The following is a 144,179-nucleotide window of genomic DNA, read 5'->3' on the forward strand; positions in this document are numbered from 1 at the left end:
AGCACAAGGAGGAATTAAAGCAGTTGAAGGAAGCTTCACCTGAGCAGAATAAGGTAGGTGCCTTAATTTTAGCTGAAGTTGTGTGGATACAATTTGTGTTAGGGCTTCTTTAAATTTTAAAAATTATAATAAAGTAACACTTCAAAGTATTTCTTTTTTTCCTTACGGTATTAGTCACTCTTCATCTTTGGAAAGATTCAGCTGTTATGGTGGGTGTGCAGTGCTAGAAGGGGCATTCAGCTGTGGGGTTTTGCTGTTGTTATTGAGCAGTATTTGGGTTTGCTCTTAAGACTATGTCAGTAGTTCAGTTGTCTTCGAGAATTTTTTTTAATTTCCTGTTACGTTGTCACTCTAATTTTCTTATGTAGACTACTAGAGTATTGTTGGCCTTCAGCAGGCATTTAACTGATGTAGTGTGTTTTGTCTTGCAATTCTGTCGAGACCTTTTTGTAAGCAGACGCTTTCTGTGATGATGAGAATTGTCTTCTTAAATGCTACTGTTCTGCCATGTTGGCAACGTAGCTATGTATTTAAATGCTTTCAGTTTGTTGTTTGATGGCGGACCACTTACTTCTTAACAAAGGCTTAGCATTATTCAGTTTAGCTGCAGGAATGAGTAAACTAGATGCTATTAAATACTTGTGTGACATACAATAATTCACCTATGTTTTAGCACTTAATTAATAAGTAGAATGTTGGAAACTCCTGTCATAGTGAATTTGCAAGCCATAAACTTAATTCTGTGTATCCAATACTGAAAAGAACTCTATTTGTGTCATGCGCCTGAACCTAAGGACTGTTTGTGCAAGTAGGCCTGTTCATGTACTTTCTCCTACCTAAACGGGAATGGAGCTTATGGCTAGATTGGTGCAATACAGTTATCTGTGAATAATGCTAATGCTCCATGCTCATATGTCTCCTTAAGTGTTTCCATAACAGCACTTGTCTTCTGGCTATTTAAATCCTGTAAAGAAACAAACAAAAACTTGTCTGCCTGAGGCTTTCTGGACTAGATGTTTTCTGATTAGTGACCTAACAAATATTTAAGGAGAATGTACTTTTGTTTGAAAATGAGAGTGAAAACATTTCTGAATGATTTTTAGGGAAATAGACCTGATTGAGAAGCATCCGCTGAGAATCCTTGTGAAAAAGTTTTCAGTTGCGAGAATTATGACCCTATAACAATCTTCTGTAGTAGTGCTTAAGCAGATGATTGATGCATAAGCATTAAATGTAACACTTCTGTTTACCTGTGTCTTAGATTAGTTTCAAGAGTTTGTTTTATTTTGCTAAATGAGTTGTCAAAACTTTACGATGGAGGACCTTTCAAGCTAAAATCCTTGCCCTGGACATAGCTTTGCCTGAGAGAATTTTGTTTTGAGATGTGTAGTTTCTTTCACTTCTCAGCTTTTTTATTTGGATTGAAACATGCCCATCCTTTCAAAGGAGGTACCTAGTTTGTACCGTTATGGGGTTAGTTTTGCGATTTTTCTTGAGAAGTTATCAACTCCCTGTGTTTTTCAACTGCTGCTTATGCTTTGGTATGGAAGGTGGAGTCGTCTCCTGCTTTAATTGTCACAGAACTTGATAATGGCTGTTTGGGTACTTCAGTTGGCTGGGATGGAGAGGAATACTTTCCCTTTCAGCCAGTGAGCAGTATTCACGCTTCAGTGTGTAAGCTTGTAAGAGAACCTGTAGACTAACTTGAGATGCACAGTTCGTAACTGTCTCTTTGTGGAGACTACAGAAAAAGTAATAAAATATATGACAGTGGTTTGGGATGTGAAATGCTTTACTTCTGGCTGTGATGGGTTCTGTGATATACACAGATCTTTGTGGTTAAATTTCATAAACGTACCCTGGAATTACCTAGGAACAGAACTTAAAACTGTTTCAGGAGATGCACATTTTGGTTATCATTTATACTAATAAGAACATTTAACATTTTTTCTTTCTAGACAGATTCTATAGCTGATGGGGTTGCAAATTTAGAGCTTGAAGGAGTAGAGCAACAGATTCAGCATCCTCGAATATCAAAAGCACAGAAGAGGCGGGTATGACAACGTTTCGAAATTTTACAAATATTTGATTGAAGTTACGTTCACTTTAACTTAACTGTAATAACCAAAGTTAAACAATTTTGCAGGGGACATTACCTGGCTAATTCAGTATTGATGCTGTACCTACTGGGTGCCTTGAAAATCTGTAAAGCTGCTACCTAGAGATATGTAAGCATTTTATAAATAGTTATACTTTTTTTTACGCTCAGCCATGAGCTGGGAATCAGAATAGGTCAGCAGATGGGAGCCAGAAAAAACAAATGATGTAAACCAAATGATTTTAAAATAAAGTCACTAAAAGCATTAATAAAGGAATAAAATAATTGAATTTAAATAATGTCAAATGTTATGTGGAAAATATGCAAGTAGTAGAACTTCACACATTTAACAAAAGAACATTAATACTGAAATTCTTGTAAATTTTTGAATTGTTAAGAAACACTACCTGGTGTCCAGGCTATTAGGGTTGTATCTTCTTAAGCTTCAGGTGTTAAATTGCAATGCATTAACATTCTCATTGTACCTGTGTGAACGTTGGTTCAGGGCCAGAGGAGCACTGCTTTATTGCAGAGTCCATTCCCTGCTACATGTCAGTACTGCAGAGCTGCCTTGTAACAAACATGATAAAAAAATGTTCTTAATTCATTGCACCATTTCTAGGCAAACTAGAAACTCTCTAGTCTAGTTTTCCTATATGGTGGTAGGCTAAACTAGTCTGGTCTTGATTTGTGCTGAATTTTAAGTGTGAAAGTGAGAAGATCTTTCTCTGTACTGCTTCCTCTTTTATTTGCTCATATACTTTGACTCTTATTCCCTTATTATCTTAAGCATAAACTTATGAAGCATTCTATAAAGTCATTTTTATGTTATGTATTATTACATCCCCTCTAGTATTCTCTGTATGCGTTCTTATCTGTCCTTTAGGTTAGGAGCAGTCTGTTATGGTGTATAGTACCTAGCTTGAGGGAGTTTCAGTTTCATGACATGAGCTCTATTATTCAATCATATGCATAAGTGGTGAATCTCACGCTTATTATGAAAGAGTAATATTTTCCATTGTTTAATTAGAATTCTCATACTTGAGTTGTTTGCCAATGCGGTGAAATAGGTCATCCTGAATAAATGACTACCATTAATAGCCTTTTTATGGGTGTTACAAAGTGTTATTTTGCATCTTGATACAATTAAGATGTCTCCTGTCACATAGTTTTGGGTGTGGTTGTCAGAAGCAGTTAGGATATATTGGTCATTTACCATTTGCTAAAGTTTCGGTTTAAGAGGTCTCTTAAGATTTGGTAGTGCTGATTTGTGAGAACATTTCTTGGTACATTCATATCTGTGAAAACATTTGAAGAGTTAGAAGCAAGCACTAAGTCAAGAACTGTACAGGCATCTTCTAACCTTTATTTTTTGATATAATTTTTATGTGTTTTTAATCCAAGGAAAAAAAAGCTGCCTTGGAGAAAGAAAGAGAAGAAAGGATAGCTGAAGCTGAGATAGAAAACTTAACGGGTGCTAGACATCTTGAAAGTCAGAAACTTGCCTCCCTATTGGCAGCAAGGCACTTGGAGATTAAACAGATCCCTTCGGATGGCCATTGCATGTACAGAGCTATTGAAGATCAGCTCAAGGATCGCCAGAATTCCTGGACTGTTGCAACTCTGAGGAGCCAAACAGCAAAGTATATGCAAAGTCACTTTGATGACTTCCTGCCATTTCTTACAAACCCCAATACTGGAGACATGTATAGCAGAGGTAAGTCTTGTGGCGTAAGAGATTTTAAAAAGTGTTCTATTTCTGGTAATTCTCTATCTCAGTTGCAGCTGAATTGGGACTAACCCATTATAATGTTTGTTCCTGAACTTTATCGGTTTGGCTGTGTTTTATGGAACACAGAATTATGATCTGCTATGAAACTTGGTACACTTGAATCTTTATAATTTTTCTTTTTTCTTTTAAAGTAATCTAGCAAACATTATTCCCCATTAAAAAAAAAATCAGAACTTGCAGGTTACTAGATGGTAATCATATGCTGGGATGTGATTTAAGTTGTATTATGAACAGATTATCTACCAGGTTAGGGATGATTTTTTTTTTGTCATCTTTTATATTGATGTTTTCAATTTACGTAGGAAAGCTGTTAAAAATAAGCGTGAAATTCAAGCAAATCTCTTTTATAATAGTTTGCATAAATGCTTTTTCTACTCTTTATTTTCTCTGCTTATACTAGGCCTTTTGAGCCCTTTCTTATAAACAGACTAAACTAAAAAATGTAAAGGCATTTAGTGTGAAGCAATGGTGTAGGCTAGTAAATGCAATTAGATGGAATTTAGGTACTTCTTATTTGAGCAATACGTGATTTATTAATTTCTAACTATGTGTCTGGAACACCATGCAAATGACTTTATACATTTTTTTAACTTACTGCTACATTCATTTAACAGTTACTGCTGTGGATTTCATTTGGTGACTCTGAAGTAGGAGGTGTCTTTCCCATGTTGACAGAGATAATTGTCGCAGGCTAAATGTGCCCCAAGAGAATTCTGAATGAAGTTCTGCAGAGCAGCAGGGAGTGTGGTGTTCTTATGTCTCTTAAGTCTGTTATAAAGAGAATGTATGAAAAGCAATTCTGAGCAGTCTTCAGAAAAATCTGTTCTTTCCTTATTAGAATCTATTCATAGGGTTCAGAAGCCTGAAGGGTTGTAATTTATAAATTTGAATTATAAATTCTGTAGAACATGGTCTGCAAAAGGTTTATTTAGCTATTAATAAATGAACTATTGGGAATAAATAACTCGGAGGTAAAAACCAAGGCAGCTTATTTGGAAATTAAAAAAAAAAAAACACAACAAACAAACCCAACAGCTGAACTACATTGTTACAAGATTTTAAAAACATACCTGACACCTATCTAACATAAGAACTAAGCGTACTACTTACTATCAGGCTCTTTTCTAGAGTTTCCAAACAACACCCTCTAAAACTTAACAGGAAGAAAACTATGCGATTTTGTGCTTGTTATTAACAGTTCCCTGAATAAAAAATTTAAAATAAAAACCTTCTTTTTATTCCCATACTTGTTTTTATTCCTATCTTCAGTCTTAATTTTTCTTTCTAAAACAGTAGTGGGGATTTTTTTGGCCTCTGGTGTTTTTCTTTTCCCTTCCTTCTCTTCAGTGAACATACATATTTTCCTGTATAGTGTGTTTGGACTTTTCAGGTTCTAGTTCTTCATTCTACAGTCAGTATTTTCAGAAGTACTTCTCCTCTCAAATAAGAGAAGTACTAAAAGTTGTCTCTCCTTTCCCCGCAGAGGAATTTGAAAAATACTGTGATGATATAGCGAATACAGCTGCATGGGGTGGTCAGCTGGAAGTAAGTATTATATGGATAATTTTTATTTGTGAAATTCTCGAGTGGGTGAATACACCTTCAAAAAAGGGCTTCTTAAGAAGGAATACCTGAAGGCATAAGGGAACATAGTCATAAATAGTTTATCAAGAACTTTCTCCTATGGTTATAAATTGTTTTCCCAAATCAGTAACTTTTCTGGTGATGTGCTGCTGTTCTGATATATTTGAGCACATGCAAGTTAAGGAATTCAGTAGTTCTAAATGTCATTAGAAAGCCTGACAGTGTGACTGGGGAGAGTGTTTTATTATGCAGACTTAAGATGGTAACAAAGCTGACTATAGCAGAGCAATGCTAGGTTTTTGTAATGTAAGCCAGAACTTGAGCTTGAGAAAATACATATTTATTTTAGTTTGACTTATTTGTTGTTTTATGGAAGAGTAGTCACGAAATCACTGAAGCTAGCCCAACGTTACCTGTGTTGTGTCAGGCAACCTGTTTTCAATTAAAGCTTAAAAAGTTAGAATAATTTTATTTATTTTAATAAAGTTTACTTTCTAACAATATTTGAAATGTTATGCCTGAACTTGTGTCTGCTGAAACTAAATGTCATGTCTTCCTCTTTCCTCCCTACATTGTATTTAATCCTGTTATTGAATTGTTTTTACGCCTTAAAGCTAAGGGCTTTGTCGCACATTTTGCAAACACCTATTGAAGTAGTGCAAATGGATTCCCCTCCCATTATTGTTGGTGAAGAATATTCAGGCAAACCGATAGTACTTGTGTAAGTATGTAATTTTACCCCTTCTTAAAATTAGTGCACTTATTTCTATAGCAGAGGGCTCAGCTTTGATTCTTACCTGCTCTTTTATTTTCTGTTACGTATCTGATGTTGAAACGCTGCTCGAATAATGATCTTGCAGGTCAGAAATTATGTTTGTGGTTGACACACTTAGCTTAAAGATACTGTAATTAGCGTTCTTAAAATGCTGACAATCGGTCTGAAGTGTGATTCAGTCACTGCTTTATAGAATGCTACAGGGTCATTCTACGTGTTAGATAATTACAAAATAATAGTGAAATTGATATAAGATACTGCAGGAAACCTTTTTTTTCCTGTTCAAAGTTTATGTCAATATGTGCCTGAAAGTCACCAGAATTAAAAACTGTCTGTATTAATACTCTCCTATTTAATGACCCTACATATTTTCTGTGCTAAAACCTGAATTTATTTAAGCTATCTTCCAGTGCTGTTAATATTTGATGTGACGTATACTTTTAGTTACACTGAACGCTAATTCTGTAACTTTTTTTTTAGGTATATGAGACATGCCTATGGATTAGGAGAACATTACAATTCTGTACAAATTCTAACAGATGCTGCTACAGAAAATGGCAGCTAGCATACAAAAGTCATAAATCCACATGGATAACAGTTGCGTCTTGATGCGTTGGGCTACAGACAGTTCCTAGACAGACCAGGAAGTAAAACTAAATGGAATGGATTAAAAATGAAAAAAAGACATGCAAAGTTTGACTATAAATCAGAAATTGCTCTTGATTTAAAACAAAACCAAACCAAAACTGCACAACAGTATTTTAAACTTGTTGGTATTAATCATGTTTAGATGATCTTCTCTAAAATGGCGGCTGTGTAGATCAGAAGTTGTTGTTTGTTTTTTTTCATAGAGCTTCATGCCATGCTGCACTGAAAACGGAGAGTAGTAAATGTTTTCGTTAATGTGCATCTCTGCTGAAAAATTAAGGTCACCTGAAGGCTCCTGTTACGTTATTTCCAGCAGGTTTTTATGATCATGGAAGAGTTAAGGCATTTAAAATAATTTATTTTATTTTGATTGATGGAATGTCCTCTACAGTGTTTCTTTAGTTCTATCAGGATCTCGCTTTAACACTGTAGGAGGGATCCCCTTCTTTATTTGGTCAGAGAAGAGCTGGAGGCAAGTCCAGTAGTAAATGTCTTGTTTGGCTGAAGGAGTTGCACGATCTTTTTATTTTAAAGACCTTCATCTAAGATTTTTACCGAAGTTTGAGGACTTCACTTTTTTCTTTTTTTGCAGTTGACAATAGGAACCAAATGCTTGATGCTGTTCTTAGTACTGAATCTGTAGGAAGAGCATTGTTGGTTTTGACCGTACATCATTACATTGATGCAAGTTGACTCTGCTATTCATCCTTTATAGTCTTTCATCTGTGCATTTCTATGATACAGAAATCTTATAAACAGAAAGCTCTTCCATGTCCTCACTTCAGGTTGTGAAACTCGTCTGAACTCATCATTTATGGATCTCCTGATCTAAGCACTTCATGATCTAAAGTTTTATAGTGCTTAAAACAGCTGGTTGCATACAGGTGTAAAAATAACCGCCTTGGGTTTTGTCAGTAACTTTAAAGGTGATCTGCAGAAGAATTAAGTTTATTTTCATTGCCCGTTATGATACACAGAGACTTGAAAGTTGGGGTTTTTTAATCTGGCTTGACTTCTTACATTAAATGTAGATTTTTTTTGTCTTTAAGTTACTGTAAATGTGACTCCAAAATTAGCAGCATACTGAAACCAAAGTTGTATTGCAATTGTTTTTTTTAACACTAGAACTGATTTATTTATTTTTTGTTTTTTAAAAGCCTTAGTCAATAATATGACAATTGTCTATATTTTAGTGCTGATGAGTTGGTTGGAGAAAAGCGTTTCATGTCAAGTTTAAACACCTTTGCCCTGATTTGAGGATTATGAACTAACAGCGTGCATCATGTAGTCCTTCAGTAAAGCTAGCCAGCAGATTGACATTCCTGGGACTTATAAATTAGAAAGAAAAATCTTCTCTTTCTTAAGAAGGAGGAGATAAGTGTTCACTTTATGGATCGGATTATGTCTGATTTAAAGCACTTTGAGAGAGAGGGTGGGGGAAAAAGAATCAGACAATTATAGCAGGGGTTTTTGGAAGCAGAACTTGAATCATGACTTCTTTAGACTGGTGCCTACCAGGAAAACATTAACCAGGTCAGGAGTTTTTACATCCTTATTTATCTGATACAGTATAGCAAATATAGCTGTATTTATAGCAGCTGGTTTACTGTACAATTTACTTTACTACCTTGATTGTATAAAACAATGTTCTTAATTTAAAAAAAAATTGTATACAACAGTATGGAAAAGGTGTGTCTATTCATAGTACCATTCACTACAGAATTTCACTGAAATTAATAATCAGATATACTGTTCTCTGTGTTGCTTAGAATTGATGTGATATGAAATGCACATGCTGCATTTTATAGATACCCCGTGAAAAAAGTTCTTTGGCTTATTGGGTTTTCATTCTTGCTTGATTAACTGACAGAGAAAAGATGTCAGAATTGTGGAATGCCTGTACCAACAGTTTGTCCTATTGAAGATGTTTACAATTTGTATAAAGCAAAATAATGTTTTAATATAGTGAGTGAAAGATCCTTGCTCGTGCTCTATGGGACTTGCCAAAAAGTAATAAATCTGTTTATTTGTGGCAAATCTAGTTGTGGTCACTTTTTATTTTGTACTTCGATTGTTCACTTCTTAATTCTGAGTATCAACAAGTTTACTCGTTTCATTTTTATAGCTATAGGGTCCTATGGTGATACGAATTCTCCAACAACTGACTATTCCTATTCAAGCACACAAAGCTTTGCTATTTATGGAGTGATGTTGTTTCTAAACAAAATTTATCGTCAGCACTTCAGGAGTTAAACTCTTCTGAAAAGCTGTATTTGAACATACTATTGAACTTCTCCATACACAAAAATGATCAAGGGAAACTGAGAGGGTTTGGTTTTTTTTCAGAATTTGGCTTTTAACTTTGTCAGATTACATGTTCTCTGCAAAATAGCATGACTTTAAGGATTTTTTAAATTTAGAATAAATAAATCATATAAAATGCAATGAAGCAGTGATGTTCCTTGTGCGCCTTTGTACAATTCTCATGACCTGTTGTATTTACATATATTAAAATATTACACCAAAGCTGAAGCACCGTGAAGAGGGGAATTTGTTTCACAACCACTTGTCTCTGAGCAAAATTGTCACTCGAGGCACTTTCTGCCTCCTGCCCATGCTCTGTCCTTCCCGTCTCCTCCTTATAACAGGCAGTTCAACAGTTGTGACAGGCCCCAGGAAAAGAACAAGGCTGAAATTCCAGGTCTATGCAGAGCAGATCCCCTCTGCTCCTACTCCATCTCAAGGAGTAGAAGGTGCTGGTAGCGCTGTCACAGGGCAGATCTGATGCTGTGGGGTGGTGGCCTGCCCTCTGCTGTGTTATGCTTGAGTGTAATATTGTTATGAATTACAAAAGTGAGCATTCCTGTAGCTGACTGTTGGTGACAGATGGGGTAGGGGCACTGCCTTCTGTGGTTGGTATCGGGGCTGTGAGCTTTACCCAGTTCTCAACCTTCCTCCACCAGCACTGGTCACCTTGCAGCTTATGAATTCAGTGACGGGACAGTTGAATAAGTGGAGATAGGCAGCATCTCTTTTGTAGACGAGACCCGTGGTCGCAGTGCAGAGAAGTCATGGTGTATGTTCTGGGGAGTCCTGGTCAGATGCGTTCCAGAGGTGTGTTGGATAAGTGGCATCTTCAGGGGTGCAACAGCCATCAATGCCAAAGGCGTGAATGCTAAATGCCCTGGGGGAGGCTGAGGGGAGACCTTACCACTCTCTACAACTACCTGAAAGGAGGTTGTAGTGAGGTGGGGGTCAGTCTCCCAAGTAACAGGCGATAGGACAAGAGGAAAGAGCCTCAAGTTGTGCTAGGGGAGGTTTAGGATGTTATTAGAAAAATTTCTTCACCAAAAGGGTTATCAAGTACTGGAACGGGCTGCCCAGGGAAGCGGTTGAATTGCCATCCCTGGAGGTATTTAAAAGACAGGTAGACTCGGTGCTGAGGGATATGGTTTAGTGGTGGTTTTGGCAGTGTTAGGTTGATGGTTGGACTCAATGATCTGAAAGGTCCCTTCCAACCTAGACGATTCTATGAGATATTTAATGGCTGTGGTGAAAAGGGAAAGTCAGAATGTCCCATCTGCATCATCAGGGTGGCCCACAACACAACACTTTGGGCTGTCCTTTTTCATAGGCCGTGGAATTGTTGCAAGTACAGCGTTTTATTTTTAGTCCTCAAGACACAACCAGCCCTCCTCTGTCTCCCAGCTGATCTCCTGGGATGTATTTATGAATGACAAGCAGCCCGTGTTGATTACTTAATCCATGTAAATAGCTGAACAGACGTAAAAATAGGATCTGAAATATGGAAGGCATTTTCGGAGCTTTTCTTGGCTCCAGTTAGAACAGTAACCTACCACCTCCTTTGTTTTGAGAGACTAATAAAAGCAGCAGATGGGTTAGGATTAATCGCTAGAGGCATATGGTATACGCACTTTTAAATACGACTGAAATCCTTAGCAGTTGCCTCCGTATGTTATAAACAGGTATACTGTAAAAAGAATTGCTCACACACAAAAAATCTTCATTAAAATTCCAAATCAACTGATGTAATCTCTATGTCCCAGATTAAATAAATGCATTAAGGTGTTCATTGAAAGCCTTTATCCTCTTTGCAAAGTAGAAAAATCGGAGTGCGTAAACTGAAGTAGTAACAAGATTAAAAATATTCTCAGGGAGCTGTTTTCTACAGAAGCTCCCTGAACTTCATCAGTCCTGCAAATGTTTTGTCATGATACCTAAAGAGATTAGATGTAGATGCACGAAGAGTCTGAAGGTGCTGTGTTTGTCCAGAAACACTTTCCAGAGGTTAGTAATGATGTTTTCGTTGTTTTTCTTTTTAAAATGCCTTTTTTTTTTTTTTTTTGAGGATGTCTTACAGAAATATTTGAGCAATATATCTTTTTTTTTTGGAAGTGATTACATAAGTCATGAAAATGCACTTTAATAACTGCATTCTGGATGGTATTTGAATACTCCTTTGAGGAAGTTAAGGATGTGGAGATTTTAAATGAATAATTTTTCCTTATATACATATGTGTCCTATAAAACTCAAAATACAACTGAAACCTCAGCAGTATAAATAAGCGATAGTTTGTCATTACATCCCAATAAGGCTCCATCGAGTTGGGAAAGGGCAAGGGACAAAAGATGGCACATGAGCTGAAGAACCATGTTCCCCTTAGCTGTATGCAGACTGTTGGAGCACAGAAAGCCGCAAGCAGGGCAGGGAAAGCTGTTGCTGACCGGGGATACCCGAATGACATACACGGAAGTATCCGGGCCGAGAACGGTGCTGAGAGAGAACGGGAAGATGAGAGCTGGAATAACTCTAGGAGCAGCCAAGCAGGTGGCCAATTAAGTTTACAGCCTGTTTTCCAGAAAGGAAAGGTGAGTTGCACAGGCGGGTTGTGTTTTATCCACAGGAGCTCTTTCTACGCTAAAGGGGGAAAGAAATGAAGGTAGGTGTTTGCAGCTTTTGCTACTTTTTCTAGCTCATCGTTTACTTAATAATATGCAAAAGAGCGATATACATCTTTGTACAGGTCTTACTTGGGTGCTGTCTCTACCCCTCACGTGCTTCTGCAGAATTGCACTGTGCAACCAGCAGCCTCAAACCTCGGGGGTTTGGTGAGCCCCCCGAGAGACAGAGCTGGGTGGTGGCTTCTCTGGCAGCCGCCTTTGCACCTTCTTCACTGGGTGGTAGAACTGCGGATTACTTCAATGGATTTAAAAACTTTAATTTATTTTAATCTCTGATAACACATGTTTACCAGTGCTTGGCACGCTGTGTTTTACGTCACCGGCTCGGTTGCAGTATTTGCTGTCTGCTTGATCTGCTGCTAGAGTACGTTATCCATCTGCTTCGGGACATTTTATCACCATTTTTGCAGACAACTGCAGAGATTCAACATGGAGATCTTTGAGAAAACCTACATGGGACAAGAAGAATGTAGGGCAGAAAACTTTAAATCCAATCTGAAAAACTGTGCTGTTCAGTAAAAACAATAATGAAAAGATTCTTAAGGAAAATTATCCCCCTTGATATTCCAAACCTTAAAATTTTAGTTTTTGTGTTTTAGATGCAGCAACGCAGGGAAAGCTTTGATTGTTTTTGATAGAGAAGAAACTGGATGTCATACCTCTGATAGCATATGCAGGTTTTGCAGATTCTGTAATTTCTAGAAGGATGGTGGCTTTCCCCGACATAACAAGTGATATTCCACCCCCCCTAGTGCAAGGACACATTACAAAAATTATGATAAGGGCATCTTTCTAGTTAGAGCATTTTGAGTTTCTAACATTTTGTTGTGAAACACCCTTGATGCTGTGTGTAGGAGCAGAGGTGTTTGGGTTTTTTAATTAAAAAAAATGTCTTTAATGGTGGGGGTTTTGAGGAGGGACAGGAAGGACACAGATTGCTTTCTAGAATCAGGTAATAATTGAACTGAGACATTTGGGCACTATGTGGGTGTATTGAGAAAACTGTGCATTTAAAATCTATACTAATATATCTTCTACATTGTAGGATACGTGCTGACTTGTCCCACGTGGTAGCCCCTTCGGAAAAAACTTCCTAGCTCCAGAGTTTTGGCACTGGAGCTGGAAGTCTGTGGACCGTTGCAGATGTAGGACATCACTGGGAATAAAGAGAAATGTGGAATAGCTCGCGTGTCTGGAGCAGCGCGTTGGGTGGACGCAGGCTCTTTAGGAATGGCAGGCTTGGGGGGGTGAGGAGGAGGAGGAGAGGTTTAGCTCAGCGCTCGGCTCTGGGACGGGTGACAGGTCTGCTCATAGCTATGGGTCAGGATCAGAGGGGTGGCCTACATGGGGCACGATGCGGTGGGTGCCTGCTACACACCAACCAACGTACTTTTACTAATTTTAATAACAGTGAGGATTTCGCACAGTTTTGACTTCCCTGGCCAACTCCAGACCCTTAATCTAAAAATATGACAAACCAGGCTAAATTTGAAAACTATTGCTTAGTCATTCCATTTTATTATGAAGTCTCCAGTAAATCCTGTGTATGAAACTTGGTGTCTTTTCCCTGCAAGATTTATTTCTGTATTTTAAGAAGAACGCACAAGATAGCCTATTTGTACAACAGGTGAAACCAAGTGTCAGTAGAGGCTTTCTTGCAGTCTTGCTTGCTTCGCACGACGTATGGTACATATCACAGTGATGCATGTAACATCAAAGCCTGGCAGGCGCACAAACTAAGCCATGACCTTCAAAGACTGGGCTTTCCCAAACTGATAAAAAATGTTACATGATTTAAGACTCTCGAAATAGTCTTTATGGATTTCCGTTGCACCGGTAGGCAACGTTTTCCGGAGCAGAGCACTTACAAAAGATAATTTCAAGGACTGTCATCACATACGCATTTTAGCAAGGGGAAAAAATCCAATCCTGTACTGTGCACTGTAAAAAGAGATGAGAACTGCTGATTACTACTATAATAGAAGGTAATGAAACAGGCCAAGGGAACAAACAGGATATCTGGTAAATGTGTAAGCTTAATTTTTTTATCAGAATTTCTTATGCATAATTTCTTATGCATAATTACTTATGTATAAGATGCATATATAAAATACATTTTGTGGGCTAAAATTTAGTTTAGCTAATTAAAGCCATCACCTTAAATAGGAAGGCATAATTAGGATGTAATATTAAATAGAAAAGTAATTAATGAAGTTTCTATGATTAAACTTTAAAAGAAACTTAGTGAAGATATCTAAAGCCATTTGCTCATCTCTCAGAACGTATTCTTTGTTTCTCACAAAGTACTGGCTGACATAAGATCTTTGATTTCATTTACACCAATAAGCTTTAAAAAAACCTGTAACTGGCAACAGTACATTAAAATTTATGCAAAATGCACCCTTAGAATGATGAAAAAAGGAACCTTCATCCAGATGTCTACACACATCTCTGCTCTATTTGTGGGTGCATTCCTAACAACCAGGTGAGTGAACATCATTCAAAAAAATAGCACAGAAGTACACCAATGTAAAAGGTAATCAGAAGTTTCTTTTAATGCTTTCTATTATTGAAGAGTTGTTTTAAATAGTTGGGTTTGAATTACTTTAGTTATAGCATAAGGGATATTTGAACTATCTCATTACTAGTCTTCAGTGGACCAACCTCTTCTTTCAAAGGGATATTGATGGGTCTTTTCTAAAGCAGTGCGTTATTCTTACAGTGTAATTCCCTTAACCTGAGGTCCTCCCTTTATTTCCACAGAAAAGTTTGCAGCACCGAATAACTAAGCAGTTTTGGCTCTTCAGTTTACATCAACTGTTTTACAAATTAAAAAGCAATTTAAGGTTAAAGAAATACTGCTCCATGCAGTCTGCTAAGTTAAAGCTCATCTTCCTTTGCAAAAATTTAGGAGCCTGTAGTCCCCTTGTGCTTCTAATAAATAATTCTCATACTTTAATCAGACAGCTAATCCTCATTTGCTCTGCTAAACTAATCTTGCCACTTGAGTGACACTTCACTGGAGAACTAGAAATTGTCAAACTCAGCTCATTTAAGATGCAAAAGACAATCAGAATATCTGAGATTAACACATAAAAGTGTTTTCTGCTTGACTGATCTTAGATGTACTTTAATTTTGTTATCTGTAAGAGTTTCAGTGCAAATCACAGAGTAGTTTTAATAGTAGACTGTCTCAGTAGTGGAACATTTCTTGCTTCCAATTTTTCAAATGAAAGTTGACAAATTATTTATCAAAGCGCTGTACAAAATATTTGTTTATTGTCAAGAATAAAACTGTCAGTAAATCTTAACTGAAGAGCCTTAAAAATTATAGAAGCAACTTTACTTCTCCTTTTGCATATACTACATCTCACGAACATTTGCTTTTGACATATAGAAGCCTGGGAATAGATATCCCATAACTATACCAAGTAACTCAAATTATATTTTAAATTATGAAACTATGATTCTGCATCTCGCTCATCTGCCCATGGACATACATATATGTAAAATATATAGGCATATTAAAAAAACAAAATTCCACATATTTGGTACTTCTTTTTTTTCAGTTTGTTGTAAAACAACAATTAAGCAAATTTCTGGACTAAAATGCTGAACATATTACTGGCACACAGCACATGACACTCTGTTCATTCAATTAATGGCTTCAGGGATAGTTTAACCAAGTGTTTGAAGGACTGTACACCAAGACTAGAGATAAGTATTAAATATCCTTTACTTTTATCTCTTAAGTATAACAATCTGTTTTTAAAACAGCATAAATCAAAATGCCAGGTGGTGAAATGTGGGGTTGGAATGTGGGTCTCGAAGCTAGTCAAAAAATTCTTGACAAGGTTATCAGTGGCCTCAATAACACACGTTATTATAAAACTGAGCGAGTACCTTCCAACAGGTGGCTTGCAAAATGTCAAAATCTGATCATACTTCTCTAAAATGCAGTGCAAAAGAGGTGAGTAAATATGAAGTATGATTTTTGTGGAATATTTCAGTTTTGAAGGGATCTCTGGTGGTCCTCCAGACCAACATCCAGCTTAAAGCAACACTAGCTTCAGCTAGATCAGATGATTTTGTCTTTCACTTAATGACCACCACTATTTGAAAAAGGGGAGGAAAGACTATTGGGAACTCTGTAGATGTGGATAGAAAACAAATGCTTGTTCTGTGTGGTTGCTTCAAGCTGCAGGTCTTGTGGCTGGGCTGGTAAAAGGGACCACGCTTCTCAGAAATTCTTTATCTGAGGATTTCCTCAGTTTGAGCAGGGTTCTACAGCTTCCTCAGGTTCAGCCTCCTAGGTCGTAGGGAGGGAGATGTTTGTTTGGGCATTTCTGCTCGCTTTGCCTCTGACTGATAGAGCCAGCTGACAGACTAGAACAACTTTAAAGGTATTTCTCGTTATTCAGCCTGTTTACAATGCTGGTCTGTTGTATTCGGAAGGATTAACTCAGCTGATGCTTATTCCTTTAGACAGGTCTTCCATTCTTATACTTAGCTGTATAAGCTATCATGCTTAGGACTTTTCAGTTAAATCATCTTGTTGGAAAATAGTCCAGGATTGTGGTGCCACACTGTAGTCTCTTCCTGCTGGGGCTGGGGACTGTTGAAGTTGTTAATGAGGAACTTCACCCATTTGACCTCAGTCCTTGCTTGAGACTCCTGGAGCTCTCACCTGTGTACCATGGAGGCCATGAACACATCCCATGCAAAGAGGTCTTCTTACCACATTTGGGCAGATGGTGAGTAACACACCCTTTGTTTTCCACTTGAATTTCAGTTTGTTATTTTTTCATTTGGATTTCCTTCCCATGATCTTTCTGTGATTGCACCTCCCCCCAATTTAGCAGCCACTGCACATCTCATTAAAGCATTTTCTACTTCTTGCACCTCATTAAAAGAAGGTTTATATAGGACTGGACGGGAGTAATGTACTTTGTCACATGGCATTAGCTATCTCACCCAGCAGATGCCTCGTCCTTTTGTAATTCACCCTGAGTCTGTCTGTGTCAGAGGGCGCCAGTCCCAGCAAATACGGACTGTTTCTGGCAGATTTTGTTCAGTGATATCAAATGCCTCGCTGCCTGTTTGGACCCAGACTGCACCAATTCTTGCACAGAAATCACTCATTTCATAAGCCTTTCACCTCTTTTGAAAAGACTTTCAGAGAGTTAGGGTTGTTCAGCCTGGAGAAGGGAAGGCTCCGGGGAGACCTTATAGCGACCTTCCAGTACCTGAAGGGGGCCTACAGGAAAGCTGGGGAGGGGCTGTTTGCAAGGGCATGTAGCCATAGGACAAGGGGCAATGGTTTTAAACTAGAGCAGGGTGGGTTTAGGTTAGACATTGGGATGAAGTTCTTTACAATGAGGGTGGTGAGACACTGGAACAGGTTGCCCAGAGAGGTGGTGGAGGCCCCATCCCTGGAGACATTCAAGGCCAGGCTTGATGAGGCTCTGAGCAACCTGATCTAGTTGAAGATGTCCCTGCTTACTGCAGGGGGGTTGGACTAGATGACCTTTAAAGGTTCCTTCCAACCCAACACATTCTATGATTCTATGACTTCTCCATCTTCGAGTAAGTAATGATTTCTCTGCACGTGCAGTTCTTGCTGCCTGTTCTGCTAGTAAGAGTCCCAACCATAGGAGGATTCTTTTTTAAAATTGGGCTTCATCCATGACTACCTGGATTCAGGCCAGGGAGCTAATATCATATAGTTGGTAGTAACAACTCTTGATTATTACTCATAGAGGCCATAACGAAGAGTGACTTGGAAATAGAAGGTCCTAAATTCCATTGCCATCTCCCTCAGCCATCCAGTCCTCAAGACACACTTTATACACATTTACTTTCCGTAGCGCTGATAATTCTAGTTTTTCCCTAGATCCTCTTAAAGTTAGTGAGTTTGGGGAGTAAATGATTTGTGTGTTGGACAATGAACTTTCAACCCCATATTAAATGATGTAATGCAGTTTAAAACTGCTCTTGAAAGAGATTGAGGTGGATATACCTCTTTCCAAATGTGTGTGACTTAAAGGATCCCATTATGGAAAAATAAATGCAGCTTCATAGCCATAATTACTTTAGCTGACATGTTTAGCTGAGCAGCAGTAAAACATACATCATCTTATTATGTATTGGTAATCTTGCCAATGATTTATACCATGCAAGCCAAAATTACCTCACCAAGTCAGATAGAATGAAGTCAGTGAAAAGCAGCTAAGCTTGATAATTAAGCTAGACAAAGTAGCAAGTAGGTTTTTTACTGCTTAATATATGTTATTGTAATTTATTTAAGGACTAAAAACCAAGATGAAATTCCTTTCTTTTAGCTATGATTGGTCCTGCTGTGGATGTGGTTCAAACCAAACAGATATTTCAGGTATTTCATAACAGTAAATACTCAGCTTTTTATTTCATTTGGAGAGCTGCATTGGGATGTGCTAAGATTTTAGGTTAAGAAATACCTTCAGCCTTGATTTTTCTGTTAACTCACGGAAGCAAAGCAACAAACATAGAATCACAGAATCATAGAATGTGTTGGGTTGGAAGGGACCTTCAAGGGTCATCTAGTCCAACCCCCCTGCAGTAAGCAGGGACATCTTCAACTAGATCAGGTTGCTCAGAGCCTCATCAAGCCTGGCCTTGAATGTCTCCAGGGATGGGGCCTCCACCACCTCTCTGGGCAACCTGTTCCAGTGTCTCACCACCCTCATTGTAAAGAACTTCTTCCTAATGTCTAATCTAAACCCACCCTGCTCTAGTTTAAAACCATTGCCCCTCATCCTATCGCTACCTGCCCTTGCAAACAGCCCCTTTCCGTCTTCAAGAGCAAAAGCACCTTCAGAACAAGAACACTTCACTGTTTGTCAGGGGTTTTTTTAATACATTTCTGTCTGTACTGCCTGGGAGAGGACATTTTTGTTTAGGTATTTTTCTTGCTGTCATTTCTCATCTAAGGGAAGTCAGTGTGGTGGTGGCAGGAACTGGGAACCTTTGTAATAACAGAAAAATCAAATTTTGTATTCATCCACCTTTTCCATTTGAAGATAATTATTATTTAGATAAAATGTCCAGCCTTTATGCTTATCAGGATATTTTCAAGCACTTCAGCGTAAAATGAGATAATTATAATTCATCAGCCAGCAATATCTTTCTTTTCAATTTGGCCTTTGGGACAGTTTTGTAGCATCATTGTGCAAGATGGGCTTGTCAGTTTGTTTGGGTTTTTTTAAGCATTCCAGAATGGAAATGAGATGAGCAATTTCATTTAAAAAAATAGAAACAGAAATTTGATCCTAAAATTTGGAGGAAAAGACAATTCGTAAGTTTTAAAATATTTTTTTTTGTCATTGTTTCTTGGCATTCTGTAACAACTTGGAGCAATATCTTCATCCAGGATTTCAAACGGAACACAGTTGGCTTTTTAGTCATGGCTACGCAGTCACTTATGGGCAGTAGCACTTACTTTCTGTATGGCAATGCATGCAGGAAAAGACAAATCTCTTCAAAACAAAAGCCTGATTTGATAACCTATTTGCAGTTACTAAGAGTTTTTGTTTATGACTGAGTTGTAAAGGATGTGCTCTTACGCAAACCTAATTTTGATGAGGTGTTGCGAATTAATGGTTGCTCTTTCTATGCTATCAGTTGGACACAGGTGCAGGTTTGTGCTCGTTATACAGGCCACCGATTTGCTGTGGTAGATAAGGTCGTAGAGGTTAAATGGTTTGTCTGTAATATGATGAATCGTACAACAGGAAAGAGAATTGGATTACACGGGGATGTGGAATGAGAAATTGAGGTGGAATTGTAAAACTCTAGGAAGCATTCCCGAGAAACAAGAAATCCTGAGCATGTACTATTCAGTATAAGTGTACATTTCTTTGGAAGTCAATGGATTTTAAAGTGTCCAAAGTATTTGGATTTTAAAGCTCTGTCTCTGTTGTTTATCTGGTTCTGGATTATACTAGATAAGAGGATTTATAGTACTTTTCATTGGAGGACTTAATATTTGGTTGGTTTCTTATACAGCCGCCTAATCAAAGGCCTTATTCTGTTTTATAATTCATAGGTTTATAAAGGGTTTTTAAGAAGTCCAATATGAATGCGTTTTGGGTCCCATTGTAGGTGACGGAAATGAGGGTTGAATATGGTCAACACCTTGGAAAACTAAATCTCTTAAGCGCCATTTCAAGTGGAACTGCTCCCAGCCAACAGTAAAAGCTGGACTTCACAACAGCTTAAACAACTTCCCAGCTGGATGTTGCTTCTGCTCCCATTTGCATAGACACAGGTAACATTAATTATAAAGAGTGAGAAGCTTGAGGATCTGTTTACGGCATCTGTATAGTGCTTACCTCGTTATTTCCGGCAAGTCATCCAATTCATGAAGCCAGAGAACTGCAGAATCGTCTCATTTGGAAGGGATCTCCTGAGATGATCTGGTGTAAGCCCCGGCTTGGGAAATGGAAATCTCTTAGTTTGTTAGCTGTGGATAGAAATGGAGTTATGTTTTTAAAGATGACAAACTGAATGTTGGATAGAGAGTAATATTAACGGTATCTTGAATTTTGAAGCGAGGAGTTACAAACCTGCTGGATGCATCACACAGCTGGACCTTGACGGGGAAAACAGGGCAGAAGGCTGCTGCAGCCCACTGCCAGCAGTCAGGGTGGCCTTTCTCGGTTGCCACACTGACTGCCTGTCTGTCTGTCCTGTCTCTTTAGCCTTAGGTTGTTCTGGACCGAAACCACCTCCAGTTACATGGGTAGTCAGCCCCTGGCCATGAAGCCAAGGGGCACAGGCTGGCTGGTGTCTGTGTTGCTCTTCACACACACTGTCCAACGCTGTGTGGCACAGTAGTTGGCTTTGGCTCTCTGCTGGGCCCTGTGTGGTGTGCCTGTTGTTCCAGGAAACAGCCAGTATTCCTTGTGTGCTACTGCCACTGCCCCATCCCTGGAAGTGTTCAAGGCCAGGCTGGATGGGGCTTTGAGCAGCCTGGTCTAGTGGGAGGTGTCCCTGCCCATGGCAGGGGGTTGGAACTACACGATCTTTAAGGTCCCTTCCAACCCAAACCATTTTATGATTCTCTGATTTTATAGTTTCTGAAACAAATTGAGGGCAGTGTGTCCAACTCACCAGAGCAATGTTTTAATAGGATGGAAGTGAAGGTACGGATGCATGTTTTAGGGTGCAGCATGAGGATTTTTAGGGTTTTGTGAGGATGGAAAAACTTCTAGGATATAGTATTGATGGACTGGGTGTGCAGAAAAAGACAGAACTGGTGTAACCCTATCCATACTGCCTTTTTGCCGTGTCTTTTTGGAGTGAACCCTCCTCTCAACTTTGCTCAGTTACTTGGAGTAGCCCAAAAGATCCAGGGAGTTAGAGAAAAATGAAGTAGTATGGACACTGAAGTGTCCGATGCATAAGTTCCTTTTCTGACCCTCACTTATTTATTGGTGTGGATGTTTTCCATGAAGTCCTATCCCAGTTAATACTGTACTGCTGTACACATAATAAATTAATTTCTTCTTCCTCAATTAAAAATAATCAAAGTAGCTTTTATGGGATCAGGAAACGTCTGTTTTCTGCAGAAACATTGCTGTTCACTCCTCACTCAGCATTGCATATGACACAGAAGATAACAATGATCCCTGTCCTAAGAATATCTACATTTAAATATTAGTCTTGAAGACAAAATTTGAGTTTAAATTGTGCCCTTTTTGCCATTTGAAAAAACCTAACGCTTTGCAGGATGTCTGACAGAGTAAGAGTTCAGCAATATTTGTGGTACAGAATCATGGGAAGTAATTTTGAAATACTGGTGCTGCAGCTTTTCCTCACAAAATGCATACAATGTCTCTTATTTTTCAGAAGAAAATGAAAATAAGATGAAATATACACCTGCCACCTATAGGGATGGTGCTGTGCCCCTACCCAGTGTGGTCACGGGCTGCTGCTGTTGCTGTGCCACAGAGCAAGCAAGGAATGCACTCCGTAGATCAATCGGATTGCTCTCTTTGGTATTGTTTACAATAATTGTTAATTAGTTTCCTAGGATAGCACCTCATTTGTGGTCAAAATAAAATGTACACCAGATGGAGAGAAAATTAATTCCGAAGTACTAATCTATTCATATACGTAATTATTCCTTGTAACTCTGTAATGGTGGTGGTTTTGGCTGTTTAAACTCCAGCAACAGATAGATCAAGCAGATGTCATTGCTTAAACATTATTCAGGGTTTTATTGGGTAAACCGTAAACAATTGATATATGATTGCTTTTTGAACTGGCTTCTTCCATGTGTAGTAATGTGATATTGTGATTAACATTTTTTCATTTAGGGACTTTGAGTTCAAATTTTAAAGTTGCAGAGAATGCTTGGATGTGCACAAAGTGTTACTTCTAATATGTTTCAGCATTTTCACTACCAGCCTTACTCCTAAATTTTGAAATTGGCTTTTAAAATTTGGTGTATAGATATCTTGATATAGAAACAGATACATTCTTCACAATGAAGAAAAAATACCAAGTTTTACACAATTGGAGGTTTTTGTATTTTTTTTCTGGAACAACTTTAAACTTAAAGACATTCTTATACCTCATTGAAAACACTGAGAAAGCATGAATTACTTTATCTTTAGAAACTTGTTTTTATTCCTATGGATGATTTCATGTGAAAGCAAGATTATTGTTACTTTCTTTTATGCTAAGAATCTGATTATTCGTGTAATTTCTCTCTCCTCTGAAATTAGTTGTTTGTTATTTCTCACCCTTTTGAAATGATCATGATGTTACAAAGACAAAGCTGATTCAGGAAACATATTCCTAAACGTAAGTACATGATTAGTCAGTAATTTCGGTGGGATTCTCAGAGTGCTTGAATTTAAAGATGTGCTTAGCAAGCTTCTTCCAGTGCTCCAAAGATACTTCTTCTGAAATAATTCTACTAAATCTACTACTCCTATAGTGGATACTTGTAAGGCTTAAGAATAAGTAAATAAAAGTTGTGTAAAGAGGTGCAGATTTTTTTCTACAGGTTTTTTGTTTAGGTGCTGTCACGGAGCAAATGCACAAGCTTTGTCTACTTGTAGGAAGACATCCACACATACAGGTTTATCGTTTGGAAACCTTGAGAAAATATATATACATAGAGAATTTTGTAGAGCTTTTCAATTTCTCTGTAATTTGTATACAAAAAATAATTCCTGTCTGGCACAGGTTGTATTGTTAAATGTAGATATTCTAATTCGCACTGAAACATTTGTCCCATTTTCTTTTTCAAAATCAGCTTCCTTACAGCATCAAGTTTCACAGCGTTTCCTGTATGATGCTACATTGTCATTGTTTTAAGTTGTTGTCTCTAAAAAACACACTTAACAAACAAACATACAAATGCAATCATCAGAATGGTAGATATTAATTATACATGCAGCTATAGTAAGTGTTTGATGGCAGACAGGGCCCTCATTTATCAGACACCGGGGTCTAAGGTGGCTCAAGGCAGCAGGAGGTAAAAGAATATTTGGAAAACGAAGTGGTGGTGTGGTGAAGTGGGTACTGGCCCTAACAGCTGCCCAAACCTTCGGTCTCTGAGCGTAGATTCCCTTTGCTTCTTTTTAGTTCCTTCCAGGCTGTGTAAAGGAAGGTCATCAGACTTCTCGCTGTTTTCCCCTTCTCATAAACTTCTCTGTAACTTTTCCTCCTCCCCTCTATGGGTGGCCAGAGGGCATCGGAAATGTAAGAGAGAAGCATGCACAGAGCTCTTCTGTCCGTGGACACCGAAATGGTAGTTGAATGTGACAAATTGGTGTCAGTACATGTAGGTGAAATTAGTCTTGTTTCTCATTCAAAAAGTATAAGTAAGCACACCAGGTTTCTTTGAAGTTTGAAAAGAGTGCCCAGGTGGCCAAGAAGGCCAACAGCATTCTGGCTTGTATCAGGAATAGCGTGGCCAGCAGGAGTAGGGAAGTGATCGTGCCTCTGTACTCGGCACTGGTGAGGCCTCACCTCGAGTACTGTGTTCAGTTCTGGGCCCCTCTGTACAAGAGGGACATTGAAGTGCTGGAGCGGGTCCAGAGGAGAGCTACCAGGCTGGTGAGGGGTCTGGAGACCAGGTCATATGAGGAGAGGCTGAGGGAGCTGGGCATGTTTAGCTTGGAGAAGAGGAGGCTGAGGGGAGACCTCATTGCCCTCTACAACTACCTGAAAGGAGGTTGGAGAGAGGTGGGTGTTGGCCTCTTCTCCCAGGTGAATAATGACAGAAGCAGACGAAATGGTCTGAAGTTGTGGCAGGGGAGGTTTAGGTTAGATATTAGGAAGAATTACTTTACTGAAAGAGTGGTCAGGCCCTGGAACAGCCTGCCCAGGGAGGTGGTTGAGTCAGCATGCCTGGAGGTACTTAAGAAACGTCTAGATTTGGCACTTCAGGGCATGCTCTAGTGACAGAGATTGTAGAGGGTTTTTTTGTGTGTGTATGGTTGGAGTTGATGATCTCAAAGGTCCTTTCCAACCACAAAGATTCTATGATTTTATGATTCTGGTAGCTAGGTTTTCTGTAGAAATTGTCCCAAGATGTGTTTTAAAGCAAGGTATTTTTTTAAAATTATTGTATCTTGGAGAAAGCTTCCTCTCTCTCTCTCTAGTGAAATCCTGTTAGAATTTTGGCTTTGGCAAAATTAACTCAAAGTAATTACAGTTTGGAACAACAAATCTGTGCTATATATGCCTTATTTTATGCACTGTTCTGCCTAATGTCTAATTTACAAATACTGCAAGTTTATGAATGAGAGATTCATTTGAGGGAAATAATTCTAAACTGGTAAAGTGCAAAACTGATCTGTGATAGAAAAAAACGCAGTTAGTAATTGCATCACACATTTGAGCACATGGGACTGGTTTTAACAGAGTGGAAGGGAAATGCCTGTATGGACTATGAAAGTCAGAACGTGGAAATCTTGCATAGGAGGAGGAAAATGAATTGTATATCAGTGGAAGAGAAGGCAAAATCAACACTAGAGCTAAAAAGTCTGCATTTCAAAAGTAGCAATAGAAAAGGAACTATGAGGGGAAAAGGCAAAAGAAAATGGCGTGTCATCTGTGAAAATAAGGAACTACACAAAATCACCAGCTAAGCACCTGAATCAGCAAACTATCCAGCCATATGCTCAAGTGCATTTTTATTTCACAAAGCACTCCACAGGCAATTAACCAATCACTGGCATCCAGAGACATCTTTCCATAGCTGCTATGAGAGTTAGTTTAATCTCTTAGACATTTATTTTTTTTTGATATTCAATAAGACATAGGTGTTGTGTTCCCATTGTTATGGGATTACAGAAAATGAGGTGGAGGAAGTGAATAAAAAGAGATTTTTAAAGTTTATATGAAAAATTTTAAATACACATACAATGAAAAGCAGTCTTCCTGATTACAACTGAAGTTCTGCAGCAGTTGTCCAGTAGCAGCAGTGTGTTTCTCTTGCCCTGATGAGCACGTTTCAAACAAACTTTTCAAACATCTTACAAGCCTGATTTAATTAAAGTTTGCACAATTCAGTCATGGTAGCAAATTTACCATTTCTCTTTAGTGGACCATGGCCTAAGGTCTTCTCCTTGCTCCCCGTTCCCTCAAGCAGGATAGAACGCTGTACACCGCCGCCATGCCAAGGACATCGTGCCATTTTATCAGCTGCTCTCCAATGTCTAGTTGGTGCCATTTTCATCTTCCTAGGAAAAATGAGACATACTGTGTTATGCGATGTAGCCCATTTCCCTGGAACCCCAGGAAAGGGATCAAGTTTCAAAGCCGTAAGGCATTTACAGAGACTACCTAATTTACTACTGATTCTAAATTGTCTAATCTGAGTAATAGATGATACTTAAGAAAGCAGCAAAATGACAGCCTTTTCTTCATCAATGAGGTCTTTAGCAATCACATAAGAAGAGAACAGGAGTATATCTTAATTAGCATGTGAAGCAGAGGTATAAAGACAGAATGCATTGCTCAAGATCACCTAGAACAGATTTTTCTGCAGTAACTATAGACCAGTAACAACTGGGGCAAAAATGTCCAAATGACAGAGTCCAGGCCATGCATGTCTCATCGTACATGGAATTACCTTTTTACATAATCAGTTGTATAAAATGTACATAGTTGCATAAAATGTGCAAGTAACTGCATTTCTTGGGTTGTCATCTCAATTATTATGCATTTTTTATGTGGCTTGGGAACAGGGGAATATGCATCTATGCAGTGGGAACTTTGAATAAAATATATGGACATGTCCGGATGGTGTCTTTGACTAAGCAATCTCTTTTTTTATGTATATTTTTTCATGGCTTCTTGAGGACCTGGCATGCAGAGTCACTGTGTTCTGAGCTACTGTGCACAGATTGGGCTGTTTTTGTTCCTGACGCTTTGGAAGAAAGCGCTGGAAAAGTAACAACAAGGTTCCTGATTTCAGAGCAGTTGGCAAGTATACCAGGGGATTTAGTCTGACTTTTTTCTAAACTGTTGGACTTTGGAATTATTTAAAAAAAAAAAAACGTGTATGCACGTATGGCGTAGTTTAAAATACTTCTTGTGTGTGTCCAGTCCATTCATTTCCAAGCAAGGCTGAGACTTTTTATTGAAGTAAGCAAGATAGTTCAGTACAACTGTTGATTTTGTGACTTTTCTGAGGTTACTATCCTTTATAGTACTGAAGTTGTTTAGAAAAATAATGTTCTTATGCCTCTATATATCTTTCAGGCTTATTTCTGGAACCAGTAAAAGTTGATGTTACAATTCAGATTATTATTAGCACAGAATTTTTTGTCTTCTCTCTAACTTCTTAGCCACCAGGGTAATATTGTGTACAATACACTGGATTTTCACGCATACTTGCTGATAATTAAGTCAGTTTGGCAAGCAACAATTTTGGGGAGGGAAATCATTTAGGTCTTTTTGGGCTCATGTTTGAAAAGTACCCCTTTTTTTATTTAGTATGCACTGGCCATTCTTCACGTGGAACTTTCTGTGAAGTTTGCAGACTACAAGGTAGTAGTCTCATAAAATACTTTTTCAGATATTTTAAATTAAAATGAGGAAAGAAAGCTCTATGTGAATTTGTTAATGCTTTTAGATCAGGTTTTTCAAGAACTGTTTCAGCTGTCCCACAGGCTCCATGGGATTCACTTGGCTGTGGCCATGGGATTCCATTAGTTTGCCGTCTCTGAGAGCAGCAAGATACTAGCTATTTAAATACTAAATTTTAATTATTGCATTTCATAGACCTTTCTTTTTGCATGGCCATATTTTCTGTCATATGTTGTAAAATCTGTTACGGCTGTGATTTATCCTATGACAGCCTACAGATCTGGATTAATATCCTGCATTATAAATACACTGTTAATTTAGTTTCCTTAGTGAAGTGATTAAGTATCTATTTCAGCTGGCTGAAATTAAGCCAAAGAGTAAAATATAAGGACACTCTAAATTTGCAGGTTATTCTAACACTAGCACTGAATTATATGTCTCTAAAATAGCCAGCAGCAGCACAGTGCATAGTAAGAGTGGGTAGAAACAAGGCATTTAGAGGCTTTCACAGGGGAAAAGGGTTGTGATGAGATTATCATGGGATGCAAAAGAAGGAATTTTATCTGCTGAAGGGTATGGAGGCAAGATGAGGTGTTGCTGATTGTTCTGATAGTGGCATCTTCTCTCTGTAAGTGTAAGGACAAAAACCTACTATTGAAGGAAGGCTACATAAATTGGGATAATCTTCAATTTAGTATCCGCTCCTCTGCCATAAGATAATGTAACACTCAGAGAGAATGTGAAAAACTTTCTACATTGCCAACAGTGTTTAACGTAGTGTATGCTTTTGGGAAGAAATGGTAACCCAGGAGATGCTACAGGAAAGTGATTCCACATTTCAGCATTCTTTTCTTAGTACTTGAAATTTGTTTTATTGATCTATTATATGACTATTAAACCTATTCTTATTCCTGATCCTGATGGTAGCGAAGGTTTTCCCGTTTTCAACATACTCACAGGCAATAGTTACTGTGGCACAGGGATGCCTTTCTATTTCATCACACATTGCTACTGCTCCACTAAAGTGAAGCACTTGTTGCACTTACCTTTAATATACTTTTGTTTCTGAAGGCTTGGAATCAACTTAAGTTGTCTTTTGATAAAAAAGACTGTTATCATTTTGATTAGCTTCGTGTGTGGTCATTTTTCTAGCAAGACTGACTTATTTTTTGAGTCCACTTGAAAGTGAAGTGAACCGAAGCAAAGGACTCTTGTGTCTCAGGCAGAAGTAAAGGCAGGTAACAGAGAAAAAAGAACCAGCCTGTTGTCAGAGCCGTATAGCGCAAGGCCGAGAGGCAATGCTCACAAGCAGCAGCAAGGGAAATTCTGATTGAATACATGGGGTGTGGGGGGAAATGCAGCAAGGGGAGGTAAGCACAAGAACAGTTTGTCCCCAGGGTTAGTGGAATCTCCATCCTTGCAGATTTGCAAAATGCTCCTGCGCAAGGTCCTGAGCAACCTCATCTGGCTTTGAAGTTACTGCTTCTTTGAGGAAGTGTTTGGATGACATGACCTTCAGAGGTCCCTCCCCTCTTAAATTATTCTATGATTCTAATGGTATCTGGAGATAAAATTCTTCAGGAATGCTTGTTTCGTGGTAGCTGTTCCCAAATAATTATCTCATTAGACAAACTGTAATCAGTGAGCACCTGAATGTTCTGTGGTTAACAAGAACATTGTGTTAATTCAGGTAAAAAGTAACTAGATGTATAAATCCTTTGGTGGCTTGGGAACAGGAGGTTGCAGTTTCTGAACAGTTACATTTTAGACCTATCTGCTATTTGTCTGACTTGCAAGGCAGTAGTACCTGAATTCCAGGAAAAACGGAGCCCTGTCATGGGAGTTCAGGTGTGGTCCGCCCAGCTGCATCAGCGCCTCAGTGTCCCACAGCCTTTGGTGGGCCAGATCTCAGCACCATCGGTTACAGATTAGGTCTCAGACGCGATGATGGATACTTCTCTAAGGTGTGTTTAAATGCTCGGTACCCACCGATTCGAAGTGGTGGAGATTTGGAGCCTGAACCTTGTTCTCCAGTGGTCGAGGCTGTAAGTGGAGATATGTGTATATATATATATATGTATTTTGGCTATGAAGATCCGTTCTCAAATGTATGAGTTCATATATCTCAGTATCCAGCCCATTCTGTGACACTTATCACTAGTTTAAAGTGAAAAAAATTAACCTTTTCTTTTTTTTTCTGATTTAAAGGTGAGATGACCTTCAAACAGCTGCTAAAAACAACCTTAAAAGAGAATGAAAAATGAGATTTTCTTTACAGAGGTTTTCCCTAAGAGACAGAAAACTGCTAGGTTTCTCGTGCTCATTTTAGGTGTGCTAAAATGATTTAATATAATTTCCTAATAATTTTAATTTATTTTTTTTTTATTCTTTAGCAACTCTGTGTCTAATTATTGGCAGTCGGCAGCTGTAAGTATCACAAAAAGAATGGACTGTAAGAGGACGGTTGCATTATCAGATTTATTTTTTTTGGCCGTTCTGCACTTGAATTTCTCGTTCCTTAGATGAGCCCAGAGCAGACTGTACCTGAGCATTAGGAGCTCCCATGGCTCAGTACCTTGCTAATCTATCAGTCCACCTCCTGTCTTGAATTTCTAACCAGTAAATACATTTGAAATACGGTGAACAAGCATTTTATTGGTGGTACAGGTCATTGATTTTTTAAATACTGTGTTATTAAACTATGTAGTTAACATTATCCGGTTCAAAAAATCCTCATGTCGTAGGGCAGCAGCAGATCCAGACAGTGCTCTTGGACCCTGCAATAACCGAAGGAAAATACCAAGCGAAGCCACTGGATGTCAGTGTCGCTTCACACAGTTTTGCGCAGCGCGGCATCATCAAAAGCGCCAAAACCCCCATTTACAGAGATGTTAAAGTCGAGCCCAAGCCATTTGAGTCAGAGTCTGACTTCTGTGTTGCCTGGATTTTCACCTTTATCTGGTGATAATTCTGATCACTCCATGGCAAAGGAGCCGCAAGTGTCAAGCCATAATGGCTCCTAAACGTCCTGTACGATGACGGGATGGAGATTTTGGCTTTGTGAAGGGCAAAAATCATATCTTGTTCAATTAAGGTCCACACTTAAGTATCTGATGATTGAAGTCAGGAGTACTTTTAAAGTTAGGTATTCCTGAAAATAAATGCATTGCATCCAACTTTGTAAGATGTATTGGGAAGCTTCGGAGTTTGAGAGTTATGTTTGGTTTTGATGCACCAGAATTTCAGATGGGTAAGTTCCTTCAGTTTTGGTAGTAAATAATTTGCACTCTTAAACATATGCAGTTTATGTGGTCTAGTTTAATATTTTATGTAATATATATGAACAACTTATTTTTTTACAAATTCTTGAAATTCAGGAATGCTTTGTTGAAGATGTGGGGTTTTGTCACTGTTTTGGTGTTGTTCCATTTTTTTTGTCATCCTCTTATCATTCTAGTAGCTTATATAATATTCTCATGTGCTGTGTTCTGTGATGAGCGGACTGCACAGATTGGTCCGATTGTAGTAGTACCTAGTTCAGTCTGACTCTCATTCCCATCCAGCTGTGTTTTGTCAAACATACTTGGAATTTTTCATATGATTTCTCTTGGAATTTTAGACATCTTTCCTGAGAGACACAACCTTTGTGTAACCAAGGTTTTTGCCTGTTTTTTTCTTTTTTTCTCAAGTCTTTAATCTAGTATCCTCTGAATCCTTTAGCCGATTTTATCTGCATCTGACCGAAAGACAGCAGTATCAAAACTGAGTTCATAGAAATTGTTGGTCAGGATAAAGGACAAGGAAGAATGAAAATTTGTTACACCACTGAAGAAAAGTTGAGGAGAGCTCAATCGTTATATATTCAGTTGGGCAGCGGCCAGACAGCCAGAAAGATGCACGTACCTAATGATAGCATGTACTTTCCCTTGCCCAGTGAGGGTAGATGAGAGAACATGGGCAAGTGACTTGGATGAACTGGATGTTTTTGGGGAACAAATGGCGTGAATCAACCGGAATACAGCAGGATGACACCAAGCTGAGTGGTGTGGTTGATACTCTAGAGGGAAGGGATGCCATCCAGAGGGACCTTGACAGGCTAGAGAGTTGGGCCTGTGAGAACCTCAAGAAGTTCAACGAGGACAAGTGCAAGGTCCTAAACTTGGGTCAGAGGAACAACCTGTACCAATACAGACTGCGGCATGAAGGGATTGAGAGCAGCCCTGCTGAGAAGGACCAGGGGGTACTGGTGGATGAAAAACTCATGTGAGCTGGCAATGTGTGCTTGCAGCCCAGAAGGCCAACTATATCCTGGTCTGCATCAAAAGAAGTGTGGGTAGCAGGTCAAGGGAGGTGATTCTGCCCCCCTACTCCGCTCTGGTGAGACCCCACCCAGAGTACTGTGTCCACCTCTGGAGTCCCCAACATAAGAAAGATATGGACCCGTTGGAGCGAGTCCAAAGGAGGGCCACAAAGATGATCAGAGGTCTGGAGCACCTCTCGTATGAAGACAGGCTGAGAGAGCTGGGATTGTTCAGCCTGGAGAAGAGAAGGCTCCAGGGAGACCTTATAGAGGCCTTCCAGTACCTAAAGGGGGCCTACGGGAGAGATGGGGAGGGACTGTTTATGAGGCAGTGTAGAGACAGGATGAGTGGTAACAGTTTTAAACTGAAAGAGGGGAGATTTAGGTTAGATATTAGGAAGAAATTCTTTACTCTGAGGAGGGTGAGGCACTGGAACAGGTTGCCCAGAGAAGTTGTGGCTGCCTCATCCCTGGAGGTGTTCAAGGCCAGGCTGGATGGGGCTTTGAGCAACCTGGTGTAGTGGGAGGTGTCCCTGCCCATGGCAGGGGCGTTGGAACTACATGATTTTTAGAGGTCTCTTCCAACCCACACTATTCTATGATTCTGTGATTCTATGAATACACATTTAGTTAGTCCAAATTGGTTTAATATTGTATGTTTGCAGATATTAAATAAATGATCTGTCTTCCTGAGAAAAATTACAAAGAGCAAGTCACATTATTTCCATCATGGCATCTATGTCTGCCTAAGGTATGAATAACTTCATTTAGCTGTATCCGAACATATGTAAACTTGATTATTGTTCTTGAACTTTCTGGTCAATTTATGCAAAGATTAAAAGGGGTTCTCATGCAAGGGTCCAGTGATTTTCTGCAAAAGCTGCTTCTACCTGAAGTGGGGATTAGGACTTTTACCTCAGAGTTTCAGAGTTTGACAGAAGCTTTTCTTTTTGAGGTCTAGGTTGGAGTAAAGTGTTGGATTTATTTTTTTTTTTTATCCTTTGCGGCCAGAGCCAGAGAATCAAACCTCCTAACTCCATGTATCTACCATGTGTACAAATATCCAATGTAAGTAAATATTAGAGGAGCTGATGAAAATAGACTGTCCCCGCAGAGGTTACCTCATTTTTCACTGAACCTATTATAAAGCAAGTTTGAAAAGCCCACCAGATCTGATCTATGATGCGATCATTCTTTCCTTTCATGTACTATCTGTGTTCTGAATTTTGACTTACGGTAGATATCTTTTTAGCATTTTACATATGTACACTACTAGAGTCATAGTATTGGATATTTTCCAGAAAAAAACCAAATAGGCTTCACTTATATAAGCTCGTCAAAAGAGCTAATTGTAAATGATCTAACTTTACAGCTCTGTGTATGTGAATACTCTGACTTAAATGCATAAAAGCAGAGGGTCCTCACACTTATCCTTTGTTTTTCCAGAAAGCTAAGTCTTATACACCTGTTTCGGGAAAGCAAAGGTCTGACAGTCCTGGTAGCTCATGTACATCGTGATACAGTTTGAAGTATGACAAACCTGCATGGTTTGGGGGGTTTATAGATTGTAGTTTTATAGGTTAATGAAAGCCACCTGATGGGAAATATTTCAAAAGTCATGTGCATGATAGAGTATGTGTTTCAGTTAGGATACTAATCTGTTTTAGGAAAGTGTTTTCTCACGTTTCTTTAAGATTCAAATGTTAGACTACTGTGTAGTGAGATGTATGTTTGCTGTTGTGCATACCTGTGCATCTGTTTTCTTTCAAAAATTTTGATTTCTTCATCTGGGGGGTTGTAAGTAATATGTTGCTTTGTGTCACCGTTAACTAAGAGTACTTTATTAATTCCAAAGTTACAACAAGGAACAGTGTTTTTCAAGACTAATGACGTTTATCAACTCCAGATTTAATGATGATGCAGTTTTTTCACCCATCAAAGCAATTGTTGGAGTAAACCAAGATTTCCACACAAATTCCACGTCAGCACGGACATCCCAAAGACTTTGCATGTGCAGCTCTGTCTGTGTCTAACTTGCAGGGCTTATTTTCAAGTATTAGTTGTAAGATACTTGCACTCATGCATGCACACACCCATAGAGAGAAATCATTCCTTGTTATTGGTGATGGACAAAAGTCTGTTGATGTGGCTAATCCTGGGGGATCAGATACTAATCTGGGACTGATGAAAACTGTCCAAATTTACTGACTCTGCAAATATGAGATGGGAAAATCTCAATTACAGACTTTTTCAAACAGCTTCAGCATTTTGATGCTTGAAGTTTGAAGAACAGAGAGTATGTTCTTGTGTGTTTAGTGACAGTTCTTTTGTTTCGTAATGTCTTTTTTTTGACTGTTTCAGAACAGTCAGAGCTTCTAGTGAACAAAGATTTTTTTTTAAAACAAATATGAATTAGTCTCTGTTACACAAGTACCCAGATTTGGGTACATTTATATATACATATCTATGTGTAGAAATGTATTTTGATTTTTTCCCCTCCAGTAATTGCTATTAAAGCTAGAGGTACTGAACACTTTATCGAAACTAAGCAGCCCCTGCAGCTGAGTAACTCTCACTGTAGCTCAAAGGATTCCTGTCCACTTCTGATCATCGAAAGTAGGGAAAGGTCTGTGTCATGAAACACTTGGCAGACATAAAAGCCTTGATTATGAAGTCCTTGAACAGCACTTTCAAGCTATAAACAAAGACACACGCACACACACACACAAATAAAAAACCCAAACAAAAACAAACTAAAAAAAAAAAGAAAAAGAAAAGAAAAAAAGAATCAATTCTTAAAGGTTTATTCCAGTGAACAGAAGTACGGTAAATATCTCTTGTGTGTTTCTTCCATTCTTTAAAAGGTGTAGATGGATAAAGGATGGGCAGGGCAAAGAATAACTATGCCTGGAATAGTTAAAAGTGAAGGTCTGTCTGAAGCAATCTTTTCCTGCTATTTCTTTTATTATTTTTTTTCCCTTTGCACTTCTAAAGGACACAACAGTGGGCATAACCTGAGTGTCACTCACTAGAATGATCAGTGGTCTGTTTGCTCTTGGGCTTTTCTCCCTATTGCATTTGCAAACAAAGTCTCATTTTTCTAAAGTTGTTTTGAGTGGACAATGCTTCAGTTTTGTTCATCTTAATCTAAACAATAATATGTAAATTAATTTATATAAATGAAATTGAATTATTAAAAAAATATAATTTTTACTGCCTACTGCAGAATAGCGATTGGGAAGACACTTTGCCCATGTGATGGATCTTACACTTTAACTTAAATTTCTTTGCCATCCAGAGATACACAAATCTTAGAGGAATGCCACTGTGTCCTTGCTGCGTATCAGACAAGGCGTTTAGATGTCTTGACATTTAAACCTCTTCCATGCTCTTATCACTTTGTATCTGAGCACTTTGTATCATGCACAAAGTGCATGAAGTTATTACAAGGTCAAAAGTTACTTGGTGAACTGTCTTCATGGAGGCAGCCTTTGCTGGGTGAGCGACTAAGAAAGGGGTAGCTTTGGAAAAGAATGATCGTCACGAGCGTTTTTGGCATTTCCCACGTGGAGCTGATAGCTTGCAGTCCTTCACTGCACTTTGAGCTTGGTACAATTTAGTCTGAGACTTCTGCCTCTGGAGAAAATCTGTATATGTTTTCAGCAGGATTTATTGCTACCTGATGTTCGGAATTTTCTACATAAATAAGCTTTTAACTGTCATTTAGAAGACAAAACAGTGACGGAGTAAAACAAGTTTGCAAGCACCAGGGTTACTGAGGACTTCATGCCCTCCTACCGCGGCCAGACAAGCTCCCCCCAGCAGATCGAAGGCTGCTCTCCTGGGCTTGGCAGGGGGATGCCTGCTCCGCTGGGCACTTCCCGCTCCTATTAGCATAGCCCAGCCTATATCCTACACACACCCAGTAATACCTCATTTTGCCACTGGACTGAGGCCAAAAGCACGAGCATTACAGGGAATATAAAGCGGGAGGTTACTGGGAAGGATCACAAACTAACGTGGGACTCGACCAAATTTTTGCAAAGAGCAGAAAATCTGATCTTTGCTATAAGTCGTTCTTGCATTTCACGTAGCTGTTTATATGACTGAAGTGTTTAATAAGAGTTTTTATTGAGTGTAGTTAGAGAGCAGCTGCAGAAATCTTAAGTGCTTCTGTTAATTTTTTTTTCTCTGTAGTTTTGAAACTGCAAAAATCTCAGAAGAAAACTGGAGACTGACACAGATCAGGGTGATTCCTCAACTGTTCACTCTTCTGGAAGAACTGCTTTTGCGGGGTGGGAATGATGACAGGGGCAAAAAGAAAAAGAAGTGTAGTCTGGAGGAAGATCCAGGCTATTCGCTTTGAAGATATCAAACTCTGGTGCATGAGAAGGCTGCCCTTCTTGAGATGGATGCCTGCCTACAACTGGAAGGAAAACTTGATTCCTGATACGGTTTCTGGGGTGATGCTAGCCATCCAGCAGGTGACTCAAGGTACAGTTAACACATTTCAGATTCATATTTTGAAATCTGGTCATGCTGAATTGGTCTCGTCTTCTTTTCCTTTTTTTTTTTTTTACTTTAATTTTCTTTTTAATATTATCTTAAAGCTTCAGTTAAAACAAAAGATGTGCTTATATATCTACTGTTGATTTAATCTGAATAAAAGTATAAGGAAAAACATTATAGTCTTAACTCTTATGCGTGTATAATGGATGTGCAAATGTGGATAGAATTGCCTTGTGTTATTGAAGCTAATTTCTGTGAGCTGAAACTTTACTACATATCCAGTCCCTTTGACAATTTTTTGAAGACTTAGTATAGAAAATCAGAGAGCAATAACTCTGTATTCATACAGTGTATGGTTATATACAATGTTTTATCAGTTAAATGACCAGTTGTCCATATTTCAAAAGGTAAGAAAAGTATGTCTATATGATAATTGCATTGTACGACACAGTGTTCTGGAGTAAACATTGGCATTAAACTGTTACCTGTGAAAGCCTGGGGCACAGCAGGAAAACTTAACAACTTTCTGTGCCTAAAGGGTGCGTCTGTCAGGTATATTCATTACCCACGGAGAGGATCTGCCTGCATCTGCGGCTTGCGTACTTCAGCTCCTGTGTTGATTTAATGCTGTATTACATTACCTACCACGTCTCTTTTCAAGCAGCAATACAAAGTAGGGGTGGAGCTAGGCTCCATTTGGCAGCTTAAAAAAAAGAAAAGAAAAAAAAAGGAAAAACTCACCAACCCCAAAGCCTGCACAATGACAAAACCTAAAATCCCAGTAATTTGGGTTTGTAAAGTGATTGCTACTGGGAAATAAATGATTTTGTTGGGTTTTGGTGTGTCTTTGATAACATCACCTTCTTTTGGCAATATTTTGTATTTGTCTCAAGCAAATCACAGCTGCTTACCTGTCTCAGATGGACTTTAACTCCTTCCCTTGTGTGAACTATATATATTATTTCTTAACAATTTCCTACATTAGCTGTACTTAAGTACCATTCATGTTGTTAAATTATAAGCATTCATTTAATTCAGTTATGCTGGAGCTGGAACCAACCAGTTTGTGTGAGTATTTGTGCTTTTAAAGTAATTAGGAACATCTGCATTGGCATGATTTAACTTTAGGAACCTTCATACCGTAACACTGTAAAGTGTCTAATTTCACTGGTATGTGCGTATACAACAATCATAATTAAAATGCTGCTAATAACAGTATGTTGAAATTCATCAAAAATATTAAGTTAAACAGCAGTGCTGCACTGCTGGTAGTTTTAGCCAGGATTTTCTTGTTTGAGTCTTGTACCAAGAAGTAATTTAATGTAACAGATAAATTGAAGAAGATCCAGTGAAGACAGAAAATATTTATTTTGTTTTTCTAGATTATCTTTATGTGATCTAGAAATCATTTTATGCTTTATTTTATGCTATTTAAAAACAAATGCACTGCAACCCTTCTTTCCTGCTGACCTGTTTTTCCTTTCTCTCTCCTCACTACTTCTCAAGATTTCAGAATGATTTTAGGGGATGGAAAAGGAGGAGAGTTAGATATCAAAGCATTTTATCATGTTTGTGGTGCTTTAACTCGAACAAACCATATTTTTTTTAGACCCTGCTTGCATTAGCTCTTTTCCTAGTGTTGTAAGCCTTCCAGTTACCTGGACTATCCTTTAATGCTTTCGCAGAGAGTCATGCAAGAAAATTAAATGTCCCATTTGTTATATAGCATGAAGGGAGGAGACCCCAAATTTTTCTGTCTTTTGTGTTTCCTTCCACCCACAAAATAAACCAAGAAGTTTTGTAATAAAATGAAAGGTAGAAATTCTAACAATGGTAGGAAAAAGTTGGTAACCAGTGATAATTGACAGGCAGAGCACAGTGTAATTTGGTGTTCTAGCAACATGTTTAAGTAAATTCAAGTATATGTAAATAAGCTTGAGTTATGGAAGTTATGGAAAAATCTGCAGTTGTATTCATATGCAACAGTTTTCTGAGTGATGAAAGCTGCATACTCCAGGGTACAGAGCAGTCCAGTAGCTTAAGAATAATTAAGAAAGACCTTCCGAGCTGCGTTTTTCACAATTTCCTACTGTGACATTTCTTACTCATCTGGCATTGGCCATGTTCAGATATTCAGGTTGGCAGCTGGTCTCATCTGGTGGAATGTGTCTGTTTTCCAATATCTAATCTAAATTTTAGATGGCATAGCTGGATTCCCTTTGTAAAGGAAGGAAGGAAAGAGGGAAGTCACTATCCTTAGTGTGTCGTAGTGAATGCAACAAAGATAATGCTCATAACTGCTCCTTACAGAATTTTCAGAAATTGTTTCTGAAGAATTCCTATCCAATAGCAGATTTTGGTGTCTGCCTTATAAGGGAGAAAAACAAAAGAGAAAATTAATAGGAATCCCAGCGATTGATGTATGCAGATAATATTTGCTCCCAAAAAGTCTTTTATAAAGATATAGGATGGTTCGGAACACTTTTTATTTTGGACAAAGTTTTAAAGAGCTACAACCGTTAATCGTCTGATTTTCAGGGTCAAAATTATTAATTTCTAAATGTGACTTGAGCCTTCAAATTCTTGTAAGGTGCCTTCAAGTCAACTACTTGAAAACTGAAACACTTGAGCTCATATGTAAGTTAAGGTTTAAATATCTTCCATCATGACACACGTAAACTAGAAACTTGTCTTGTGGTGACAGTCTAGGAATGGTGTACAAGAAAGTCGTGCTACCTGAGTATTTAATTGTTTTTACTTCCATGAGCGGTGTGGAAGAAATGGATCTTTAGAAGGTAAGGTGTTGCCTTGCCCAACACTGAGCTAAGCTAAAACCGTATGTCTCTGTGCCTAAAGGCATTATCCTTATTCTCTCACAATGTTGTCCAATAAGGAATATAATAATTATCAAAGAATCCATAAGAAATTATGTAATAATTTCTCCAGAGTGAATCTTCTGGTGCTGCTTTTCAAATGCTTTCGAAACTTATTTAAAACATGCCCAAGTCATATTTGACCATTCAGAGGGAATCTAATGATCGACAGCATTCAGTGCAACTAATAGACTCAGTACTGGAGTTGGGGAGAGGAGACTGAGGGGTGCAGGGAGGTGGGAAGGTAAGGCATGGGATTATCCTGTTGCGCTGCTCGCTATTTGTGATGAAAGAGTCATTGCTGAAACCAAGCAGTCATTCTCCCAGTGTTCCTGTAGTTCTTTCATTGTCTGCTAAATATACCAAGTTAATCCTAATTCGTGAGTCTGAAAATTCACTGCTGAATTCTTCTGTCCTATTTACCTAATGAAACAACACTTGCATGGTCTCTGTGTATGTCCTCTAATTTTAGAGTCTTTTAGCTAATTCCACAGAAGATGGACAAAGAAGTGTCAAAGATAATTATGTTTCTACAAATTGCATGAAAATGGCCAGTGGAAACAGATCCTACAAGCTCTAAAAAGGGATAATAGAAACTCATACCTTCTTAGGCATTAGCTAACCTGTGGAGTGGGGGGAAGTGCCCTTTCAAATGCACCAATTGCTGGAAAGATTCAGTTGTAGCTTGCACTGTCTCAGACTACAAAGTCAGTCCACTATGAGTCAAAACCAGTAAAAGAAACTAGGCTTCATTAGCTCCAGCACGGAAAACTATCATTTAATAATACTGAGCTCAACACCTTATTTTTCAGACATAGAATCCTTATTTGTACTCTGATATCTAAGGTTGAAAAATAACCTTTGAATCTAAAATGAATTTTGTCATCCAGTCTTGAAGTCTGTTATATACTTTTACAGACAGCTAAAAAAATTGAGTTTTCATGTTTTGGTGTTTGTCTAACACCTGATTTGTCTGTGTTTCTCAAAAATCTGTTTTTTATATAGACTAGAGCAAGATATCTCTAAAGTAACAAACAAATCCTTAACTTGGTTCTTGGACTAGCACTTCATTCCTCTCTTCCCTTTCCCTTTAAAATTAATTAATACCCCATCGACAGTCATCATATGAAGATTTTTATTTCTGTTTCATTTTGTGTTCCTCACCCATACACACAAATTCAATTGCTAGATCCATATAGGTGTCTCATAAGTGCCTAATCTGTTTTTGCTCTACAAATTGAAATAGTGTTAATAACGCAAAGGTTCTGCAGTGTAGGTATCTAGTTGTGGGGAAGTTGCTTTTGCATTCCTTACTAGTGAACGGAGATCTGGTTGATAAGATTTAGTGAAATCTATGGTGTTCAATCTGCTTGTGGGAGGAGGTGAGTGACTGCATTTGTATCACTTTCTTTTTTTCTTTTTCTTTTGTTCACTTATTAAACTGTCTTTATCTTGACCCATGTTTTCTCGCTTTTGCTTTTCTGATCCTCTCCCCCACCCTTTGAGGGGGGAGAGCGCGAGTGGCTGGGTGGGTGCTTTGCTGCTGGCCGCAATCAGCCCACCACTGTCATCTGACTAAATCTAATCATCTACTTCGTTAAGTGTGACTGGTAAGATTTCCATTGAGTGTAACAGTGGACTGTCTCAGTGTGCAGACACTGATGATATAGACATCCAAATTAAGGTGAGATGTTTCTCAACCATTATATCTGTGGCATTCTGGGTAACAAACAGTTTGTGTTCAACATGGTTAAAGGCAGGTCTTACTGTTTTCTTTCCTGTAACTTGTCTGTTGACCTGTCACAATAATACCAGAAATCTTTTTGTGGCTTTTTCATGTGACCTGGACACTACCTACTTGCCTGAGAAGCATACATTGATCATAGAATCATTTAGGTTGGATAGAACCTTTAAGATCATCGAGCCAAACTGTTAACCTAGCACTGCCAAGTCCATCATTAAAACACGTCCCTCAGCACCACATCTAGATGTCCCCTTCCAGGGATAGCGATTCAACCGCTTCCCTGGGCAGCCTGTTCCAGTGCTTGACAACAGTTTAGGTGAAGAAATTTTTCCTAATATCCAATCTAAACCTCCCCTGACACAACTTGAGGGCATTTCCTCTTGTCCTATCATTTGTTACTTGGGAGAAAAGACTGAACCCCACCTCTCTACAACCTCTTTTCAGGTAGTTGTAGAGAGCGATAAGGTCTCCCTTCAATCTCCTTTTCTCCAGGCTGAACAACCCCAGGTCCCTCAGCTGCTCCTCATAAGACTTGTTCTCCAGATCCTTCACCAGCTCCACGCTGTGTCTCAATTTTTCTCAGTTTCCTTGCATGGTAGTATTAAGATGTGTTATGATGCAGTCTTTCCGTGTAGTTAAGTCTCATAAAGCTGTCATCGTGGTTTTTCTGTAGCCTTCTGAACATGTGCTATAACCCCTTCATATCTCTTCAGAATGCAGATGCTTAGCTCATTTTCACAGTTTGTGGTAACTTTTTATTGCACCAAGCAAATTATTCATCTTTACTTTCAAGGCCTTTCAGAAGTGATCTTTCCTGGCATCATTTATTCATTACCAAGATGTTGATCCACCTCCGATTAATCCATTTTGCTAGCCTTCTTCATCCAATCTTGTCTTTTCAAGCAAATAGCTTTGTGCCTTCTCTCGGGATTCAAGTTATGCAATGTGTGTTGGTTGGTACATCACATCTGAATATTTGCCTTTGGGTTGTTATTTAGAATGTGTTTATTTGTGGTTTGGGTTTTTTGTTTGTGTGTTTTGGTGTTTTTTTATGGGCAGAACTATGCGTACTGTTCACAAAGACTGGCATCTAGAAGCCATGTAGATAAAGATGCAACCCATCTGTAAGCTTCTCTGACTGTCATGGACTGCAAAAAAAGTAAGTCTGAGTTTGTCTGAAAAAGTTTGTACAAATGTAGGCTCTGTTGTGCAACTGAATTCATCACAAGAACTTCATCCCCAAAGCTAGTCTGCTTAAAAATATATGTTAGTGTGCATAATTTATTTATGTAGATCATTTCTCTGTATAGTTAGGGAACACAAATGTATCTAAAGTATTTTGGTTAGGACAGTATATAATGTAAAAATTTAGTGCTCTGCTTAACACCTGAAGTTGTCTTACTCTTTCTGGATGTAAATTCCTAATGTAGGTACCTAACTTCAGAAAATGTCAACCCTTCCTGCCAAGCTTCTTCCAAGATCTGGCTGGAGGTTTTCATAATTATAATCTTCTTTTGCAAGCCATTAATGACCAGAGAAACTCATAATTAGACAAATACATGACATAATTTAAATTGGTTTGTCATTCACTGGGTGATCACAATACTTGCAGCCTGCTTTTTTCATTATATCATCTTGGAGCTCTTTACACTGTCCATAAATAAAAAAGTGTATGGGGAGGGAAATTAGAAACACAAAAGTGTTTTTGCTTGAAACATAGAAATGACTCATGCAATACTATATTGATGGTTTATGGTGCAAAGAATAGAGGTTCCAATTGTTTGCTCCAACATCACAACTGAGTTAGACCCTTCCAAAAAAACCCAAAACCACAAATGTTTTTTCAAACTTAGGAGAAAAGAAGACAAATCAAAGCCATGGTACTTTCTGCTTAAGCATTTGGTCTAAACTGAAGCCTCAGCACAAAATTAGTACTTTGTCTCAGTTTTCCTGAAGGATGATGACTTTGCCCATGTGGGAAATGGTCAAGCGCATGGATATTTAACTGAGAGTAAACACAGAAAATGAAACACATTCAGATCAAGGGTTGAGATGGGTAATCATCATCTCATAATTCTGAAAGAATAGATAAGTGACATCACAGGTCCAGCAACCGCTACCTTTGATGATTCTGTCAAATTTGAAATGATATTCCATGATTGGATCACAGTGGGTATAGTGTTGTATCCAAGTTACAAACCTGCATTGCAGATGAGGGTCTGGACCAGATGCAAGCAATAGAGGTGTATTTCCCATTAATGATAATAAAATAGTACCTGCATGTGTAGCAATAAAGTGTTTGATTCTGCTACCCAAATCTGAAGCAGGGCTCTAGCACAGCTAGTGGGCTTTGCTTCAGATTTATATATGCATTCTAAAGACAGCTCTGCTGATGATCTCAGTTAGGCATAGTTTTAATAATCTAGTGGAAAATAATTAGCCTATTTTTTAGACAAAAAAAGGTTGTTAGGTGGGTTAGGAGCTGCAAAGAAGCTGTAATGCTGACTGTTGGTCCATTATCTGAAGTATAGTGTATAATTTTGCTTGCCTCTATTCATGGAAGGTGATTCCAAACTTCAGTAGGAGAAGAAAAGGCTAGGAGAAGGATCAGAAAAACGAAAATTATGTTAGGGAGAAGACTGAAATGGCTTGGACAGGTTAACTAAAACGTGAGAAGGTGTTTCGTCATCAGGAAAGGCATTTAAAGTAAAAGACAGTTGCAGCACACGAACAGATGTGTGTAAAGTAGCATGAATATGTTTAGACTTAGAATTAGAAGTAGTTCTAAAAATATTCCATTAAAATATTGGGATAAGAAGACATCTCCTTATCACATAATGCTATTCATAGGTGTACTAAATTACATGTTTACCTGTCATAAGAGGGAACAGAGCACAGGGCATGAGGGGCTTCCTTCGCAGGTTTACGTTTCCTTTCAATATCTGCTGCTGCTCAAAAAACTGGGAATTTTTGAACTGAGGTGTATCTATAAAAGAGTTTAGTAGTTTTCAAACTAAAATAGTGTCACTGTATTTCTGGATTCAATCTTTATATTGCTAAGTTCCTGGTATTCTTCTGGATTCATAAACATTATGCTATTAGTTTTGAAATAAACATCTGTCCATGTGCTATATGGCATATACTCAAAAGTTGCCCATGTGAAAGCATGTAGGTATAAGACTTGGATTTTCAGTTTTATCAGATTTGGGACTATGGCAGTGTTTGTAATTTTTTTTTTAATATATATTTTTTGTAGTCAGCTTGCACATGGATATACTTCATATAGAATTTATATGTAGTGTTATATATTTGCTGCCTTTCCTATGACCTATCATGAACAAGAAATACTTTGGCTCAAATGGGTTTTGGTGGGCTGTTTTTGGGGGCGGTGGAGGGCCCTTGAGACATATTTCCTCTAAAAGTGAAATATGTAGATGGCATCTGATGAAATCAGTATTGTTGTTCCTGCCAACTTCTTTTTTCATTCTGCAAGCCCAATAATAACTCACTGAGGATTGGTGTGTTTTGTATGTTTTAATTAAAGCTAATTTAATCTTGGGCTGGATTTATTGCTGAACAACTAATTCCTTAACACTGGCTGGAGACCTTGCCATTAAAAAAATGAACTATACTGCCTTCATGCATTCCAGAACTGGTGCCCAGTGTTTTGGAAGGCACGATGCCAAAAACTTATATATATATTATTTTTTTTTAGCTTTTCATGGAGGAAACCCAGCTGTGTCTTCTCAAGGGTGATGGTTGCCGGGGTTTTTTTCAGGCTCTGACCATAAATGTAGACATAAATATACTCTGAGCAGACTAACTGGAGCTAATAATTTTATTAAAGGGTAGATCTGTCTTGTAAATATACATCTGGCATACAAATAGCATGTGTAGATGAAATTGAATAAGCACATTTGGAAACACAGCCAGAAAAACCTCCTAGAGAATGTGCATTGGAGAATCTATGTAGTTCATAAATGATTTGTGGAAGAAAGTGTCCAGCTGAACTCTGTTATAGTTCTCCCATACAAAGAATAATGATGTAAGCTGATCATGAAATGTAACATGTTAGTAAGTAAATGCAGGGCAATGTTTCTTATTTATAAAACTCTCCAGCAGAAGAGAAACGCAGTGATGCTGCTGTGCATGCAATATTTCATTTCTAATATCCATTAAAATTCTTCCAAGTTACACATGCGCTAATACAGACCTATCTGACAGACTACTAGAAATATGAATTCAGCTTCTGAACGACCTCTGAATCCTTTGGAGCCTAATGTCCGGGTTCGCTCGCCTCAGTAGGATGCGATGAGCTGCGCGGATGTCCCATCCCTGCGCCTGGGGAGGGGCTGAGCACCATGGACAGAGACTGGCAAACCCGGGAAGCGCTGGTTCCCTGAAGGAAGGAGGAGAAGTGACTTCGCCAGTGACCTTCCAGGTCAGAGAGATCAGGAAAACTCTTAGTGCTGAGATCCTCAGCCACCGATTTGACAAAATGGATGCCCTTTTCACGGATTCCAAAAAGTCCGGTTCATCTTGATTAAGGCCTGTCATCAGCCACCGTTGGTCTTTGTTTCTCCGCAGCGTTGATACTTCTCAAAAGACTACCTTATAGTTACCTGCCTGCCAGACAGCTCTTATGGGTTTCATTCTCTGTTTATTCTTACAGAGATGCAGAGGAATTTCCTCATACTCCACTTTCAAAATGCCTCGTTTTTGGAGATGGCCAAATTCTTCAGCTATTATGGTTGAGCAGTGTACAATAGGTCATAGAATTCTCTATATAATAGTTTATAAAATCTCTGTGGTGTTCAGATATTGTGTTAAATTCGTCTTAAAGAGGTCTAAACATTTAATCTCTGATTGTCTGTCAAGAGTCATAGCTTTTTCCAGGAGCTCCATTAAAATAAAATACTATATAATTTTTTTCTGTCTGTTTTTAGGTGTATCCAAGCTTATTTATGTACAGTAGGGTCAAGATATCTTGAACAGAGACTTCATAAATGGGTCATGCAGTCCACTTGTTTCTTCCACCATAATACTTGCATATCATTTATTTTGAACATCAAGATACAAGTGTTAGTATCTGGAGATCTGCAATGTGGCAGAGTATAACAGTGCTTTCTCAAACATACCTTTGATGTGGTTGTCAGATTGTACACTGGGAGAGCTGAATTTCAGATACTGTGAAATACTGTGAATTCAGGTACTACGACTAATACAGCTGAGATGCTTAATTCTCACCAGACTGAAGGAGACAGTTGCATGGGAAGGAACTGCATTGAAAAAACCTTCAAAAAAGAGAGGATGGTTGCTATCTCAACGTTGTGTGGTCTCTGAAAGATTCACGGTACATTTTTCAGAATCTGTCCTTCCATCTTTCTTTTACATTCTTTATTTGCCTCAGGCTTTGAATGACAGAAGAACTAAAGAATGACTTTAAGCTTTTTGTACTTTGTCTTTAAGTAAGTCGGACAGAAGGTATAATCCACATGTGTAGCCCCAGCAAATGGTATCATTAGGAAACAGAGATCTTGCAAGCATGAGGTGTATGTGTGCACCATTGAGAGAACGGATAATGAGCTTTCCAGTTTTTGGAGGTAAATGACATTATTTCCAACGGATCATTTTGTATTAATATTTTTTAACAGGCCAGTGTCAAAGAATCTTCCAGAACTGTAGGTTTGTATAGGAAAATCATTATGAAATATAATATTAAAAATGTTTGCTGTGTTTGCTTGGTTTTTTTTTCTTCATTAAAAGTTAGCTATGCTGGAGTTAGAAATTAAAGCCTGCAGTATGAACCCTTGGGTGTCTGTTTTGTTGATTCTCCAGGAGGGATTGATAGAAGACTCGTTAAATTTATGTTACTTCTACATTTTAGGGGTTCTATGAGAAATATCTTTCTTAGTACATAATTCAGCTTTGTGAACAAAGGGAGAAATTATTTTTTTCTGAAGCATCAGAGAGTGACCACAACTGCAGATAGGATTTTGAGTGGGATAAGATATGTTAGTGTCATTTTGGGTTCCCTAAATTTGGGTCAGACCATCTTAATATAGTCACATTTAAGAATAAAAGGTTACAATAACAAAAACTTATTTGAATATATACACTACCAGAAAAACTTTTACATTTATAGCTTTTCACAGTAGTTAATGATGCAAATTTTGAAACTCCTCAATTTAATTATAGACTTACTACTTTTCCTGCTTCTTCATTTAAATTTCTGCTTTGAGTATCATATTTCCAAAAGACATAGTACAGCTTTCCTCAGAACATATTTATGTATCACGAGTGTATTTCCAGATGCAGAAAATTGTTAACTAGTTGACCATACTCTGATGATTCATAGCTCTTTCTATGCAAAATATTTTTAATTGCTGTAGTTTTGGCACTGGTCTAATTAGCAGAAACTATCAACTTAACAGAGACCTTTCTCCTGTGGTAGGACATGGCCTTGTTTCTAGTTGTACCAAGCTTGTATTTTTGTAGTTATCGGCATTTGACATTTACCAGCAGTGGTGCAACATCTCCTGTGTTTCAGCGCAGCATGCCAGAGGATTGTTATGTGTCTCGTGCTAGTCAGAGAGCATGGTTTTCAATGAAGCTGTGTCGCACAATGTTATCTTATGATAAGGAGGCGGTTAAAACAAAGAACCACCATATTAATGTACTGTATCCGAACTTACTGTTCATTCTTTGTTTGCATTTCTTTCCATGGAATTTATATTCTTATTTGAAAACCTTAATGTCACTGCCATGGAGGCTTCTCCATATTACCAGTGAAGATTATGTGGGATCCTTATTTTATGATCTATTTCTTTTGAGTATTATTACTGTTTGGAATGAAAAAATTAAAATAATGTTTCCTGTCTTTTGACTTGACTTGAGCATATGGAATGCATTGTAGTGCAGTTTAATATGAAAATTAATGAAGTGAGCTGAAATATACTACTGATTATATCTTTAAAAGTATTTGAACCTTCAGAACATTATATGCCTAATCAGAAAGCCTGAAGTCTTTACTAATTCGCTTTTATAATGCCTCTCTGTTCTTGCACACGATTGACATGCTTCAGTAATGGGAGCAAAAAGGTAACAAACAGAGCCAGGACTAGAGTCAAAGGCCAGTAATTTTAGCCCTGTTCTGACTGCCATGACCTCACTATGAAAAAACACGAGACGCTACTTCTAAAAACTTGATACAAAAAGACTGAAAAGGCAGAAAGGAGGATCCAGAAAACTATAGGCCTGTCAGTCTGACCTCGGTAGCAGGGAAGGTCATGGAGCAGATCATGTTGAGTGCCATTACAAGTCATAGAATGGACAAGCAGGGGATCAGGCCTAGTCAGCATGGGTTTATGAAAGGCAGGTCCTGCCTGATGAACCTGATTTCCTTCTATGACAAGATGACCCGATAATTGGATGAGGGAAAGGCTGTGGACATTGACTTTCGAAAAGCATTTGACACTGTCCCCCATAGAATTCTCATGGAAAAACTGGCAGCTCATGGCCTGGATGAGCATACGATCTGCTGGATCAAGCACTGGCTGGATGGGCGGTCCCAAAGAGTGGTGGTCAATGGAGTTAAATCCAGCTGGGGCCGGTCACAAGTGGTGTCCCTCAGGGCTCGGTGTTGGGACCATTTATGTTTAATATCTTTATTGATGACCTCGATAACGCCATAGAGTGTATCATCAGCAAGTTTGCAGATGACACCAAGTTAAGCGGGAGTGTTGATCTACATGAGGATAGGGAGGCTCTACAGAGAGACTTGGATAGATTGGACCGATGGGCCAGTGCTAACGGTATGTGCTTCAACAAGGCCAAGGGCCGGGTCCTGCACTTGGGCCGCAAGAACCCCATGCATCGCTCCAGGCTTGGGGAAGTGTGGCTGGAGAGCTGCCTGGCAGAAAAGGACCTGGGGATTCTAATTGACAAGCGGCTGAACATGAGCCAGCAGTGTGCCCAGGTGGCCAAGAGGGCCAATGGCATCCTGGCTTGTATTAGAGTGTGACCAGCAGAAGGAGGGAGGTGATTGTCCCCCTGTACTCAGCACTGGTGGGGCAACACCTTGAGTATTGTGTCCAGTTCTGGGCACCTGAATAAGAGAGAGATATTGAGGTGCTGGAGCGAGTGCAGAGGAGGGCAACGAAGCTGGTGAAGGGCCTGGAGAATAAACCTTATGAGGAGCAACTGAAGGAGCTGGGACTGTTTAGTTTGAGGAAGAGGAGGCTGAGGGGAGACCTCATCATTGTCTACAACTACTTGAAAGGCCATTGTAGAGAGGTTGGTGCTGATCTCTTCTCACAGGTAATTAGCGATAGAACAAGAGGGAATGGGTTCAAGCTGCAGCAGGGTAGGTTTGGGCTGGACATTAGGAAAAAATTTTTCACAGAAAGAGTGGTCAGACACTGGAATAGGCTGCCCAGGGAGGTGGTGGAGTCACCATCCCTGGATGTGTTTAAGACTCGTTTAGATGTGGTGTTAAGGGATATGGCGTAAGGGAGACCTTCGTAGAGTGGAGTTGATGGTTGGACTCGATGATCCCAAGGGTCTTTTCCAACCTAAATGATTCTATGATTCTATGACTATGAAAGGCTACGTGTGAAAGGGAAAAACAGGGGCCAGATTTATGTTTAGGTTATCTGCCTGTAAACAAGAGATATTTCTCAGCAGCAAGTCTGTGAGTAAAGTAGCCCCTTTTCCACAGTTTTACAGGCCAGATTTCTGTCAGCCAGTTCTCCTGGCCGTAAGGGTTCATTCAGGTTGTGCCTCTCTGTACCCCTCAGCCCTGTTCAGAGAGCTGAACTGAGATGTTGACACAGTTTCTGTGTGCGTGACCTGGGGCTGGGTTGAGCTCCTTGTGCTCTACCCACAACATGTACAGTTTATGCTGGATCAAACACAGTCCGGCCATATTTGTCAAGTGTTTCAGATTCAGAAAGTCTTAGGAAACACAAAACCAAAGTAAACACATGTAGAGAGGCAAGAATCAGCCAGATGGTGACTGAATATTTTGCGGTAGCTGAACCCTTGTTTTCCATGTAAATGTTGAGAGGAAAGAACAATGTATACTGTTCTTAATCCTGGATTAATTGGAAATATTGAATAGTAAAAGAGCTAGTAGTCCCTCTTCTGGAAATATTTTAGCTTAGCCTGCGGTGTATTACTGTACCCTTCAGTTTTGTTTTGTACAGCTTCTGAGCTGACCTCCTCTTGAACTGAGTGATTAAGTTACTTAGGGTGAAAACCTATTCAAAGTGAACGGTGCAAATTGTATAAGGAAAACTTCAAGATCCAAAATTAACACAATTCAAGCACAAACTTGAGAATAATATGAACACAATCTGTTTTCTGCAAAATGGGCTTGATATTTTAAGAAATACCTTTCAAAATTGTTAACCTTCCCAGCAAAGTGGCAGTTTTTGTACTTCCCTTGTAATAACTGATGGAGTCCAAACATTTGAAAAAAAACACGTGAGGAGGAGAGCATGTAAAGGAACTCGCTGAGGTGAGTTTTCTATGCATTGTGTAGCTGTTCTGCAGTGTGTGAATAGGAATTTTTGGAAATAAGAACATTTTCAAATGAAAATATTTGTAATTTTCTGGTTTAGTGTTAGAGAATTCCTTTCATTTAATGAATGAGTCTCTTAAATATAGAGAATTTTGCAGATCTTCTTAACCAGGATTTATAGACCTCTTCCAATAGTGCTTGTAAAGAAAATACCTGACTCAGCATTCAGTACTGAATCTTGTGTATTTCCTTTATGCTTGGCCACACAGAGGTAATTTCATTTCAATTATATTGTTATAATTAATCTGTGGCTGAAGTTATACTGACTTTGCTGGTTCTTTTACTTTCTGGAGAGTAAAATAAATCATCCTTGCAACATGCTTTTTTGCAAGACTGGAATATCTGTGTGAGTAGTAGTCTACTCATGAGTCATGATTTATTTACAAAGTTATTGTTTCTTTTTTGGTTTTGTTCATAAAACGGTTACAATGGAAGAGCTTTCTAGTGCTGAACAAGCCTCAAAAACCTCTATCTCCTTTTCTCTACTTTTTTTTCCCGTGCTTACTTTTGCCTGGATAGGGTCATGCAGTTCTCTCCTGTGCTGTTTTTATTCTCCTCAGGCACATCCTTCTGTGTTGCTCTTGGGTCAGTGTCTTCTTTTATATTTATTGATCATGTGAACATGGATGTTTCAAAGAGCTTCCTGGTTCACGATAATGGTGCGCTAAGAGAACAAAGCAGAAGCAATGATCAGTAGATATGCTAATTAAAAGGCAAAAGAGCAATGAAGTCCATTTCTGCCTAAAAGAAGGCATCAGAATTTTTGAATAGATGTATTTTAAAATTTCCCCTCCCCCCTCCTCTCCTCCCCTCCTTCCTCTTCTCCTCTCCTCCCTTCCTCTGTCTCTGTTAAAAGACGATTTCTTGGCGTATTCCAAGACTTTCTAAGAAAAAGACAGATGCTGTCCTCTATAGCTAATCAATGAAGGTAACTAGTAGGTCTGTGAAGTTAAATCCTAACCAATTTAGTTTATTCTCCATCTCAACACAGAAGTGAAATACTTTCCGTTTCTGGCCCAACAGCTTTATGTAACAACAAAAAAAGTTAATACCTAAGGGATTAAAAAACCCCAGGCACCTAAAGACAATGAACTCCAGAATTATTTTTTTTTTGTTTAAGAAATTAGAAGAAAGCAGACTGAAGGGGCCCCATTCAAACCAAAATTATAGGTTTTGAACTGTTTGTAAGAAATAACCATCTGACTGCCTGGAGCCCTGGCAGTCTCAAACCCATCTTTGTCAGGGTGAGGGTGAAACAATGGTGCATCCTCCTGTGAGGACTGGCTATTAAAAAAATGTTTGGAACCACTGATGGTGACAACCTAGAAACATGGTAGCTGATGCCATAGATTGTATCTGTGACCCATTTATTTCTGCTGGTGACCAAGACTCAGAAGAAAGTGTGAGGATTTTCATGAGGCAATAGATGAAAACCCTTCCACAGTTCTTCCTGATACTCAATGTACACTAGTTGGCTTGTGCTCTAGGTTTTTGTAAATGAAGGTGGCTTTTTTCTTGCTCTTAATAAAATTGTAGACTTTTCCTAATAAAAAAAATTGAATGCAGAACAGTTTTATCTTCATATAGTGAAGTAATTCCATTTAACTTTCCATAGGGCTGGCCTTTGCGGTCCTGTCTTCAGTCCATCCGGTTTTTGGTTTATATGGCTCTTTCTTTCCTGTCATTATTTATGCCACATTTGGAATGGGACATCATGTTGCAACAGGTAAGTGTCTATTTGCTAAAAACATTTTCAGAAATAAGGAATTGGAAGCCAAAACTTTTCTTTTTTGTTATAAGATCAATGGAAGGAGAATTATCTAAGACTAAACAGAAATAAGATGTTTTTGTGCTTCTTTTTACAACTATTTTTTGTGAGTTTAAGTACTTTAAAGAGCCTCATTAAGAATATACTAGAGTTTCTCCTGCCATTATAATTTAATATTGCATTGACACTTCCTTTGTAAATGTAGTTTACTAAAGGCTTTTTTATTTTAACTCTACTTTAGAAATCTGCTTCAGGCTAAAATTTTAACAAAGGGTTCAGCCAACAAGATACATGCAAACAGGAATGAAAAAGGCTCGACTGCTGCTTAAACTGTAGAAAACATACATTAGTTCCCACCTGTCTAAACCACAAAAAACCCTGCATTTCTCAGAAAAAAAAGGCTTTCTGTGCCTACTACCTGCTATAGTATTAAAGCTAGAGATTCGCTCAATGGGTTCAGTACAACTCCTGTCCACTTGCAGAGTAATTAGGTAGGCAGTAAAAGCTGCGTCCTGGGTGCTATGCTAGTAGTTATGAGTTACTTGTTTACCCTCAGCAAAGCCAACAGCAGCTGCAAGAGTTGAATGACCTCCTAATGGTTGGTTGCAAGGTTGAATGACCTCCTAATGGTTTGACGAATGCTCTGACTCCAAAGAACCCAAGTTATAAACCAAAGTTGGAAATAATACCCATGAGATTGAACCACAAATTATTTGTTGTGCAGAAGCGGGCACTCAGTGGCCTCTCAAGTTTGCAGGAAGGATGAGACAGGCCCGGTAGTAAAGCGTGATAGGACCGGGTGAAGGGAAGCAGCCTTTGTGGTCATCAGAAGATTTAAGCAGGGAGGAGGTGTGTTTTCCTTGTGGAGGAGAAAAACTCCTGAAAGGAAGAAAGGTGGTTCTGGGTAATCGCACAAAAAATTAACTCTGCAGAATCTGATTGCTCAAGTGTATGCACTGACAAATGTTTTAGTAAGAAGTTAGCCACTATTTTGATCACCTTTTTTGTTCAAAAACATTCAAGGAAATTACTAAAAATTGCTGAACAGCTATAACTTTTCTTACAACAAAAGGAAGGCTGAAAGATTGTTTTTCGTAAAGGCACAGAAACTATTGGAGCCTTTTGATGCTTGTGGATGCTGTTACTGACTTGATGCTGTAATGAGTGATGGAATGTACTCAGCTCATGTAAGAAAGAGAATCATTCCAAAAAAAGCGAAAATTTAGAAACTGGAAAATAATTTTGACACTTGAGTAGAGATATATTAGTATACTTTTTTTTGAACATTTTTTTTCTTAAACATATTAAAACATATTCAATTAAAAATTAATAATGTCTCAGTGCATTGTCAGCAGCTTATTGGTGTAAGATTATTAGGAAGACAAGAATCCATTGCATATGTAGGAAAATAAATAAAGAAATATTTGGCTGACATAAATTCTAGTAATGAAAACAAATGATAAAATGGGTAAGTACAAGCAGCTAAGTCTGATGTTTTGTCCTTGGGAGAGAATATTATTCAGAGAACAATTTGCTGAGAGTCCCATAACTCCACAGCCACAGATTCCTGCACATTCTCTGGTGTGCAAACCTGTTGCTTTCACAGGTGTCTATTAGAGAATTTGATCTTAGGAAAAAAAAAGAAACAAAACAGTTCTCTTGCTGTCCTGAAGATTTTTTTAAATAAATGTGTGTGACATATGTTGTTGATCCTCTCAGTAGAAATGCACTGTCTCATGCACTTATTCCACCAGCCTCAGTTAAGGAATTATGGTGCGCAGGCTGAACTGGAGCTATACCACCTGCCTCAGATCCTCAAATGCTCTGAAATTCCTCATGTACATTGGTGACAAATCTCTTCACTTACCAGCATTAGAGAAGCGAAGCGAAGCGAAGCGAAGCGAAGCGAAGCGAAGAGAAGAGAAGAGAAGAGAAGAGAAGAGAAGAGAAGAGAAGAGAAGAGAAGAGAGAAGGGAAAGAATATTTTGGTTGAAAGGGACCTACAACAATCATCTAGTGCCTGACCTAGATGGGATGACCAAAAGTTAAAGCATATTGTTAAGGGCATTGTCTAAATGTCTCTTAAATGCTTGAAAGGCTTGGGGCATCAACCATCTCTCCAGGAAGCCTTTTCCACTGTTAGACCACCCTCTTGGTAAACAAATGCTTCCTAATGTCTAAATTAAACCTCTCCTGGCGCAGCTTTGAATCACTGCCACACATGCTGTCACTGGAACCCAGGGAGGAGAGATCAGCGTCTCCCTCTCCACTTCCTCTCCTGAGGAAGCTGTAGAGAGGTTGCCCCTCAGCCTCCTTTTCTCCAAACTAGACAAACCCAAAGTCCTTAGCTGCTCCTCATAGGACATTCCTTCCAGCCCTTTCACCAGGTCTGTTTCCCCCCTCTGGAAGCATTCAAGGACCTTCACATCCTTCTTAAATTTTGGACCCAGAACTTTAGGCCCAGGTAGAATGTGTATCATAATTCAAAAAAGAAAATGTGGTCAAAAAACTCCTTCATAGCTCAATGGGAAAATTAAGGTGACTGTCACAGGGAAGAGTTTGGCACTTGAAAAATAGAAAGCTTGACCAAATGAGGTGAGCAGGAAAGCCATGAAATGTGGTAGGTCAAAAATATACAGGACATTTAGAAGGCTAAAAGGAGGAATGTGAAGGGTGCCATATGATCAAACTGATAGTTAAAAGTTCTTTAAATACATCAAAATAGGACACTGGGAAGGAAACTGGTGGGTACCTTTCTGACAAGGGTATAACAAGGCCATAGGACTGTCAATTTACCAGTGCAGTTGCAATGTCAGGAGAGCTCTGTAGGAAATCCTGGGAACTGCAGACCCATCTTTCACCCTTATTATAGTCTATAAGGAAAAATAAGAATACTGGTAAGATATATAAAATCAAAGTCTGTCGGAGAGGAGTTAATGTGACTCCTGTAAAGGAAAATCTTACCTCACTGATCTCCTAGAGTATTGTATGAGTGTTACTAAGCCCATGGAAAAAGGAAATACTTTGAATATCAGATAACATAATGGTCAAACAGCTACTGATAAGGTTCAACAGCAAAGGTTACTAAAGAAACTAAGTTGCCCTTGTGACAGAAGAAAAGTCTTTTTGTTAATTGTTAGCCAGTTGAAGGATAACAAGCAAAAGGTAGGACTTAGTGATCATTTTTCATGGTGGAGGTGTCCCTGGTGGGTTCCCAAGGTATTCATGCTGGGAAGTTTACTCTGTGAAGGCCAAGGTGAAGGCAGAACAGTATTCACTACATCCTGCAACATTAGATACAAGGAGAGCTCACTGAAACTGGTGAGAGGTCACTTTAAAAGACCTTCCAAGTACAGATTAAAGAAAATACTACAGCAGATGGTGAACTTCTGGAACCTGCTCCCAGAGGACATTGTGGAGGCAGAAAATGCAAGCAGGTTGAAACAGAGATTCAACAAATTCATGAATGCTAGTCCACAAACAAAATCTAAAAGGACTGCATAGGAAATACTCACTAACATCCCTAATACATCAGCTATGGATTCTGGGGAAGCAGCCTGCAGAAAGTGGCCAGGCTTGTGTGCTTTTCCTGGGTAACACTTCTGATTGCCACAGCTGGATGCAGAGTACTGGGCACGATGGACCATTCGTCTGACATAGTGGGGCATTTCTTACGCTCTTAGAGCTCTGTATGATGTTTGTGCTTTTTAATATTGAATTATCATCCTTCTTTATCCATGTGTCACTAGACTTTCTTTACCCCTCTCAGCAAATAAATGTTTCACTCATATTCTACCTCCATTTATTAGAGTGCAGATTTTTTGTTGAGTTTTTGAATGTACACATCTTCTAACTATATTGGGCTAGGTACTATGTATACAGTGTGAATTAATTGCCCTAGAAATTTGAACAGTGAACATTTGGCATCCTCAGACAAAAAGCTGTTTCATCATACCCAGGGTGAGTCAAAAGCATTTGTGATATTTGAAATCATTGTGAATTGTGTTTGAACCTCTTTTGTTAATGTGTCTAAATGAATATGCTCACAAAAAATTTGACATTTAATTCGTATATACAAATAGTATTTTACATTAAGAAATATATGTTACATAAAAAGGTTACCTTAAAAATTGTTCTTAGCATGACAGGCATGCACAAAATGGCACTTTCTCTCATAACGGCCAAGTTTTGAAAAGGAGACTGTGAGTGACGAGTACAGACAGATACAGAATTATTGGTGACTAATGTGTGGCTCTTTTTATAGGAACTTTTGCTTTAACTTCCTTAATATCTGCCAACGCAGTTGAGCGTCTTGTTCCTTCAGTCAGGACTAATTTCACTACAAACAATAATTCAGGACCCTTGGGCCTATCGGAGTTTGAAATGCAGCGGATTGGAGTTGCAGCAGCAGTTTCATTTCTAGGAGGAATCATTCAGGTCGGTGGCGAACGCGTATTCTCTGTGTTAACTGATGCATAGCATTTGTGACAGCTGTGACTTTTGTAATACTTTTTTTTTTTTTCACTTATCTGAGAAAACCTGACCATGGGTCTGGTCTGATGCCCATGAATGATGCAATTAATGTGTTTTAAGAATTTCCTGCTCCTTTGTCGAGATGTAGTGATTGTCTGTATACATGCTCCTAGGGTGTTGCAATACGAAGTAAAACCACATTCAGTCAGCTCTAATATAGTATTCAGTTGCTGTTGGTGCTCCCTTTCCTTCTGCAGAAACAAAACATGAATCAGCTCCTGGTAAGCATTTACATATTCCTGAGGTTTGCTATTGCTCTTGGCTTGAAGAGAAATACTATACGATATCCAATAATTAAAAACAGTAGGGAAAACATCTTTAAATTCTCTTCAGAGTTCACACACCCATCGTTAAAATGAAATAAATTAGTAAAACAGATGTCTTCAAATGATTCTCCAAAGCTTACTCAAATGATCAGAGGTCTTTTAAATTTTTTCTCTTTTGCTATTCTGACCACAAGACCTGAATTCCTTTATCCATTGCCAATTTCTTAGGTCTTCAAAGAAGGCTTCCCTCCTTTCTTGTAAATATTAAAATGGTAGAAATGTTCCAATGCTGGACTGCAACACCTCCTGGGTACCTGGCCTCCCGAAAGAAACTTGGACCCCTGCACTTAGTGCTTTGGATGCTTCTGCCATGCAGGGGATGAGCAAAGGAGCCTAGAATGGGATCTCCAGTGCCCCGCACACTTAGCAGGAACTGGGGCATAGGCTTATGTTAGTCAGTAGGAAATATGAAGAAGCATGGTCATCTCTCTTGCATTTTTTTTCATTCTTTTATTGGTTACAGAATTATGACTTGGGGCAGCAGCATGAGGGAAACCCTACAGACAGCACACGGAGTAGGCCTGATGCTGACTGTGCCTGGCTGCTGCACGTGCTCTCCCATTGCACCGGTGTGTGCAACACAACACTGCACCGTGTGCGGGGTGCTTGTACCAGCAGAATCCTTTGAGCATGCACAGAGCTCTTCACGTGGAAGTGCTCTGCTCACAGACGGACAATTTCATACGTCATCCCCAGAAACGCTTGTGTGTTAAAAGCCAAAACCTCTCAAGCGGGAAGTTGGTGCCTGCATTTGACCTAACTTCAAAAGCCGATGCAGAAATTTTTTGCTTTGCTGCTGCAGAATCCCATTAAATGTGTAAATCCTCCAGACCTCTTACTCTGTCTTTCTGAAAAGTTCTACCTTTCCACGTGCCTTCAACCACAGCACCTGACTTAGCCTATGTTCTGTTTGATCCTGGTTGGGATGAGAAGAACTAGAAAATCCTCTGCCTACACCTTCAAAGCAGGTCTGATTGATAGGGAACCATGCCACGTGCATGGGCTCCTCTCCCAGGTCAGTAATGTCACTTGCATTAGAGTCACACTAATACAGCTGGTGGTTGTTCTGTTGCCACTAGTGTTTCATGTGAGTTTTGTGGCTAAAGACCAGAAGAAAATACTCATTTCCCATACCCTAGAGGAATGCCTTGAAGCTACTGATTCACGATAGTCAAGTGAAAGTCTGGATCAAGGCTGTGATTAAACTTTGCCATCATCCAAGGTGCTGTTAAGCATGGGAATCTACTTTTCTCATCACGATCCCAGTCTCCTGGCTAACAGTTGCTGCAATTCCCAGATAAGGTGACAGGCCACATCTTGCTGGCCATGGAGAACTAAGCCAGTGACTTGCTTCTACCTATCAGACTAAACTAAAAATGAATAGTCTAAACTAGATGAGGTACTCCGGGACAAGAAGGACGTATGTGATGTATTTTTGGGCAATAATTTTTGGTCGAAGACATTCTGAAATACAAAGTAGAATTGTCAACGTAGTTGGGATGGTACTTCTCTGGGAAGGGAGCAGAACTGTGTTACGGTGTCTGCCCATAAAACTGTTTCTTTATTCTGAAAAAAAAATCAAAATGCAGTTCTCTAATCTAGTTACACAAAAACGACTGATGTTATGACTATTCCATACCTTGGGCAGCTTCCACAGGAGGGATGAAATGTCCTTCTCCAAACAGCTGGAAAAACAGCTTGGAAAGTAGGTAAAGACCTGAACTTCCTTGGCCAGAAAAACAATTTGATAGTATTTCTTCCAGTAGTCTGGCTAAGTACACTAATTAGAAAATAATGTTAAAGAAAAAAAAAGGAAAAAGCTTATAAAATAGTGAGTCATAGAGGGAAGGCAAAGGGAAGAGGTGTGGTTTTGAGCCGAACTGCTGTTGGCTGCTTTGTGTTTTGTGAAGACGGTAAGTGCGCATTTGTGTGCGAGGCAAGCTCTGAGCAGCCTCTGTAAGTCTCAGTGCCGTCAAGACATGAAATAAAGTGGAACTGGTTTCTGACCATCAGGAGCTTAAAAGATTTGAAATTTGGGGCTTAGCTGCCTAAACCTCTTCAAGTCATTAATTTCAGATTCCTGAGCATTCATAAAAGAAAGAAGATACTCAGTTGGCCTAAGAGGCATCCTGATGAAGATAACATAGTATTAAAACAGAAAATAACTAAACATAAAATAAAAACTGTAATTACCAAAAGCATTTAATATAATGCATTCACAGAGGCTATTTAATTTTTAAAAGCAGAATGGAAAGTATAATGCAGATTTTTTTTTTTATGTTTATGTAACTGCTACTCTATAAAGATAAACAGGGCATGGAAAGCTAATCAAGTTAATGGAATTATGTCCTGATAATAAATACCTCAGAGGTATTGATGGGGAGAAGAAATGACAGAACATAACAGATGCTTATGGAATGTCTTTGTAATTAGAATTGGGTGATGCCTTTACAGCATGCAAAGATCCTCAAAAAATCACTTTGGGGTAAGATATTTTTTTCCTATTAGTACATTATATATGCAAGAATGCTTGCATAAATATAAGTGTTTATAAAAATCCCCAACATACTAAACTGAAATTCAACATTAAATTTGCTGAATAAATAGAGGAAAGCTGCTTGCAGTTCAAAGAGAGAAAAAAATAATTTTTATCCTAGAAAAAGGTTGTATTCTCTTAAGAACCACAGTACTACAAACTTCAGTTGTGCTACTCCTCTAGAAATGAGAAATGGCTGGTTATTACACTCCAGTCTTCTACACTTTTGCTGCTAAGCTTTTCAGCTACTGTATTTTAAAACCTTACATATAATTACTTGCTAATTTACAGCATTGGAAAGAAAAAAATGTTTCTGGTTTTCTGGGGAACAAATTTACAGGGTCTATTATCGGTTTGCTTAATAATAAAAGAGTACATTTGAATATGCAGTGTGTTTGAGTAAGGCTAATATTCTTGTCCAAAGCTTTGTTTCCCTGTGGGGAAAACTATCCTGCACTATTCTATGTTATACGTAGTTATTCATGAAGTACAAACATGAGTCTTCATTATGTGATAATCAGGAAAATAGTTCATTTTTCTTTCACAGCAGAAATAGCTTCTTGCAGGCTCATATTCTATATCTTGAAAACGACAGCTAGGCCGGATGGGAGTCCTGGTTCCCACAATTATGGTACAGCATGCTATGTGTTAGTCCAGAAACACCACAGAAAGACATCTTTTTCAGGTCTTGGAGTGAGAAAAGCTCACTCCGCACAGCATCAGAAGCTACCAAATAATCTCAAGCCACCCGCAATGAACTTAAGAGCTGTAGTTCGAAAGACCAAAGCCTCCTAATTATAATGTCTATTGAAAAGGGCCCAAAAGAGTTTTAAATTAGTGACTCAGTCAAGATGGACTGTGCGTGTCTGACTGTTGGTCTCCAGACGGTCCATAGGCTTCACTTTTGCAACCTCTGATTTTGAGATACCCAATACAGGGTACAAAATGAGAGGCTCACAGACTGTATTGTTTCCTTCCAAGAGATATTCCCCATTGCTGACCTTATCTTCTTAGCCCATGAAGCAAATGATCAGAAAGAATACCACCACTTTTTTTTTTTTTTTGATTTAATGGTGAAAAAAAGCTGCATCTTACAGAACATGGAGATTTGAGGGGTTTAAAATTCATTCTCCAAAACTGAATTCATGCAGCAGGTAACATGATATCAGCCTTTCAATTACTGTGGACAGAAAGTTTGTGATTAGTGATTTCCAAAGTTCCCGTTATGTGATAAAATTTTTTACTGGCCTTACAGTTAGATTGACTACACAGTGAGAGTGGAATTTTAACAATAACAAACTGAGCACGTTGTCATGGGAAGAAAGTATTGAAAGTGGACAAGAACCAAAAGGGCTTGAAGTAATGAACACAAGGGCTTTGCTTTTTCCAATTACTCATTTCTCTTCTCCTGGATAAATCTTGGAATTCTCTTCTTCTATTTGTCAGGGTAAAATTATGGAGCAGTAAAGACAGCTGAAATAAAAGGTTGGCTTTGTATTATCTTTCTTCTGTTCAAAACTTTAGTTTTAATTTAATTTTTTTCCTGTATTTTTTTTTAGAAATACCGCCTTCCACCACTTCTGTCTAATCACTTGCTTTTATAATTTGTTTCCATGATCTTTTCTCCTTTACTGTGCATTAACCCAAGGCTGATTCACCTCATTCACCTCTCATTCCTCCTGTGTTTTATTTTCCCCTTTCTATGACGGATTCTGATTTCATTCACATGAATTTGATCAACACTGTATACCTGGTAAAAGCAAAATTCATCTGAAGAATATTACTTCTTGATGAGCCTTTTAACATAGTGTGATGTACTGAAAAAGTTGCATAAAGAAACTGTAGCTATGCACCTTTAAAACCATTTTTGTTACTGTGATTGTTCTCTCCCTGAAATATTGCTTCAAAGCCTAGGAACTGAATTTTCAAAAATGAAAAATTCTGGAGGCAATCCTAAAATATGTGAAATTTTTTTTCCTTCTACAGTTTAAGACAAGCCCAGTATTGGTACAAATAACAAAAAGAGAAACCTATTTGCATTTGGCGTTTTTTTGTACTTTACATTTTTACCGTTCTGACACTTCACTGTCAATTTGCCCTGTAGTTTTTCTGCATCAAGAAGGAAGAAAAATCATACAATATGTCAGCAAATAAAGTGGGAAGTCTGCATCATGACCACAGCAAGGATAAAGTAGATTATTAGAAATTTCATTAAGAATATTGAACTTTCTACGTTTTGGTTATTGCTTAGTGGGTGAAAGTTTTTATGGCATAACACAAAGTGATGCGATCACGTGCTGTCAGCTCAGCTTAGTTTCAAGCGGTGTTGATGCAGAAAGCAGTGGCAGCCAAGTGAGCTGCATGTCTGTTCCCCAGCATGGGGGGTTATCTGGAGAGTTGATCTGGGCCGGTATAAATGCGAAAAATATTAAGTATATCTGTCAAGAAAACTCACATGCAATGAGATTTGGAAGGCTTGTTTCAAAGCAACTTTTTGCCCCCTCTTCATCTAAGCAGTTTCTGTATATCACTCATGTTGCGAGGGCAGCAGGAGTTTCCCGTACCAGCTTATGCTGAAAATTACACTCTCCTCCGCAGATGTTTTCTCTTCTGGTTGCTTCATCGTTAGATCTTCACCATGTAGGATATGTGGATGCACCTTCTATTTATTTAACTATAATGTCAATGGAGAGTAGGACGTACATGCTGGTGAAGCATTGACGTTGTTTCTGGAAGTCCTGAACTACCTTCTGCAGTAAGAGATGGGGAACCAGTGTAGGCTGCTGCTTGTTTAATTGAGTGGCTACAGAAATTGTCTACCTGAAACCATACTCATGGTTTGGATGTATTTTACATAACCCACAGTTATAAACAAACAATAAAAATTGTGTTTGAAGTATGCCCCTTTGGTTACTACCTGTGAAGCAGCGTCACATCCCCGTAAAATGCTGCTGATTTAAAATTAAAAAAAAATAAAGTGAAAAAAAAAAAGCAAATATGAGAGTGATGCTGAAGTTGCTAAGTTCTGCAATCATGACACCATTTGCCATAATTCGCCATAATTGCTTGGAAATGCTAATATTAACTAATATTTCTCTGTGATATTGTGTACTTCACGGAACTGCCTTCGTGGTTTTGAATCCTCAGGTAAATAAACATCCACCTCATTCCCTGGAAACTCAGCTATTATACAGTTCAAAATTTCACATTCATACAATGCAAATTGATCTTAAAAAACAAATAAAAATTTGCTAGGGAAGGGAGAATTTGTTTCGTATTGAACTTTGCTACCGTGAACATTGTTTTAAATATATGAATAAGCGCACAGTTAGAACAAACATCTAAACAAAATATCTGAAGTTAGTAATTATTGGTTTTAGGCCTGACTAACTAAATTACTACTCACTGAGGCTATAACAGTAATTATCATCATTGAGTCCAATCTTGAATGGCAATCATTGTTCTGATTGTTCATAGTACAGAGCCATTCACATGCTATTAGTGGGTAACAGAAAAAAAATATCTCAGATTTAATCTCTCAGATGGAAGAGGAAATTGCTCACTAGAGGTTTTTGTGATAAATTAAAAGCCACTCACTTTGGTATTTTTGTTTCTTTTGTGCTATTATACTAGTAGCTCACTGCATACAGGTGAGATTTATCGTTAAAAAATAAATGGTGTTCAAGCATAAAGAATGATAACCTTTGGAAATGATTCTTTTAGATTGAGAACAAAACAAAGTAAAGCAAAGGAGACTGTGATGTATTCCAAAAGGGGGATATTTAGCATAGTGAACACAAAATAATCCTCTTCGAAAGTATTGTAACAAACACCTCAGTGCCAAGAGCATGTAAATTTTCAGGCAGAAAAATAGCAAATGGAAAAGATTATGAAGTAAGAAACTTCTTTTTTTTTAACTAATGAATATGCAGAACTAATTGTAAGGGGAGATAATTTTGATGTAACTTAATATCTTAATATGGATCAGAAAAGGATGAAGCGTTATGCTAACCACAGTAGCATCTGTAGGTATGTAACAATCCTGTTCAAAGAATTAAGAGCTGTCAAATCTCATTCTTCAGAGGAAAAGAGTGATTGCAGGATGAGATAAGGCGAGAAAGCACAGTAGTACACAATAATACTTTGGGTATTTGTCCTATATTCCTAGGAAGTAGCTACAACAGTTGTAGATTCAGCTGTACTCCAGATTCCTGGATTAGAGAGAAATATTATTCTTTCATTATATGCCAGTACTCTGAAATAATCTTCAAGGTTAAATATAGCAGAGCCAAAGTCTACTTTTTTTTCTAGCAGAGAAATCCAGTTTGTAAATGGGATTGTGTTTATGAAATTGGATGTTGAATTTTTCTTCATGATTTAAATGTTCTGATTGTAGACAGATATTCTACTTTAAGTTAGTTCAAGTATTTTTCAAACACACAGGAAGTAGATTTTAAAGGTCTTTAAAATAGTTTACTTCTACTAAAAGTTTATAAAGTTTGTTCATACAGAACATGTAACTATATAAACATCCCTGTTTCTCTGTAAAGAAGATAATTATTTTTATATCCTCCATCACCTTAAGCAACTTCTGTCCTCCTTTACCTGAATACCTGCAAAATCAAGAACCTCAATGTATGGTTGCCCAGAGAAGCTGTGGATGCCCCATCCCTGGAAGTGTTCAAGGCCAGGCTGGATGGGGCTTTGAGCAGCCTGGTCTAGTGGGAGGTGTCCCTGCCCATGGCAGGGGGGTTGGAACTAGATGGTCTTTAAGGTCCCTTCCAACCCGAACCATTCTATGGTTCTATGAAGCTGATGTAACTAGAGGTAGTGGACTGGGGATACATATTTGATATTATGATATTGTACCATGAGAGCACCAAGTGTCATGGTATATTGAACCCCATGCGCAGGGTCAGTGGGGTATCAGGAGGCTACGGGTCCACTGAGGAGCGAAGCAGTTGTGTGACTGTGTGGGAAGGGAAATCTGATGGCACAGCAGCCTGGGGCAGGGCAGGACTGCGTGGGGTGACGGAGCTCTCACCACTAGACTCATCTCTCTGTAGTTTTAGCACCTAATAAGTTCGGTAGCTGTTGAAATTACTAACGCTGGGACTCCTGATATCATTAAGTTGGCAGTCAGTAAGCTGGACCAAGATTCGGCCCTTTGCCTACTCAGGCTGAATATCAGTGGGGCAAGAATGAGTCAGCACCACCATCACCTTTTGAGTTGCTTTACTTCATGTGGCTGTGTTGAGTTGGTGCTTTTATAGGGTTTATTGTGCTCATGTATTTGAGAGGGAGAGAATAATAAGCATTGCATGAAGACAGTTTCTCTGAGCCTACTTTTGTTACTAAACTAATGTTAGAGTCTGGTAAACCAGTGATGCAAATAAGACAATGCAGGTAAACCCACAGAGCTTCTTCAGTGGGTTCCATTTTCAGCTAGATGCATCCCTCATAGGACTTCTACTTTTTATCTTTATCTGATTGATCTTACAGTTTATTAAAAGGACGCTGGCTCATTGTCCTATCACCAGGAAGCTGCATTTTATTATAATTGCTGATATACACTTCTTTGCCATTTAGGTAGCGATGTTTATGCTGCAATTGGGCAGTGCCACTTTCTTGTTAACGGAACCGGTGATAAGCGCGATGACAACAGGAGCAGCTACGCATGTTGTGACTTCACAAGTGAAGTATCTGCTGGGAATGAAAATGCCATATATATCAGGACCACTGGGATTTTTTCATGTGAGTTCGGTTACAGAGATGGTTTATTCCACTAGCTAACATTTTCTTAAATAACTACACTATTTGGCTATATATAAGTGTAAGAAATTTGTTATTTATGTGTGTGAATGCACGGAAGATGTAATACCAAAGCATTCATCTTGCTCAGTCTGTAAGAATAAGGTTAGGAAAACCTGATGAAGAATTAGCAGGAATGGGTCGTATTTTGAAAGGATACAGTAATCAATTTAAAATATGTGTATTACACCATCAGTAATTCCATTCATTAGCCTGAGCAATTACACACTTGTACAGGGAGGGTTAACTCTTTCCGGAGCAGCATGTGGGGAGGATATATCATCATATATTTAACATGTCATTCTAAACATATTTTCTTCATATTTTGCTGAATAAAACCTAACCATCATTGTGGTAAAAGAAACACGACCCATGATTTCTGTATCTCCTATGCAAAAATTACTAGATATATTACTTATTGCTTTATGACATTATGTTACTTTGCCATAAACACAGCAAGTATATAGCTTTAAGGTAATTTTTATAAAATGCATACAGCTTTTCATACAGTATCATGGTTACTCCCTTTGGAAAGCAGATATTGTTGGCTGAAACCTTGAAGTTGTATAATCTTATGGCATAAAAAAATATGAGAACATATTCTTTCAGGTAACTTATTCCAGCAAACCCTGCATTTAGGTGCTGCAAGAATAAACTCTTGGCAGAAGCATTAGTATTACAACAGTATCTGCCAAAATTATATTTTCCTCATAATAAAACTTTATTTACTTGCTGAGATGTTATTTACATTGCACTGATAGCAATTAATGAGTTGATTACCAGATGAAGTGAGGTTTCATCTAATTAACCACTAAATTCAGACACCTTATTTAAAAGCACTGACTACATTTTCTTGCACTGTTTTACTCTGTATTTTTTCATATTATTTTGGGAAATTTGTTAATGTGAACTTTGTGATAAGATGATGTTGTTTTTTAGAATTTTATTTCATAGTTTTTTATAAATTTGGTAATGTTTTGTATGGCTAATCCATTGGTAAATTTTTTACAGGACCAATTTATTAATGAAAATCAGGGGCATGTAATAAACACAAGGAATTTATCTTTTAGGTACATAACAAAAAGTGTCATAGCCATTTTTATGAGTAGTCAGTTGGCCTGTGAGACTACTACAAATGATTCACCATATATTAAAATATTTTTTAATTCTTTAAAAACCTTTTCATAAATGCTACTTAGTATAAAATGTGACTAGCCCCTTTTTCATGGTGTTTCCATGGAGACTATACTTACATATAGGAATATTGTCATCTTGTAGAGATGACTGGTGTTAAGTACCACAGCCAAGACATAATCAAAACATACATTATGAGCAATAATAAGGAGCAGCAGTGATACGAAGAAATATTTCCATGTTGGTGTGCTGACGATATCATAAATGAGGTCATTTAAATGCTTTGAAAGAAATCTATTCCCTTATCCCTTGTATTTTTTAATGTATCTGAAACAAGTTCTTTGCCTTTCACTTCGCTTTTGAAATCAAACCCCTTTGAATGTTTTCCAAAGAATAATTTTCTTAATTTTGTTAAGGTTCTGAATTGCTCTTCAGAATCGTGTGAAAACAAATGAACAAACAAAAAAACCTCTGTACAATTTGAAAGCATAAAAAAAAAAGTCTCCATATTTAGAAGGGACAATTTTACCATACAAATATTTTAAAAGGTTTCTGATATCTGTTCAGATTATGGATTACTTCAAGAAGGTCCAGTATCTTCGTCAGAATCACCAGATTTAAATTTTAGCAAACTTTTTTTTTCTATGGTGGTAGATTTATGTGAAAATTATACTAATTAGATATAAGTTAGTGTGCATATGTAAGTAGAGAGTGAAAAGCAAATTTGGCACGTGTCTCTGGACACGTTCTTTCCTCCAAATTCTTGAAACCCAAAGACTGGTATTTTTGCTTACTTTTTTTTTTCTTTCTCCACTCCAAAACACCTCCCACTCACAAAGCTGATTGCTTTGCCTCAGGCAGCCTTTGGGTTGGCAAAGCAAGAATAAGAATGTTTAATAAAGTGTGATAGGAGAGTTGAAAGTAAAGCAAGCCAGTGAAATGGATTCTTTATAGCAAGTGAGATCATGATTAAATATGTAAAAGCGAACTCTGTATATGGAGAACAAATCTACTACACTGGCTTTGAGCCTACGGGACTCTTGTGTTTACACATAGTTCATGTAATTTATTAAATTTCATTTTCCCTGTACCGGGTTTGTAGCACTGCAGTTGGGCTGAACATTGCAGCATCGATTGATATGTTACAAATGGGAAAGGCAAGGTGAAGGTGAAAAAGAAAATCGGTGAGGGAAAACTACGTGAGACATAAGTTTTACAAGGGACAAGAAAAGTATCATCAAGTTTTACATAATATCTGAAAACAGAAAAACATACTTATATTTGCCCTTTATCCGTGTGCAGATATATTTATCCTTCCACAAGTTTCTGAGAAAATGCAGCACTGCAAAAGGTACCTCTGCAACGTACAAACCTACTTTGAAAAATGGGGTCTTTTGTGGTTGTATTGGAAGTTTCTTGCAAAATCCTTGTGGTTGTGCTGCGATTAGCTGAAAAAACCTTCTTGTTCCCACTATTGGTCCTTTTTTTCCCTGTCTCTTCCAGTTTGTTCCCTATACAGTTCACAATAGCTGCCTGTACATTTTTCCCACAGCCTGTTGTATTTGTCCAGCAAACATCAGAATGAAACATTTTTGAAAATGCAATGAGGTCAGCTACTGTTAAGCTTTATTAAGTGTTTCAACTAATATGTTCCTTTAACTCTATTGCTTGCTTCAACCTCTAAACTAATTTTAAAAATAATCTTTTGGGTTTTCATTAAGAAAAAAGAACGCAGAAGATTTCCTTATTACATTGGAAGACACATCCTTTCTAGAATATAAACCTTTACAGTGTTCCTTATTATCCTACAAAAATACGTGAAACTATAGTGGAACTCAAAGCCATTAATTTCCCATGAGGATAGGGACATTCAGTGTCTGTACATGTATGTGTGCAAAGTTAGGATATTGCTTTTTTCACTTAAGTGAAAATTTATATTGATGGCCAAAATGTTCACTGGTTCCTCAAAATATTGCCAGATCATTTCAATTAAAAATCTTTACACAAAACTAGCAATAAAAATAAAAAAGCAAGAGGCAAACAGTCCAATTAATATATTATTGCTGTATTTTTCAATTTTTTAAATTATATAATGACACAAAAAATTGCTTTGTACACTGCAATATCAAACTAAATTCTGCTACAGAATTTGTAGATTATTTCAAAACACATAAAATACTGAATTTATAACTATGCTTGTGATGAAAACATTTATGAATATTTCTTTTGAATCAGATGTCAGCGCTACTGCAGGCTTGAGCTTTAGGTCCTTATATTTAGGATTCACACTTTCACCTTGGTTAAGCACAATAACTGACTGGACAGTATAATGTGTGAACTGTATAGTATAGAGAGATCGCTATAGTATATGTTAACCACATTCATGTTAAGAGCCACACGCTCTTTTTTCCTGAAAAGCCCATGAGTGGTTTGTGAAATGGTCTCCTGGCTTTGCCAGTCACACCATGAAATGGGTGGTTTCAGGTTTTCGGAGAATGATTACTCAGGAACAGACTAGTCAGTGAAAGCTCTTTAGTCTGACATAGTGATTGATTTAATATTTACGTATTACTGCCGGAATTGTTTCAGTGTACTACAGACACTTTGGGGGTAGGGCTGTTGGTGCTGCTGAACTCGCACGGGCTATGGAGCATTGGTAGTCCCCTTCTTTTTCATTTATTGGCTGATGTAGCCTACACGCTGAAGGGTACAATTTGAAGAGAAACATCAAAAAATACACTGAGCAGTTCATATAAATTGTTTGTTGCAAAGTCTGAAACAGCTATGACAAAGGTCTACAAGATTTGGCTATATATTTTCAAAATCAAATGGAACTTCTTTTTTAGTCAATTTGTAAAGGAAGACAGACATTCTAAAAGCTTACACATATTTCTTTATAATCCTTCATTAAAATTATGTTTATTCCCACAACCTGATGTCTCACCTTGTCTGGGAAAATTAAATTCAACACCATAAACACAGATAGCTAGTGCTGACGCTTCTACAGACACCATTCATTTAAAAATAAGCCCACATCTCTTCGACTTTGACTGTTAGGAATTAATTCATTTCTTCCCTTTTCCTACCACTTCACCTTAGATCCAGCTCAGCCTTTGGTGAGTTTGTGGGCACAGTTTGCAGTACGGTTTTCCAGGTTGCCTCCTTTTGTCCTAATTAATCACAGCTTCTGCTTGGGCACTGCGCCAAGTCCTGTGCTCTCTTGAAAATGCATTCTCGGAAAATTATGGGTACAGAGACTTGTCCCAAGCCACTCAAGACACAGCCCACGTTGTCCGATTACAGTGGGGCAATATGTGGTTAAAAACTGTGGTTTCATTACCGTTCTTCAGATTTATGACATATATAGATTATATTATTTAACAAGTTGATTTAAAAATGTTTTCCTGGGTTCTGAGAAACGTTTGTGCTGGGTTATACTGTATATCCTTAACCAAAAGTCCAAGGGATAAATTTCAAAGGACTGGACTAAATTTTCCTCTTTATGAGGAATTTATGAGAAATTTTGTCTTTTTTTTCTGCAACCATTTTTAGAGCTTTTTTTTTTTCCCCATACAGATTATGAAAATATTCTTAGAAAGAGTGAGAGAGGAAAAAACTGGAAATTATCAGTAATTTATTAATTCTTCAAAATAAGCATCATCTCTTCAAGGAGTGACAAAATCAGAATAGTGGAAAAAATTATATCAACATATTGACCACCTTTCTGCTAGAACAGGATTCTTTCTAAAATAATTTTTCTAGCATTTTTTCCTATCCAATATAAATATATGTACTTAAGCTCCAAACTGTCAAACCTTATTAGCATTATATGTGTATTTGAGAATAGGTTCTCTGGGGCAGAAAATTATTAATCTTTATTTTGATAAAACTACAAGTGTCACTTTTCATTTATTTTAGTGGTCGTCTTAGTTGCTGTCAGAGAAAACACCTTTTTTTTTTAATATTATTTTATTATCCTTAGCGTTGTGGTTTAAAAAGAAGTTACTTGTGATGCAGTCTAAATCTACATCCTAGATTTTAACTTCTGTTCTCTATATGGTTTATATTTCAGGCTACACAGTAATTCCCAGAATAGAAGTGCAGAATTCAAGTGACTTGTTTTTTCCCCTACAGCTTTAGTAAGCATGTGTATTATATCCATTTTCAAGCCTCTTTGTTCCTCCAGGCAATAGACTGTTGCTTTTATTCGTGAGGCCTGAAAACAACTTGTGATAGGGATCGATTATTTCTTTGTTTATTGGGACAGATGTTCCCTCTGACTTTCTTCAGCCCTTCTAACCATGCCAGTAGACTTGTGAATTTTTTCACTACTTTCTGTTAATCTGTTCTGATACTGATTTTTGCCTCATTTTCCGGACCCTCAAATTCAGAGTAGAACTGAAATTACAGTTCACTGATAACTGTGTCATCTGTGCTGGTGTAAAGACAACTGCGTTATTCTGAATCTGTTACTTGCAGCATTGTATTCTTCATCACAGACCCCCGTTACCCATCACCGTTGGTCATTCTATTCCTATTCCATATTTCTATTCCACACGTTCCTTATATTCAGCACTATATATCCTTCCATGATGCTTTCTTCATCGTGGATCCAACTATATTGTTCTAACCATGTTTTACAGCATGTTGCATGACATCTTAATCTTTGAAAAGATGAGGGGCCTCCCATTTGCAGCTCCATAGCTCTGCTCCAGCCTCATCTTTCTCTCCTAGCGCTGCAGTCTGCCTCTCACTTGCAGCGAAGCAGCTGTTCCCCAACATCCCAGAGCCTGCTGTGGCAGGACTTTGAGCCTTGTGGTCCTGTGTGCCCCATGCACCTGCAATTCCTGCACCTTGCCAAGGAGAGTTTCCCTTGGAAAGCACTTGCCACTGGTGTGTGAATCACCCCTTCTTCCCCTATTCTCTTTTTACTTCTTGCTTTGCAGCTTTTAACTTATAATTTTATAGAATCATGGAATTGCCTATGTTGGAAGGGATCTTTCAGATCATTGAGTCCAACCATCAACCTAAGACTGACAAAAACCGTCACCAAACCATATCTCTAAGCACTATGTCTACCCGTCTTTTAAATACCTCCAGGAATCGCACCCCAGCAGCTCCCCTGGGCAGCCTGTTACAATGCTTAATAATCCTTTCAGTGTAAAAATTTTTCCTAATATCCAATCTGAACCTCCCCTAGCTCAACTTGAGGCCGTTTCCTCTTGTTCTATCGCTTGTTACTTGGGAGAAGAGACCAGACCTCACCTCTCTACAACCTCCTTTCAGGTAGTTGTAGAGAATGAGGGAATGCTAGGGAAAGAAACAGGGCTGAGTAGATAATATTAGTTATTTAACTAGCCAATAGCATACGTACATAAAGCTTGACAGCTAATCAGTGTGTGCAGCATCTGGACCTGACCCAAGTGTACTCCATGGAGCACTGTTTGTGTAATGGGCAAGAGCAACCAACAGGGACATTGAGTACGCCCTGCTGAAGCTATAGTTACTCTGGAAAAGCATTTGAGTGGATCCCCTTGTGCACTGGAGAGGATGTCCTGAAGAAGACGATCTTCTTGGAAGATTCCTGTTGCTCTCTTTCCATCCTCCCACTACTGCATTTTTCTTTGCCTTTTCATTTTCATTATTCCTCTCTCTCCTTCTCTTTCCCTCCCCTTTCTGTCTTTTAAAATTTTTCCTCAGAAGTAACTTTTACTATTAGGGTTGTTGGATGCTATGAGCTATGGAAGCTGAAAATTAATCTTTGTGCGTGTAGGCTTCTCTCAACTTTTTTGTGCAACACTCATTTATCTTACTGAATTTAATGAGACTGAATAAGAAAAAGCTACACTTCACATTTACTGGAATTTTCTTGCTTGTTTCTACCAATAGGAAGTTGTAAATTCATATATACTAATATTCACTTCGTTTTTGAGTTTTCAAAATTCCATAGTATTTTAGCAATAATAAATTGGTGATTTTCTTCCTATCAAAATCTTAAGCGTAGGCCAGTTTGTCAGATGACTCAGCTCCTGCAGTATTGATTCAGCTCTCAGATTATTTGAGATGTCTGAAAGTTGTGTAGAATATGCCGTATCATGTGACACAAAATGATACGTTTTTTGATCTGTGATTATTATTTGCCATTCATTGTAGATTTATGCCTACATATTTGAGAATATCAGATCAGTTCAGTTGGAGGCTTTACTTCTCTCCTTGCTGAGCATTGTGGTGCTGGTTCTTGTTAAAGAACTGAATGAGAAATTTAAGAGAAACATTAAAGTTGTTCTTCCCATCGACCTAGTTTTGGTAAGTACAAAATCAAACATCAGACTTTTTGCTTTACAAAGCTTTGTTAAACTAATCTGCTGAAGCTCACCGTGTTGTCTGTAGTTACCCACAGCCACACCTGCCACTTATTAAATGGATAGCTAATTTTCATGGCTGTGTGTTAAATATAAGAACAGGAAATAGTTTGGCTAAATAATTAAGAAAGAAGTTACATACGTTCCCAATTTGTGTAATATTTTTCATGTGTTTACTACTTTTTACATAATCACAAGAACATGAAACCTAGAATGCTAAAGCGTAAGAAGTTTGAAATAAAAAATGAAAAGTATCGGGCACACTGTAACTCCAGGCAAGTCTTGTGCTGGGTAGTTGTGGCTGAGATGTTGCTTGTTATCTGCAATGAAGTTAAATACCTAAGCTATTGCTTTCTGTAATTTTACTTGCAGTTTTCCTCTCACATGGCTTACGCAAAATTGAAATTAGCTATTGCATTGTAAATCCCTACTTTAAAGATTCAGCTATAGTGAAATAATCATCGTCGGGACAGAAGATTTCTATTTTTCTCTAGACTGCTAAAAGAAAATTTAAAAAAAAATAAGGGCAGGTGCTTGCCAGAGTGGATCATCACAATTACTCTTGTTTTGCTGGAAAAAGCTGTTTACAAAAGAATAATTTTTCTTGGGCAAAATGCTGGAAAAGAAGGTAGTGTGAAGATCTGTTTCTGTGTTGCCTTTTAAACAATACTGAATAAAATCTACCAGCAAACTGAGGATCACAGACTGGAACCTGGCCTGTTCTATTGGGATTTGTGTTTTCATCTCATAAAAAGTGCAGGAAGTGAGTGTGAAACTCCTCAGGGACGAATTTTCCACTCCCTCAGCAATACTTATACCTGCAGGAAAGCAAATATAAGAGGCAGCCACACCTTCTGCTGTATTATGTGCTGAAGTCGACATTGCCAATCTGGATTAGATGTACCCAGAGAACATCAGCTGAATCAGACCACTCAGGAGCACCTAAATTATGAATTATTTTAAGCAGCTCACGTGAATGGCAGTGGTCTGGAGCATGCGTTGCATAAAGGCAGTTTGGACACTGATTGGCAAGATTCCTGAGGCTTTACAGAGACTTGTACTGATCCCTTTCATTAATATAGTCCTTCTTCAGCCATCTTTTCTAAATTCTTTATTGTGTCCAGATCTTAGTTTCTTTTGACTCTCTTCCACATTTGCAAAAATTTTCATAATAATTTTTCCCTGTCTTACTGGATTGATCTAAGGATAAATGCATGAACACTGTCATGTTCTTGGGTATGGCAATAATGGGGACCATGTGAGAAGCTGAAAGCAATATAAACGTAACATCTCTTTCTGTGTTGGATCAATAGATAATTGCTACATCCGTTGCCTGCTACTATGCTGATATGGAATACATCTATGGGCTAGAAGTTGTGGGACATATTCCTGAAGGGTAATGTGTTTTTCATTAGCTTCTGACTTTTACATATGTTTACTTCTGAAAACAGTCTCTGAAGAGGTCAAAGTAGTTTTCTGAAATAACAAGTGGCAAAAAATCTATTATGTTCATTTCCAGCCTCCTCAAATACTCTTTCACAATTCAACTCCGTGTTAACAAGGTATATCTGTATAGATATCATCGTAAAAATGCAGACTTTCTTGTACATTTTCATAGCTTTTTCATTACTTTATGGAATAAAAAGTAGGCACTAAGTACCTAATGATGACTGATGGGTGTATGACAGGAAGATAGAGCACTCTCTACAAGAGTATTGCAACCTGCTTTTTGAGGGTTGCCTTGGGTTATTGTAGCAGAAAGGACTTGCAATGAGATAAGGCTTGTAGACTATTACACTTCATTCTTCTCCGCTCACTTAGATAGTAATTTTAGGAAATGGGGTTCTGAGGAAAAGATATGCTTAATCTAGAAAAGAGCATTCTGACTGCAGATAGTGCTGCGTTTTTCTCCATGACCTTGAAGAGAAGGAAAAAATATATTCAGTATAATTATCTGGAAAGAGAAATTAGATCAGATGTCAGAGAGAATGTTCAGACTCCAAGGGCTGGTAAGGAATAGCACAGCTGTTGTGTTTCCCTTCCAGAAATTGCAGGGTTTCCTTAAATTTCACAAAGTACAAGTCCAGGACAGCATGAGTGCAGCATGTGTGGCAGCTTGAACTGATAGAAATAAAATAAGGGAAGTGACCAAGAAAGAAAATTGTTTTTAAGTATTTAGGGCATGCTATTACATGTTAAGTATCTGAGATTAAACAGGGGCAAGTTTGCCCTCCCAATATGTGTTATGAACAGCTAAACTGTATTGGTGCAGCTTTAATCAGGAGCTCATTTTCTGTCCAGCCTCATGGGAGAAGATTCTGCAGTGTTGAAAAACACAAGCAGAAGCCTGGATCTTTCCTGTGTATTTTTAGGCACTTACCTGAAATATCTAACCAACTGACTTGTCAGTGGAGAGCATTAGAAACCTTCAGAGTGCAGTTTGGCTCTCAGGTGGTGAGATGTGTGCTCTGGAGAGACTGAAGCCTTTTTGTGGAGTACAGAAACAATCTGGGGTGATTCGGTTCTTAACTGAGGTGTTTTATGGCAGTCCTCATTAGAAGGTCTCCATCACATGGAATAAACATCCATACTGTCCAAAACCTACAAGAATACAAAATTACACAGAATCACAGAACCACAGAATGGTTCGGGTTGGAAGGGACCTCAAAAATCTTCTAGTTCCAACCCCCCTACCATGGGCAGGGACGCCTCCTGCTAGACCAGGCTGCTCAAAGCCTCATCCAGCCTGGCCTTGGACATCTCCACCTCCAGGGATGGGGCATTGACAGCTTCCCTGGGCAACCTGTTCCAGTGCCTCACCACCCTTACAGTAAAGAATTTTTTCCTGATATCCGATCTAAATCTCGCCTCTTTCAATTTGAGGCCATTGCCCCGTGTCCTATCACTACACTCCCTGATAAAGAGTCCCTCCCCATCCTTCCTGTAGGCCCCCTTTAGGTACTGGAAGGCCGCTATGAGATCTCCTCGGAGCCTTCTCTTCTCCAGGCTGAACAACCCCAGCTCTCTCATAGCAGAGGTGCTCCAGCCCTCTGATTATCTTTGTGTCCCTCCTCTGGACCTGTTCCAACAGGTCCATGTCTTTCTTATGTTGGGGACTCCAGAGCTGGACGCAGTACTCCGGGTGGGGTCTCACCAGAGCGGAGTAGAGGGGCAGAATCACCTCCCTTGACCTGCTGGCCACGCTTCTTTTGATGCAGCCCAGGATGCGGTTGGCTTTCTGGGCTGCAAGTACGCATTGCCTGCTCATGTTGAGCTTCTTGTCCACCAGTACCCCCAAGTCCTTCTACTCAGGGCTGCTCTCAAGACATCCTCCATCCAACCTGTATTTGTGCCTGGGGTTGCCATGACCCAAGTTGGGTGGGGCAATGACCCAAGGTCATTGCCATGACCTTGCACTTGGCCTGGTTGAACTTCATGAGGTTTGTACAGGCCCACCTCTCAAGCCTGTCAAGGTCCCTCTGGATGGCATCCCTTCCCTCCAGCATGTTGACCGTGACACACAGCTTGGTGTCATCAACAAACTTGCTGAGGGTGCACTCTATGCCACTGTCCATGTCAGCGACAAAGATGTTAAACAGCACTGGTCCCTGTAATGACCCCTGAGGAACGCCACTCGTCACCGGCTTCCATGTAGACATTGAGCCTTTGACTGCAACCCTTTGAGTGCAGCCATCTAGCCAGTTCCTTATCCACTGACTGGTCCATCCATCAAATCCATGCTTTTCCAATTTAGAGACAAATTGTTCAAAAGGTTTAAACTTCACAGGAAAGCCAACTATAAAAAAGAAAAAAATATACAGTAGAGTTTATTTTATTGTGCATTACAAAATTACGGAATGGTTGTTGATTTTGTCTGTTGGTGGGGGAGCTAATTCATAAGGATCCCTTCATAATTTCGCAAATTTAAGTTTACAAATGGAATACTCCATCTGAAACTGTTTCCTCTTCCTGTATAAATTCTCTCCTGCAGTTCCCCACAGATCTCATTAATCTAAAATATTGAAAAATGTCACCTTACAAGTATTAAAAAAATTAGGTGTGCATGCAAAGATTGTTTCTCTTGTATTTTCATGAATTGCAGGTGCATTGAGGTTATATTCCAGGCTTTGCAAAAAGGACTGTCTTTATTTTTTATAGGTTACCATCACCAAAACCACCACCCATGAACGTCCTGCCTGAAGTAGTCACTGAAGCTTTTGGAGTTGCACTGGTTGGTTATGTAGCATCACTAGCTCTTGCCAAAGCCTCTGCTCAAAAGTTTAAATACACTGTGGATGATAATCAGGTAAAGCTCTTTCTGCTTATTGTCAGTAAGCCTTGAAATTGCTTCACCATTCTGGAAATGTATTAGAGATGAGTGGCCAGTAGGAAAGGGTGAGCTCCATATGACATCCTGAGGCCCTCCAGTAACCACAGTAAATCACAAATCTAGTCCAAATCAGCTCTGCAGAACACCCTAGCTGGTTGAGCTGCTCCTTTTGGGGAAATGCATTCTCCAGGATAATCTCATAATACCGCATTTGGTGCAGCCAGCAGCCCATTTCGGCGTTAATGTTTTTTTTCAGTTATTTTAACACAAGACAACTTCTCCTCTGCCAGCTGAGCTCTTGAAGACCAGATAAGATGTTAAATCAGCCACTGATTAAAGAAACAAAGCAGTTTTAAAAATAAACCAGGTACTTATAGCCCCAGGATATAGCTGATATTATAAAATGAAGCTTATGCAAAGTACAAGTCTCATCTGAAATAAAGGTTTATTTGTATAAAAGAAGAAGAGTGGTTTCAGACAGTGCTGCCAAACTTGCAGCCATGGGATCTTTCTGTGCAGAGTTCCACTTTACAGTGGGCAAGCTTAAATATGAGCAGGATGTTTTCTGTCTCAGCTACCCTGTTGCTGGTCGTGGCAGAGGGGTAACTCCAAGCCAACTGGAAATATGCGGAGACTTGAATATTGGAAATATTCAAGCACTGTGGGAAGAAACACTCCATTGTAGATAACTGGCAATAGTGTGATGAAAATGCTGCCTCAACCTTTCTTCTAAGTGGTCTGGGATAAATGACTTAAGGTTGAATGAAGAACGGTTGGTTTTGCAGCTGGAGGTCTATTTGAAAACCCTCTCTAGACGGGTCAGTCTTGCTACATCAGTGCATGTCTTTTGCCGCTCTGTTTCATTGGAAAATATGGTGGGAATGTTTGTGTCTACTCAGGTCTCTCAAAATTTTTTCAGAATGAATATATTGTGCCATGAATTTCTGTTGATGCTTGAGAGCCCTGTCTTGCAGGGGGCAGCCGAAAAATGCTTTGAGCTTAATAAAAGTCGGGCTTCAGGGCAATATACTGTTCTGTCTCAAGAGCACTAAACAGAGCGCAGCAACCTGCACGTCTTTCTGCACCTCTGGAAAACTTGCAGCTTCCACAGCTTAATTACTGAGTTGTTGGAAACTATGTGCATATGTGCATCAAATCGTGGAGAAAAAGAGCAAAACCTCCATGAGAACAGAAGCTACAACGGCAGCAGGGTGGTGTAGTTTTATTGAATTCAGGGTCCAGGCATAGGGCTCTGCATGGTGGCATGTGGGTGTGCAAGGCTGTCTGGGGAGCTTTGAGATGGTTCTGTCCTGTGCTGTGAAGACAAACTTATGGTCAGATGTTGTCCTGGCTGGATGCAATACCATTCGTATCCTGAGCACTTCTAGCAGTATTGAGGTCTTTTCTTACACATTGCCCTCAGGAGATGAATGGGCTCCTTATAGTCTGGGGAAGAAGACCGATGCTGGGTAGCCAAGTTGGGCTTGGCTTGGGGTGCTTTCTTAGAACTGTGCAGCTCAGGCTGCAGATACAAGGTGGCTTCCCCGCTTCTTCTTCTATAAATCTTTTTTTCAGACATGTCTGCATTTTGACTGTGACTAAACACCAGATATATTTGTAATGAAAGACAGCATGCAGATAGTATTGCTACCATACTTCACTTTCACTAAGGCGTGCTCTAAAAGAATAAAAATCAGTGGCTGCCTTTTTCCAATAGAATCATAAGCCAGAAACAACCTGGACACTGTCCAGATCCCACTACTTGAGAATCTGGCCTGTTAAAAAGCAGATGTGGATCAAGACATAAATATTTTGGATGAATTTCGTCCTCAGAACCTAGCAATACCATTTATTCTGTGAACAAAAAGCACCTCCTGCTTTTGATGAACCTGGTTCAGCAGCTCTGTCATTCAAATTAACTCTGAATTGTGAGAAGGTATATTATGTTGGGAGATGTTTTATCATGTGCATATGTGATTTTTTCCCCTCAAAAATATGGCCCTCCTTTGTCATTGCTAATATTTACATGCCTAATATTTACTCCTTTGTTGGCAAGAAGCATTGAAATGACAAAACAATGGGAAAAAACCATATTCTATTTAATGACTTTGCAGGAATTTTTGGCTCATGGTCTCAGCAACGTGATTCCTTCATTTTTCTTTTGCATACCAAGTGCTGCAGCGATGGGACGGACGGCACTTTTATACAGTACGGGCGCCAAAACACAGGTAATGGGTTGGAGTGAAATATGTAGGAGAATTAAGGCTCTGATACTGCTCACTGGAACTTGTACTGATTTATCCATTGTATTTCCCTATTCTCCCTTTTCCTCTGTCCTGGAAAATGACTCTGCCCTGTCATTTTTAACAATCTTCATGGAATTGCAGCTGATCAGCAACTGTCTTACTAGAAAAGATGATGGTTCCACTTATTCATTTTTACCTGATTAATTCAGTATAGACTCCGAAGTCTATGGCGGTAAGGAGGTTAGGAGTTGTGTTTTCAGACTGCAGGAAACCACACACAAGTCATTTCAGTTTTATGTGAATTTGCCAGCACTGTAACAAAAGTGCCCTCTGATGGTGTTTAATGGATTTAGGTTAAGCTAAAGGTTTAGGAAAAAAAACAGATTTAATTTAGTGCTTCTACCTTATTTGCAAAATAAAGTGAAAGTAACCTTAAGAGCAGGTTTGTTAAAAAAAACCCCACGTAATCTCTAGCTTCTGCCTTGTGACGTGATGTACTTGTCCAGTTCCTCAGTATACATTGAGCCCACAGAGATGACAGTCTGGTTTTTGAGGACTTCTTGGGCTATTTCCTACTGTTGGAAATTAAACGCACAAGCTCTTATTGCAGTAGCTCAGAAAAGAGGGAACTGCAATTGATGAAATTGATAGTTGTGACCCTGTAAGGCTGTCACCTGTCCTAACCATGCCCATGAACAAGAGAAGTGGCAAACTGCTCATCTCTCACCTTTGGGTGTGGGACACTGCAGCCGGGACACCCCTGGGGCAGCCCCCTAAGTGCTGTCTCTCCCTCCTTCCTCTGAAATGCAAGGGTCCCTTGGTGGCATCCTGCCATATAAATGTTATGTCCTTCGGAGTTTGTTGCTGTTGTCTTTTTATAGCTGTTCTTGCCTGTGTAAAGGTCATTAATTACAAAGGGAAGGGTAACGAGGTACAACTGATGAGGCTAACCAACAGTCTGTAGGTGCTGTTTCTTCTTCACCATGTCCTGCAATTATTTCTCATGCAGATACCACAATACTTAGAAATGATACAGGGCTTTATTTCAAAACTCTGGGTGTTAATTACTTGCTAATTAGCCTAGACGGTACTCTGAACTCGATTAATCATATGAATAATTTATCCAATAATAATCTTTGAAAGAATTTATATGCAAATAGTTTAGCTACCACTTTGCTATTAGCTATTTCACATCTTTGGGTTGGATTCAATGTCATACCATGTGCCCACATCCTCACAGACATCCTCTGCTGTTACCTGTTCACATATTGTCTGTAAAATTTGCAGTTGTACTCCATCGTGCCTTTTCCAAGGAAGTTTTAGTTTAACCTGAAAGCATATAGGGTATTTGAGCACTGTGGCTCTGATACATGTAGGCAAAGGCCCCGATAGAAGTTTATTTGATATAAGAAATGGAAACAGAAACCAACTGAGTTTGATGTCAAGGTAGGAAGTACATGGTAAAAATAACAAGTGTCTGCTTGGTTTTATCCACCAGTTTCACAGTATAGCAGAACGTGCATCCAAAAGTTAGAGTGTGGCCATGCATTGGCACTATGAAAATACTTTAATAAACATAAAAATCTCTCTCCTGCCTTCTTTTTGAAAAGCAGCATGTCTGCCCAAGCCTCTACTTTTGGGGCTGTATAGGCAGAATGAAGAGATGAGAAGAACATCACTGATAAGTGTTGGTCAGGTCATAGGCAAAAAGAAGAGTGAGGGGTTGCTTTGACTACGTGGAGAGAAGTCAGTTTAATGTGATGTACGTCATGAAAGAAATGTGAAGAGCCTTTCAGGGACTCAGAGCAGCCCTTTTTTTCTCCAACGTCTCTACCTGGGATTCTGGGATGTCTTTAATTCTTCAGTGATACCTTTTCCTGGGAGAAAACAGAAGTGAGGGACTGCATCGTGGGCTAGAAGTGTCCTTCAAATAGAATCAACTTTTTTTTTTTTTTGCTTTTTAGGAAGGCGGAAAGAGGGAAAAGTTCCTTGTGACTTTACCAGCAGATTTTGTGTCCCTTTTTCTGTAAACACTCTGTCTATCCTTCTTGACGGTATTTTTAAGTACACCATGGCTTTAATTTTCTAGTGTTTTAACAACTTGTCTGGTTTTGTTTTTAACAACTTGTCTCTTAAAATGAAACCTAATTATTTCAGTAAAGAAACATATTATCAATATAAAAATAAAGTGAGCATCTGTCTACTTATCGTCAAAAACCTTCTGTGAATCTGGGCTGTATCTTAATGAGACCAGAAGTACTCTACTTTGTGAGCAGTCAGAGTGGAGTAGGACACTGCAATTTTACTGTAGTTTTCCATCAGATTAATACCATATAATACTGTGAAGAAACATATCATTCTTGGACTGTATATTTGTCTGGATCCATGTCAACTGTATTCATTATAATTTTTAACATATATTTTAAAATTGTTCCTACAGTTTCTAAAGTAAATTCCACTGATATTAACATGAAATCATTGGTGGTTTCTGACTTGACACAATAGTGATTTAGTGATGATCCCAGTAAAAGAAGTTAAAAATCTTCTCTTGTGCAAAAAACCCAGAATTTTCCATATGTAAGTTTTGCTCAGGGCTATGGCAGTTCTGTGATTTGGTGCAACATAGGGTGCAGGGCCCTAAATATATCACAGAATGACAGTGGGTGCTGTGAAACTTCTGGGGTGAGATACTGCACACACAGGCTGCGCTTAATAACCGAGCGTGTAAGTGCTGCTGTGGTCTCTGTCTGTGTGCTGACAACAGGGTCAAGAGCAGATACAGAGATGTCTTACTATGTTTTCACTGTAGTTGGCTGAAGGAAACAAGCCAATGAATTTCAGAGATTAAAACGGAAATTATATGCATCTGCAATCCACAGATACATTAATAGGCAGGATATTCAACAGCCCATTCTTGACTTTGTCTACAATATTTAATAATTAGTCCTTTTCACACTTTTTGTTGTTGTTGTTGTTGTTGTTAGACTGAATGATCTGCTTTTCTTCTTTATTTGTTTTAGGTGGCTTGCCTTGTCTCTTGTGTGTTAATTCTTGTGGTGATCTATGCAATTGGACCTATGCTGTACTGGCTGCCTATGGTACAGTACTTACCTTCTTTTTTAAAGATTATGTCAAATGTTTTCTAACAACTTAATTTCTTTCAGGGAAAGACAGCACTACCTCTAAAACAGCTCTATTTAATTTCAGTGGGAGAAAGAATAGTGAGGGCAGAGCAAGTCTCAAAATCATAAAATACAGAGGTGGTAACATAACTCATGTAGACTTTACACATATATAGTTGCACATATAGACTATCATGTAAGTATATAATAAAGCATTTCTCTTTTACTTACTTTTGGCATGTAGTTTATGAAAAACATACATCCAGATTGCTGTGGACTTGTAAATTGGCAAAGAGTGGCAGAAATTAATGAAGATCCACGATTTTTCTCCATTTATGTGTATGACGTATGACTTTGCTTTTCATATAAATTTGACACAAATGATTATGGATATTGATCTAAGCTTAATTACAGAAAGATTATGAGACATTCTTATATCTCTGTCATGGAATACATCTTCTACACTAAGACTCTGTAAAGCAACCTGGTGTGTTTTCACATAAGCTATTTCTATCTTTTGGTATTACAAATTAATAGTTAATTTTTGCCAGAGGCATGCCAAAGATGCAAAGTACAGCTCCCAAATTAACCATAATTCTGCCATCTTTGTATATGAAATTTTAGCTCAACTGTATTTTAAATTTACTTCATGCTATTGTTTACAGTGTCACATGAAGGTTCTCACTTTTCAAACACAGATCCTTTTATAGCTTATTTTAACCATGCAGAGTAAGGACTCTTGAAGGGGGATGCACAATATGTCTTTTTTCTTACTATACTGCTGTCCTCCCTGCATTTTTTTGTATAGGTTATATGTAAATTTTGACTGTTTTCCTCTAGGCTTTTTTCTGCTAGATTTTTAAAAACAGCCCTTTTCATATGTTGCTTTCTTGATATGTTTTTTCTTTTCTACTATGCTTTTTCAGCCCTCCCCACCCACGTACTGCAAGTCCATTGCTCTGTACTCCCTCCTTTATGGCTCCAGATGATTTCTCCATCCCTCCCATCCCCCTTTCCGATTTGGAGAAAAATAAATTATTTTGTTTGCCTCAAAGTTAGTAATTTTTTTGCTCTGGAGGCCTTCTCTAGGTAATAAAGAAGGGGAATTAAAATTCTTCACTCACTATGTAGAGGTTGAGTGCTGATTTGCTTCTCAGTCCCCCAGACTATGGAAGAACGTCATTGGCCTGGTGATGTATGGAGAGTCTTGGGACATCCTGAAGTTTCTGTCATTTTCTCACAAGCAAGTGGCCTATAAACTGCCTTCAGAAAAGAAAAATTGGGTTTGACACTGTTACATTTGTGCCACAAGGACACCGGTGCTTATTCCATTTTTTGAAACACTAACTTCAGGTTTTTGATCATTTAATTATCATACTGACTGCTAAATTGAAGAAAGAGCATTTGTTTTAACTATCAGTTCTGTAAATGATTTTTGCTTTTTATTTCTTCACAGTGTGTGCTAGCAAGCATTATCATTGTAGGCTTGAAGGGGATGCTAATGCAGTTCCGTGACTTAAAAAAATATTGGAATATGGATAAAATAGACTGGGTAAGTGAAACAGAATCTAAGGAGGTTTTCCTGAGACCCTTTAACAAATACCTGCTAAGTAAACTCAAATAGTTCTGTGGCCCTGGAAAATAAAAGTGCAAGCCATTATTATTAGGGTTTTTGTGTACTATCAGTTTATTTTTGGTCCCTGAATAACAGCATTTGTAATGTCAATTGTATTAAAAAAAAAAGGAATTATAGCAAATGATAAAGAATTAAACCTAACTTAATTCTAAATATGTGTATACAGACAGATCAGGTTAATCTGAGCAGCTGCATGGCTGATTCTGTATGCCTTCCCTAGCTGGTCAGCATACTTTTGCTACTGTAGTATTATTGAAGAGATCCTGGTACCTTTGTCCTCTGGGGATGTGGAATGACCATACAGGACAAACAGAACTGGAAACACTAGAGATGCGGAAACATACATGTCCGAGGGTGCTGCAGGTAAACTGCTACAGCACTTTCAGATTTTGCAAACAGAATATATATTGTTTGATCATAATGAAAGATTCTGCAGTACGAGAGGATGAATACATCAGAAAAAGCAGATAGATGGAAGGAGACATAGTACGAAAATCTAGTTTAATACGAAGTCTGAATAGTCTGACATACATTTGCACAGAATTCCCAGCAAATATTAAAGATGATCCATGTTTAGGAAGACTCCTAGATTTCTCTTCTAAGGGAGTTTTTAAATGTATTGGCCACTTAGTGGAACCAAAACCTCTAACCACTTACATAAATACATACTGACATCCCATAAAGCTTTTGCAACTTCTGTTTATGCAGTTTCAGTTAACAAATATTCAGAAAGGTATTTTGGCCGTATCCTCCTCCTCGTGATGGAAGATATTGATTACTGGAGGTAATACTGGACTTTCTTGAACTCACCGGTGACTTAGTATTCTACAGCAGTAATGGTCTAAACTGAATAAGTATATATATTTTTTAATAGAATATTCGTATGGAAAGCAGAGCTGAGTAAACAACATCAAGTTTGGCTATGTGAGATTTTTCACATTTCATCACAGAATACTAGAGTAGTGTTTGGGGTTTGGGTTTGGTTTTTTTTGTATCATCCAGAAGAAAACCTCAATCTTTCATGAAATCTTATGTTCCTCAAGCAGAAAAAATATGAAAATATTTTCTACCACTTGTGCTGTATTTGTTCTTCAGCTTAACCCATATTGCCAGAGACCCAAATGGTGAAAGATGTGGATCCAGAATTATTTTGGGGACAGTGGACTTAAGAAAATTGGTAGCTATGAGAGAGAGATATAGCTTCTCTATCAGTGCATTGAGATAATAAGTAGTTAAGTTTTCCAATTGGACATTCTGGAAGCTCACTAAACTTGATGTGTCTTCATAGATAGACTAGGCTGATTGATTTTTCCTTTTGTGGTTCTGGCAGAAAAGGATGGGTGAGTAGTTAGCTATTACATCTCTGACATCTGTCATTATTTCTAAGAGAGGTTATAGAGGGGGAGAGTTTGCTGGATTTATCTTTTTGACTGAACATACTTAAGCAGTGATTTGTCTTCAAATAGTTGCACTGTAAGTCCTTAGCCTGACAGGGTAAATCATCTTGCTTTAAATAGCATAATCTAAAGCAAGGCTATAAACATTGATCTTACATTGCCGCCTGGTCTGAGGAGCCCCACCAAGCCCAGTGATTTGAGTAACTACACTGGTGTTGATTTTGGCTGGAAAAGATTCACCCCAGCAATTGACAGCACATTGGAAATGAATCAGTTCCATTAACCAGGTTATCCAAAGTTTCTTGAAGATAGAAACTCTAACAAAACATTTGGAAATAATTAGCAGCTGTCCTTTCTGGAACTCATTCTTTGAAGGGCGTGTGTCATGTAACACAGAAGTCAGGTTTGTTATGCTCATAGGTCTGGCAAATGAGAGTGCGTGGAAACAGAATATCATGGCTTTTGTTACCTTGTTCTTTTGCACTTCTTTAAGCTTCTTATTGAACACAAAAAGGATAAGTAATATTTATTTGTTGATTGGTTCTTTATAAAATATAATCCCGTTAAATGTAAAAGGTACAGATTGAAAGGTACGGCTCAGGAGTTGAACTTTGCCTAGTTTATGGGTCCCGTCCAACTCAGGGTATTCTGTGAGTCTATGAAATCTCTCCTTTCAGCCATGGATTGCTTTTTCTTGCAGATTTAATGTTTAGGAGCAGCTGAGTTCACAGGAGCAGATAGGCTGACAGACCTAAGTAGCTAATGCTAAATATTATCAGCTGAATATTATTACATTTTTTTTGCTTCAGTTTCCTTTCAACTTGTTTTTTGTCAGCCCTGAGGAATTTCTTGTTTTTACATCCCACCTCTCAAATGCCGTTCAATTTCTTTCCAGCTAGAACCCCATTGCCCTTACCTGCCATTCACAGCTCTCACGAACTTCTGACTGACTTCTGTCAGTCCCTACGCCTTCCTAGATGACTTCAATAATTTCAGCTCAATAATTGCCCTATTCCACTGTATATGTTAAATACATAACTCTCTGCATAGCAGTATTTGTCCTTCCTCTGCTGTCCTCATCTTTTGGCTGTTTACAAGGTATTGATTCCTGTGTTTTGTGTGTTTTGTACGTTAACCCAAGAATGATTCATCTTTAATTTTTGCCTATTTCGGGGGAAATGCCAAGAAGTTGATCTGGAATTCTTCTGTAAGTGTATCTCACTTTTCAGGTCCTTAGATCAACAGGATTTCCTATCCCTCCTGCGAGGCTAATTTCTTATCCAGGCCTACTTCTTGACTAACTTCCCTTTTTTATTCTCCAGCTTGACAGCACACTTTCCTAGTATCAACAAAAAGGCCAGTGAAGTTCTTGCTAACTCTTGTTTTTAAGACTGAGCATTACAGATGAGCTGCAACCATCTGTACTAGGCAAAGACTACTGCCTGGTAACGGACTGCTGAAAAAACATGTTCTTTTTGCTGTTAACAGTTGTACTTGAAAGTGACAATAGATGGGGAAAAAGATTTCAAAAGGTGACCCTCTAAATGAAAAATGACAATAGAATAAGGATTATTTGCATGAGTTAATTATATAACAGGGGTTTGGGGTGTTTAACAGAGAAATACTATGGCATTTAAAGAGAAAAAATGTTAAAATTGTACAAATGACTTTGCCAGGAAACCACTATAGCTGAGGCAGAGTTGCATTGTATGCCTGACGAGTAGAGCAGAAAGAATGGCAACAATTTATGGTAAAAATTAGGCATTCCCTGCATGATGTCGTGATGGGAGAGGTAGTTATGGATGTTTGACTTGTATGTGTATGCACATATACTAATATATAAGGATTAAGGAATGCTACCAATTCAGCAATTAAAGTAGATCCAACAAGAAGGGTCTCACTTTTGGCAAATGTCCTCCAAGATCTTGCTGGTTGGAGGTTCTAAGACAGGGGCCCACCATCCTGTCAATCTATTTTGTCAAAATAGACTGGAGTAAGGAACCCAGGGAGGGTCTTCCATGGAATTTTGGACCTCACTGGTGCAATTTCACATGTTTTTAGGACTTTTTGACATATCCTCAAGAGGGAGATGAACTTTTAGATTTGGTCAGATATTCGTCACATAGGGGCCCTGATTCAAAGCTGAGGGCTTTGTTATATAAACAGTTTTCCAAAGACTAGGAAGCCATCTCTTCTATGATAATAATTTTACATGAATGCTTCCAGTTTGTGACATCCTAGGGAGATTTTCTATCCTTCTCGTATTAGTGAATATGCTACCCTAAGTTAAATTAGTTTTGCTGTAGTTAGTCTCAGTGGGGTGGGAAGGAATTTGCAAATGCTTAATCCATCGAAAACATGATTGCTATATAAATTCTTTTTTAAGAATAATATTTATATCAGTCCATCTGTCTCCGGGGCAGTCTGTGTGAACAAATACCTTTTCAATCATTGTGTATGGAATGCTTGTGAAAAATTATATTAAAGAACTACCATACCACTTTACTATTAAGCGGTTCTTGTTTTATGGCTGTGGTGGTCTTCACTTCAGCACATGAATTGTAAGTTCTGATGAAGGGTGCCCTGAGGACATGTGCATGCATCAGTCATTTGTCTGCAGAAGGACGTGGGAGCATGGGGAGCAGCCTCCATGGAGCGAGAGCCTCCTCCTGGCCTCCAGCATCTTCTCTGCCAAGGCACCCCCTGAATGATCAGGAGTTTAGTAGGATTCTTCTGGCTGTGTGCTGACAACTGCAGCAAAGACCTCTGTATCTCAACAAGTCGTCACAGCCTCGTGTTATAGGCAGCACAGAGCTGGTCAGTCAAGTCATGTTAGGGTACGATTCTTGTCTTCCTGTAGTAGGCAGCAGCATAATCAAATAGGAGTCAAGTGAAATGCATCCTAAATTTCCCTAAATCCCATAACCAGGTCTCTGTTGATAATGGTGGGAATCTAGACAGCTCATCCAGCTGTAGACACCTGTGCAGTGGACAGCTGATGTCAAGTGAAATGAACCCTCCCCATACAGGCTATAGCTGATCATCTCCTCAGTTTGCAACAAAAAGGGAAGCTTATACTCTGGTTTCAAAGCGGTACAGAAACATTTAGTATCACAGTATCTCTAGCATTGCATTGTTTAGCCATTGGTGCAAAGAGTATTCTCCCACTTCACCTATTTATATGCACTTTTTTTTCCCCCACCAAGTTCCCATTTCTCACTCCCCTCAGTGGTAGATGGGTAGGCCTTATGAAATGAAAAGTTCTATGTGGAAACACACTGTCCACAAAGTTTCGGAGGCAGCATATATATATACAGTGATAGCACCTCTCAATGCTTCTAATACTTTCTGATATATGCGGAATTCAACATAAATCCGTATCTCCTACTTGTTTCTTTTCTCCCTCTTTAGATTTTTTTTAATTAATACAATACAAGCATATTTAGAAGTTGGATTTTGTTTTAATTTTTGAGAATAATATGTGCCTATAATACATAATTGCTAAGATTTGAAGAATGGTTAAATTCTATCTGTCCTGGAATCACAGAACACACAATAACCATCTTGAAGTAAGTTGCCAAAGAAAACTTTGATATTTCTATGACTTCTTTGTTGAACCTTGTGACAACCCATGAATTAAAAAAATGTCTATCAGATCAACATTACTTCTTTCTACAAGTTCGATGCTACTCTACCTAAAAAAATATTGACTCCAGGCCAACACAAAGCACTGAAAGGGTGATTGACAGATGAGAATATGGTTGTTTTGGCTCATCCTCTACAACAATGGCAGTCTCTGGTTACGGTTAAGATGTGAGATACTAAGCTGCTTAGTACTCATCAGTACTTAAACATTTTTGGCTTTGATTCTTCCTATGTAGACTTCGTATTGGGTTTTCGTGCTTTCTGTTTTCTTCCAAGACAGAAAAATTTTGCAGGTCTTGCAGCAGGGATTTAGTTAGATGAGGCTGAGGTCTGCAGCTGAAGTGGATTCCTGATCTCAGGCATTGTCAAGGGTTCAGCCTTATCAGGATGGGCTAATTCTTGATCCCACCTGAATTTCAGGTTTGTATTACTTCTGTTAACACTTTCATGTCCAGCGAACATCTTCATAAATATATATTGTATTTGTTAATCTTAGAATTACTTTCTCCCTGATTAATCAGAACTCAATGTTTGTTGCTCTTAAAGGTACTCTTTGCAAGTATGTATTGCACAATTTTTATAGGATGTCATAAAATATAACTGGAGGTTGAGTGCTGTGTCAAAGAATGAAGTACCTCTTTACTCAACAGCCAAGCTGTTGAAGAGACTGCAGAACCTTTTGCAGTAGTTTAAATTAATTTTGAAGATGAAGGAGGAAAAGGTTTCTCAGTAGAGTCCTGTATCCATCCTCTATGAAGCACAAATTAGTACAGTATGACTTACATTTTATAATTCATAAAATAACAGTTCTGAAATCTGCTTGAGCAAAATTCCTGTGGTTAGGCTGAAAGTATTCTATTGTCTCTGGCTTTCCTGAGCTAAGTGAAAGCATTAGAAAGGACAATTTTAACACTGATTGTGCCATTGTAATGCGATCTGTTCCTCTGCAAACATTAACAAGAAGCACTATAATTGTTGAAACAGGCACCTGTGGAGATCAATATATCCAGAGGAGTGAAAATACTTTCCATTCTTCTTTAACACTCTTTATGTAAAGATTAAGCGACATCTTTGCTTAAGGCTCTCTTGAGGAAAGAAATATGTGCTGACATTAGGTTGATATAAGAAATCTCAGTCATTTGTACTTTTCTCCTTTTAATTGTAAAATCTGGATATCTCTCAGCCAAACACATCGTTGCAGTATGGAAATATATGTGAACATTTCTGTTTAGAAAATTTTATTTAAATTTTAGAAAAATTTTATTAATCAAATATTGAAAGATGTGGAAGTAATCTGAAGTCTTACCATTTCCCTGTGAAGAAATTCCTTTCCCAATAATTTTTATTTGTTAGAGAGTTGGTTTAGTCAGCTGTACTCTGATAAATGCCACTTTTAATTAACCTCCTTGCATATTGTAGTTCCCACTTATACAATTAGTGGGAGAAGAGCTCTCTGTCTGTGACCTTTAGGGTACTTCATTGTGTAAAAAGAAAGGAAGATTTTAAATGTGTGCAATGAAGAAGGTGACAAAAACTTACAAAGTGAAACATAAAATATAGGTTTTAGAAAACCACTGAGTTCATTCTGAATTGTGCTGTTAGCGCAGCTACATATGCTATTTTAAGAAACTCTGAAAAGAACCTCTGTGAGCATTGGGATGAGTAGTGCTGTGTCATATCTGTTCTCCCATGGGCAGACATTATTTTAATCATTAAATCAGTCTTTGATATTTGCCAGTTCAAAGATTTGAAAGTTCACCTCTGAGAAACTACCTTAATTTTTAAAATCTCTGTTTCTGATTTGTAGAATGTACATTGTTACAAAAATTAAAACTAATCACCTCTTTCTGTTTCCCTCCTTAAAGAGCATATGGATTAGTACCTACGTGTTTACAATATGCTTTGCTGCTAACGTGGGACTGTTGTATGGCGTTGTCTGCACTATAGTAATTGTGATTTTCCGCTTTCCCAGGTGAGAAATAATTTATGGAAATGGTCTAGTACGTTGTTATGTCTTCTTTCTGGCACATTGCTTCACTGTCAGAGCAGACATATGGTACGCTATATTTCACAATGAAACTTCAGGTTTTAAGTTGCAGAAGATTACAAGATAAGACAAATCAAAAGGAAAAGTCAAACCTTTGCTTTTATTGGTGGCTAAGGATCTCCAAAACATTTCATACTATTAATTTATTTTGTGATTTCTCTTAGTATTACACATCTCCATGACTCATTAGACGAAGTTAGCACAAGATCAACAGAAAGATCAAATTTTTTATTATTTTTTTTTCTGTTAGATACTTATTTGCTCCTTAAGGAGAAAGTCCATCTGGCAACCTTTAGTTACTAAGTGCTTTATAAACTCCTAGATACCCTGTTGCACCGGAGCTGATGGTTGCCGTTTGCACTTCTAATATGTATTCATGAAACATAACTGCACAACTATTACAATATCTAGTGAAAAGTGCGTTATAAATTTGATGTATGAATTAAAAAAGCCAGGACAAAGAAACTAGAGCTAATATATTCTTTTTTTCATACGTTACAGTTGCTACTTTGGATCGTAGGTAAAGGAAAATAGCAGTTGAGGTTCTAGATCTTTTTGTGCTACAAAGTTAATCCGTAGTTCCCGGCTCCTGCCAATGACTTGCTGCTTACAAGCAAGTTCTGTTTGCACGAACATCGAATCCCACTGAAATTAAGCACGTTATAGACAGCTTGATTTAATGCTTGTTAAAGTTAATGGTGTTGCCCATTTGGGCATAGCTCTGTTCTCATAGAATAAGTTGCAGAACTGGCATAAAAGCAGCTCAAAATTGCAAGGCAATTACAAATTATGGAAGATGGTTTCTGCTTGAATCCGTCAGTACCTTTCTGGTAACCTTCTGCTCCTCAGCAACCTAAACTTCTGGTAAATTCTGCTAGTAAAGGAAAAGATAAATTTTCGTGTTCTTTATACCCTGTGCCTGGATGTCTGAGGTTCTGCCACATCAGAAAGGGAGAGCTATCTGACACAAAATAGTAACATCTTCTGTTGTCTATCTAAAAGAGGCATCAGTCTGAACCTGCACTAATGAGAGTAAGAAAGACTCTTCCCAGTGATTTCTGTGCTCTCAGTCAGGTTGCACATGGTTGTCCATGCAATTTAAAGGCACTGAACAAGGTAATGGCCTTAACAACTGTACTGTGCAGGTGAGGTTAGCGAGAGAACACGCAGTAAGACATCCAGTCACAGGCAGAAGCGTCAGCAAAAATGAAGCAAGAAAAGCACTGCAGATTATTTATTGTGAAGTTTTGGTTCAGATGCCAGAGTATCGGACATGGTGCACATTATGCATCAGAACATATTACAACCAGCAGCAGCTACAGCTCAATTTATGCAAACAGGGGAGAACAGCTGACTTTTGCAAGCCTCATTTAGCCGGGGCCAGTACTTGCAAATAATCCCTGCACATTGATGCATCTATTAAATGTTTGTATTCTGTGATTATTTCCATTGCCTAGCTTTATGCACAGAGCTCAGGTGACAGCTAGTTTCCCAGTCTTCATGTTCTGCAGTTAACTGCGTTCCCGCAGGTGATGTGTTGAAGCAGAAGGTTGTACCCTGAGCTGCCTTTTCAAGGAAACCTTCTCTTTCCACTGACCCTGTAGAGATACTGGCTTTTCCAGTTAAATGCCCCACTTTGATAGTTAGAGTGGAACATTCTACTTCATCATACAGAGATACATCAAATTTAATGACAAATAAAACATCCTTCGTTTTCATTGACCCATAGCTATTCAATTTTTTCTTTTCCTGCAAGGTAAAAAATATTAATTAAACCTCTGTACTTTTGAAGTTGACTATTGTATATTACCTACCTTGTCTTGAGAATAGCTGTCTGGCCCTCTATAAAAAAGTAATGACATTTTAAATTAAGATTTTATTTGCCAGAAATTTCCATTATTCATATTTGAATAAAAAATAATTATATCAAATTTTCAAAGTGATATACGATAATTTTAAAGTGTGCTTTTTACTCTTTTAACTAGATCATTATCACAAGAAAAAAAAAGCTTCATATGCACAAAAATACGTATTGATTGCACCATTGTAACTTCTATGCTGTAGCTTTGGGGTGTGTCTCTTCCTGTTTCTGTTCAAGATTGCTGATGATTTGCCTTACAGATTTTCTCTGTGTATTGATTACAGAGCAAAGACGCTGAGTTTGAAAAATGTGAAAGAAGTGGAATATAAATACAAAACAGAAGATAATTGCGTAAGTTAAATTATCTTTTTTTGTGTGTGTGTTCCGCTAGTTCAGATTTGTTTATTTTCTCTAGTTGGTTACCAGATTGCAATCAGTGAGTCAAGGGAACATTTTTATGAAATGACCACTTGAAACCTAAAGCCAGCATGATGTAGTAAATTCAAAACTAGTCTGGCCATCAGAAATTGGAATATTTTCCTGGTTGCGCTGCTGGTCTGCAAAGTTAGGCAAGTCCTCTTAGATCTATCTATCTTTCTTTATTTGTTACTTTTAAATTAGGAGTTGCTGTTTGTAAAAGTTTCCTATTACCTAAGTCCAAGGAAATCTCCTGGCAACAAGGGCAAGGGCCATCTGAGCAGACAATAGCTATCTCTATATTCTTACCATATTTCCTCATTTCCTGAAAGCCCTTTGATACTCTCATCATCCCCAGACCCCTTTCTGACTCCATTTCTGCCACCAGCCCCTTCTGATCGGACTGTGGCAGAGGACAGACACCATGTGTGGCTGGGGAAGGAGGGAGAGCAGTATGAAGTTGTCACAGGCTGCTTACCCTGTACTCAAACAATGGTACCCTCACGCGAAAAACGGATGGAAGAATCTCTCCGAAAGACTGTGCTTTTGAAATCTGGCTTCTTCCAAACCTAAACCTACCAGTCAGAGACTTTAAATGCTTTCGGTTATGTTCATTGCAATTATCATGAAAGTTGCTTGTGGTCAGGCCTATGGTAAGAAGAGAAGGGTAATGACCCAGAGAGGTGAACTCCCTCCTCTGAGATGAAATGGTAGGTCAGCAGCCAAGAGATAAGTAGAACCATGTGTCCTTTCAGCACAGAGTCCCGTCACTAGGACATCCTGCCTTCTCCACCGTGGCAGTTTCTACTATGTCCTCTTTCCTTTCCTAATGCTTATGAAGGGTCTTATGTATCAGTATGCAACATGCTCAGCAAGTACTACCTCACTACTATGAAGCTCTCCTCAAAAGAATTTATATTTTCTAGCAAATGTTTTCCATCAGAGCTATCTCGGTCTCAAAATCTGAACTTGGCTCAGGGTGGTTTACTGTTTGGGCATGCCGAACAATGCTGGAATGCAAAAGGTACATGAGAATGGGGAGGGCTCTGAAATGTAAGTTAAAAACACTGTTGTTGATGCTGGTCCAGCTGTCAATTATTATATCACTTCTCATTCTTAAGAAAAACGTGGGAATTACTTTGTCAAAGATGGGTAACCAAAATTTGTTTTGTCTGCTTTTTGCATACCAGTTCATAAAATATTTTGTGTTAATCCCTATGCATCTTTTTTTAAGCTAACTGCTCCCCTGCTTTTTTTTTCCTTAATCATTAACACTAATGCAAGTAACCAAGTAATAACAAACTAGTTTCTGCAGACAGTGAGGAAAACAACATTTTGTTAAGAAAGCAAATTGCTCAAGAGCTTATTACACAAAACAAAGAAGGAAAATATTTTTAAGATTCAGAAAAATGCCTTTAATTGAATTTCGAGTCACTGGGTTGCAGCAGACATTTAGGGCAATTTTTAATGTATGAAAGTTAGACTGATCCAAGTTCCCCTGGTAAATAACAGCTTAGACAAAAACAACAGGACTTTTAAACATGAAAATATGCAAGCTTAATGATCTACCCTGCCATTAAGGTCTGTGGATTTATAGAGGTTATTTCATCAATAAGAGAAAAGACACTTTAATGTGGAAAAAATCAGGAGGGTATTTAGAAGCTTATGTGAAACACATTGTATCACGGGCCTTCCCTGGGCTGAATTCTTACCCGAGCATACAGTACTGTGCAGAGTGCATGGGGCAATTGCTGGTATCCTTCAAAGTGACAGGGGGATAGGCCACCTGGGATAATTTTCTTTCTTTCTGGGCAAGGACACGACAAAGAGGAAGTCCATTTTTCCCAGTACAGTTGTTAGGAAATAGAACCAAAGCAGAACCAGGAATAACTGTACGAAATTTGGCACAGTTGTCCTTGCCCATCCTGGACAAAAGATTGTACCTAAGTCTGCCGTCTCCTTCATTTGGCCTTAACGATTTGAGCCGTTCAAATTTTCCACCTTGTATTTTTGGAAGCTTATTAGCTTGTTGATCATCACAGGCTTTGACCTTTGCACATCAGTCTTCCTTTTTCTTAGTTTTCGTCTTCCACTTTGCTCCTCCTGGTATGGCACCAAAGTGCTCACTTGTCTCCACACCAAGCTGTGTATAGCATCATTTTTAAAGGAATTTGTGGGATATTGGGGTATTTCTCCATTCAAGAGTATATTGCCCTCTGTTTTACCCTTATTTTAGAGTTTTCTTTCATATAATCGTAGCCATTTTAATTGCTAGTTAGGCTTTGCCACTTGACTGACCGAAGTATGTTCATGATGTGACATTTACCACAATCGCATTCGTAGGTAAATTGCGCAAAGTCCCTATACATAGTCTGGGGTTCATTGCCTCAGTTTTGGACGTTTGAAATGTTTCCTTAGCCTGTATGATGGTCGCTGCGGTGGTGTCTGAGAGGTCATCTGGTTCCCAGAAGTCTGAATAGCAGTCTACAAAAAGGAGGTAGTTTGTGTGGTTTTGTGGTGAAGATTTCCATTCCTGTTCTGCTTGAAGGTCTATTGGGAAAACTGTGTATCTTCAATGCAATCCCATGCTTTTTTGAGCTACCTAAAAAATTGTCTCTGTGTTTGAGTGTGACCTTGTTACATGTCTCTGACTTCTGTTAGGAAGAACAGAGACTTTCTGAACCTGTATTCTCTTGTGGATTCTTGGTTTCCACTTCCTGTCACCCATTGTCACAAGTAATTAATTTTTGAGAGACGATATTCACATAAATCAGTTATTTTATTTCAGTGGTAAATGGATATTTTCTGTATCCGGACCCCTTTTTGCATTTAGTGACAGGATCCTTTATTACATATAGCACTTTTGTGGACTGAAATCCTTTTGGAGATCTTCTCGGAATCAGATCTGTTGATCTGCTCTCATGGTCTGCTGCTGACTGGCTGAGGTGGTGTCAGCTGCAGTGGTTGCCCAGTAAAATCAGCAGAATGGTGTCTCTCATCCTATTTTCATTCTTCCAAAGTGGGAAAAATTTTTTTATGAGGCTGTTGAAACTGACACTTGGCAATACCATGTTTTGCATGTGAAAATACCTAGTGGGAATCTTTGCTGTGCGACGTTCAGGTGGTGCATTCAAAGATCCTCTTTTCCTCTCACCTGGAAGGAGAACGCTCTGAACTTCCACATGTAACCTAGAGATCCCCAGCTTCCATAAAAGACATGCCTGACAGGCAAACTAATCCTACCAGTTTTTTGGCAACTGGTGCTCATGAGCAGTGTTACTGTGGCTGTTTAAGATTCTCTAGTTGCATGTGTCTTTGTCAGGTAGAAAAAGTAGAAAATGCTACTGAAAATGTTGGCAACTTCTACAGGCCACACATGATCCTGCTTATTCCTGTTTACAGCACTAGATGAATAAAAGCTCAATACAGTTATTTGTTGGAATGTACATAAAGAACTTTATAAGTAGATGTAATATCTTTTACTAGGTCAAATAGTACAACTGGAAAAAGTAGAAGATCCTAATGGCCAACAGACTTGTTCCCAAGTCTGAAACAGAAGCAGCAGAAATCAAAGCAGCTGTGGTCCACATTGAATTTGGTCTGTCCCAGACCTAATTTTCCTAAGAAAAAGAGAGACATAGTTCACAACCTAAGGAAAATGGAGATATCAGTAGCATTATCCTAATTCTACCTACCTATAAAAAACAATATTTCAACTGAACTTTTGATTGCTGATATACAATATATTTATATATAAATATGAATTTTCTTGGTGGCTTTTGAATGAGAGAAATAGTGCCTGTTTTGTGGGATACATTCCCCACTGGTACCTGGGGGTTTCTGACCTTTATCTGATGTCCCTCAGAAATCGTTCTGCTATGTAACATCTGTGTTGGGGGCTACACAGTTCCATTGAAGGTACCTGGTGAACTGGTTGAAACTTATTCAAATAAGCGCAGACACAGAATCGGGGACAGTTTATAGTTCTAGCATGGATTATTCGTTGTGTTGGTTGTAGATACATGCTGGCAAAATTTTAAATGTGTCACTCAAGCTTGGTCTGAATCCACTAAGTATTTCCATGGAGACATATCCCTGTTGTCCTAACGTCATCTTCAGTTGACCAAGATGAATGTTTTCAGTGTTCCCCAAACCACCTGCAGTGTGTGCCCCTAAAGCTCGTGTACTTTTTCCAGTACGTGTGTTTGTCCAATAAAAGATACTCCCTGTCTGCAAACCTTGTCTTGCCTATGTTTGGGGATCATACCAACTGAAACAGTCACATTATTATTTTTCAGATAATAGTTCTTAGTATTATGCATTGTAATGAATAATGACTAACTCAAAGGATTAAGGATAATTTTACTTACAGGTTATATCGGGTTTTATTTCAGTTCTGTGTGAAGACTGATCAAGACAGTTATATGTTGAATCACTCTCACAGTCCAAAGCTCCCTCTATGTTGATTCACGGGAATTTTGGGGATTTTTAGAGAAATTAGTTTGGCTTTTAGTCTCCAAACCCAAGATAATCTTTTCAGCATTATGTTTATTTCATTCCACAGGAATCACTAAAACAGGTAAAGATAGTTTCAGTCAACAACCCATTAGTCTTTCTGAACGCCAAGAAATTTCACACTGACCTGATAAAGATAATCCAGAAGGATAGCACAAGCAGCCAGGCGTGTGAAGATGTAAACAAGGTAGGACGTGCTATATGCTTCAGTAATCATGGTGACAGTGTCAAAGATCATGATTGCTTTCCTTGCATTTCTTAGAGAATACAATCAGATACGGAAACAGATATAAATTGGTAATATTGCAAATGATTAATTTAGAATAGAATAATGTTAATCCTTATCTTAATCAGATTCAATATGGGTTATTTTCTTATTATTACTCAAAAAGAATATCTCTACTATTTCTTTAAATGATCCTATAAGAGACATTAAAGCACTGATCCAAAACTCTTCAAAATTTCTGGAAGAACTCATATAACCACAGCTAATAAAAAGCTGTGATTTTAAAAAGACAATGAGTAGCTACAAATCTACTTGAATTAGTTGTGATTTATTTTTTTTTCTGGAGATGAGTCCATCATAGATAGACACCTTCTTTCTGTTTCTAACTATAAATAATTCCAGGATAATTAGGAAGAAGATACAAAATGACTAAAGTTTTTCTAAGTAGCATTTCTTTTTAATTTTCTGCGCTGATTGTACTGGAAAAATAGACAGTATACAAATTATGTGTAAGTCTGTTTTGGAGAAAATCTCCAGAAGTAAAGTATTTTTAAAGTTTATCTGCACATAACTAATGCAACTTCCTAAAATGGTCCCTAAAAGGGAAAAAAAAAATCTTGTTATTTTTCTGTCGTTACAATGAAGACATTCCAATACCATATAATGCTTGCTGTAGGCAATTTCATCCAGTTTGACAAACTAGGTGGAGAAAATCACAGCCATTTCTTAGATGGATTGTTAAGATAGTGTTCAACAACGTGTGTCTATCACCTCTGCTGTCTCTTGCCAAAGAGCTGTGCTACTCATACCTGCTCTGATGGTTGGCTTCTCCTTGTTCTTCAGAAATTCAGCTTAGAAATTGTGCTGCTTTTTTTTCCTTGGTTCTGCTAGGCTAACCGATTTGGATTGGTGTGATAACAAACCCCCAAACAGCAAGAAATTCCTTAGGATTTGCATGGAATTAATTTATGAGTTAATTTAATTAGTGTAATAAGTTAATAAGTTAATTTATAAGTTATTTATGGAGGCAGATTTTATCCTTTGTCTCTTCTGTAAGGTACTTGGCAGTACAACTGCCTGAAATACTGTACATAATTTTTTTTGGTGGAATAAAGGTCTTTCTGTCGCACATAATGGGAGTGAAAAAAATTGCACTTTGGATTTTGTTTCTGTAATTTTCTCAAGATAAATGTAATTCTTTAATAAATTTATATGTCAAAAATGTTCTCACTAAAATATTACTATAGCAGGTGAGATTACAGCAAGTAGAAAATGAATTAGAACTTAATCTTATAAAATCAATGACTAGAGTTTATCTTTTCAAGATTATCTTTCCCATCTTTTGACCACTTCTTAACCAACCCCTGCTTTTCCAAAAGTGTAGTGTTCATAATCTGCTTTTCTAGAGAATCCAAACACAGCAGAGGCTGAGTCATCTGAAAAGAAAAGCGAGACTTCGGTTTGGTATAACTTTAGAAGAATACTGAGAGACATACTCAGCAAATATTAGAGGTCCAATAGGCTGTTGCATGTAACATGATTTTGCAAAGAAGGAGTTAACTTTGATACCAAGAAGCTGAATTCTTATGCATTGCATTGATTTTCTCTGGTTACTATGCGTTGGACTAGTTTTCCTTGGTATGTTAATAGTTTGATACTTTTATTTCAGTGTGAGCAGAACACGTTGCTCTGTTCGTTTCCCAATGGAAGTTGTCATGGTGAGTTTATAATCTATAAATGATATTAAAACCAAGATGGATACAAGTATGCAAAACGGCTCCACACTTTTCTATTTACTACTAGGTGAACTCAAATTGTCTGGAAACTAATGTTTTCAGTTAGACCACGCATTCGTCGAAGCATGAGTGCTAAACAGGGTTAAACTCTGTTAACCTTGGCCTAACAGGTCTTATTTATTTTGCTCTTGACTGACTTTTTAAGAATGAAAACACCTTGTCTGTAGGAGTCCCTGCTTATTTCTCATGAACCACTGAGTGCATAGTGGGGACAGGTACGCAGCCAGGGGAACCCCTTCCCACATTCCTGCCTGGATTGGTCTTCAGACAAAGGCCTAAGAGGCTGTTTTGCTAAACTCTGGTCTTGGTTTTTGTGTTCACAGCAGGACTTGAATATTTGTAAGCAAAAGTAAAAATAGAACAAGATCAGAGACATGTTAAATCTTTTAAAAAAAGCCACTTAGGAGAAAATCTCACAAAACATCAACTGAATTATCAGGGACACAATGGCCACCAATATTGAACGGTATATCAATACATGGTAGAATAAAGAAAAAAAACCTAAGAGTTTGCTTTCAATTAAGGATTAAGCTGGATAATTCCACTCTTCCCACATATTATAACACTTAAATCAAACCAGAGCACATACATTCCCATGGGAGAGCTGCAGCAATCTTTTGCAGAAGATACTTTATACAGATGACTTCATAGTGGATGGAATTAAAATATTGTGTTTATTTAAAATGCTTATAAGCATTAAAGCCACAGTGGAGAATCTGATTTGGGGGCTGTTGTCTGAATGTTTACATTTATTAACTAGACTCATGACATTTTTATGATACTACAGTGTGTAGTTTACTTGGGGGTGACAGAGTGCTCTGCTGTGACACATGGCAAAGCGATGATAATGGCTACTGAGGATGATACACTGCTATACTGTAAAATACTGAAAGAGTGTAAAGCACTTTATATGTGAGGAGTTTTTTTGGAAGGTCTTGGCAGTACATATTTCATTCTTCTTTTGGATGAACTGGTTTCTCATGTTACAGAAGTGACAGACAGCACAAAACCTCTTTTCCAATTGCTGAGGTCCTGCCTTGAGGACTTAAATGCTCTGTCATTCCTTGTACCAACCAGTCTATGGTTAGCCTTCATGTGAGCTTTAAAATAAAAACCAGGGAGTAAAAAGAAAAAAAACCTATAAAAAGGAAACCAAAATGTGGGGCTTAAATTTTTAGGAAGGAGGGGAGCAGGAAGACATAATCCTTAACCCTTACAGGATTAAGCAGCAATGTACGTCTTTGTCAAAATCTTTCCTTTCTCCTTCTGGGGAGAGACCGATTTGCCATTGGTCTGTATCAGCACCAAATTAAACAGCTGCTGTTGCCCTTGCCCACTGGTTGAGAGGGGGGCAGGTCTGTACCTACCCCCCCATTGAGAAGCCAGGCAGCATCTCCTGCAGTGCAGGACGCCAGCTGGGTGGGAAGGTAGCAAGAGTAAGTCACAGGGAGAAAAACTAAGTTTCTTTGTTTCAGAGGCAGAGGAGGTACATAGAAAAGATTCCGGTGAGCAGCCTAGCAGGTCTCATAAATCCTTTCTTGGTTTCCATCACAGTAATGTCAGGCAGGAGGTTTCCTTTGAAATTCTGTATTTTTGTTTGGTACATATCTATTAATGTGCATTGGACAGTACAAAGACGGTAAATCTCTCGAGGTGCAAGTCCAAAAGGCTCTGGCTCTCAGACTACTGTCAGAAAGGAATTAGCACCATTATAAATCTACACCATGGGGAAATTCAAAGTCCCCTCAAGAGGTTAAAATCTTTTCCTCTGCTCTGTCAAAACCATTTAGCTTAACCCATCTTTACATTCAGAATTCTGAATACATTCGGAATTTTTTTTTTTTTTTAGTTTTGTGCATTATGGTAACTAACATTTGTTCACAGAGCAGTGTAAATAAGATGTGCATTATGTTCTCATATTCCCTTTATGAAAGCCAGGAATCTGTGTGCTAGTTCAGGAAGCATTTAGTACAGAGTCTGCTTAGTTTAGCATGAGATGGCCTGAGGTTGAAGAATGAGTATAAGACCTTTTTTTCTCCAGCATCAATACATGCTAGTATATAAAAAATTAACCAAACAAAAACCAGTACAGTAAAAGCTTTTACATATTTTTCTTCCTTATAGGAGGATATTAGTTAAGCCATAGGCAGGCATTTAGGTACTACAGAAAAGAATGTCCTATCAGAACTTAAGAGAGAGATATTCTCTGTGTATCCCATGTAAACTCTTCCAAATAAGCCAAGATATTATCCTGACTCATTTAGAAATTCAAATCAGAAGAAGCAATTGTTTAATTCTTGAGAGACTATTCCTGTTTAAAACATCTCACTAATAATATGTTCTGCCAGTCAACACTTCCTCCCATTGCTCTGAAGGTCCTTCATTTGTGCTTCAAGAATGTGCCATTTGCTTGACTGATACCGCAGTACATAACAGTAAAATTTTTATTGTGATAATTTGGGCTTATTTTGTTGAACTACCATTATTTTTATACGCATTTCTTGACTATTCTCCCTTATAATTAAAGTTTTTAATTTATCAAATATGTAGGTGAGTCATTGCAGACATGTCACAGTGAGCGACGTGTTTTGATAGTAGACTGCAGTGGACTGGATTTCTTTGACTACACTGGAGTCTCAGTGCTGCTTCAGGTATTCATGACATCGGACAAATTCTGTACATAGAAATATAATTACATATACAAGTTATTGGAGCCAGCTACTAGTCACCTCACCTATATCAGTGGATAAACATGTCACTTGTAGAAAAGATGAGCACAGTTTTGGTATTAAACTGCACTGTGTTTATATCTAAAATTATATAAAACATAATTCTAAAGATTTCAGGTGACATTCAGTGCAAATGTAAGTATTGGTATGTAATAAAGATGAGTTTTGAACTCCTTTTTTTTTAAATTAAAAGATGTTTTAGGTCATATTTGACCCTGTCATATCAGCTATGACAGTTGCAGCCGTGTGTGGATTTACCCCTTTAAAATTTTAGCTTTTAATTCTGTGATTTTATCTGTATGTCCTGCTTTCTGCTAAGCCAGAGGTCTTAATGGTCTCCATGTTTTCCCCTGTGGGTTACATACCTAGCAGGCTGGGATCCTCAGGCATTGCAGGAGCTCCAAGAAGCTCCCAGAAGACTAAAACCAGTAACCGCATAATGAGCAGTTTGATATAGTGGATGAAAAATTATGTTCAAATGCTATTTCTTATGTTTCCATTGGGTCTGGCGTTTAATAGTTGTGTAGTGGGTACAGATTTAAGTGGGTATGCAAGTCTTGGTTCATATGATTTTTCTGAGTAAGAAGACTAGATTTGAGCTTGGGTCTCAGCCCAGGCCTTTTCTTATCCTAACCATTTTCTCAATTTACTGCAGCGGTTAAGCAGTGAAATAAGTGCTGCCTTAAAAATGTCAAATTAAAACTACATACGTAGGTGGGGACATAATCAAAAAGAAAACTGGAAAAATAAGGTTAGTGGGACTTATTACGTCTCCCCTCAAAATACAGGTCATTCAATAAAGCATTAATTGAAAAAAAACTAAATTGTGAAACCGGTTTCCAAAAGGTCTTAGAGACCTCAGAACTACAAATTATATCGAAGAAGTGTTTGACAAATTTGTGAGAGGTAGGTCCGTTGTGGGCTGTGAAGTGCACAGGTTGGGAGTGCAGCTGGTCCAAACCTGAGTTACCCAGAAGAGGAACACACCCAACACCGTTACACTCCTTCCCAAAATATCATCAGTGCTGAGAGAGTTGGAGTGGTTTTTAGACTGAGTCAACCTTTTTGTTCATCTTTAAAAATAGGGTATTCTGATGTGGTTCTTATTGAATGTCTTCTCTCAGAATTGTTCCACTTTGCATGGATTATTTAAACATTTTTTGGAGCAGGGACCGTATGAATGGTCCTCATCTTCCAGGAAAAAAAAAAAAAAAAAAAAAAGGCCTACTCTGGTTCTAGAGTTATTTTCACATTTTTTTACTTTCTAGCTTACTGACTATTTAGTCTCTGTGAAGTTGAACATTTTCAAAGAAAGAATAAAGAACAACTTAATGCAGAATGTAGCATGACCGTTACGCTGCTTTTCTGATAGACTGCTGGAAGTTTCAATGTTTCCTAGGTCCGATTCATGCCTTTGTGGGCTGGTAGGTAAGTACGTGGTGAGGAGATGGAGAAACTTGCTGAAAAAGGAGAACTGGGGAAAAAAAAAAAAAAACAGCCTAAAAATATAGTAAAAAATACAAAATTGTTAATCAAGCTGAGATTTAATTCTTGGGTACGTTTAGGAGGGGGGAGGAAATTAGTCTGGGTTTGCGGTGTTTGCATTATAGAAGGGCTCGCTCTGGTGGCTGCTGGCAGTATAGCTGCAACAGCAGCGATTCACCCTCTGCCGGCTTTGAATATGTTCTTTTTACGTATTTTATTCTCTGTTGGTATTTTAAACAGTTTTTTTTGAATTTCATGTTTTGGCACGTATAGATTTACATGGACTGTAAAAACAGGCACATCGATGTGTTGCTAGCACACTGCAAAGGCAAGTATCAGCTTACAGCACAACTTTTAACATGAAGGTTTATATATCCTCACTACCTTATCAGTGCTCATATGTTTGTTTTATTGCAGCTTCCCTGATAAAAGCAATGCAGTACGGTGGAAATCTTGAATCTGAAAATCCTGTCTTCTTTGAATCTATTACTTCAGCAATCGATGCCGTTCAGATTCACAGGGTGAGACTTACAGCAGGAGCAGGTGGAGTCTGGAGGGCTTCTTGGATGCTGACAACTTGTTTAAGTCCGGGGAAATCTTAGTTATCCAGTGAACCTTTTGTGCAGAAAGCTTTTAGCTGTCTGTGCTCTACAACCAGTCCTCAGCCTCTGTACTGCAGTTATCAAGTTTTTCTTTCTAGCTCTCTCTTCTCATCATCTTCTCTCCTTCAGCAACAACTTCCTGGTCTTCTACGCTAGACCTAGAGGCAATATGTTGTGGTGCATTAATCTGGGTGCATTCTCCACTGGAAAGCATAACATCATCTAGAAACACCTAATGTAGCTTCTCAGTGAGGGGCTTTGAGCAACCTGCTCTAGTGGGAGGTCTAGTGCCTATGGCAGAGAGGTTGATCTTAAAGATGATCTTTAAGGTCCCTTCCAACCAAAACCTTTCTATGATTCTATGAAATTAACTCGCACCCAATTCCGCATTACTGAAACTACACTCCGTTCCTCAGCCTGGGCTGCTTAAAGCTACTTCACACAGCACTGTGCTGCTCTGACCGAAATGCTTCTGCATCCTTAGCACATTTTTTTCTAGCTAATAATCTTGTCTCTACCCTGCACTGGAGTGTGCTGTGTTGGCTCACCAGTGGAAAGAGGGGAGAGGAATTGCACGAGGTGGAGGAGAGAGACAGAGGGAGAAGGAAGACTTGGCTCAGAAACTGAGGCTTGAACATGCATTTGCTTGAACATGTATTTACTCGCTCAATAATAATCTTTGCATTCCCTGTTAAAAGGCTGTAAACCTAGGTCTTCCTCATAAACCATGGGAGCCTTTTCCATTGCAATCCCAGCATAACTGAGCATGCATTACAAGTAGCATGCTTTCCCATGGTTTTAGTTAGGATTCCAAACATGCCTAGAGCTTGGCTCAGAGCCTTCTCTGAGAGACATTAAACTCATCATGGTCTGTGGTTTTGGCTGTTTTTTTTTTCTCCACTTTATATTTTACTAATTAGATTACAGTTGTCTATGGACAAAGTCACTTTCCATTGATTTATCCAGATAAGGTGAGTTGGCACAGTTGGTCTAGTGGGTTGACCAGAAAAACATGTTCTCTTCAGAGCTTTTCAACATTTTTCATTGTGTTGCCCTGAAAAAAAAAATAATGAAAAAAAAATAATAAAAAAAAAATTACTAAATGTGGATGACTATTGTATATTTTGCCTGGGTCTGATTAGATGAATTAGGATGATTGTTGTGCTATAAAATGGCTGCATTCTTTATAGACATTAATTAACCTTCCTAACATTCTTATAAGATAGTTAGGTACTAGCATTCCCATTTTATGGAAATGGGACGTGGGAAAACCAGGACAAATATTCAAAGTGAGAAGGCGGACTTAAAGGTCAGATGCCCACTTTTCTGGGAACTGATCCCATGTTTCTACCAGAGCTGCTAAGCAAACCAAACCTCTGAAGAGTGGCGTAGCAGATTAGTCCAGAAGGCTTGCACACAGCCTCAAATTTTAAACATAATTATGAACAGTGTATATATGCTGCTGATGCCTCTTCAGAGTATTCAAAGTATGTGATTTGGGTTTTTTTATGTGTTCCTTGTGTTTAACACCTGAAGATAAGAGAAGATGGATGGGAGGATGATAGCAATAACAGCACCACACTGTAACCAACACAGTCTGTCTGTGTGTTCTTCCTTATGCCTTTTTAAAATGCCGAGCTCAGCAGGAATTTTGTGTTTACAGGAAGTAAAAATGGCAGGAGAGGATAGGTCTGAATAGGGTGGGATGGGATGGAACAGGATAGAAAAGAACAGAAGGAAGGAGTTGGAGATTTATGGAAAGTAATTAATTCCAATTTACATTTCAGCTTCCCCCCACAGCAGGAAATAGTCTTTGACTGGCAGAAAGGTAGAGGCATGAGGGCTTCGTGGTTCCTTTTAATTTCTGCTGTTGTTTGGAAATGTAAAGGTGCTCTTATCCACATTCTCCAAGGATGATGTCATGTAATTCTAATTTTTATGCTAATAAGTTGATAAGAGACTCATCTGTTGCTTTCTGCAGTTCATCCTCATCATAAATAACTTGCTGATTTATAGTCTCTATAATGGTGTCGTTTTCAAACTAGCACTGCTTCCTCTGCTAATTTTACGTGACATTCTAGGAAAACTTTATAATGCATTTTTTTCTGTTTCTCCCAATTTAGAGTTACAGCAAGTTCAGTGAACAGAGTGAAGTGTGATGTCAACCCATTGAATAGGACGAGTTTGATCTGCTCATATTCAGAATGAACTACACCACGGATTCTCCTTAGTTTTTTTCTCCGGGGGATCTCTTTTGTATGCCATATATATTTACTACATTCAGTAATGACAGATCTGCCATTCAGAAAAAAAATGTTTCAGCTGCCACCACTCAGAGAATGTTCATACAATTGTTCTATAGTGGTTTCATATAATATTTTTATATACATTTAGGTACAAATTATTAGGAAGCAGACATGAGGTACTGACTGTGTTTACCACTGAGGTATATTCTTTTAGATATCTGCTATTGTAACATTAGTTGTAATACGCATCTGTAGTTTTGTGCATGGAATAATGAGACATTATGGATTCTTAAAAACAGTGTATTATAATTGATACAATATATTCAGGAAGCCATATACCGGTGCATACTGTTTCTAATGGCTTTACTTATCCTTTTTTTCTGTTCAAGACAGCCATTTGCAATAACAGCATCATATCAGAGCCATCATATTCTTCCATTTTTCATACTTTGTTTTGTATGCCTTTTAATGCCTGCCAAGGTCAGTGGGAGCACCGTATATTCTGAGGAGGCAGATGTATGTTGGCTAAATGCACTGGATTGTCTGCCTCTCTAGTAGTTGTCTTGAGTTATTATTATGGTTTGCTCATTTTCAAAGCCACAGGTATCCTTTAGCTCAGATCGAAGAGGAAAAAATGGTAATATTTTTCCAAAACTTGTTCTTGTTTCCAGCATAGAGCAGTCTGCATCTCTAGTTTGGGCTGTGATTTCTTTGGTGTTGAAATCTTCCTCTGTGACAGCTGGGTGATGACAGTGGAGAGACGCACAAGGCGTGTGCCACATTTTAGCCCCAATGTGTGCAGTACCGTGTGCGAGCACACAAATGGGGTGGAGGAATTAATGGGTTGAGTATTTGGCTTGTAACTATATATTGACATCAGTCAGATTAGATTATGCTATGATATCAGTATCATGTTACGTGGCAAGGCGTATGACTTTTTTCCTTTTATCTTTGTTGCCGTACATGAACGCTATCAGTAACATGTAAGACTTGAGCAAAAAACAATCAAAAATGAGAAAGGATGAGGAGTAGGATTTTTCCTTATTGACTTAACAAAACTACAGAAGCTAAAAGGTAAACGAATATGGCACAGCCATAACGGCCATCTTAGCACTACAGCGAAGCGAGAACTATAAGGGCGCTTTGTGCAGCTGGAGCGTATAGGCAAAATCTGGCTAAGCATCCTGTTTTCAGCAGCACTTACATACATATGTTTGTCTGGACTCTCCTTGCTCTCTCTGCTCAAAGCAGATGCCTGCAGTAGATGAGGTGGCTCGTGGAGTGATTTTTATGTCTCTGCATACTTGTGCTAAGACGTCAATAGGATTTTCTTCTGGTCTTGGTCATTCCACACTACTAGAAGATAATGGGAGAGAGACACAGGGGTTTTTACCCTTTCAGTTGTGGGTGACACCTGGAGTTATTCCCTACTTTGTCCCACAGATGATTGGAAGTGCTCTGTACATGTTCTGCTGAGACCGATTTCATAAATACTATGTAAAGGGTTGATTAGTAACTGAGAAGCTTGTTATACATAGGAGAAATAAGTTCTGTACATCGTCCCAGGCGTGTTCATTTCAGATGGTGTAGTTGATTGCCAATTGCTCATTACATCCTCGGACTCGGTAACAGGCTGTAACGTTTGATTAATAAATTCTTCAGACAGTTTTAGTAATTTATTAACACTTTAGAAACTATTTACATTGTACTTTAATTGTAGAGGCATCAATTGTATGTCACAGCTGAATGGAGATCTCTACTTAACTGCAAACTGAATAAATGAAAAAATGGTATCTTTTCTACCAAGTTCACTATTTATTCTTTGGTGGCTAAATGTTTTTTCCAAACATTTGCAGATAAGTTGGTTAATGAAATTGTTAAAAATAGGGTCTTCAGCAAAGATAGCATCTACCAGGAGACTTTCGGTTTTGTTCCGAATGATCTTGTAAATGGAATAACACAGACGCTTTTTAAATTCTTTGTAGTGTTAGCCCTTGATGAAATCCTCTGCATCTCTGCATCAAATTAACAGTTTTGTAGTGCTAATCAAAATGGCTTCCACTTTCCACTGCTTTCAAAAGGAATCACTTTTCCACAACTAAATGGCTGGTGTGAGATGGACATTTATGTCCCATTATCTGAAAGACCTTCAGCGTCATTTAAAAAAGTGTTTCGTGAACGTAAGACTTCAAATTCAAAATGTCTTAATGCTGTGATTACTGCTCGATTGTCTCTCGGGGCAGAATCAGGGATGAAATACATTTCTTCCCTTAAAACATTCTATCATAACTCTAAATTTCCTAACCTTGCAACACTGGGCTTTGGGATACAGCTAATATTCCTGTAATGTGTTTTACCTTATATAATTAGCCTAAATTTCTTTCTGTTTCTGAGAATATACACTGTTAATTAGATTCCTTTTCTGGCAAGTGGCACCGCTTAAGATAGTTGTTTCTCAGCAGAACAGAGCATTCAAAAGACCTGTGAACATCTCTGCCCTTTCAATTATTTCTAAAACACCTGTACTGAGCTTAAGCGGTCTGTCAGAGCAGAACTGCTTTACTGAACCACGGTTAGTGGGTGGGGGAGGGTCATTTCTCTTTTACCATTGGCCCAGGAGGGCAAATTACTTCACTACTGATGCAGTTTCTGCTTCTCCACCACCACTCCTCTGAGCTATTGGCATTTACTAAAGCTGGTGATCGCATGTTGTCTCTCTTCAAGTGACCAGGATGACACGTCATCAGATCTCATGCACCAGTGACCGACTGCCAGGAGATCACCAGTCACCCTGCTGGTGCGTTTGCTGCACTTGCAGCGTCAACTGACAACCAACTGCTCAATTCTTTGATGAAGACTTAAGGAAACACCCTAAACCTTCTAGGTTAAGTTTTGGGGGTTGCTATCAATTTCAACTCTTTCCTCAATGCTTCTTTGTATAGGCTGTCCACTGGCTTCCCTATGGCTCTGAGGAAGAATTACTATGTAAATATATAGGAGCTTAACTCAAAACATCCCATTTAACTTCACTAGAATGGAATGGAATGGAATGGAATGGAATGGAATAGAATAGAATAGAATAGAATAGAATAGAATAGAATAGAATAGAATAGAATAGAATAGAATAGTTCAGTTGAAAGGGACATGCAATGATCATCTAGTCCAACTACCATTATTATAAAATAATATAATATAGAATAGAATAAACCATATTTATTCTTCCGATCTAGAAGGGCAAAGTGAGCCAAACTCACTCTGTAGCAAAGAGACTGCACAAAGCCTGTGTCTCCTCACAGCAGTGTGTGTCCTTGTCTCATGATCCACATGGAGGTGAATTGCAGCCACTAAGAGAGAGACTGCACCCTCCAGCAGAGGCTCAAGGAAGCATCTCATTTACTAATGGCTTTCGACTACTGAAGCCAACAAGTTTACTACTCTTAGTAAGCAATTTTGAAAACCAAGCCATTCACTTTGATTGCTATACGTACACTTAGATGCTCAGATTTTACATTCCTAAATTTAAAATGTATGAATCATCTAGCTTATGAAAAACAATGCTTCAACTTTGCGCTTTGGTGTTCTCTGCATTTCATGGGAAAATATCAATATAAGATTGTTTTCAAGAGATGGCCCTATATTTCAGAGATGTTGTATTTGCTTTGATGTGTTTAGGAATTTTTAGCTATTTTTAGGAATTAATTCAAAATGTTAGACAGTACATTATGTGAATGAAGAATTTTCCACAAAATTTAAGATGTGCTAATCAGAGTATGGGGATCTGATCATATGCTTCTTACAGAATTTGTGTTTCACACGTTCCAAAACAAAGTGAGCAATAAGGAAAAAAAAACAGAGTGCAAACTGATGTTAAGAAATGAATATAGTGACAGTTATAAATTAGGCATAAAATATGTAATAAGGAAAAGACTGTTAACATTACATTTATGCAAATTAAATGTTCCTAATTCTCATCATATATCTTTCATTTTAAAGGTTATCTGCCCTGATTCTATGATTCAAGTGTCACAAGGTCTGACTTTAGCTGTTTTGACATAATTTATTTGACAGCTGTGTGTGTCATAAATATATAATGTAACAAGGAAAGGTATCTTCACTGTTGAATGAAAACATTAATGCATCAATACTGTGTATGAATACTGTTTGACATTTACTAGTTACAAAAATAAAATATACAGTATGCCTTGAAAATATGGCACTCCTATTTTTGGAAGATACTTTCTTTGTCTACGGAAAGTAGAGTCTCATAAATAAATGAACGAGTGCAGTTCTAGAGCGGATGCTAAATGGTGCTTTCATCATTAAGATGGATTTTTAGTAAAGATCACATAATCTGTATGTTTCCATATGTTTTACAATGCATTTAATTATTTTTTTCTTGTTTCAATCCTGTGTATTAGCATATGCGACAATAAATTTATACAGAAATAAATTGGAATATGAGGCAAATTACATGTGGAAGGAGGAAAACGCCCTCATTATTTCAATGCTTAGCAGATTTCTTTTTTTTACATTCTGTACTAATCAGTCTGTAATGAGATATGTTGCCTTCTCCAACCTCAAAATGTATTAAATCTTAATCATGGAAGAGAAGAAATTGCGTTACATTCAGAAGTTTGGCTTCCTCATAGTTCTTAGGGGAGTATGGTATCGAACAGACGTTTTTACCTCTGTAAGAGATACAGAAATCTTGGGCCAATTTTTACAATATTGCCTCTATGTATGCACAGTCGTTTGAATACGTCTTTTATAAGTGTCATTTGCATCTACAGGTGGTGCACCTCATATCCAATTTGTGTGTACTGGTGGTATTGCTTACGTATAGTCAGTGGTTTACCCCAGTAGAGGGGAAATCATGGGTAAACCCTCCCACACACCCACCACCAATAACTGTGAAGACATTAATGGAAAATAGATTGGCATCCCTTTAAAATTTGGTCTTGAATTTTTTGAAGCCTGGTAATTTATGAAAGCATTTGCCTGTACCAAAATTAATGCGACCTCTACATTTTTGTTTTTACAGTGATTTGCAAAGGTATAAACAATTTGTAGTGCCATAAATACCTAGTTGCTATACAGCTGAATATTCTTAATAATATTCTTAATGATAAAGGTTATTTTCTGGAGCTATGCTTCTCAATTACACTCTCACAATGGCAAGGAAACCGCTTTGGAGTGAGATGGCTGAGCAACCTCATTCTTTTTGTTACCAGATCTGGAACATAGAAGTCCAAGATCAGCTCTCACCAGGGACTTGAAAAGTGGCTTGGAGAGCAGCTCCTTCCCTAAGGGCAATCTTCTGGCTCCACGGCATTTCAGGAGAACATGACATGAAAAAGCAGAGAAATGGCTGTTTGGTTATTTTTTTTTTCTAATGTGTTTTCCAGTAATGAAGAGACCTTTTGGTCTGGATACATTCAGGTGATTAAGGATTGAGGAAAACCAAGGGAATGGCTCGTAGTGATGCACAGGTTGTCATGAAAGTCCACGCTATCGCTTTGACTGACATGGTAATGGTAAATACTTTTTATCCCCATTGTGCTTTGACTGTGATGCTGTCACAGTTTAAAAATGCAGCCAAATTTACAGAATTCTTAAAAACTCCACAATGCTGAATTAAGCTGCACCCTGTACATTCATTTAAATCCCACAAAGTATGTCCCACTAATTGTCTTATATTCCATCTGAGAGACAAAATTATTTGATCCCTTAATTGTTACTTACAATTAATAGCTATAAGATTTTGGTGAAGGTACTTTTTGCACCTTTTTTGCTTTGTTGAGCAAATCACAGACTTTATATAAACAAAGCCATCAGCAAATATGAAACTTAGGCTGTCATTAGAGTATTTTGCCACAGCGTCTATAGCTGATTTTCTGTTCTGCCTCTGTGGACCTGTTGTGTTTACATCTCTATTAGTAAAGCCCTTCTAAAACATGTTTTAAAATAATATCATGATATTTCCTGTCCAAAAGAGTTTAGTAGTCACAGTATTGGAATTGTTAGTTGATATTCCAGTGCAGTTAGTTTATACCCCAGTATAAACTAATAATTTCAAACATTCAATTTCAAAGACATTTTCCTTCCTTTTTCTCTTTGCACTCTCTGTAACTGTTTTTAAATCCCTGGAACTTACTCCTTTCTGTTTTAGCTTTGTTCCTATAGCCAAATTCTTAATTCAGAGTACCTCCATAAAGGAAGGCATGTTTTGAAAGAATGAGAGCAATCCTAGCTGATAAGAAAAAAAAGTGCACTTTTTTTGGTCCTGGAGTATTTCCAGATTTGAAACAGGTTTTGGAATATTGCATTTGCAATCTGCAATTTGTGATCATTGCCATTTTATTTTCAGGAGGAAAATTGTGTTTAAATCTGCCAATCATAACTCAGGTTCGGCGCTGGCCTGGCTCCACTGTTGCCCTCATTTCACACCTCTCCTGTATTCCTCTACTCTTCAGTTCTCAATCCCATGAAAGAGAGATGGTGACCTGTAGGAGACCAGTGATGCTCTGCAGACCAGGGGATTGCTTCTTGGCGCCTTTCTCTTTCTTATCTCTCCTATCAGGACACACTCTGCTCTGAGACTGGGTAGCACAAGTGTTGGTTGGTGCAGTACTGACCGAACTACACATGAAGGTGCGGATGTGGAGTTGGAGACCAGGGCTAAGATGCTTGTGGGCTGTGAGGCTGCGGTGCGGCAGGAGGAAGGCACTGGGGTGGACAGCAGGGTGTGGGAAGAGGGGATACAGGGGAAGAAATCTCAGGGGAATGAGACTGTGTGATTATTGTGCATGGATGAAAAAGCTGAAGAGCACGTGGTGCAGCTGGGATGTCAGGCTGCATTGGGGATGCTGGAGAAAGGAGAGGCAGGCCATGAAAATTTGAACCAATTGCTATTGAATCATAGCATCATAGAATAAAACATTCTATTCCAACATTCTGGGTTGGAAGGGACCTTTAAAGGTCATCTAGTCCAACCCCCCTGCAGTAAGCAGGGACATCTTCAACTAGATCAGGTTGCTCAGAGCCTCATCAAGCCTGGCCTTGAATGTCTCCAGGGATGGGGCCTCCACCACCTCTCTGGGCAACCTGTTCCAGTGTCTCACCACCCTCATTGTAAAGAACTTCATCCCAATGTCTAACCTAAACCCACCCTGCTCTAGTTTAAAACCATTGCCCCTCGTCCTATGGCTACATGCCCTTGCAAACAGCCCCTCCCCAGCTTTCCTGTAGGCCCCCTTCAGGTACTGGAAGGCCGCTATAAGGTCTCGCTGGAGCCTTCTCTTCTCCAGGCTGAACAACCCCAACGCTCTCAGCCTGTCCTCATAGGAGAGGTGCTCCAGCCCTATGATTATCTTTGTGTCCCTCCTCTGGACCTGCTCCAACAGGTCCATATCCTTCCTGTGCTGAGGACTCCAGAGCTGGACGCAGTACTCCAGGTGGGGTCTCACCAGAGCAGAATAGAGGGGCAGAATCACCTCTCTGGATCTGCTGGTCACGCTTCTGTTGATGCAGCCCAGGATGCAATTGGCCTTCTGGGCTGCAAGTGCACGTTGCTGGCTCATGTCCAGCTTTTCACCCACCAGTACCCTCAAGTCTTTTTCCACAGGGCTGCTCTCTATCACATCATCCCCCAGCCTGTATTGATAACGAGGATTGTCCCGAACCAAGTGTAGGACCTTGCCCTTGGCCTTGTTGAACTTTATAAGGTTTGCTCGGGCCTACCTCTCTAGCTCGTCCAGGTCCCTCTGGATGACATTCTGTCCCTCTGGCACATCGATCACACCACTCTGCTTGGTGTCGTCGGCAAACTTGCTGAGGGTGCACTTGATCCCACTGTCTATGTCATTGATGAAGATGTTGAACAGCACTGGTCCCAGAACAGACCCTGAGGGACACTGCTTGTCACCCCTCTCTGTCTGGACATCGAGCCATTGGCAGGCCCTCGATCAGCATGTGAGGTCATTTTCTTCAGAAGTGCTGTTTGCCTCACACAAGGGTAGTTCCCCCACACTGCCATTGATCCTGCTAGTGGGGTTTTAACAGCATTTCAATTACTTCATATCAATAAAATAAGAAAGTTATTTGGTTTTTTTAGAGTAAGATTTATTTTTCAGACAAAATGCAGTATTTATAGGTATTCCATACATACAAGTAGGAAGTCCATGTATAAGCAAGCTCACATCTGCCTCTTTTCAGCCTCAGAGACTACACTTTTTCAGAGAGACAGGTGGTCCATAAGGAGGAACAGGTGTATACTGAGCATTACCACCTTCATATTATGGACAGTCATTGCAAACACTGCACTCAAAGCACTTCAATCATTTCTCCATCAATGTAGCCACTCAGATACTTCATCAGGAAACCAGCAGGGATGGTGGCAGCTCCATTCATGGCATGCATCCAAGAAAATTTAGGATAGGATCAGAAGTGTGTTAACCAAAAGAGAGAATGGTAAAGGGGGAAATACTTTCCGTCAAAAGATTAATTCGAAGCTAGGACCTTAGTTTTAGAATAACCAGTCAGTTAGGACTAGTCAACAGTTAGCTATGAATGATGTTGATAGAGTTTCATGGGGACATGACACACTGTGCCTTGGTGTGTGCCCCCACTCTGCCCGTGCATGGGAGTGCCAAACCATGCGATGCAGTAGAGAGGCATCTTCAGTAGCCTCTGTACACCCTCACGGCCATACTGGGGTACCCCTGGAGATGTGCAGGCACTACACAGAGGACTACTGTGACCCATTTAGCACAAGGCAATCAGGCATTAGTGTAGCCAAGGGCATTATTGCACTGTTTATCAAGAGAGAGACATCCGTGTGGGTTTGGACAGCAGCTAAATCTGTCTTCTACATGGTCCTTAGTTTAAAAAGGCAGCATTCTGCCTGCCTGGGCTGTGTGCACCAAGGTGTGGTCTGAGAGATTAAACTGGGTGTTGTCAGATCACCAAAATCTACTGTGCCTAGTTCTGGGCTTCCCAGTAGAAGATATGGCCGCATTGAAGTGTGTCCAGCAAAAGCCATGAAACCTGACATAGGAGGAGAGGCTGATGGAGCTGGGGCTGTTCAGGCTGGAGAACACAAGGGTCAGGGAGATCTTATCCATATGTATGAATACTTGATGGGGGAGTAAAGAAGACAGAGTCACGCTCTTCTCAATGGTGCCCAGGAACAGGACAAAAGTCAATAAGAACAAACTGAAGTACAGGAAATTCCATTCAAACATACTTTTACTGTGAGGGTGGTGAAACACTAGAGCAGGTTACTCAGAGAGGCTGTGGAGTGTCCATCCTTGGAGATATTCAAAGTCCAACTGAACATGGCCCTGAGCAACCTGAGCTGTAGCTGAACCTGCTCTGAGCACAGAGGTTGGACAAGAGACATCCAGAGGAACTTTCCAACCTCAGCAACTCTCTGAGTCGTGTGCCTGGGGGACCACAACAACTTTGGTGAATTAAAGTGTGCCTTTCTGCTACACGTGCTGGCTGCCACCCTGCCTCTCACCAGCTCTTGTACAGGGAGCTGCGTGGCAACACTCTTCCCTCACCAGACCGGCAGCAAAGGCTGAAGCAGATGATACCATGGTCTTAAACACTGGCTATCAGCTAGCATGGAAACAAGCACGCAGGCAAGTGTGTGAGGTTATGTGAATATTGCTTAAATATAAAACACATCCTGGGTTATGGAAGCCATGGTGCAATAACCCCCATTTCCCAGCCCCGACTTCACGCAGGTAGGTACTGAGGACTTTTCTGCTAACAGAGTAAAAAGGGCTCACTCTTTTCTTTTCAAAACACAGCTGGAGAAGGGCTTGGGCTATCTGTGCCCTTTTGCATGTCGTTGCAGTTCAAACAACCTCCCGAGAGCTGAGATGTCCAGGTTTAACCAGTTTCTGGCTGGATATTTTTACCTGCTCATTTTCTGTTCCTCCCTCGGGAGGGTGCCTTAACTCTTCTATGATTTCTCCGTCCTATGGACGTCACCCTCCTGCGTAGAAAAGAGGGCAACAAGATTCACTGGGGCCAAGCGTAAAGGCAACAGAGGGCATGAACTGGCATTCTAAGGTGAAGTTCCTGGGATCTGGTCTTCGTAATGGTGGTTTAACATTAAATATACAAATTGTCCTGGGAAGACTGATAGTTTCCCAACAGCTCCCCATTCGTATGACTTCCCCAGGAACTAAAACAGAGCCTCGCCTTTTCCCAAACTGCCCGACTTAGGCCTAAACTCTTGATATAGCTTTGGTGGAAGGTATCCTCACACCAGTGGGAAGGTAAAATGGTAGATTTGAATCTTACCAGCCTGAGAAGGAGGTTGTTCCTGGATTTCTCATTTTATATGGCAAAAACTGGGCTATTGTTTTGAACGAGCTGCCCTAATTTATGCCTGAAATGAGGGCCACCACTACGTTTTCTTAGCTCTCTGCTGTCAAAACAGTGCAAACACTGAAAGATTTATGGGGAGCATATTTATATTTCTGCAAGGAGTAAGAGAAATGCCTTGCTTCTCGGCCTGGTCATTGGTGGGACTACTCTGGTGCCACCACAGCCACGAGTCTGGGCACGAGGTAAAAGCAAATAAAGTGTTCTAGTACTGCAGCACAACTCAAAGTCAGGAACAACTGCCAAAACCTTTACCAGGCATTGGAAGTGCTGCCTCTGTCTGTGCAGTTGTCAAAAAGAATCTTTCCACAGAAATACTATTTCCTTTAGCAAGTACCAGCATTAGAAAAGAAGTGATGTTTAATTTTGTGGTATGTAAACTTAGTCTGCATCGGTGGTTTTTTCCCCATGGAAAACAGCAGGTAAGCTTTGGTGACAGTCAAGCTTAGGCTTTTTTTCCCCCCGCTCTAATTTCCTAGCATTCGTAAATTTAAGATAGGTCCTTAATGTTATATTAACATAGATTTTTATGTGTCAATTAACAGATAAATTCATTATGAAAACTCATTTAGGAAAGGGCTGACACCAGACAAAGCCTTGAGGCAGCTGTGGAGTGCTGGGATGCAACATCTGCTCCATCAAATTGCACTCAGATGCTCCCATTCCTCGGCTGTTTGCTGCGGCTCCGCGGCGTCTCAAGCAGCTACTTACCTCCCCGGGACATACAAGTTCGGACACAGACTCACAAAGGCCAAATGTCTCTGTTGATTCTCCCAGGCATAACCAACTAAAGAGAGTTGTCAAGATACACGTCACGAAAGAAAAAAATCTGAGCAAACTACGTGCCATGTTGATTTACCATGTGAGATTTGCTTTCGTTGATTTATTTACTAAGTATTGAATTTGACATCCATCTGAAATATTGAATTTACCTTTGGAGCCCACCTATTTTCTGTGTTAAGAACCTCATTTGATAATTTAGCTAATGCAAAAATGCCTTCCATTACTAGTGGTGGTGCTTCTCATGACATAACAGAAACTGACTCAGAAAGTAGCATATGCTGTTATCACCCATAATAGATCAGCCACATCTCAAAGATTGGAAGCCAAAATTACCATTTGGCATGTCTGTAAATTCAAATATACCGTCTGTCCCAAGTTGAAAATTAATGGATTTTTATCTATTTTATATATATATCAAAGGCTTTGCTTTCACTACTGCCATAAAAGATTTTTCATTTAGTATTTGTATTATGGTAACTCTCCACGGGTGTTTAATGTTGTTGCAGAGCTCATCAGGCTGCAATTTGTAAAACACATCCCCTTCTGCCTCTCTGCAGATTGCTTCCTCCACATTGAGGTTCGGCGCTTCCAGAAACACAGGGAAGGACTCGGAGAGGCTGTTGCACTGTCTCCCTGTCCCAACACAGGACCCACTAAACCATTCCCAACAGGTATTTGTTAACAAAATGAAAGGCAATAGTAAAATACTATACATATATACACATACACATCTCTACATATATGTGTAGTGTATGTCAAAAGTTGCTCCCTATGGCCTGGCATTATATTATTTACTTTTAGTTTTAAAGGGCCTATAATTCAGAAAAGGGCAATTACTGAGGAGGAACCTTATCTGCACCCTTTCTAAAAAGAAAACTCCCCGACAGCAGGCAGATTTCCATGCATACGCATGGCAGGATCAGACCTTTCCCAGGTAGCTCATTTCTATACCTGTAGTTGTGGTGCATTTTCAGCCAGCACACAGACTCCTTTTTGAGGGTATGTGGTGGGTTTTTTTGCCCAATTGAATTCACAGACTTTTTTTCAGGCAGCCTCTGCCACTCAAGTGTTTTTGACGAAGGCTTCTTTTCGACAGCTACAGTTTCTAAAAGGGACAAATTATGCGTCCAGTCCTGCAAGCCTGCCTGCAATGAACGCCTTTAGAAATCAGTGGAGCTTTCACATGGCAGATGGCTCCCTAGGATTGAGCTCTACATAATTTTGCGATATTTTAGCTGGGGATATTTTAGTGGCTTTTTCCCTATGCATGACAGCATGATTTGCTGGCTGCTAGAAAATGTCATCAGACCCTTTCTCATTCTGCAGCGAAAGCTTTGGATTTTTTTTTTGAACGAGCAAAAATGTTTTCTTTCCCTGTTATACAGGACACTCCTATCTGATGAAAAATATTTACAGATAAAACCAGTGACAGCAGAAGGGCAGGAGGGCAAAATAGCCATGTTATGTTTCAAAATAGACCTAAAGCCAAGGTAAGGTGGGAGAGGTTTTTCTAAAAGCCTTTAAACAAATGTTCTACTATTGAAAATATTTCTGTCCCTTAAAATCCTTGTGGAGGACTCACTCATGATTTCATTTGTGGTGTCACCTGATTTCTCCTACAATGCAATAAATGCAAAAAATGTGAGAAATTCACCAGGTTGGGCTTTTTTGCATTCTTTCAAAAAGGGTAATTGCTTAAGTTTAAATTCAGTGGTTACTGCAGATCGGTCCACAGACAGATTGCCTCCTACAAAAGCACAGCAAAAAAAAAAAAAAATCAGTGCAAACCTCTCTTTACTTTGCCAGCATTTGTCTCAGTCCCAGAGAGAATTAATTCATTATCCCTGGCCAGGCCTATATCTGTATGCAGAGATTGCAGCGAATTACTTTGCACTCGTTTTGTCGATAGACTTTGCGGCATAGATACTTCCCCTAGAAGCTGGTCACACAACCAGTTAGTGGTAACAAGACATATCCTGACCAGTTTAAAACGGACTTGCACATCCAATAGATGTTTAATGTCAAGGTATCAGTTAGTGGGTGAAGCAAAGGTTGTCCGACTCCCCGGGCAGTCTATAGAATGACATAGGAGCCATATTCAGACAGTTTACATTTCCCAGCGTGTCATTGCCATTGAATGTATATGTAGCTATGACTTATTGGCTCTGGCTAGTAAGATTGATGCTGCCATCATTTTTTTTGAAAGTAGGTGTAGTTCTAAGCAGCTATGTCTGCATTATTGACCAAAAGAGGTAGTCTGAATGCATCTCACTCCTCCCTAGACTCAGTATTCTGTAACATCATTTACAGCACAGAAAAATACCAACCTCTTTTGCAGTTTTTTTCATTCCGATCTTTGTGAATAATTATTCCCTTCCAATGTTTCCACTTGTTTTCATTATGCATTCATTTTTCTTTGACCCTTCACTATGATGAGTATTCAACAAAATTAAAATTAATGCGTCTTCCTCGTTTCCTTCTTTATACAACAGCATAATCAATGCCATCAACTGATCTCTGGAGACAGGAACTGCTAGTTAACCTCCCTGGCCACTCTTGGCTGAACAGTTGCCTGGCTTTGCAGGGTGTAAGACACTGTAAGTTACAGAAAAATAGTGTCTATCCTTAAAAATTTGGCAATACAACAGTCATATTAACAGCAGGATGTTTTGATTCATTCTTCACATTCATTGTTCACATAATAAACATTTCAGGACTTGAGTCTAGGCTATTTAAGAGGGGTTTTTTGTTCAAAATAATTCTTAACCATTGGACCAACAATACTCTGAGCCAGACACCAGATCAGCAAGGTCTGGAGGCTTGGGGGGAGTATTCAGAATCCCATCTGAGTTCTCCATGTGAATTTCATGTGCTGCCTTACCTGACCCTGGAAATACAAATGGGTGAAAACTTCATCAAAAATACAGTACTAGGCATGATATGGGATCAGTCTTTCCTTTGGAGGATGATACTATATCGAATGGATAAGAGAAAGTTATAAGAAAGGAGAAAGGATAACAAGAGATTTGCCTTGGCAGTTGAGAATCATGATTTTTTTTTTTTGCATCTGGGAATGAGCACAGCCAGGGAGGAAGACGGCTTGTTACTGCACCAGTGAGAACGAGTCAGTACGTGAAGAGTTAATAGCCCCATGTTTAGAAAATTAGGGAAATGGGACCTTGAGGAAGCACTCTAAGGCATAACATGCAAAGCCATTTTTGCTAATCAAAGAAGCATTGCAAACTTGGCTGACATTTACTTTAATGAAAGACTTTCATTGTTGTCCAGCTCCTCCACAGAGTTCAAAAACTGTGTAGCTGAACTCCAAATTGTCTAATATTTTGTGTTGAAGGACTGAACTTCTTTTGCCAACAGAGGAATCAATGGATTATGAATTCCCATTTTCCAAACTCTGTCCAGCCAGCTTGGGTGACCTCTTTGCTTATGTCCCTGGACTTGTAGATCTAACCTAGCTCATAAGGATAAAAAGAGAATTCATTTTGTTATAGGACGAACACATCAGAATTGTCATTCTTTGCACAAACTTACTAAACCAGACGAGTAAAATCCTTTGTACATGTCACCTCAGATTGCTCATCATTTCCTAAATACGCAAACACTTTTCTCCATATTTTGGAGGAGTCTATGGTTTATGAGAGCTTAACATAACACCTTCTTAGTAGTAACTTTCATGTACACATGTGCTAAGCAATACTCGAGAAAAGTGGCAGTTGCTTAGTCTCCTTTTATATTCCAAAACCTAAATTACATACTGGATTATAACCTTGAAACTGATATATCCATTAATGACTCTCTCCACCAGGAGCTCTTGAAAAGTTTTGTTAGTGTAAATTACCTCAAAATTCAGTCACGAATAAAAGAAATTAGAGAATATTCATTATCCAGGGTAACATTTTTTGGAATTGTAAGAATTTTTCAAAGTGGTTTTGTGGAGTTAGATCTGGAATAAATGCAATGGTGTTGCCTTCACCAATCTGCGATTTGAAGGGACCTAGTCCTTGCAGTGGCAGAAAAGGCAAAGCATCCCTGAGACATCAGGGTCTCAGGGTCATGAAAAAATATCATCGAAGAAGTGCTGGATTCATGGATTGACCCTGAAGAAGAGTTGATGTGCCTGAGATACTGACCTGCCTAGAAGGTGAATTCTGACACTACCCAGCAGCATCATAAAATATAGATGGTTAAAGAGAGGATAAGTATGTCAGAACAAATTAGTTCTTACATTTTATTCTGAAAAAAAAAAAAAATCTTTATTTTCATTCTTTTAGGATGGATTGGGGAAGGGAAAGAAGTTGTTTTGATGAAAAAAAAATCCTGTTCCACCAGTTATATTGATTTGGTGCCTAAAATGTGAAAGTAAAGTGCTTTTTCTCTGCCAATGACAGAAAGTATATTTAGATTGTCCTTTTGAATTTTTGTACCATTAATTAAAACGATCGACATTCTTGAATTCTTTTAGTAAAACTTTCATGTTAATTGCAGAATCATTTTCCACTGGGGGAAAACATTTTGATAGAAAATTGTCAATTTAGCCTGATGTAAATGAGAATTAAATCCTTCCATGTTGGTGGAAAATAACAATGATGCAAATGAAATTATAATCTACTGGGGAAAAGCAAGTTTAATTTATGGGAGGCAAGAGCCTCAGTGGCTGTTCGGCTGAAAATACTTAACATCCTTCCAAAGGCTCAATCTGAGCTGCATCTGATGTTTTAGCTGCTTACAAGATCCAGATTTTAATTCAGAAGATGGAGCTGTCTTGACCAAAACTTCTGTGGTGCTACGTTTCCAAGTTGTTACCCATTCCAACAGATGCTAACATAGGCAGATTGTGAAGGGCTGACACCTTCCAGTACTTTGATGCTGTTCCACGAACATTAACTGAGCTGAGATGATTTTATTTTTTCATCTTACAACCATGATAAACCCAGCTAATTAATCCATGTGTTTTATGGACGGTCCATATTGAAAAAATATGAGTTTTGGTCAATATTTTGCATCTAATTCTTACTAAAATTTAAACAACAGACCTGTACAGATGCTCTACTTCATTGTCAGTGAGTTCAAAGTATGCACAGCTATCTATGCCTGGGCACTATTTCCAAGAATTAAATCAAAAATAAAAATACTCTTAATCCAAGAAAATTGCTGAAATAGATTGTTTCAATGAACATGTACTAAAATTTTCTGGAATTTTTATTCCATGAGAAATTTTGGAAATTCAGCTCACCATTTCAGGTAACTCAGAGCAGAAAAAAAGGAAAATATTACTCAAAAATGGATGGCATTAACATTAAACAGAACTAAAAACTATGAAAGAATAAGATATAAAATCTCGGTCTGTGAGGTTGCACTTTCATGTATAAGGACTGACATTACTTATTATTTTTATCTGCATATCTGCATATGTTAAATGAAATCAAGGGGGTTTGACATGACAGTTAAAATATACAGAGGTTTATCCTTTGTCTTGCCTTACCTTGTAGTATGTATTTATCACTTTTATGAGGACACATAATTTATAGCTACTCTTCACTTGACCCGAGCCACTAAAGCAAACGGATTACCATCAGTTCAAGTCAGTTTATACAAAGACCCTTTTCACTGACAATGCACTGCTCCAGCACAATAACCTAACAAAGGCCCCACATAAAAGACTTTGTAGTGTATTTTTAGGATACTTCGTATAATGTTGATCTACTTCAGTATACTTTGCATTATCTTCTCTGAGTTGATATTATTTGAGTTCTAACTACAATGGACTTTGTATAAACCTACAGAGAAACCAAACAGGGAATTGAAGGGAAAAAAAAAAAAAAAAAAAAAAAGAAGAATCCCTTCTATGCTTTCATTTGTGGTCAGTCACCACTGTACTCCCTTTCATTTCTTTTGAGATTTGTAGCCAAGAGCAGATCTATGGCCATCTGTTTTTAATCTGCTATTCAGGATGATAGTCTGTGGATCAATGAACTCTAGCCATAGTCTATAGAGAAACTGCAAATCTTTTTGGGATAATTTCCAGAGGATAATAATATTCACAAGAGACTTCTTTTGCCTTCCTTATCTCAAACTACAGTTTTTCATAAAAGAATGGTATCATAGCTGCCTGTTCCAACAATTACTTCTGTCATGATGCATTATTGCCAGCGAGCTAAACAATTGAAGTCATAAATCTTTGAGCCTTTAACTATGCTACCACTGCCCAAAGGAGATTTTGTGAGACAGCAGTGAGCTAAAGAGAGTCAAGTGACTAAATGTAAGAGGGTAAAATGGGACATACGAGTTTTCCTTCTAAAATATAGTTTGGATTTTCTTGCAAGAAGAATACAGCATGAAATAAAGTTCTTTGGCAAGTCTGAAATGAAACAGGGTGCACTTGCTTCAGTTAATGCCCAATAGACACTAACCATACTGACACAAATGACTAATTCTACTGACTGTACATTATGCTGAGAAAAACATTTCAGCAGGAAATAAAAACAACTGCTTGCTGTCCTGGTGCCCATTGACTTGGCAGCTGCTGAGAATAAAATGCACAAATGCATACGCTAAAAAGTGCTAATCTCCCTGGCTTTCGTACAGCTCACCCGATTAGCACTCCCCTGCGCACACGCTTCTGTGCATGACCTGCAGCCATCCTGCCAAAGCTGAAAAAATACCTGGCTTAGCAAACCCTTGAGAGGGGTCTGCAAGGCTGCTGATTCTTTTCCCTTCCCAGTCCTGGAAAAATTAGTGGAGAGAGTATTTTGAACTGAAGGACTTGCAGGTTCTTCATTCCCTAACTGAATTCAATACAATACTGCTGGACAACACAGTACTCTCCCCAGAGCTGGCTCAAATCCCTCAACCCTTAAGGATGCTCATTACCACACATGCATTGCCATTCCTTGCAGAGGGGCATGAAGGCAGGACCAGTCAGCCTACCAAGCCGCTCCAAATAAATATAAAAATGGAGGAATCCTTAACTATTAACTCTCCCAACGTGCTTTGTTATTTCTTTCAGAAATCTGTCCAAAATAAAACCAGCGTAAACTCAAGAACACTTTCTGATCTGAAATGCAGGCCTCCTATCCGAAGCGCACGGCCACGCTGAAAAATCCTTGTTGATGTGAACACCCGTCTTTTAAAATTATTGTTATATACCCCATGTAAGCTGCAGCATCCTCATGTCTCTTGAGAAAAACCTAAGCTGACCGTTCTTCCAGATTCTCGCAACATTATTTAAGTATGTTGAGATTCTGCTTTTTAAATATGAACAGCTGAATTCTCCCCTTAGATACATAAATGCAATTCCCACTGAAATCAATTAAAGCTGTCTTGAAATCTCCCAGAGTACCCTAAGCTTTATATCCATTTATATCTTGGAAGTAATTGGAGATATATCATGTGAATTGTCTAATGGAATGATGAATCGCCCCCATTTCACTATCTGGAAGGAGAGTTCGGATACTTGATCCACAGCTTTTCGCTTGCTGTAAATTTTCAGAACTGCAGCTTCTCTGTACACCTCCATTTGTATAAATTATTTCAATTTCATGGTGCTAATGCTTTTTTTTTTTTGTGAGCCTTATATGGATTTCCTGCCAAGAAAGAAAGAAGAATGGGGAAAAAATTGTATTTTAAGTTTTAACTGAGACTACTTGTATATGAAATATTTCTACTCTATAATATCATTGAGAACATTTTACAGCAAAACAGATTTCATAAGAAAACAGAAAGGCTATGGTATTAACCTGGGAACTATTTGCCAGGGAAATGACTACAGTGATGGAAATTCAAATTGTTAGACAGTAGTGCTTGCCCCACCCAGTTAATAGGGGTTTTGCCACTGATTTTTGTGCTGGGCAGGATTTCACTCTACTCGAGGGGTGGGACTTCTGTCTTGCCAGCAGAATCTTTAGAGAATTTGAGAAAAAAATGGAAAGGAAATTTCTTACAAAATATTATTTCAAGAATGCCTAGAAACACTGATAAGCATGTTGCTGATTCTAAAATGACTTTTTACTTCCAAGTTGTCTCTTTTTTCCATTAAAAGTAGTAAGGGTTCTAATCTCTTACAAAATATTCCTAATTAATTACAAAATATTTTATCTGGAGTAATTTCTGAGATATTATTTTCATTGTTTTAATAAAAATATTTTCTTGGTTTTTTACAGTTTTAATTTAGATTGAAGAAAAGTTAGGTTGGGGTGGAAAATCCCTTTTTAAAGACGTATCTGGCTGGGAGATGTAAGTACAAGTACGAATCTATAGATATACATATATCAGATATAGATATAGATATACAGCCCGAATCTAGAAGGGCTAGTGTGAAGCCAGTGTGAGACATGGTTGTTGAGAACAGGAGCATGAGGAGTGGTATAACCAGGAGGTAGCACCTAGAGCCAAGGACAGGGGAAAGCATCTTTTTTGTCTTCCTTTGATTTCTACCACAGAGCTAGTTAGCTTCAGCTTTACATAAGAAATTGCCTTCCTGACGATACCTTTAATAGAACAGCCATAAACCTTTAATTAAGAGACAATCTGAGTGAAACAGAATATTTTCGCAGAGTAATAGTCTCCTGCTGTCAGGAAGGCAAAGCGTTTACTGAAATGAGATTTATCTTCAAAGCAGAAGATATCGATCGTGTGCTATTACGATAATATTATTTCTTTTACCAGGTGATTGATGGTGACACAATGATTTTGATTGATGGTTGTCAGTACACAGGAGAGACAGTGGTTTAATGCAAAGTTACTCAATAAAAAATTTCTGAATGGTTCAAATCATAATTGCACCTTCTAGGGGTCAGAAAACTAGGAAATTTTTAGAAAACAGCGGATATTTCTTCTACAGAACAGATTTTCTATTTAAAATACCATATGATTAGAATACTTTTTAATCAATGGGCTCATAAGTATTTAATTACAATAATTTTAAATTCTTTCAATAAATGTTTCCTAGCAATAAAACAATTTTACTAATAAAGTATAATAAAGAATATTGTTTTACATTCATCCTCAGAGTTTCATCCAAGATTCATTAACAGAGAATGTACCTGTTGCAGTCACCCAGTTGTGTATTTTTGGGTGTGACTTTATTTGCCCACAGATTTCCTACTGGGGTTTCTGGTACCCCTCTGCCAAGGGTGCGAGAATCTGAATTTTCCCGTAAGACCGGTGAGGAATTGCATGTGTGTGTGTGTGTGTGTTTGTGTGTGAGGTGGGGGAGACTTTATCCTTCCTGGTCATCGCTCAGGGCACAGCCCTGCCTAATCTTACCAATGTGATCCATTTTCCCCTTAAAAACCTCTACAGTTAATTCATCCTTTCTCAACATATACAGAAAGTACATGAAAATCTATTCCTTTATAGACAGGTGGGAAAAAACAGTTTTCTTTTCTACTGGCCATTTTGTGCTGAAAGCTGTAGGCAGGACATCCTTTCCAAGAAAAATGGTAAGAACTCTATCTATGGTTTCCCCTTCTTTTTTCAATTTATTTTATGTATTGTTCACGAGGACTTGGTGTATCTCACAAGCCACTAAATCTGACCTAAATATTGTGGTTTATTAGTTTTCCAAAGTTTTGGGCCTTGCTGACCAGAACAAAACAGTACAATGATACCGGGTAAAATTGCTTAAGCATTTTTATCTTTATTTCTGCCTCATCAATTCATTTACTGGGGTTTGAGCAGCTGTGGAAAAATGTTTGTTTCCTGTAGCCTGTTAGATATTATGGTGGGTTGGGAGCCTTACAGAAAAAATGAGAAATGGTGCTCATCTCTATTTTCATAAGTTTGTTTGGTTGACTCCAAGTCCTCTGTGCTTTCAAAGAAAAATGGATATAAATAGGAATAAAGCATTTTTAAAAGACTGAAAACAGTATTTTGCAAAAGACGGAGCTTAATAGGTCTGGCACTGCCTGCCAAATGTAGATCTGTGCTGTGGGTTCCTAATGAAAGAGTCCTGCTAAACTCAGTGCTTGTATTGCCTAAACTGCTGACCGAGAGAGGTAAGGGACTGAAGATCTCCAGAGGCGGATTTTTCTGGCGAGTTGGGGCAGCAAATGAGCAACAGCCTCCCCCTATGGGGGCCTTAAAAGGAATCTAGTGTTTCCTATGGATTATATGAGATATTGCCTTAGCCAGACAGACTGTGACAAAGTTCAGGTGCCCATCTTTGGTGACCCTTTTGACCAAATATTGCATCCCTCCTGCTCCCGCTGCACGGAGGGAAGGACAGAGACAGGGTGCGTGAACTGGTGTTTTGTCTTTCACCATGAGTTTTCGTGGCACACATCATGCTCTCTGTGGCTACTCTGGTATCAGCCCCAGCAAGGGTGGGCTTGTGTTGTCACATAATAACTGTGCTGTAGTGAGATATAGGGATGTACTGAAGTTTGGGCATGAAACGAAGAGCTAGGATACAAGCGAGGATAAATGCAGGACTTCCCTTGTATTTTTAAACCTATCTTTGGTCTCTTGACAGGTAGGTCTGAGCAACCTTGGTGCTTCAGAGCCTCAGAGAGATGCATGTTTTACCTCCCCGCTTTCTCGGCTCACGGGGCTCTCCCCCGCAACGTCGCTAAGGACACTGCTCACCTGCCATGGGGCTTGGGCAGCCGCCTCTCTCCTGAAATCCCACAGCCATCAACCCTGTCCTGCTCCTTCCATTCATGGCAGAAAGGCAAAGCTGACAGCTCCATGTCCTCGGGAAGGTGGGGTGAAGGTGAGCCCCCTCCCTGCTCCTCGGCTCCTGCCTGGCCAGGGGCCCTGGCTGCTCCGGCTGCCCCCCGTGCTTCCCTGGCAGCTACCCCGGCTCTGGGGGGCCGTCGGGCTCTGCATGGGGACACAAATCCTTCCCAGCGCCCTGGTGTTCCCATCTCCATCAGTGCTGCTGCTGCCAGGGAGGCTGCCTCTCCCCCCCCAGCCCCTCCGCTCGCACTGCAGGCGCAGCTTGTCCTTCATTTGAATAAAACCATCATCAAAACCATTCGGTTGAGTCAGCTATTAAACCACTTAATTCCAAAATCCATACCATGGGTGATTTAGAAAGGACAATTAAAAAGCCAGAGAATGGTCTCTATGGTTTTTTTTATTGTGAACTTCATCAGCCCGGAGTGCCGCCTGCCATCCGCTTTGCTAATAAAAGTCTTGATACACAAATTGAAATAGTGTTTTATAGGTGCCTGCTCTGCTTCCCTTCCTCTACCCTAGTCTGTCAGAAAATGCTTTCTTGGATGTAAATCACTCTTCTATTTTATTTTATTTTGTTCTGACTGCAGATTTAGGGCTAGATTAAGAATGGCCATGACATAACCAACAGAGAGAGAAAAGCAATGAAACAATCACCCAGTGGGAGCTGTGTGGCTCTTCACAGCTGGGTGCAAGACCAGCCCTGGCTGTGTTGTGAGCTTAACACCCTTCTGGCCAAAGCAAAGGAGCAGCAGGGCTTGGGAATGAGCCAGCTCCATCACAGCTCTGCTACTGCCACAGCAACTCCTGAGCACAACCCCTCCACAGGACCGGCACCACGGGTTTGATCGCACCCTTGCCAGCCAAAGACAAAGAAGATAGGACTTATATCTGCAATTAAATGGGGCAAAATTCTGCTTTAGTATCTATTAATTCCAGAGTAACAAAGCTGAGAGCACGGTGATTAAAACAAGAGTCACAGCAGGATTAATCTGAAGTTAATTTTTTGTTCTGATGTCCTCCTGGGTGCTCAAAAACAAAGCTAATATCATGCTAATGTTCCTTTTCATAGACACTGCATGAACCTTGCCTATTCTCATCCTGCAGTGTCTGAAGGAGAACCTGGCCCAGATTGTACGTTCTGCATCTCCATCTGTGCTGGTGGGTCAAACTGCTCTGCGAAAAGAGCTCTCCCATAGCTCCTCGTATTCAGTTAAACCGTCGAGAATCTGAAGTGCCAGGAACCTGGGTTGAACTCAGCTTTCCCTTTGATTAAAAAACACACGATTGAAAACCTTCGCCTCTTTCCCCAGGTGAGAAGGAGGGTGGGTTGGAGCAGTGGGAAGAGCTTTGCCCTCGCTGCCGGAGGGGAGCGGGGGGATGGTGCCAGAGCAGTGGGAGACGCCTCTCATGCCTGGAGTGAAACTTGGCAGACAGAAGTCCCCAAAAAGAGTTAATCTAGTCCAAGACAGAGATCCCTGACTGTGCTGTGTCCCGTGTGTGGGCCTTTGTGAAGACACTTTCTCTCATGTTCTTCTCTTTGACAATTTGCCATCCCAGACAATTGACAAGGCAGCGCTCCTCTCCGGGTGGCATTAATGAAGGTGCGCTTCCTTCCAGTTTCTACAACCGTCTGGTTTTCTACTTCTCTCCCCCTTTCCGTTTCCTGTTGGCAACTGCATCCTAAACTTCTAACCTCTTACACACATGCACTTCTTTTTTTTCCTTTTTCACTTGCTGGGGGAGGTGCTGCACAATGAGATCCGTGTAGTGAGAGTTCAGTTGCTGTATGTCGGAGCACCGCATATGCTAGCCAGTTTTCTCACCCACACCCCTCTCCGTGGGATTTCTCAGCACACTTGCTTCCCAGCTCCTGCGCTCAACATGTGGTGCAAAGTGTAGTGGAATATCCGGGTCTGAGGCCCTGCAGTGTACAGGAGGGCTCTTCCTGACTTGTATTAATTTTGCTGCCAGTGAAATCTGTGGCATTTTGATTGCTTTGGAGCTCCAGTGCTGAAACGCTTTTCTCTCTGCTAACCCATATGACTTTCCTTTCAGCTTTTTGTCTTCACATGAAAGAGAGGGCAAAAAAATTCTTTTGATGTTTTTGAGAATATTGCAAGATATTCTCAAGAAAACACCATTTCATTTGCTCAGTCTCTTGTTCATACAGGCTTTCATGACTTCCAGGATTGACTATTTTAATTTGTTCCTGGTGGTGTTCCAGATTGTTTGCTAAACTGGCTGCAGATGGTTTTGAATGTTGCTGCTGCCAGAATTGTTACTAGGACTTGATCTACAGATCATATTTCTCCAGTCTCACGTTCCCTCTACCCTGGTGCCTGTTAAGCAGCATATGGCTTTAAAGTTCTTTTACTGACTTATAAAGCTTGCACTGGCCCTGATTCTCTTTACCTTCCTGACCTTTCAACTCTTTAGACTTTGGCTTAGGCTCATGGCTTATCTGATGTAATGTCCACTGACAGTTCAGAGCCAGCATCCAGAAACCAGGGTTGAGTATGGCTTTGGATTTTGCTCCTTGTCGTGCTTTTCTGTGCTTCAGTGAAGTGAAGGAAGTGGGCTGGGTTTTTTTGCTTCTATTGCCTGATATCCAAATGATTATCCCAAGCTTTACACCAAGCTTTTCCTAACAGATTTACACACAGACAGAGGCACACACAAAGTCAGCATATAAACAATATGTTGCTCCTTTAAAATTAAAAAGTGCAAGGAAAAGCAGTTTGATTCCCAGCTGACGTACAAGAGAACTGGTCTAATAAATACTGGAGAGCCACTTGCGACTACCTTTCATGAAGAGGGAGAGCTCCTTGTATGTGCATGGCGTGAAAAAATTGGGAACGCCACCTTCTTTTATTTGCATGCCTTTCAAGTACTCTGATTACTGGAATCTCAGGAGTGTCACTCAGCTTTCTGTCAACTTTGTGTCGCCTCAGCTGAAAAGCAGATATGCAAAACCACTACCTGCCCTGAGTATATTTCGTCACACGGTATTTGGTTCCCCCCTATTTAGCTAGACCCTGCTGCTGGTTTTCATCCCTGTCAGATGCAGAACCAAGGACAAGAGAAGGAAACGGGGTTCTTTTCACCTTCCAATGGATGTGCTTGTAGAGCTTTTATTAACAGTGGTACAGCACAAATGCACAGCGGGTGAAATTTTGGATTTCTGAAATCTGTGGGAATTTTGTTGGTGGCTTTGTTACAGCCAAGGCTTTAAGGAGTGAGGTTTAGAAGCAGCTTGAATTTCTAAAGTTGGCAAGTTCATGGAAAGAGTTCTTGCTTCAGTAACCTAAGTCAGGGTTGCCCTGGGGGCCACAGAGATGTAATCAGGGGGCGTCATAGTTTTTGAGCTCCCCCCCGCAACGAGACGACCCACTCTGCAAGTCTAACCACTGGTTTTTATTCTTCAAGGGTTAGTTCAGAGTGGATCCCTGTCCTCTTGCTAGCCTTTGGTCCCTCTGGAGCACTGAGATGTTTGTCTCCATCTGGAAGGAATTCAAAGTGCTCCCTTCTGCTCCCATCCCAATCTGCAAGACCAGACCAGGGCCCCAGTGCATTCCACTCCTCTGCCTTCACTATTACTTCTGAGAAGATACATAATAGTTTCTTTCATTTGAGCAGCTCTGACTTTACAGATCTCTTTTTCTTGTTAGTCTCTCCAATCTGATTCTCTTGGTGAGCTCCTATATCTTTTGTACTTATTCCTTTTTATTCTGTCTTTCTACAGAGTATAAAGTAGAACAGAAGTCCTACTTTCCCTATGGAAAACCATCCCAGCCTTTTTTTTTCTTTTGCTTCTTCCAGAGTTGATTGTAGTTGCATATTATATTATTCTGTAGAAATGGAAAAAAAAAAGAAGAAAAAAAAGGAGGAAAAATTGGACTAGGAAACAAAAAGGGAAAAAATAAAAAAAGGAAAAAATTGAAGAATTCAAGAAGTTATCTCCACTGCCCATTAATCTGACCATATTCTGGCTGTTTTGCTTTTGTATTGTTCTGTTAAAAAAAAAATGGGGAGGAGAAGGAAGAAAAAATGGACACATCAGCACTTCTTCATAAAAATCCTTCTCTCAAGAGAATTGTATATTTTATGGAAAAAGAAGTCAAAGCTCAGATTACTTTTTGGAGCATAGAATATATTAAGTTTATTCCTGTATGGTAAATTCGTCAAGGGAGAATTGTAGTACTCTATAAAAAGTCAGAGTGCCCTAGTAGAGTTTATGGAGTATATGAAAAGGAACTGTAGCTATAAGGCGGGGAACATAAGACATAGGACATGGAAACTCATTAAAGTTCATGACAATTTACTGCCGTGATGTTGAGGCCAGACGACTTATGAAGTCCCCAGTTATACAAGCAGGTCAGCGATAAGTAGGAATTAGGAGTCACTTTTCTCCTGTGTGTGCACTCTAAGACTAATATGAGAACATGGCACGTGGGTCTACAGTCAGCTTTTTAAACATGTTGAGCAATTGCAAAAAAAAAAGAGTAAAGGAAAATGAGGAAAAAGAGTAAATAAAATTATCTGAGAGCTAGAGAAGTTACTTTGCCTTCACAAACTTGAAGCTCAGTGTGTTTATTAGAGTGAAAAGATTGATGTTGAAGTAATTTTTAATTAAACAGATACGTCCACAACAAGAGTTATGGCTGGAAGCTCTGTCCAGATGAAGTCAGAAGAAAACATGAAACATATTCTGAGCAGCAAGGGCAAGTAACTGCTGTAACACAATACCAAAAAACCAGTGACATTGCCTAAACAAGTCTGAATGCTCTTCTGGAAGACTTGTGTTTACTCAACACAAGTTTTGCTTTAGTCACACATATTACTGAGCTCACTCAGTATGAGAAGACCGGATAAAACATTGTACCCTGGGGTGTGCAGGAGAACAGACTAAAAGAGGTGTTGCTCCATCCTGACCTTAAACTTTAGCAACCTGGGAGATGACTTTCTGAGTCAGGCTAGGTTTCTATCACCCCTTGCTTCACACATAAAGGTGGAACAACAACCCCAAGAGATTATTTGTCTTTGCTTTTAAAAGGAGGAAAACAATTAATATCAATCTTTTTTACAGAACTAGTTAAAATGCATTTCATCGGATCCTTTAAATTCATTTGACTGAAGTTAAATGCCTTAACATTTCCAAATAAAAGTGTCTAATTTTGGTTTGTTGACTTGAACATTTTAGTTCAGGAGTGAGAAGGTCTCCGATTCCTCATGGGGACTGTAGTTCAAATGAAGCATTCCCATTTTTCCACTGTGGTTTGGGGTCCCCAGCTCAACTGGATCTTGTCTGATGTTTCAGCTTCAGGAATGTCCATGGTGTAGCTCAGGCAAGGAAACTTTTGCAAAAAGAACTGGGCCATGTATTATCTGAACTAAATTCCTGTGAGGCATTGCTATGACTTTTGTGACCATGAGGTAAAGTCTAACTGATCTGGTCTGAAGTGTTTTAACTAACAAAAATCTTCCCCTTGGAGTCAGTGTTACCTGGTGAAGATTCAGAAACTTCAAGGAATATTATTAATATTTCCTCGCAGAAAAGTTCAGTTTTGCAGAAAATGCATTTTCTATGAGAAAGCGTTCATGGAAATTTCCTGACTAGTTTTATTTAAGAACTAGAGAACCAGCTCTTAATTGAAAGCGGGAGAGTGCCAAATATTAACACCCCCAGGGACAGCAAAACTGATTAAATACGTGTCTAATGTTCTGTTTTTAATCCAAGGGAAACTGCATCGACGGCATACAAGTTGTTTTAAGTTTTTTTCATTTTCCTGAAAAAGTGTCTAAGTAAAACAGCATGTTCTTTATGCTGGGGTCCCATTCCCTCGGGTTACTCTCGTCGTGCGCATGGTGCATAAGCACTGCTCTTTTCTCTGAGTGAGCAGACGTGCCAGCAACATGAGGGCTAGAAGCAACAATGAAGAAAACACTGAAGTGGTCCTTGTGTGTGCCTGACTAACTGCTAGGTTGTGAGCTGCAGTGATCTAGAGACCTGAGCTTTCTTACAAAGCACAGTTATAGTTTCCATTGACTTCCCACGCTGTGCTCACTGTTACCCTCTTAAAGTGCTGTCTGTGGCAGTGAAACAACGATGCCATGGTGAGGCCACAAAAAGACAATCGTCCTCCGTCAACGTGTCCCTTCCAGAAGCTACAGCTGTTATGAACAGCCCCACTTGATGACTAAAATCAATCAAGTGGGATATTAAAAAGGGCAGGGTTTTGCTGCTGAAAAACACAACTCTTTTCAGAATCACAGGTTGGCTGAGGTTGTCAGGGAGGTCATCTAGAGGTCATCTGGTCCACTTTCCCCCTGCTTAAGCAGGGCCTCCTAGAGCCAGTTGCGCATGACCATATCTAGTCAGCTTTTGAATATCTCCAAAGATGGAGACTCCACAGCCTCTCTGGGCAATCTGTGCCAGTGCTTGGTCACCATCACAGTAAAAAAGTGTTTCCTGATGTTCAGAGGGAACCTCCCGTGTTTCATTTTGTGCCTATTGACTCTGGTCTGGTCATTAGACACCACTGAAAAAAGCCTCTCTTCATGCTCTTTGCACTCATCTTGCAGGTATTTGTACACATTGATGAGGTCCCCCCTGAGCCTTCTCTTCTCCAGGCTAAACAGTCATGGTTCTCTCAGCCTTTCCACATGGGAGAGATGCTCCAGTCCCTTCATCATCTTCATGGCCCTTTGTTGACCTCTATCCAGTGTGTCCATTTCTCTTGTACTGGGGAGCCCAGAAATGGACACAGGACTCCAGGTATGGCCCCATCAGTGCTGAGGAGAGGAGAAGGATCACGTCCCTTGACCTGCTGGTAGTGGTTTGCCTAATACAGCCCAGGACACTATTAGCCTTCTTTGTTACAAGGGCACACTGCTGGCTCATGTTCAACTTGGTGTCCACCAGGACTCCAGGTCCCTTTCTGAAACACTGTTTTCTAGCTGGGTGGCTCCTGGTATATACCCGTGTATGGAGTTCTTCTTCCCCAGGTGCAGGACTTTGCACTTGCCCTTGCTGAACTTCCTGAGGACTTCCTTATAAAATTAGGTGTTAGCAGATAATAATATCTGCTGGACAGACACAAATTACATTAAAATATAGTAGATAATTTGAAGAAAATCACTCTGATCTTCTATCAACACTTACTGCTTATGTATCCACCGATAGCACTATCAGAGTCATTAAAATACCTTACCTTCTGCTATGCCAGATCTGCCTCTTCCAGAAAATGTGCATGTCGTTGATCAATATACTCTACCAATGATGAAAATCTAAAGATGTGGAGCTATTGAGACTGCCCTTAACACTGAAATAACATTACCAAAACTTTTAAATCTCTGCTGCCAAGAAAGCAAACACCTTGGGTTTTATCCCTTGACTTACCACCATGCTGCACGTGCTGAGAGGCCCAATGTGCCACCTCTGAAAGCAAATCCACGTCTCTGTAGCACAGACCTTTAACTTACTGACAGTGATCAGATGGTCTATTGCAATACAGCCAGGTGACTTAAGAAGACATGGATCAGAGTCAAGATTGCCTTGGTAGCTCTAGCTTCTCAATGGTTTTAAATTTGTGGGATGAGTTATAGCAACGTTATTGTAATAGCTGTAATATCAGCTGTCTTATATCTCATTAAGCTACATCAAACTGCATGATTTTTCATGAAATATGTTGCATATTTATATGTGTGTGTGTATACAGTTTTTTAAAATTAAATTCATAAAATGGCCATCTGACATACATCTAGGTACAGTGCCACACTCTTCACTGGTACTTATTTCCTGGAAAGGCTGATGGATAATTTTAACTCTGGCACAGATATTTGCTTAGGTGAATCTAAGGCTGAAAGCCATCTTTGTAATCTGAAGTGTTAAATAACTTTTAAGAAAAAAATGTCTCATCCAAAATCACATGTAAGTGTAGGCAAAGGTTAAATCAAATCTGAACCTCTTTTACAGTACAGAAATGCAGAGCTGAGGTCACATGAAAACCACAATCCAGTTCTGTAGCCAACATGCTGAGAAAAAGCAGAAATTCTGAGAAAAGTTCACCCATCCATAACAAGCAGGTTCTTCTCATCAGTGAGCACAAAACCAGAGAAGCAGAAAAGACCGGCAAAGCATTAGTTTACTTTTACCACTAATTTGCGGATGACTAATTGGAGAGCACTGTGTGACATCAAGCAACAAATGCTCAGTGTTTATATCAAGTAATGCAGTGAAATGGTCCGAGACAAGCCAAATCATTTGCAGGAGGCTTTCAGTGTGGCAAAGGGTTTCAGAGTGGCTTTGCCAATGCACAGCCAAGCTCTGTTGGAGACATTGCGTGTAACTGATTCTTAGTGACTGATCTTGGCCTCTGCATACAGGAATAGTGACCATGTCTGTCTGCATAAAAGCATTAGGCTTCTGGCTGCTGCTATCTATCTCTCAAACCGTTAGGAACACGGAGTTGGAACCCCCTCCGGGAACGCCACATACAGTCTCCAGCATCAAGTATTTCCTTTCATAAATACACCATTAAAATAAGATACAGAGCTAATAAATCTTGAAGTCACTATAAATTAAAAATGGGAAAGGGAGGGAAACCTCTTGAACAGCAACATTAGAAGAAAGGTAAACATAACAGTTCAGTGTGATGTGAACAGGTAGTAGATCTCTGATCTGCAGTGCCAAAGACATGCCTAAGGGAGGAAGCGGAAGAGCTGCAGTGATTGGCACTTGTTTCCAGATCTGCTCCTGGATTAGATTAGGGCTGCCGTATTTGTGACAGGGGTTTCCTGGCCAGAAATATGTGTGCATGCACCAGGCAGATGGCCTACACATGGACTGGAAGTTCATCCCAACCTCAGCATGTCTGATATACTGTGCATGTGCTATGCAGCTGTGCGCACATAGTCGGTCAGATGGGTCCCGTACACATCGCATTTACACTGTCATCTGTACAGTCTATAAACTACCGGAGGAATCAAGCATATGGCACATGTACACAATGTAGGATTTCTGGTTGCTTTTGGACTTCCCACATCCTAAGATTCATCATGGGGGTAAAAAGAGGACACGCCTGGGACAACCCAGACAAATGGGGAACATTTCTCCTTACCTATGATTTACCCAAAAGGTGATTTTGTAGAAGTTGCAAGATACCTGTTGTGCATTTACGGCCTGGGACACAGGCAGTATGAGCAAAACCAACGCTTTGTTCATCCAGTGAAAGAACGTAAGCGTTTAATACATGACTCCTGGACCAAGCTGAGAATGAAATCATATCAAAGCAAAAATGTGCCGTTCAAGCAATGCAACATAGCTCCCAGATGCATAAACCTTTGGAGTAAAATAAAACCACATGATCCCCATTCATAAAAGCAGCCTTTGGTGGCATTTGCTCTGCCTTTGACTTGCAAACATTCAACTGTGAAAGCTTTTGTTCATGAGGATATCTGCAGGGCTGTGAATACTCCTACATGTACACTGCTGGTATTATAAAGCATATATGTATACAAACCTCTGAGTAAATAGGCATCTCCTATAGTGATTATCTTGAATGCTTCTCTTCATTTTGGGGGTCAGGAAGCAAACAGTATATGAGTTGGATGAGCAAATGCAGAGTTGGAAGAACAGAACAGATAAGCAGGTCATATAAATTATACAGAACTATTTGAAGAAATGTGTGAAGATCGATTCTGTACTTTGGTAAAGCACTGCCTAGGAAAGAGAACACAATGGAGATGATACATTGCTCATAGTGATAGGTGTGCACGGTTTTCAGCTGCGTGTAAGTTAAAATTTTATTGTGCACAGGGAGAGAGGCTTGAAAGATTTACAGAAAGGAAATTCACAATAAAAATGCAGTGAGCATTTTTGCCAATAACAGAACCTCTTGCAGAACGCTTCTTTCCCTTGTCATTTCAATTCAAGACCTAAATGTTATTCACTGACACGCAAACTAACAATGACATTTTAAAGCTTGCACAGTGCACATGCATCCAGCTCCCCCAGGAAAAGTCAGGCAAACACCTGATGCCTGCTGGGAATTTTGCTGTGGGTGCCAGACAGCTGCTGCCCATCAGTGTTTCCAGGTGTGCTTATTCGGTTGGGAGGTCGCTCCAGCTGCAGACACAATCATAGCAGGGACCCAGGCAGGCTGGAGAGACAGAGGACATGCTCAGATTTTGCTGCTTGGGCTGCCTTGGTTTTGCCCTGATTTAGAGCACCTGGCTTGTTGCAGGATGCAGATGTTTGCTCTGTTGCCCAAGAACCAGCACTTCATTCCCTTTATAATGAGCACTGTGACCTGGGGGAGTTATTAAATCTCTGGTTCAAAAGAGTCTAGTTTTCCTCTCTTTTTGTTTCTCAGCTGACAGTCTAAAGTTCACAAACAGATTAGCGGAAGGAGTATATAGAAATTAAAAACTTAATTTTCAAACTCCTCTGAGTCAAATCTAATTGACAATTTGAATTATAGCCTGCGCTGTTCTTTGTTTCATTTCTCTTTGGGGAAATCCCTGGTTATAGTTTTGCTTTGTCCTTTACTATAATTTTACAAGCCCATATTTAAAAATTATTCTGAAGCAACTTCTAGAGTCTGAGGCAATTTTAGGACTACTGCAGTGCTGGTGTGAGACCAGGCAATATTCAAAATTGAAGAGATTATACCTTACTCGGGAGACTAGGTACCTTTTTTAAGACCATCAATTTAATTAAAAAACACAGGCACTATATTAGCAGCAAGCTTATGGATCACCATATGCCAGTCAAACATAATGAAATACATGCAAATGTTAGATGGCATATTCTTTTGTCTCTGAAATTAGCAATCTTGGTGAACACTCTCCATGCTGTGTGTGGGGATTTACTGATTTATTTGGCTTTATATTAAAAAAAAAAAGTGCCTATCCAAGTGTGTACCTTTTGAAGGATAAGAAAGGTTATAAATAATCCACTGGCAACAATGCTTTCTTTAGAGCTTATGGTTTGGCATTCTCACCTTCCATCAAGGGATGTCTGCATCCTGCATGGCATTGACATCCAGTCGAGGTGCCCCCTTTTCTATAAACACGCTTTTGCCTTTGGAGTATATTTGCATTGGAGGGGAAAAAAGTCATGAAATTGAAGCCCTGGAGAAAATCACTTATGCTCAAGAAACACATTTCAGCCTTTCTGTCTGAACAGGTTTGTTTTCTTTTCCAACTTCATTCTTCATCATTGTCACCCATCCACTCGGCCATTTGTATTTGGGAAGTCAGGGGACAGGAGAACATTTGCTCTTTGTATTGCTGCCATTGTCAAGAGCTGTAGCAGAAACAGTAGAGCCACGATGTAACAGTTCCAGTGACTATGAGTCTCTGAGAATCTTAATAAAAACAAACTAAATTTAGGTAAGGGACAACCTCACAATTGATAAATTCGCAACTAGTACAACATATATCGGGAAAAAAATCTGGAGTGTGAATCCGATATGAGGAAAACCGCAGAAATAATATTTCTGATTTATACATCTGAAAAGAAAATAGAGTCTTAAGACAAGTTCTTAAGGATATCACCAGTATATGACATTAAGTGTATGCCAAGGGGAAGGAATTCTGCAGTTCTTTTCTCCTAGAGAAATGTGATTTTGATACTATTGCAAGGTCTGTGTGGAGTTCTGTTCATATCAGTTTTGGTACATTATTTTAAATTGTTACAGCTCTGTCTAAAGATACTATTTCTATCAGTACAGGATCATCAGAAGTTCCATAATGACCAAAGTAATATAGTTTAAAAGGGTCTTATGAGGAAATTACCTTTTAAATCAATATACCACAATTATTTCATTTTAATTTTTTTTTCTTCATGAATATGACCATACTTCACTAAATTATTACATTTGGTAGTGCTCTCAGCTTACCCTGGAGATATGCCATCATATTCTGATTAAGGTCTATTCCTTCAAATACATTCTGGTAACAGTGGTAATCAAAGTATTTCCAAAGATGGTAAATCCTAAAGGTGTTTATGAAATAAAGGGCTAGATCCTAGGCCTGATATGACTTTTTTTTTTTCAAAAGCCACTTGTCACATCTATTTTAAAATTATTGTGATCTAAATTACTTTCTATTATTATTATCTATTTTAAAGTAGCCCTAATCTATTTTGGTTAGCATGAAACCAAAAATAAAATGTCACATGTATTAAATGTCTTCACTTTCCTGACACCTGTAATCCTACATATACAGAAAGATAATTGCACTTATAAAGTGCTATTTGGGACTAGCTAGTCAATAATTTTTTTCATAGCCAAAATTTGGATTGTTGTTGTTAAGTTATACAGAAAAAGAGAAATTGCATTTGAGAAAAGGGTAATGACGAAATATGTACTTTTCCTACAGTTGAACCACAGGATGTCACTGTTTCTCTTCCACAAGAAACAAGCTTCAGATGTGAAAGTAGACCAGATTCTTCTTAAAATGACATAAAAAGCACAGAAATTAAGTCAGACGTTTCCTTTTGTATGTGTGAGTCAACCTAGGCAATGTGTTGCCTATGTAGAATAACAATTTAATATTCAATTCAGTCTCATAATGTACCAAGATTGATATATTTTTGGTACATCCCTCCAGACAGAACTGACACATATCAATATGTCCCATATTGCACACAGAGTCAGGCAGAGCTGAATAGAGTTCAAGAGAAAGTTAATGTAAGACATTAAAACTTCTTGTAGCCTTCCCGATTTAGCACTGAATTTCTAAAATTTAGCACCCTTCGCTACCACTAAGCTGGATCTTGACAAACACATGCTGCTTCTTGAGATTTATTATGATCCCTCTACAAGATCCTTGGTTGCCTTCATGCTTAGGATGGCCCCACCTTAGATGCCCCAGTGGGATGCTGGAAACTAACTTAGAGAGGCTTAAAAGGTTGGAGTGCTTCAGGCAGTATTTTTCAGGAGTCTCCGTGGGTTTTGCAGAATAAAGTTCTTTTCACACGGTCATCTTGACGCTTCCTTTCACACATGGAAGTCTTTCCTCATTGCAGTGCATGAGGGAACTCCCCCACTCTGTCCAAATCTCCTTCCAAAGTACCATGTCCAGAACTTCAATAATATCGATCTACCAGTTCACACAAGCAAAAATGATGTTTATTTTCTTGCTGTTGGCTGGTGATTCCACTTCTAGCTTTCTTAGGTTATCCTGAGGAGCGGTCTTGTTCTTTCTGAATTTTTTCTCTATCCTGAGCACACTGCTTGCACACGATAAATAATGAAGACATTGTATTAGTGTCATAGATTTTTCTCATACACTAGAGGTCTAGTGACATAGGTTTTAAGAAATATTTTGTGGGGGAGACAACTGCTCCCTGGTTTTTCTGGAATGGCTTGTATAAAATGGAGGCCTTCTGGCACACTTTACTCACCTCTCTGATTTCTACCCTCTTCTCACAGCTTCGGTAAAAGGGACTCTTCTATTTTCATTTCTTTTGTGGGATGACATGTGAAATATATGGAAAACGTGTAGGACGATTTTTCACAATCGCCAATTTCATCCCTGCAGCCCACTGAGATCTCGAACTGAATCACACCCTCTTCCACATGTCTGAAATAATTCCCATGCTATTCTTTAAAATGGCAGCCAGGAGTCAGTGAGAGGCGGGTGCAGTGACATGAAACAGAAGAGAGTGCTGTACCTGCAGAAATCTTTTTTCTGAAGTCAAGGACTAGATCATCTGGCATCTCTCGCCGAAGACTAAAATTTCCTATCACTGAGGAGCTCCTAAAAATAATTATGCTTTTAATCTTCGTTATAAACAATGAAGGTACTTTGCATGAATCAGTCTCGCTAGTTCTCCTTCCAAAAAAGAGAGGAGCTAGCAGTTTGGGGTGAGGGATTGTGTGGTGGTTAGCGAGACATATGGCATGCAGCAGAAGGACCATACTGGATGCAATTGAAGGCAGTAGCAAAATTCCCACCCACATCAACAGATCTGAACCTGGCCCACAAATACTTTGACAAACCATAGTATAGATGACTGTCTATTTTATAAATGGACTTTAAAGAGGAATTATAAATGCCATTGAGCTCTCCCATGCCAATGGCATCCTCGTTGCCATAGGAACTAAAGTACTCGAAAGGTGGGGCAAACGTATGGAGATTACGAAAGGTTTGTAGGACAGGTACCTAAACCAAATATGTGGTGACAAGCATTTCCTAGAAAAAATTCAACTGTTTTGGAGATTATTTAGCTGAATTAGGCAGAGGTGTCGATAGGCTGGAGGATAGGCCTGTGGTATTTTATCTGTTGGTACGAGTTGGCTGGATGACACATTTGTTCCTTGAGTTTCCTGTTTCCACAAGCTGCAATGAAAACTGCCTCCAGCCACTAAATCTGTGCTCCTCTTGCAGAGTAACTGGTGGTCTGACAGCAGCGTGGTCAGACACATCGTCAACAGCCTCAGCAAGGCTAAAACATGAAGGAGAAGAAAGGAAGATGCAGCAGCATGGATAACTGCATAGGCTACCAGCTGAACACTCTTCCCAAAATGTAACCCATGGTCTTCACTGCAGTATTACAGGGGCTGGTTAAAACACAGCATCTTTGCTGTGGTCATACCTTCAGGTACACTGGTAAGTTGGTCTGTGACAGCACTTTCATTGGCGCTTCTCTCCATATACACTGTTGGCAGAATATGCAAGCAAACACACCAACAGCCCTAATTCACACGAGGCAGTGGAGTTATGGCAATAATATTTTCTGCCTTTTCCAGACCATGTGTCAAATTTTACTTTGCTCTGAATGAAAGGAGAATTTTGTCCAGAAGAAAAGACAGGGGAGATCCTATTAGACAGAAGACAGAACACCACAGGGAGAGTTGAGTGGGTTACAAAGCTCTCCAGTGTCTTTTTTTTAGCTGTATTGATTTTTTTTCCTAATTTCTATTTCATTTTAAATGAATAAAAATAATTTGTAGGCCTTAGGACCCTCAGGGATACTGCAGCCTGCAGCAAATTTAAGCATACTTACCACTTCAAAGTGAACTGGGCTTTCTCTTAGAGCAAACTAGTTAGCGTTTCAGGGGGAAAAAATCCAGGGTATTTCTCACCGGAGATGAGTGTGAAGGAAATGTATTTGGCTTCCAGCAGAAATAAGGTGGTTTTGAAATGTTACCTTTTTTATACAGGGCTGTTCCCTTTAATATCTTCTCAATCCTCTGTTGTGCAGACAGTCACAGCTTCGGTCAATACTGAGCTGCAACATTCGAAATCTGTAGAAACTTGGGGAGATGGACACTCTGAGGACTTTCAGATCTGATGAATTCTGGTTTGGGTAATCTTAGGGATCTATGGAAAGCTGTTCTGATTTGAAGGAACAATTATTATAGGTTTTTTTGATGTGTTATGGCTGCACTAGCAGATCACAGCAGAGATCTGTGCCCAGCTGTGCCATGTATCTCTCTGCAGGGTCAGATGATAGTAGATGTGAGGTCTTCATCACTAAGGGACTACCTGAAGCCCTGTACTTAGTGCTTTCTGCATCGTTTACATATTGTTCTGAT

General features: G+C 39.0%; 2 protein-coding genes across 3 annotated transcripts in view; both read left to right on the forward strand.

Moving 5' to 3' along the window:
• Positions 1-8,135, forward strand: part of OTUD6B (OTU deubiquitinase 6B) — an 11,158-nt gene extending 3,023 nt beyond the window's left edge. Inside the window, exons 2-7 of the mRNA XM_063327176.1 lie at positions 1-53; positions 1,959-2,054; positions 3,503-3,815; positions 5,374-5,435; positions 6,089-6,195; positions 6,730-8,135. The exon at positions 1-53 is cut by the window's left edge and continues 102 nt beyond it. Coding sequence (XP_063183246.1) covers positions 1-53; positions 1,959-2,054; positions 3,503-3,815; positions 5,374-5,435; positions 6,089-6,195; positions 6,730-6,814 — 716 coding nt within the window. The 3' untranslated portion in view covers positions 6,815-8,135. The remainder of the gene's footprint in view (positions 54-1,958; positions 2,055-3,502; positions 3,816-5,373; positions 5,436-6,088; positions 6,196-6,729) is intronic.
• Positions 8,136-35,304: 27,169 nt separating this feature from the next.
• Positions 35,305-109,787, forward strand: SLC26A7 (solute carrier family 26 member 7). Of its 2 annotated transcripts, XM_063327177.1 has the most exons (18): positions 35,305-35,767; positions 51,598-51,708; positions 56,015-56,187; positions 64,735-64,899; positions 72,244-72,396; positions 73,766-73,848; positions 76,611-76,758; positions 78,897-79,010; positions 82,049-82,126; positions 83,607-83,702; positions 90,694-90,800; positions 93,021-93,087; positions 97,718-97,855; positions 99,564-99,612; positions 102,241-102,341; positions 104,178-104,232; positions 104,322-104,425; positions 106,630-109,787. In XM_063327177.1, the coding sequence occupies exons 1-18, from the start codon at positions 35,575-35,577 to the stop codon at positions 106,663-106,665; spliced, it is 1,971 nt and encodes a 656-aa protein (XP_063183247.1). In that variant the 5' UTR covers positions 35,305-35,574; the 3' UTR covers positions 106,666-109,787. The 2 variants fall into 2 exon arrangements, with proteins under 2 accessions (XP_063183247.1, XP_063183248.1); XM_063327178.1 differs by lacking the exons at positions 104,178-104,232; positions 104,322-104,425; positions 106,630-109,787 and adding an exon at positions 103,688-104,078.
• Positions 109,788-144,179: the final 34,392 nt, after the last annotated feature.

The sequence above is a fragment of the Chroicocephalus ridibundus genome, chromosome 2, assembly GCF_963924245.1.
Source record: "Chroicocephalus ridibundus chromosome 2, bChrRid1.1, whole genome shotgun sequence".
Lineage (NCBI taxonomy): Eukaryota > Metazoa > Chordata > Aves > Charadriiformes > Laridae > Chroicocephalus > Chroicocephalus ridibundus.

Coding starts and splice junctions, on each gene's coding strand:
- SLC26A7 (XM_063327177.1), top strand. CDS start 35,575: ATGATGACAGGGGCAAAAAGAAAAAGAAGTGTAGTCTGGAGGAAGATC. Junction 72,397..73,765: donor TTCCCATCGACCTAGTTTTG/GTAAGTACAAAA, acceptor TTGGATCAATAG/ATAATTGCTACATCCGTTGC. Junction 90,801..93,020: donor GTGATTTTCCGCTTTCCCAG/GTGAGAAATAAT, acceptor TATTGATTACAG/AGCAAAGACGCTGAGTTTGA.